The 116653-nt window shown below is 31.5% G+C and overlaps 11 protein-coding genes and 2 pseudogenes across 15 annotated transcripts in view; 7 read left to right on the top strand and 6 right to left on the bottom strand.

The window, feature by feature from the left end:
* The window catches only part of LOC129310837 (beta-glucosidase 40-like), a 6245-nt pseudogene extending 1300 nt beyond the window's left edge, over positions 1 to 4945 (top strand).
* Positions 4946 to 16707: 11762 nt separating this feature from the next.
* Positions 16708 to 23269, top strand: LOC129311280 (beta-glucosidase 40-like). The gene is made up of 14 exons (XM_054953476.1): positions 16708 to 17018; positions 18403 to 18469; positions 19320 to 19378; positions 19602 to 19677; positions 19853 to 19924; positions 20034 to 20121; positions 20234 to 20489; positions 20691 to 20806; positions 20916 to 21139; positions 21257 to 21288; positions 21496 to 21598; positions 21718 to 21826; positions 21940 to 22136; positions 23042 to 23269. The coding sequence occupies exons 1-13, from the start codon at positions 16851 to 16853 to the stop codon at positions 22115 to 22117; spliced, it is 1548 nt and encodes a 515-aa protein (XP_054809451.1). The 5' UTR covers positions 16708 to 16850; the 3' UTR covers positions 22118 to 22136; positions 23042 to 23269.
* Positions 23270 to 27254: 3985 nt separating this feature from the next.
* Positions 27255 to 28223, top strand: LOC129310838 (uncharacterized). The gene is made up of 2 exons (XM_054952748.1): positions 27255 to 27367; positions 27464 to 28223. The coding sequence occupies exons 1-2, from the start codon at positions 27255 to 27257 to the stop codon at positions 28221 to 28223; spliced, it is 873 nt and encodes a 290-aa protein (XP_054808723.1).
* Positions 28224 to 30967: 2744 nt separating this feature from the next.
* LOC129310839 (uncharacterized) lies at positions 30968 to 33754 on the bottom strand. The gene is made up of 8 exons (XM_054952749.1): positions 33701 to 33754; positions 33524 to 33606; positions 33023 to 33407; positions 32718 to 32915; positions 32277 to 32639; positions 31559 to 31876; positions 31373 to 31469; positions 30968 to 31101 (listed from the first exon to the last, which is right to left on the bottom strand). Exons 1-8 carry the CDS (start codon positions 33752 to 33754, stop codon positions 30968 to 30970), a joined length of 1632 nt encoding a protein of 543 aa, XP_054808724.1.
* Positions 33755 to 38523: 4769 nt separating this feature from the next.
* LOC129311376 (UDP-glucose 6-dehydrogenase 1-like) lies at positions 38524 to 40985 on the top strand. Its single transcript, XM_054953662.1, has 2 exons — positions 38524 to 38663; positions 39277 to 40985. Exon 2 carries the CDS (start codon positions 39297 to 39299, stop codon positions 40737 to 40739), a length of 1443 nt encoding a protein of 480 aa, XP_054809637.1. The 5' UTR covers positions 38524 to 38663; positions 39277 to 39296; the 3' UTR covers positions 40740 to 40985.
* Positions 40986 to 43635: 2650 nt separating this feature from the next.
* Positions 43636 to 46965, top strand: LOC129311877 (uncharacterized). The gene is made up of 3 exons (XM_054954349.1): positions 43636 to 44326; positions 44721 to 44872; positions 45016 to 46965. The coding sequence occupies exons 2-3, from the start codon at positions 44728 to 44730 to the stop codon at positions 46422 to 46424; spliced, it is 1554 nt and encodes a 517-aa protein (XP_054810324.1). The 5' UTR covers positions 43636 to 44326; positions 44721 to 44727; the 3' UTR covers positions 46425 to 46965.
* A 19107-nt stretch (positions 46966 to 66072) lies between these two features.
* LOC129310630 (uncharacterized) lies at positions 66073 to 68522 on the top strand. Its single transcript, XM_054952529.1, has one exon. It carries the CDS (start codon positions 66642 to 66644, stop codon positions 68205 to 68207), a length of 1566 nt encoding a protein of 521 aa, XP_054808504.1. The 5' UTR covers positions 66073 to 66641; the 3' UTR covers positions 68208 to 68522.
* A 7806-nt stretch (positions 68523 to 76328) lies between these two features.
* Positions 76329 to 78721, bottom strand: LOC129311689 (2-alkenal reductase (NADP(+)-dependent)-like). Its single transcript, XM_054954104.1, has 5 exons — positions 78385 to 78721; positions 78054 to 78231; positions 77741 to 77907; positions 77561 to 77643; positions 76329 to 76983 (listed from the first exon to the last, which is right to left on the bottom strand). The coding sequence occupies exons 1-5, from the start codon at positions 78637 to 78639 to the stop codon at positions 76605 to 76607; spliced, it is 1062 nt and encodes a 353-aa protein (XP_054810079.1). The 5' UTR covers positions 78640 to 78721; the 3' UTR covers positions 76329 to 76604.
* A 1913-nt stretch (positions 78722 to 80634) lies between these two features.
* Positions 80635 to 83662, bottom strand: LOC129310919 (2-alkenal reductase (NADP(+)-dependent)-like; annotated as a pseudogene).
* Positions 83663 to 83800: 138 nt separating this feature from the next.
* Positions 83801 to 90904, bottom strand: LOC129310916 (alpha-1,4 glucan phosphorylase L-2 isozyme, chloroplastic/amyloplastic-like). 3 transcript variants are annotated; one of them, XM_054952807.1, is made up of 15 exons: positions 90554 to 90904; positions 89558 to 89787; positions 89356 to 89457; positions 88823 to 88999; positions 88386 to 88661; positions 87887 to 88158; positions 87524 to 87641; positions 86925 to 87392; positions 86351 to 86503; positions 85741 to 85869; positions 85363 to 85599; positions 84989 to 85065; positions 84639 to 84825; positions 84316 to 84516; positions 83801 to 84027 (listed from the first exon to the last, which is right to left on the bottom strand). In XM_054952807.1, exons 1-15 carry the CDS (start codon positions 90744 to 90746, stop codon positions 83911 to 83913), a joined length of 2937 nt encoding a protein of 978 aa, XP_054808782.1. In that variant the 5' UTR covers positions 90747 to 90904; the 3' UTR covers positions 83801 to 83910. The 3 variants fall into 3 exon arrangements, with proteins under 3 accessions (XP_054808782.1, XP_054808783.1, XP_054808784.1); XM_054952808.1 differs by having other exon boundaries at positions 86925 to 87203; positions 90554 to 90903; XM_054952809.1 differs by lacking the exon at positions 90554 to 90904 and having other exon boundaries at positions 89551 to 89750.
* A 1692-nt stretch (positions 90905 to 92596) lies between these two features.
* LOC129310920 (putative SNAP25 homologous protein SNAP30) lies at positions 92597 to 95238 on the top strand. 3 transcript variants are annotated; one of them, XM_054952812.1, is made up of 8 exons: positions 92598 to 92754; positions 92989 to 93331; positions 93412 to 93628; positions 94128 to 94224; positions 94350 to 94480; positions 94603 to 94700; positions 94911 to 95054; positions 95105 to 95238. In XM_054952812.1, the coding sequence occupies exons 2-7, from the start codon at positions 93072 to 93074 to the stop codon at positions 95005 to 95007; spliced, it is 900 nt and encodes a 299-aa protein (XP_054808787.1). In that variant the 5' UTR covers positions 92598 to 92754; positions 92989 to 93071; the 3' UTR covers positions 95008 to 95054; positions 95105 to 95238. The 3 variants fall into 3 exon arrangements, 2 of the variants coding, with proteins under 2 accessions (XP_054808787.1, XP_054808786.1); XR_008593179.1 differs by lacking the exon at positions 95105 to 95238 and having other exon boundaries at positions 92597 to 92754; positions 94590 to 94700; positions 94911 to 94929; XM_054952811.1 differs by having other exon boundaries at positions 94911 to 95107.
* A 26-nt stretch (positions 95239 to 95264) lies between these two features.
* On the bottom strand, positions 95265 to 98035 carry LOC129310917 (probable inactive purple acid phosphatase 2). The gene is made up of 2 exons (XM_054952810.1): positions 97229 to 98035; positions 95265 to 96834 (listed from the first exon to the last, which is right to left on the bottom strand). Exons 1-2 carry the CDS (start codon positions 97919 to 97921, stop codon positions 95569 to 95571), a joined length of 1959 nt encoding a protein of 652 aa, XP_054808785.1. The 5' UTR covers positions 97922 to 98035; the 3' UTR covers positions 95265 to 95568.
* An 18546-nt stretch (positions 98036 to 116581) lies between these two features.
* LOC129310840 (probable inactive purple acid phosphatase 2) overlaps positions 116582 to 116653 on the bottom strand; it is a 2020-nt gene continuing 1948 nt past the window's right edge. Inside the window, 1 exon segment of the mRNA XM_054952750.1 lies at positions 116582 to 116602. Coding sequence (XP_054808725.1) covers positions 116582 to 116602 — 21 coding nt within the window.

Raw genomic sequence — 116653 nt, forward strand, 5'->3', positions numbered from 1 at the left:
TTTAATTTATCATAATTTAATACTTATAATTTTAACTCAATATAATTTAATCCCAAAACCTTCCCTCTTACAACTCAATCCTTGTAATCTTAACCATTTAAATACTAGTTTTTAATTTTAAAAAATAAAATTATAAAGATTAAAAATATTTTAAACTTTAATATTTGCTATTATAAAGATTAAAAGGGTTTAGTAATTTAAAATATAGTAATAAATTTTAACATAATTTTAATCTTCATAATTTTATTTTTAAGATATGGGGGCCAATTTTTAAATGATTAAAAATATAAGGGATTGATTTGCAAGAGTCAAAGTTTAAAAATTGAGTTATAATTGAATCAAAACTTTAGTAATTGAATTGCAATAAGTAAAAGTTTAAGGATTGAGTTACAATTAAATAAAATTATAAGAAATTAAATAATAAATTTTTTTAAAAAATTTATCTATATATTTAAATTTAGAAAAAGATAATCTCTGCTGTTAGTTGGATCAGCAAAAAAAGGAGGGGAATACAAATGTATTGATTAGGGCTGTGCAAAATCTTCCAGTCCTGTCTGGTCCAGTCCAACCCGAGATGGTCTCAGTCTTGTTCGGTCTGTATAGTCACTGGTCCTTCAGGGCCAAAAAGACTCTAAAATACCAGACTATTTTTCGGGTTGGACTGGACAAGAGACCAGGCATCCGGACCACTTGGTCCAGTCCAGTCCTATTAATTTTTTATTATAATTATAATTAATTTATTTTTGACAAATGTTTAAGGTAATTGATGCTAAGGAGATGATTGTATAAAGATTATTAAGTTTGTTTCTAAATGTTATTGTATTGTAATATAGTGTTGTTGAATTTTGTTGAGTATTGTTTTGTTAAAGTTATAAATTTAAATAATTTAGACTATAACAGAAATATTTTTTTCTATTGTTAGAAATTATTATGGATTTATTATTATTATAAGTGTTTTTACTATCTTAATTGAGATTATTATGTTGGAATGGATTATTTACTCTCATAGAATAAAAAAAAGAAAAAAAAGCTAAGTGAGTACTGACTGACAGGACCAGTCTCCCAGTCCTATGGACTAAGTCCGATCCTGTTAATTTTCGGGTTATCACTGGACAAGACTGGACTACGGGTTGCCTAATCCAGTCTTTTTCATGAAAGAGACTGGACTTCGTTAGGTTAGGATGAAGTCCAGTGCCCATCCTGTCTTTTATGCAGCCCTTAGTATTGATAATGAATATTGAATGATTGTAGTACGAAGGAGGAGCGGTGTGAAAAAGGACGGAAGGGGACCATCAGTGTGGGATACTTTCTCACGTGTGCCTGGTAACACTCCTTGGTACTCTCAATATGTCTCTCCCACCATTATGTCTCTCTGTTTTTTTTTTTTTACACAATTAATATGTCTCTCTCTGTGGCATCATGTGAATATATATATATATATATATTAGCATCAATTCCATTGATTTCAGACATCTAAAGTGGTCACTGGTCAGTGATTTAAGAAATTTCAACTTCACTTTTGGTCGCAATTAATTCCATCGTGCAGGGAAGATAGTGGATGGCAGCAATGCTGACGTGGCAGTGGATCAATATCACCGCTATGATGTATTCTCATTTCTCCACTCTCAGTCCATTTCACTTAAATTTATTAACATTATGTGTTCAAATTTAAATCAACAACAAAAACCTTCTTGTCATAAAATGTGTTATGAGTATTAGTGCCCGTGCCTCGAATAAAATTGCTCTTACTTACGAATGATAAAAAAAATGTGCCATGAGCATCAAAATGAGTTTATTCTCAAACATATTATCAATTATTATTTATTTGAATAAAGGCTAAAGATACAGGCATTTTATCGATGACCCTACGCAGGGAGGGTCACAAAATGAGCGCTTGGAAAGAAAATAGATTTTTAAGAAAAAGCGCCTTCCTCTTGAGAGAGCATAGATCGGTGTGTGTATGTTCAACTAATAACTGAAAACATCCTGTGGTTTGATTTTTGTCCATGTCATGTTAAAGCAACGAATTGTTATTGCTATAGCCTTCTACTGTAGTGGCTTGTCCTACATAAGATCAAATATTATTATTATTAATTTTTCTTTTTTAATCTTGCTTTTAATTAAGCCTTTGTGTAAGGTAGTTCACACATGAAACAATGATCTGTTTTACAAGCAGGCAGACATACAACTCATGAAAGACATGGGCATGGATGGACAGGTTTTCCATTTCTTGGTCCAGGATTTATCCCAGTAAGCTCTTTTTTCTTCCTTACTTTCCCAGAAAATTGAGGTTGAAGTGATCATCATGATTTAAGCTTACATGGGCAGGTTGTTAAGTACTAGGAGTCACAGATTGAATGCCAACCATGATTATCCCAAATTGGACTTAAGAGTTAAGATCAAGCATAGACTTATAGAAGTAATTGATTAAACCTTCTGATAATGCTGCAGTTTCATGGTTAGATGGATCTGGGGAAATCAATCAGGCTGGAATTGACCATTACAATAAACTCATCAACGTTTACTGGCCAAAGGTAACAACTCCTCTTATTATCACTCTGTGATTTATCAGAACCCTATTCCTTTAACGCACATTCTCCACCATTTTATTGCTTCTGATTTTGCACCCCCCCTCACTTGCAGGACTTGAAATACGTCACCCTCTACCACTGGGACTTACCTCAAGCCTTAGAAGACAAGTACAAAGGATGGCTTAGCCCTGCAATCATGTAGTGAATTGTTTTCATCCTTTAACATCTTGTCTAGCATGATCTCAAAGTAGTGTTATATGTGATTCTGGTGATGATAATATAACTAACACGTGTCTCATGGTTTTCTTTTTTTCTTTTGGTGTGGCACAGAAGGGACTTTGCAACTTATGCTGAGACATGCTTTCAGAAATTTGGAGATAGGGTGAAGCACTGGATCACTTTCAATGAGCCCCATAATGTTGCTCTAATGGGATATGATTTAGGTTTTGATGCGCCTGGCCGGTGTTCCATTGACTTGGACTTGCTTTGCAAGGATGGGAACTCTTCTACTGAGCCTTATATTGTTGCTCACAATATCCTTCTTTCCCATGCAGTAGTATCAGATATCTACAGGAAAAAGTTCAAGGTATGTAACTTAATGAAACTTGTACAGAACCAAATGTGGGAAGCGATGAGTTTAAATTGTGAACTATGAACAATGCAGAACTTTGGGGAATGCTGAGATTTACAGAAACTAAGAAAGTAACTTGTGTACCTTTGGTGTATGTTAGTGACTCTAAGATATGAAACGGTATCATTTTATGTAATATAGAATTGTTAAAGCGACAATACACTGAGTAATTTGGTTCTTCCACAGCATATAGTAGGAGGATCAATAGGGATATCTTTGGATGTGATTTGGCTTGAGCCAGCAACAAACTCTGAAGAGGACACTGCAGCAACCCAGAGAGGCCTAGATTTCCAGTTTGGCTGGTAATGAACTACCTAGTGAACTGAAAAATGTGCCCCATCATAGTCATGTTATCAAAACAAAATGATGATATGCCAAGTTGTTCGATTTCTGTTACAGGTTTATGGATCCTTTGTTCTTTGGAGATTATCCCAGGTCAATGAGAACCATAATAGGAAGCAGGTTGCCAAAATTTTCAGAATATCAGGCCACTCTTCTTAAGGGTTCAGTAGATTTTTTGGGCATCAATCATTATACTACTTATTATGCAATGTACAATCCCAATATCACCAATTTACTTCATGATTGCATTTCAGACTCTGCTTCTCTCACCCTTCGTAAGTTTAATGCTAAACCTTTTTGTTTAAGCTTTTACAATTCAGTGCTTCAATTGAAAAGAAGGGTTTTTGTTTGTGACCTTCTTTCAGCATTCAATCTCAGTGGTAACACAATTATTGGAGACAGGGTAAGTCCTTGAAAAGCGAACCATCTTTTTCTCCTTTATATCTCTGATGCCATAGTTCTGAAGAATTGACAAACTTCTACTGCTATCAAAGATTTCTTTTGTTGTTGTTTTTGGGCAATACTGCTAGTAAAGATAGAGAAATTAAGAATAGAAGAATAGAAAAGTGAAGAAGAGTGTGCTTTACTTGACTCTCAGTGTGGCTTTGATATTCAAATTATGACTTGCAGGCAAATTCTTTTTGGTTGTACATAGTGCCACAAGGGATGAAAAGTGTAATGAATTACATCAAAGTAAAGTATGGCAATCCTCTGGTCATTATCACTGAAAATGGTAATCTTGCAACTGACAAAAATTTGCTAAATCTCTAAATTATGTCCAGCTCAAGTAACATTCACTTCAGCAATTTGTATTTTAGCACATAATTCAACTATGCATACCATATCATGGCTTCAGAATTATATTGCAGGAGTCTGCAGAAAAAACTGTCTGCAAATTCCTTTTGTGTGCATTGTTATATCATATTCATGTTTGATAGATGGTAATAGAACATGTCATATCATTTTTCCACTGTTGTTCAATTAGCCCATCACTTTCAGATTCAGTCCACAAGGAATAAAAATTTATTCTAAACCTCTATCTCTTTTTGTTTCTCTGCCATGTTTTCATAGGGATGGATGATCCAAATAATACACAAATACCCATAAAGGAAGCTCTAAAAGATGAGAAAAGGATCAGATATCATGATGACTACTTATCTAACTTACTAGCTGCTATAAAGTAAGTAATCATCTGCAACTTAAATGCATAGTGATGAAGCTGAGATCAAAGCTAATGGAATTTTTTGGTTATGGCTGATACAGAGAAGATGGGTGCAATGCAAAAGGGTATTTTGTTTGGTCACTTTTGGATAACTGGGAGTGGTCAGCTGGATACACTTCTAGATTTGGTCTCTATTTTGTTGATTACAATGACAACTTGAAGAGATACCCCAAAAACTCTGCTCTATGGTTCAAGAACTTCTTGAAATCAACTCAGTAAAGTAAAATGACAGCATATTTTTAACAATAAATGAATCTTTCAGTGCTATTTGTCCTCCTTGGTTTCTGAGAGTGTACTTTTTGGATACAAAAAGTCTTATTACTGGGTTGACACATGTGAGTATGGCAAACAGCTTGATCCTTGGTCTCTGAACGTTGAAAAGCTCAAATTCAGGTATGGTGGTTTCTATTGGTGATTTGATCTCATGGGATTAGTTTATTGGGGAATCCATCTGCATTTATCATGATTCTCATCAAAAGTCTTTCACTGACAAAGGAGAAGACACCTGGCCGGAGGATCAGGGGAACAAACAAATTAGCGAAGTATAATATTAATTTTCAAGTCTTTGATGGTTTGATTTTAAGGCATTTGAGATAATTATATTCAGCACACCAACATTCAAAGGGTAAATAGAATCAACGACCGTGACAAACCAATGTGTGTGCGTGTGCGTGTGTGTGTATATATATATATATAACGTGGCAACAGAGCAGCCAAATGTCCTTCAAATTGGTGCCAAGATATACATAAGATGGGATCACTAGTCACTAACAACACCACTAAAAAGCTCCTTTCTAATTCTGAAACACCATCATTCATTCTTTAATCTTGTTTCACTTGGTTATACACGGCATTAGTTTATTTATATATGTTTTCCGTCCTATTTATAATACTAGAGAAAATAATTTTTTTTAGTCCTATTTATAAGGCATGTCATTGAGTTTTATTATAGAATTTTTCTTTTACTTTCCATTGAATATTGGTGAGAGAAACTACATTATTAATATATGTATATTTAATAGATGAAAAATTGAAAACTTATTAAATTTTTAGATAGATTTAATAAACTGAAATTTTTCTTGATTTCTTTGAAACTTGTTATAAATGACTTATAAATAAGAATGAGAAAGAATATTTATACCAAAAAAAAAGGGATAAAAGAGAATGATTGTATGTTGGGGGGGGCATGTGATTGGTTCATAACATGTAAATACATGAGTTTCATGATTTTCACGAGATAAATCTAGAAGAAAATCCCATGAATAACAAGATGAAGAAGAATTTCACTTCATTATTCTAATTTTAAACTTTCGTGTTAAGAATAGTAATTCTTAAAAGACTTCTAAAATCTATTGTCCCGCTTGGTAGATTGAAATTGGGACTAGAGATGTGAAAATAGGAGGGGAAATGAAACTATAAAACTAATGAAGTTGGTAATATGGGTTGAGATCAATCCACCAAATAATGGAGGGGTGGGTTGGCAAAAATGGATTCATTTATATGTAGGTTAGGTGTTGACCCTTATCACATAATTTGAACTTGGAGTGGGTTAACTTGTAAGTTAACGGGTTACCCTGCTTATTTTTTTTTAAAAAAAGGTTATGACTCCTCGTTATTCACATTCAACAATCAATTTCACTCTTCATCAACATTAACTTGTTTATTATTAACTAATGTTATTTGATGCATATTTGTTTTATGTTCCCTTAATTTTACTAATAAAAGTATGCAATCTGGTAACCATGCATTATGCATCAAAAGAAGAGAGGCTTTAAAGTATAGTTCATGTAAAAAAATATGTTTTACATCTCCACATATTTGGAGGATTTTATAGTGTTATATAAAACACACAGCATATACATGATAATATTAAGAGTTTTTCATGCTTATGAAAATAGTATTAAAATTATTAGATGACGCTCTACAGTTGAGCGAATAATGAAATGAAATAAAATATAGCTTATAGGTATTATGTTTGTTTGTAAGGGAGTAGATACTTATTTTGAATTGTATTAATGTATTTTAAAATTTTATTGATGTATTAATGTATTGTTATTAAAATTATTAGATGACATTCTACAGCTGAGTGAATAATGAAATGAATCAAAATAGAGCTGATAAGCATTATGTTTGTTTGTAATGGAGCAGATATTTATTTTGAATTGTATTAATGTATTTTAAATTTGTAATGTATTTTTTAACGATTTAAAAAGAGTTTTATTGTCATTTGGATAACTAAGTTTTAGAGAAAAATATGATTTATTTTATACTAAAAAAATAATGAAAAAAGATGGATTTATAATTTTTAAGATTGAAAAATGTAAAAAAATTTTATATATATATATATATATATATATGTTTAATTGGTGGGTTAGCGGGCGGGTTGGGGGCTGAGCAGAAATACAACTATGCCAACCCGCACCACATAGTCTGCAAACCATAGCGAGCCAACCCGCAATATTAGCTCTGGAAATTTACTTGTTTGGAGCGTAGAAACTCTATCCTTAAAAAAAAAAAAAACATAATTTGACTGAAAATCATGAAACTTACTTTTATTTTACTCTCATGGCGGTCAAGTAGCCCAACCCTTTTCCTCTCACAAATACATTTGTGCGCACAGTTGGAAATGGACTCTCTCATTTCCATATTTGTATAATTCTAATTTCTTATTTGTTTATTAAATAAATAGATATAAAATGCATACTATATTTTTATTATCGATACATGATGAATATTATTTTTTATTAATAAAAAGAGTAAAATTTAATATTCATAAGGAATATGTTATTTTTTACTAGATTGTTAAAAAAATTTCTTGAATAAATTATTATTATAAAAATTGAGTAATTACTTTAATAAGTTCATTTTTATTATTTAATCTGCATGTATTATTGATTAATATTGGTTTCAGTACATCACCATATCGTCTTTTTTTTTTTTTGTTTCTATCATATGCATCAATTTCTTAAAAGTTTTGATGCTAGATTTGAAACGCAAATAACTTAGGTAAAATGCTGCAATGCTAAATAAAGACATCAAATTTAAGAAGGTGTGCATTTAACTAAAAAAATAAAAAAAAGTTTCTAAAATTTTTTGGAATCGCTAAATCAGTAGAAATAAAGCAAGAGGTTGAAGCTCCTATCTTAAATTCAGAGGAGTTTATAGTAACCTTTGTGGAGCTTAATCATGAGAGTAGTATATTCATTTTAGAACCTTTATTGCTACAAGTTCCATTAGAAACTCTAGTAAAAGCTCCTCTATTTCTTGTACAAGTGGTGCCTTCCTAAGTTGTGATAAGCTAGAACCAGCCTCGCTTTACTACAGATTCACCTCATCTACAAGCTGCAGTTGCCAAGAATGTCCTGTCACTTAACAGGAAACATCAATGGTATCTTGTTCGTTGAAAAGGTTTTTTAGAGATTTCAAATAATCAATATTGTCCTTCATAAGATGTAGTTTGTCAGCATCTCACTTGTTGGAAAGAATTTTTAGATTTATGCACGTGGATGAAATTTTATCTCACCCATCTCTCCTCGACTAATTTTTGTCTCAATTTTAACTCAATGGGAGAGGGGAAGAAATGATGGAATATGAGATAATTGTTAATTAAGATAATTAAAATTTATTTAAGATATTAGAATTATTCACTAAGGAATTAAAAAAGGATATTTATCCATTAAGATTATGTTTTATTATTTTATTTTATCGTTATTTTAGATATAATAATTTTTAAGATTAGATCTAGATTTAAAATTTAAAATTTAAATTTAAATTCTTATTTTTAGAACTTTATAAATAGAATTAAGTTTTTTATTTATATTTAATTCTTGAGTATTATTAAATAAAAATTTTTAAAAATTTCAGCTCCCTCGCTCCTCCTATCTCTCTCTCTCGTCCTTTCTCATCTGTATCTCTCCTCCCTCACCCTTTTCAATTTCACATCACAATGTCTCCTAAATTCTCTCAGCATTAAAATATTTTTTTATATGTTGAGGAATTGTCCAGTTTCCAGTCGCCAAGTTTTGCAAGTTTGAATTTGATGAGATATACGTAATGAGTAGCTCAAAGGGAGTCCTCTGTCGGATCACTCCACAAAGGACCCAGCATGTGTCCGTTACTACATATAATAATAATAATAATAATAATAATAATAATTAGCATTTCCATCTTCTATGAGGATGGGCAATGTGGATAAGAACCAAACAAATAAGAACAAAATCCACGTAATTATGTAAATGTATATATATATAGAGAGAGTAGGGAGTGAAGGAAAATTCTCAAAAGATGCCAAAATTGACATAGAAGAAGTAAAGTTGGATAAATCGAAGCAAAGGCTACAAAGATTTACTTCCACTATTTAGTGTTATAAATTAGTTGATGACATTTAAAATTATGTATTCTTATTATGTTTAGTCTTATTTAACAATTAACATGTTGTCTTAATTAAAATTTTTTATTAATTATATATATTTAATTAAAGGTATTTTTGAAAAACTTGTATTAATTACACATTGAAAGAATTAAAATATCTTATATTTTTTTAATATGAAGCTTCAAAATTTTTTTATAATATTAAACGAATAAAGTATTTATTATATTGGTTTTTAAAATATTTAAAATTAAAATATTATAACTTTAACATTAATTATAGGTGAGGCTTGTCACTTCAGTATACTAAACGTATGGACTCACCTCAAGGTAATACATCCTCTAATCACTTTTTATGGAACGAAATTCATCATGCATTATAATATTTTCCTTCTTGCTTTTTTATTATTATTATTCAATATATTTTCTTTTCTCATTTTAATCTCAAATTTTTTGCCTAGACTTGCACTTCTTGTTGAATCTGATGAGACGCTTGGAGTCGCATCACAATTTTAATATTTTTTTTTCTTCCTTTTGATACCATATTAGGTCTTTATCATTAATTAGTATGTGTCTTTTGTGATGTACGGGTGTTAATAAATAAGAAAATTTGAGTTAAATTATATGCTTGCATTATATTATTATTAAATGAAAATCATTTATAAATTGAAGATAAGTAATATAGTAATGATTTAAAAAAATTTCTCAACAACTTTTCCGTCGCATGAATTTAAAAACTGAATCAATTTTTATAAAATATATCAAAATTTTAATTAAAAATAATTTATCTACATTGTAAAATTAAATTATAATTAAATATTCAAATTAATTTCATAAATCAAATGGGGAGTGAGGATGTTATGATAATGGATGATATTGTAGGAGAAAAAAATTTAGGGATAAGGAAAAGTGATTTCTAATAATTTATAGAAAATGTTGTTAATGTTTTTAAAATTTCTTTTAAAAATTAACCTTGATGTGTGTTGCATTCCTAAAATTGCATGTGTCAAAATAGAAATGCTGTGATTCTACTTAGACAAAAACTAACAATGTAATGTAAAATAAAAAATAAAAATATCCAAAATAAAATAAGAAAAAATCTCAAATAAAATTTTAAATTAGTAATATGTAAATAAAAGGAGGAACATGTTACCACACTCTAAAAAATTGAATTTTAAATTTTACTTATATAAATTCAAATCAATTCAAATAAAGATTTTAGATCCTAGGATTCAGAGGTTATTGTCTTTTTAATTTCTAAAATGTAAATAATATAACAATAATTTAAAAATCTCTTGATACAACTTCCTTATAGCAGGAGTTTAAAATCTAAATCAGTTGTTATAAAATATATCAAAATTAATTATAAATATGCATGTCACGCAATTAAATTATAATTAACAGATTAAATTAATTTCATAAACCAGATTGGGGGAGGAAGTTAAGATATTTAATTTTTTTAAGATTTTTAAAATTGAAAATTAAAATTGTGATGAAGTTGAGAAGGTATGTTAAGATGGGACAATGAGATAGAACATAGAAGATTAATCAAAGGGTAAGGCAGAGTGGTTTTTGATAGTTTTAAAGATATTATTATTATAATTTAGAAAATATTTTTAGAAATCAATGCTGATTCGAGAAGTTTAGTATTGCAACATTCCTAATTGCATACATGTCAAGTCATTATTTGGTGATCTATTTACTAAAATGTTGAACATATCTATTTACAAACTACTCATTCATGCTATGGACATAAAATTCTTCTTTCAATGACCTATCATTTAAGAAACAAATTGAAAGTCAAGAAGGGAAAAACAAATACAACTCAACAATTTTATGCATTCTGATATATTTACTTTGTATATAAGGATAAAAAATAATTTCATTTACATCAACTGCAAATCAATCACTATTATATGTATAATATATTATAATTCAGCACACCCATTACCATCTAGAGGCATGACACATTGTTCTATTTTGTCTTATTGTGCATGCCTATAAGGTAATGACTTGTAATACACAATCTATAGATCTTAACTTGAAAAATAGCATCTGACAAATGCATGCCTGCATACTCAAGTGAAAAGCCTCATTAGAAATTCATGAATCTGGAATTGGAACTAACTGAGAAATCAAATTTGCTTCTTCACTATTTAGAGTTCAATGAGAAAGTCTTATATTAACATACACATTTAACTAAAAAGAGGCCATCTCAAATTTTTGCAATACCTATGCACCAAACATTTGATCTATCCATATTATAGCATTATTGTAATTATAAAGCCTATTTAAATTTACACAAGTTATATTAGCCTAAAATAATGACCTGTGATGATCTAAAAGAAAATTAAGTTAATAAATTGAACAAATTTAAATCATCCTAACCTTAAAGAATAGGTTGTTAAATAGGCAAATCAAAAGAACACATATTAGAAGTTGTATTTTTTGCCACCAAAAAATTATAGACATATATTGTAATTGATATAACAAGTAAGAATAAGTGAGAGAATGGTCCATCATTTGACCTTAATTAGTATATTAAAGGAGACAATTTTTGCATTCGGTAGAGTGTGCACTCCTTATATTGAAAAATGTATTATATGTAGGTTCAATTCCATTAATGATGGCTATTGAATGCAAGTTTTTTATTCTAAAATCAAACTCATATACTAAAGCAAATTACTAATTATTTGAAGAAGAATTTGCACACCAATGAGTAAGAAACTAACAATAATCAAGTTAAAACGGATGCAAATTAAAATAATGCACAGCAAGATTGATGAATAACAAACCAAGAATCCAATATGAATATCAATACACGCCTTGGTTGATGTTTCAATTAATGATTGTGTAAAAGATTTGCTTGATATTGCCTTACTCTTTTTTGCAACACAAAACCATGTTCAAAATTGAATTCTCAAATGTTGAAAGTTTAAAACTTTCTTAAAATTAATGAATATTAAACCTACTCTTTATTAGCAAGGAGAGTATTAATATTAGTAAACTCATCAAATATGAAATCCACACATTTGAGCAAGGAAACCGTCGATATTCTTGATTTTTGTTGTAAGCAGCTTGTACCACAAACAGGACAAACCAACTACAATATGTCTTCCACACTACCACATCAATCATCCAGTCAATTTTTGTTTCTAGAACTTTAACCTTCCAACCAATGACAATTTGTACAAGGTGAAGAGGATGGATAATGGACAGTAGTGAACTTCAAAAATGCTCTTTGAACATGGATTCATGGAAGTTGTACACTATTCTATCATGATTTGTGATCCAATTTTTGTATGACATAAACACAGATGAAGTAAAGCTTACGTGGCTATCAAAAATTATAGCATTTTTCAAAATGATTGTAGAAAACCTAAACAATCTAATACAATAGAAAGAGCTAGAAATCATCTGCTGTCTGTCAAGTTGTGGAGGGAGATAATGAGAGGAAAGACTAAAGAAATATGTAAAACAAAACAATGTTACTCGATTGGGGTTTCAAACTGAGAAGAGATTCCCCTTCACGTTAAGCTAAATCTCCTCATTGTAAGTACACTACTTAATATCACTGAAATAAAAGGTGAAAATTGAAAATCCTAATACCAGAGGAAGAAAGGTTGCACCTTGACACACTAACAAACCAAGAAGACAAACCTCGTTCTGATGATTCTTATAGAAACCAAGCACATGAATGTGAGTGAGTACAGAAGTTACTATCAAGATGGAAGTTTGTCTGATTTTAATTTGAATTACAAGTGGAGGAGTGGAAAAAAGGGGGGGAATATCATGAAGATGAAGTCATTGAAGAGCCATGGGTAGGGTGGCCAAGTGTGGAAGTTAAAGGGGAAATTTGCAGCAAGACCTAAAAAAAAAAAGGAAAATAGATTATGGCTTGATTTATATCATGCTAATTTGTGGTTGTCCTGTCAAGCATGACTTGATTTTCAACCACGTCTGAGAATTATTTATAAAATAAATCTAAGCTAATTTTTAAAATGGAGAGATTTTAATTTCGGGTAGAGATAGGGAGATTTTTCAAGGATGGGGAAGTTATATATGTGAAATTTGTTTATTATCAAAATTTTCACAAGATTTTTAAATTAAGAAATTAAAATTAAAAATAAGAAGTTAGGAAGTTGATAATAGATAAGATCGTGGGAGAGAAAATTTAGGGATTGGAAAAAGTAGTTTGTGACAGTTTTAAAATAATATTGTCATTATTATTAAAAAATCATATTTTTATTATTATAAAAAATCATTTTTAGAAATTAATATTGATGTGGATAGTCTACAATTGCAGCATTTTTAAAAATGCACACGTGAGGAGCTTAGACTTAGAAGGCTACTTGTGGTTCTAACTTTTTTTACATATATAGATATATAAATTTCTTTAATCCTATTTTTAGAAGACAAGCAATGAAGGGACACATAATTTTCTTATTATTATTTTTAAATTAGAAGTTTGCTTATCATTTTTAACTATAAAATTGAATTTGGTTATTAATTTTTGGTTAGACTATTATCGTTTTAATTATTATAACCTTGAAATTATGTTGGGATACTCGAGAGATATATGAGAGAGTGATTTTTTTAATTATAAAATAGGATTTGAATATTAATTTTTGTTAGATTATTATTGTTTTAATTATTATAGTCTTGAAATTAAGTTGGGATAGTGAAAAGATACGTAAGAGAGGGGAGATTTTATTTATTTCTAAAATAAACAATAAATCATAAAATCATAATTGACACATCATATCATTTGGATAGATATATGGAAGAGAAATAGTTTAGTTATTTTTTAATAAAACAAAAAACATTAAAAAAACAAAACTTAAAGGACACGTGGCATTTCTAGACATAAGTTTGTGGTTCTACTTTTATATATATACATATATATATATTAATTATTAATTAATTACATATGAGACTAGTCACTTATAAAAATAATAGTTTTAAGTTACTTTGGATGAACTTACCTTAACTTAATACATCTTGGGTGAGGAATTCTTAGGTAGACCGGGTGTATCACTTCATTTGTGATTTATCTAATAAAAATATGACATTTAGATGATATTAAATATAAATTAATTTTGATATTAATGATAATAAAGAGAAAAAAGGTAAAAAAATCAAATATACATTCTCCTATAAGAATAAAATCAATTAAAAAAATATCATACAAGATTTTATTTAAATTATTTAAAATATTTTAATTGAATAGATTATAAATAATGTGATGCACATGATCTATCTAAGTATTTTTCTACCATGGGATCATCCTCTAATCCCTGAATGCGAGACTTTATCGCACATTCTAATAAAAAATGATATATTAGTTTAACCTGGCGTTGATTACAATTAAATTGTTAGGACTAAATGATTCTGTGTGTTCCAAAATCTAAATGATTTTTCTTTTTTTTTTCTCGGTAATACTTTTGACATAGTAAAGGCAATTTTATAACATACTGTGTGCTTTTTATTCATTTTTCATGGATTTTTCATAATAATATTTTTATTTTAATGAGGCATACGACATATACTTATAAATATAGAATAAAAAGTGTTATAAATATTATAATATGTGTATAAAGAAATGTCTTTCAGAATTTTCTCATAACCTTCAAAGTAAATTGTTTCTTGGAGATTGTATATGATTTTAATACATGTAAGTTTTAAATAGTCATCCATTGTACAATTATGCAATTTAAATCCTTCTTTATATATACTAACTCTCTCGGAATGTTATCTAAAGTTGGAGGCCTATGAATGAAAATTCACATGCCCTCATTATTCCACAAAATTATTTCTCTTTTGTTTTTATCACTACAATCAATATATATATATATATATATATATATATATATATATATATTAGCAGTTTTTAACTCTTATTATATAGTGGTTATATAGAAGGATCACTACCATATTTATCATGATGAGATATATATTAGCGGTAAGGGTGCACATGGGTAAGGCCCCTACCTAAAGGATCATCAAGACAATCAATGTAAAAGGGAACTGAAAAAACTTAGACAGAGACAATCAAGAGACAAATATGAGCAAGAGACATTCGAGACAAGCAACAATCGAGATGAGCAACACACACAGGTAGATGAGTGAAGGTTGTTGGCGTTGTTGGGAGAGGGGAGAGAGGAGACTGGCGATGAGGTATTGAGAGCAACAACGATGATGACGGAGCTTCTGTGCGAGGAGAATGACAAGAGCAACAATGATGGAGACTCAAGATAGGAATGGGAAAGTGGAGAAGGAAGACTGTGCTGTGGAGACTGGAGAGCGAGAGACATTGAGAGCAAGAGGGGAGAAGGAGAGGGTGGACTATGGAGTAGGGAGACTAGAGAGGCCAAGAGGAGAGTGAAAAATAAGGTTACTCAAAAAGTGGACATTGGAGTAATTTGAAAACTCGTGACTAGACACACAAATTCCTCTTTCAATCTTTCCTTAGTCTAAATTTCACTAACCCTTGAAAACAAATTTAAAAAAATAATACATGTATTTTGAGTAGAGCGACATACCTTACCCACAACCTGACCCTGCCCAAACATCAGCCATGCTCAAACACATCCAAATCATATTTGGTAGTCTTTTTAAACGTCAAGTTAAAAGATAATTTACCTAATTCGAGCAATCAGATTGCATGCACAACCCTAATTAGTAGTTTGTAGATCCAAGCTATAAAATTCAAATTGTTCCACTATAATAAAACTCCTAGCTATAAAGTTTACCCAAAAAATAAAAAAAAGTTCATATAAATGAAAATGTTGACCTAAAAATTTAGAAATTGAATTTAAAAGTAAAGGCAAATCCTCTTTGGTTGCGGCCCAATATGAACATACATGTTTCACATATGGAGCCACCACCCGCCGCCGCTGCCTCATCTTTTTTAATATTCCGTTTCAGATTGCTTCTCTCTCTCTCTCTCTCTCTCTCTCTCTCTAACAAAAATAATTTCATTTTATAATTATCACTCTGTCAAGGAATAATTTTTTTATATGAATAAGTATATGTTAAAAATTTTAAATCTAATTAACTCATTAAAATTAATTTTAAATGGTCCAAATGATCTCACCACAGTCATGAGTTTCACCGAAACTCAATCCAAAGCCAAACATGTGCAAGTTAAATCAAACATAGCCTCACTTACGCTACCAGAATAGTACACACATATGCATACATATTCCCTTTCACATTATCATCTTTTTTAATTAAGGGAAAAATTAGAGGAAAGGACCAAATGGAAATGATAAAAAAGGATCTTAAAAATTCTAATTATTAAGAAGGACCAACTATCAAAATGTAAATTTAAAAATATTAAATCGCCGATGTCAAATCTCCCACATTATTGAAATTGTTGAATGCCAAAGCGCACCAAATCTAAAATGGAAGAAAAGAAAGATAGAAACAAAATATAGATGGATGTAATGCAATTATTTAGCCAAATATTTTACATAAGGGTATAATGGTCCTTCAACATAATTTTAATTTTTATGATCCTTTGTTAAAAATATCGATGGCTGTAGAACCTTCTGCATAAATTTCCCTTTAGTTAATTAAATCGGCCCATTTCACATTGCTTCACACACTCACTCTCCGTATCGCCCCAACGAATCTTCTTTATATGTACAGCTTTTGAGAATCCCACCCTTCAAAACAAACACGTACCAGTCTCTCTCTCTTCCCCCCCAACCTCTCTCTTTCTGAGGAGGAGGAAGAAGAAGAACAAGAAGCCATGGTTGTGATGAGAAAAGACATTGTTACAGGGTTGACAATAGCGATAATGGTGGTGGCGGCATGTGAGATTGAGATATGCATGTCAGATTCAACCAACACCACAATGATTAACAGAGGAAGTTTCCCCAAGGGTTTTGTTTTCGGCACTGCCTCTTCTGCTTTCCAGGTTCGTCCCTTTTGACATAAATTCTTCAACCACAAATCTCTGGATCTTCCATTGACAAACCAATTTATTTCTTTAACTAAATACGTATCTGGGTGGGTTTGGTTTGAGGTTTTCTTTTCCTTTGGGTTGTGAATAATGGTGGCGAGACGACGGAGAAGCAAAGCAACGACGTGCCAGCGAGAGATAAGAAGAGACGAAAACGACACTAAAAGTAAAAGGTCGAATCGAAGCGTAATTAATGCTGCGCTTCTCTTTTTGAATTTTTGAGTTAATCTTAATCTGATGCGGTGGATGAGGATAGTTATGTCAGAAGAATCAAATTGTCGTTTATTACAATATGGCTGTCACGAGTCGCAGCGAGAACTGATGGGATGAGATCGGGTTAAGACCTTTTCGAATTTTTCAAAATTTTCTAACGGTATTTTCGTCAGAGGGCATATATTTCGTTACATCGTGGCGGATGCGGGTACACGACGTTCGCCCCGCACGATCCGACACAGGCGGGCCGCGTGCATGACCCTTTGAAATATTTACTTTAGATTTTTTTTATGTTCATTTTAGTTATATATAAGGATTTTTAAATTTTTAAAATTTCGTTAAAATGTTATGAATATTTTATATATTGAATAAACGGACCATAATTTTTGGGTTTTAAACAGGCCATTTCTTTACTCTTAAAATACATATTTTTGAAAATATTATACCTTTAATAAGATTGGAAAATATTTCTCTAATTGTCTAACTATTAAAGAATATAAGAGAAAAGAGAGTATTTTTTTATAGTAAATAGTAAGACTTAATCTTGTTCGACAGGGATTTTTTTCCCCATTTGGTGGTGGATGCCCACAAAAAAAAGAAAAGTACACATTCGGTGAAGCGCTGGGTCTGTTCTGTCCTAATGTTTTGGATCAAAGAAAAGAAGCTTCTCGAACGGATCCAAATATTCCTATACAAATTTAAAGTATAGTAATACTTTTTTATACTACACATAAAAAGGAAGTGTTTCTTTTTTAAAATCATAAAAAAGACTAAAAATTGAATGCAAGGAAAAGTCAAGGGATAATATTTATTAATTAATACTTGTAAGGACACTGAACATATCGATACTTACTAAAATAATAGATTTATTTATTTATTTATTAATTTTTACTTGTTAAAAATCTTTTTTTAAAAAAATTAAATTACTTCTAGGGTGTTTTTGTGATATTCTCCCAAAAATTAAAACTTTTATGGTTTTAGACATTTATTGATTGATGATGATAGAAAGCTTACTTATTTTACGTTAATAAATACTCTAACAATTGTCCTTGTCATTTTATTTATGTATATTACATTATACGACAACATTTGTATTAATTAAATAACATTGTTGACTTGGCTGTAGTATGAAGGAGCTGTGAAGGAAGATGGAAGGGGTCCATCAGTATGGGATACATTTTCACATACTTTTGGTAAGATTTTGTGATTGAAAAATTTATATTATTTAGATTTAGATTATATTTAGATTTGTTTGGTTCAATATATTAATGTTGATTAATCTAATAATTTAATGGTTAAATTATTCCCCTTACATACCTTTAATGTTTAATATTCATAAAATATAAAAAGAAACTCAGTTGTATCAGAGATACAAAAGAGACTATTTTGTAAAAATTATTAACATCAATTATTAATTTAACAAACCCAATCATATTAATGTGTTATGTGCTAAAAGAAGTCAATTGGAAATTTTTCATTGGCAAATAATTTGAAATAACTTTAACTTCATCTTAAATGAAAAGAGATAGCTTTCATCTTAATTATAGAGTAAAGTTTTAAAGTCTTGATTCTAAATATAAAGTAAAGATGCACTGGTCCATTTTTTTCCCAATATTGTCCTTCCTTGATTATATCAAGTTGTAATTTCTAGACTCATTTTATTGTATTCATTAATGTGAATGAAGTCAAAATTGGAAAGTTAAATATTTTTTTTAAATAATTTAAGGATTTTAACTACAATTCTTTAAGAACATCAACTTTGCTCTATAATAGGACTGGAAGTGAGGTCATCGCCCCAGTTATTTGTTTATCTTCTCTCCATTTTAACAGACTTTAGGATCTTCAACTTTAAGAAATCCGTACTCGGTTTTCTATTACTTCCATTGATGGGATTTGGACTTGATGATTGCTTATAAGTAACAACCTCAAGGCAGACAACACGACAGAGCAAAAATAAATACATTCTTGTTTCGCAAATGAAGCAGCAAAATAATTTCTTGATATTGAAATACTAAAAGATACTTGCTTTGTACTTTGTTGCAGGCAAGGTACTAGATTTCAGCAATGCCGATGTTGCTACAGATCAATACCACCGTTATGAAGTAAGTAATGCACGCGTGCGCTGTTCATGTAGTTCATATGGTATTTGTCAAAATGCACTTGTCAATGAATTTAAGATTTGAGGTCATGTAAAGCACTTTTAATGATGAACTTAAGGTGGTCCTGAAAAGCAACTGACACAGCTCAAATATTAGATTCATTATCATTCTCTTAACCCTTGGTGAGATTTAGTTCGTTACTGATCTGAACTTCCTTTGCAAGCAGGAAGATATACAGCTCATGAAGGATATGGGAATGGATGCCTATAGGTTTTCCATTTCTTGGACTCGGATTTATCCCAGTAAGCTTCCTTTTTCTACTTATTCTAATGAGGTGTAGTGGCAGGCAAACAAAGGTTGAGACGTATAAGATAACTCAAATGAAATCTTAATTAACAAGAATTTAGCTTAAAAGCTAACGATGCTATGCTATATGTTCATAAATTTGTGCTGAAATAATGGAGTTTCAATTGTTAGATGGAACTGGGCAAATCAATCAGGCAGGGGTTGATCATTACAATAAGCTCATCAATGCTTTACTGGCCAAAGGTAATTCTCCATAATATGACTCTGCAATGGATAGAATTTGCATAAAGATAACTAGCCCATGTTAAGATGTTTCTAATACTTCTTATTGCGTGGTTGATTACAATCGCAGGGATTGAACCATACGTGACCATCTATCACTGGGATCTTCCACAAGCCTTAGAAGACAAGTACAACGGATGGCTTAGCCCTCAAATCATGTAGAGCTTGTTATTTATCTTCTCAGCTTAACTTGGGATTTCACTTTGTTCTTACTCTGGAAAATTATAATATATTTGTATATATAAGCATACCAACATTTGTATGCTGCAGAAAGGACTTTGCAACTTATGCTGATACATGCTTTGAGAAATTTGGGGACAGGGTGAAGCACTGGATCACATTCAACGAGCCCCATACATTTACTACACAAGGTTATGATGTTGGTCTCCAAGCACCTGGACGCTGCTCTATTCTCCTTCACCTATTTTGCAGGGCTGGCAACTCTGCGACTGAACCTTACATTGCTGCTCACAACGTCCTTCGTTCTCACGCAACAGTAGCAGATATTTATAGGAAAAAATACAAGGTAAAGTCATGGAGGATATTAGAAGAACAAAATTGAAGGACTTTTCTTGAGTTTTATTCTTATCATTATCCTTTTAAAGAGTTCTGCTTAGGTCATGCATTTTCGTTATCATTTTAAAGGCAAAAACAAAGTGTAGATCTTAGTTTTAAGTTCTCCTTGAAAAGCTAGCTAGATATACTCAATGGTTTGGTTATTCCACAGAGTACACAAGGTGGATCACTTGGGATAGCGTTTGATGTCATTTGGTACGTGCCAGCAACATACTCCAAAGAAGACATTGAAGCAACTCAAAGAGCTCAGGATTTTCAGCTTGGCTGGTAAGTGATAGACATGGTATCTAATAATTTGTAAGTTTCATATTCTTGAAAAGAATGAAATAAGAGAGCGACTGAACCTTATCTAAATTTTTGAAATCCTTCACGACAGGTTTCTTGATCCTCTAATGTTTGGAGATTATCCAAGCTCAATGAGAAGTAGAGTAGGAAGCAGGCTGCCAAAGTTTACTCAATCTGAGGTTGCTCTTCTTAAGGGTTCATTAGATTTTGTGGGAATTAATCATTACACTACGTTTTATGCAAGAAACAATGCTACTAATTTAATTGGAGACCTACTCCATGATTCCATTGCTGACTCTGGAGCCATCACCTTGCGTAAGTTTTAAGGCTGAACCTTTATATTAAAGGACCATATTGCCTGATCAGAGAGTTTCTTTTTCTTTTTTCTTTCTACAACTGCCAGCTTGTTTTCTGTGTTCTCTTTGTTTTCAGCATTCAATGGTACCAAAACTATTGGAGAAAGGGTGAGTCCTATGAAGTGAATTATTTTTCTCTCTTATTTAGATCTCTAAAGAGAGCCCTGTCATTACTTCTTTTCAATTTTCCTACATTAGTTATTAGAGAGTTGAATTGACTGTTCCTTCAACACATAATCAGAACTTGGTCTTGGTTCATCCATGAACTGAATCCTCTTTTAGTCATGATGGAAATTTGTTAATTCTGACATGCAGGCAAATTCTATATGGTTGTATTTAGTGCCACAAGGCATGAGAAGCTTAATGAATTACATCAAACAAAAGTATGGGAACCCTCCTGTGTTCATCACTGAAAATGGTAATCTTCTAACACTAAAAGTAAAATAAAATTTCAGAAACTCCCATATCCCTTCAGATCATCACTTTTACATAATAAATGTGAGCTAAATCTCCCTCTCTTTCTCATGGTTGTCACAGGGATGGATGATCCAAATAGCCCATTTACCTCCATTAAGGATGCCCTGAAGGATGAGAAAAGGATTAGATACCACAGTGGCTATTTGTCCAGCTTACAAGCATCCGTCGCGTAAGTAAAACTCTGTCATCACTTTGTTGATTTGTGTAGCTGATTATTGCACAATCCATGCCATTTATTTAAAGCAACGAATCTGAAGGAGTTTTCTTGCTTGGTGATATCAGTGAAGATGGGTGCAATGTGAAAGGGTACTTTGTATGGTCCCTACTGGATAACTGGGAGTGGGCTGCTGGATACACTTCCAGATTTGGTCTCTACTTTGTTGATTACAAAGACAAGCGGAAGAGATATCCCAAACAGTCTGTACAATGGTTCAAGAACTTCCTGAAATCAGCCCATTAACAATACAGCTAATATATCAGTAAGTGATGGGACTATAACTTGCCATCCTCATACATAAATAATGGATGGGAAAACCTTATATGCATAGTCATATATACTCAAAATGTTTATTTCCAAATTCTAATTAAATCAAGACATGTAGATTTTTTATACATTATTTATTTCATAATAAACTCTTTTTATTAATATTATTAACACATTAAAATACATTGCTCTTAATTTGATTGGATAAAAGTGTATCAAGTACATAAGGCTAATAATTGCCTAATTAGTCCCGCCAATTTTAGAAAATATCAGATTTTATCACATCACATTTTAGTGTCTACACTTGTCAGCTTCAAGCCATAATATTTTGCAACCTGTACTTTTGAAAACTTTGATTTCACACTCAAGATGTCTAGAGTTCCCATCTACATTCAAGATATATATACAAATACTGTATGTATACCTTGGAATTTGGATTCTCCTTGTTGTGAGTGAGCACTTTGATTTCTCAAATACTTGGAGACCTATATATAAGATATTTGATTCTATGATAAATATGAAAATTTAAAATTTGTGTGTTAAATAACTAGGATGCTTAGTTGCTTACATATTGTATACCAAAGTATTTAGTTACGTCCGACTAAAGTTGATATGGGTGATATAATAGAGAGGCTCTTGTCACTTTAGCAAGCAATTAAGAGTTTGAATCACATTTTTTGTATGTGTGGTAATTTAATTTGAAGAGGTCTACCATTTATTTTTAGTACTTCAAAAGAGATAATCTTTGCTGTTGGTGGAGCCTACTCCCTATATTTACAAAATATATATATATATATATAGTCATCTTTTCATTGGTATAGGTTGGTATGCATTATTATTATTATTATTATTATTATTATATATGGATATTGAATGCCTTTTTTGTTTTTTTGAATACAGGAACAGGGGGATTTACACATATACAGTGAAGGTTTATTGTTGATTGCAGAGTAAAAAAATTAAATTTATTTTCAATTAGAAGGGATTATGATGATTATGATGTTTAGACAGAATGTAAAATCATGTCATTGTTTATAATTAGACGCTGCTTCTGCAGTTATGGGTGTCTTAAAAAATAGTGTGATGATGTTCCTTCAATTATCATTTTTTAGAAGATTTTATGAGTCATCTGATAGAAGAATGGTTTGAATTGTTATGTAATTCAAGTCGCCATTCAGAAATTTTTGTCTAACTCATCTAACTTAAGTTACCTAGCTAATAGGAAACGGAAGTAAGAATAATGCTAAAATAAGTTAGGATAATTACTTCGTAGCAATTTGAGGTCCATTGAAACTTCATATCAATATTTGGTGAAGAGAGAAAATGAAGAGAGGAGACAACTCATTTGGAGCACAATGGAAGTGAGCGTATGAACTCTTGCAAGAGTCAAAGCAACTTAAATGGTTGTTGGTCATGAAGTTAAAAAATACAACGACCATGATGCCCCTATCACTTTTAAATAGAATAATTGATTGCATATATGCTTTGTGAGTTGAAATTTTTTCCGAATATTCCATCATATTATAGTTTATTCAATAAAACTTAGTCTATTTCAAAATAGTGTTTAATATAACATAAAGATTACTTAATATTAACAATATTATATTGGTTATAATTTGTAATTAATTAATGCTTAATCCACAAATCTTCCAAAAGAAACACCTCATAAACCACGAGTTTAATCATTTGTAATTAAAACTATATTTTTTAGTGGAAGATCCAATTGACAAAAACATTAATTGATGTTTCGGCCGCGAAAAATGTTAAATGTTCTGTGTTATCAACTCATCAAATGTTTTATTCTATCTAATGAGTTCGGAATGCATGCAAACTAATAGCCAAACACACCCTAAATCATTCTCTTATGAAAATGCATGAATGTTAATTTACAATCATTATTCCATATATATCCGTGGCATTGTCATTTCCAAGCTCGTGTACCATATGCATGCAATTTCATAATTTCACACACACACACACACACACACACACACTCATATATTCAACATGAATATATATATATGTGTGTGTGTGTGTATGTGTGTATTTTCATGGCATGGTCATTATCAAGATATAAATTTGTAATTCCATTATTGCATAGTCATTAAAACTTGATGCATCCAGGATATAATTCAAGGTACATCGCTTTCCATCTACATCTAGTATTTGTTACCTTGAAATTTTGATTTTTTTTTTAACTGACTTATTGTGATAATGCTAGTGTATATATTTTACTTTTTATCTCGTGAAGTGTGATTATATTTACTATTTACTCATTCAATTTGATAATTCTTCATCTTCGTGTTACTCAAGTCGAATTCTTCATATTACAATGTTAATAATGAGTTAAAAAATTATTTAATATGTTTTTTTATAAGAAATTATTTAATGTGTTAATAATGTGTTTGCAGTATATATAAGGATAGGGCAAGACTTGTATATTTAGCCTTAAATACTTAATATATTTTTATCTAATTAAATCAAAATAACTAAATTTTAATGTGTTAATATATTAATAATAAGAATTTATTACATAATAAATAATCCATATATAATACATATATATTGATTTAATTAAAAATAAACACTTTAAATATATAAGACTAAATGTATAAGTTTTTTTTTTCCACAAACATACATATGCGAGTTAGAACTCTGATATCTTTTTATTTTTTTATTTTTCCTTTTTACCAACAACTTTGTTACCAGTATGAAGACCTCTAACTTGTTAATTGGTGATATGTAAGTGCCTTCACAAATATTCTTTAAATCACATGAGAGGTCATCATATATTTGCTGAGGATTCGAAAATTAATTTAACTATTTTTGCCTCACACGAGGGTACACGCACATATACATTTCCCTGTCCTAATTATAAGACAAGATTATAAAGTCATATTTGATTTTAAATACATGGAAAAGATGTAGCATAGTTATTTTTTTTTAATATTGCTTCTCTTTAATTGTACTGCAAACTTTTAATTCCTAGCCATATTTATCATGGTCGATAATTTTATTGAATGACAGACTTGTTAAATATTTTTACAAGTTTGAGGATGTTAACTATTAACTATTACTCCCTTCATTTTTTTTTATAAGAGAAACTATCACTTTTTATTTTTTTTATATAAGCAAAATTACTTATTTTAATAAGTATTTATTACACATTTTTCAAATCACCCCTCATAATTTACATTAACAAAAAAATAATTAATGCATATTTATATTGATTAATATAGGACATTCTAGTCTAATTTTTTTATTTCCAAACATAGTTATTATGGTTAACTAACTTTCTTAAATTATGTGATGCAATTTTTTCTCTTATATATAAACGGAGGGAGTATTTCATTCATTAAAAAATGTTAGATATTTTTAACCGAATCTCATTTTTTAATAAAGTAATTACTTATTTTTAAATTAATACTATCTTTTTATGTTCATCCTTATTTAATACTCCCTCTATCCCAAATTATAGGGCATTTTTAAAGGAGTTTTTTAATCCTAAAATATTAGACACTTTAGATAGATTAATATTTCATTAAATATATCAATTCCAATATTACCTGTTCTTTGTCTATGATTAATTTTTATCCTTTCTCTTTTTAATATATTAAATGATGGGTTTTTTTTAAAAGTTTATATTTTAGTTTTAAAAAGATGAGGTTATTAAGTATATTAAATGAGATTTATTGGTATGTGAAATTTTATTTAAAATTGTCTTAAGGACAAAGGAAGCAGAATATTTCACTCTAGAATAAATATGAAATGATTTATTCATTAGCAGCACTTTAAAAAAAAGTAATTATTACATCTTAAAACACTAAAAATATTTTATATTTTTTAATATCTAATCCCTTCTAATATTTTTGATAGGAGGGAGTATTTTTTAGGAGTTATGAAATTAATTAAGGGAAAATGACAATTAAGTCCCAAAAGACCAATTTTATACCAGTTAAGTCCCAACAAATTCTAAAAGGCCAATCAAGTCCCATGTTATTTTTCCCCAATCAGAATTACAAAGGAAATGATGAAAATGCCCCTATGAGTAAATATAACATGTACACTCATCATCTCCAACATTTCCCTCCCGATTTATCTCTTTGCCGCCATTAATGAGAGGTGCATGTAAGAGGTGGAGCTGTACGTTGAAGAGTACCCACTCCTGAAACAGAGTTATGCTTGGAAGAGGTGGAGTTGTCTTAATTATTGACTCAATAAAGCTTAAGGTTTTGTGCTGGTGCGTGTAGACAGGTATTTTTTTTTTGCAAATCCTTTCATCTGAACAAAAAGGTTTACTCCATGAAGGTCTAATTTCTTGCAAAATGGCTTTGGTAAGGAAAAAGATGGAATGGTTTTCTGCAACTGAACATGAAATTTTTTTTTTATTTGACGTTATAAAATATTTGGCATGAAGATTCGACATTTTGTAACTGAAAGTGTAAGAAATTATCATCGAGTGTCCATATTTTAAGATGAAAATCTGTCACTGTTTAACTGATGCGAAAATCACTTATGTTAAAAGTAACTTGTTTCTAAGTGATATATTATTACATTTTATTTTGTTTCTTGTAGGTTGATATTATTGGGTACGATGGAAAGTAGTTGTGTAAAGGAAATTTTTTGTTATTTTCATTTTGGTGGAGATATTGTAAAAGATATGCATGGGACAATGTGTTATGATGGGGGGAGCTGTAATGGAAGAATGATTAGAGAAGGAATGTCTCTTGAAGGACTTGTTAGATTGATTTCATCATGCTTAAATTGTGATTTAAATGGAATAGAGTTGAAGTACAAAGTAAAATTTGATTGCAATGCTCTTTTAGACCTTAAAGATGATGAAGGGATAAATCAATTAATGAAATTGAATGATAATTTTGCTCATGTGTACATAATTGGGAAGATACAGCAAAGTACAGAGGCAACAAGAGATTCAATTGATGGGTAAGTTTTTTTAATAGTTGCATAATTAATATTATGCTAATATAAATATGGATGGTAGTAATAAACATGATTTGAATGAAAATGCAGAGTAGGATGTTTAGCTGAGAATTCACATGCTACACAAGATTTTGAAGTTCTACCATGTGCAATACAAAGTATCCCAACACCAATGCCTGAGCTAAATGCAATAAAGTGGAAGGATTTGCTAGTAGGACCTGGGCAGATTTTTGCGAGTGCTGATAATTGTAGACAAGCAATCTACAAGTATAGTATTGCACACAGGTTTGAATATAAATTTGTGAAGAACAACACAAATAAAATAATTTTAGTTTGCAAGGCAAAATGATGTCAATGGAAGATAACAGCATATTCATTAAGGAAGTCTATGCCCTTACTTCGTGTAACAACTTTCAAGAATGAGCACTTACATTCTGCCCAAGAAGACCTTGAAGTTTCTTACAGTACAAGGTGCACACTGACTTCGTCTATAATTGATGACATAGTAAGGTCTAATGTGGAAAAAAGACCCAATGAAATCAAAGCTGACATATATAGAGACTATGGCATAAGTCTAACTTATCGTCAAGCTTTAAGAGCGAAAGAGAGGGCATTGGTGGAAATAAATAGGCTTCCTGACCAATCATATATGCTTGTTCCTTGGTTGTGTAATAGACTAATGGAGACTGATGCTGACACTGTAGCAAAGTGGGTGGCTTCTGAGAACAATAGATTTGAACGTTTATTTATTGCATATGGTTATTCCATTAAAGGATTCTTGCTTGGGGCTAGGCCTATTTTATATGTGGATGGATGTTTCTTCAGTGGTCCTTATCAAGGCACCTTACTGGCAGCTTCAACATACGATGCCGATAATGAGTTGTTTCCATTAGCTTTTGCAATAGTTGGGAGTGAAACTCATGATGATTGGACTTGGTTTCTTCAAAATATTAAAGATATCCTTGGTTCGCTACAGGTAACTATTGTTTCTGATAGAAATAATATTATTATTGGTGCTGTTAGAGCCATATTTGATGGTGATAGACATGCATTTTGCTATCGACATGTTAAGGAGAATTTTAGCTCTGAGTTTAATAAAGTTTGTAGGGAATGGGAAGGAACAGCAAAGAAGAGGCACTAAAGTTGCTTCATTACATTACCTATGCAAGGCATGAGCACGAATTTTATATAGCCATGGAAAATTTGAGGATGTTCTCTCCACAATTAGCAAGATGGGTTGAAAATCAAGGCGATGTTGATCGGTGGGCACTATCGTTGTTCCCATTTCGAAGATGGGATAAGATAACAACCAACTTGGCCGAATCATTTAATGCATGGATTCTTGAAGAGAGGAGGCATAATATATGTGTTCTTATAAATGAGCACAGAGACAAGTTGAGCAAGAAATTTTTTGCAAGTAAGGCAGCCATGAGTAAGTGAAAAAGCATAGTTGGTCCCAATGTTGAAGCAAAGTTGAAGGAAAATATTTTGAGGGCAGAAGTTATGATAGTTCAGCTGCATGGCTCACATATTGCATTGGTTCGGACACCGTGTGGAGATGTATGTGTGAATCTGATACTAAGGGAATGCACATGCAAAGTTTGGCAAATGTCTGGCATTCCTTGCCCACATGCTTGTGCAGCCATTAAAGAAATGCATGGTAATGTGTATAGCTATGTCGAGGAATGTTATCTTCGTAGCTTACAAGAGAAAATATACAGTGGCATTATGCATCCTGTTGAGACCCATGACATGCCAAAGCCAAATGCGTTGACAGTGTCTCAGCTCATGAACCAAACCTTTTTGCTGCCTCCTAGAACATCTCGACCAGCTGGCAGACCTCGTCATGTGAGGATCGAGTCTCAACATCAACAAAAGAAGGTTTATCATTGTTCTCGCTGCCATGAAGCAGGTCATACGAGGAAGAGGTGTAGAAATCCAAATCCAAGTTGATGTTATTGTAAATGGGTTAACACATGAACTTGGATTTGGGTGACATAAACATAATGGTTGTTTTAGGGGTTTTTTTTGGCATATAGCAGACCTTGTTTTGTAAATCTAAGTTGATGTTTCTATAACATGAGACTAGATCAACTTGAATTTGGTTGACATGTATAGGTTTATGTAGATATATATTAGTAGTATTAAGGGTTTTTTTGGTACATAGCAACCCTTCGTTTGTAAATCCAAGTTCATGTCTTGATGTATTTGGACAGCTGATATGTGCAGATGCATTAGATGAATTAATACATGTTTCTTACATGAACAGTTCATATCTTCTAGTTCGACGATCCAAGATTTCATGTACGAGTTGCCAATTTTTCGTAAGGAATTTGCAAAATTTGGCATCTAAATTGCAAAATACTTCCACGAATTCAATAGTTCTTCAATCCAAAATTTCGAGTAGTAGTTGCAAATTGTTTCTAAGTACATTGTAAAATTTGGATTCTCACTAGCAAATTACTAGAGCTTTGTCCTAAAGGATTTAACTCTCCAACGAATTTAATAGTTCTTCGTTCTAAAATGTAGAGTACCAGTTGCAAATTATTTCTAAGGGCATTGCAAAATTTGGTTTCTCACTTGCAAATTACTGGAGCTTTGTCCTAAAGGATTTAACTCTTCAATGAATTTAATAGTTCTTCGATCCAAAATTTGGAGTACGAGTTGCAAATTGTTTCTAAGGACATTGCAAACTTTGGTTTCTCACTTGCAAATTACTGGAGCTTTGTCCTAAAGGAGTTAACTCTTTAACGAATTTAATAGTTCTTTGATCTAAAATTTGGAGTACGAGTTGCAAATTGTTTCTAAGGACATTGCAAACTTTGGTTTCTCACTTGCAAATTACTGGAGCTTTGTCCTAAAGGAGTTAACTCTTCAACGAATTTAATAGTTCTTCGATCCAAAATTTGGAGTACCAGTTGCAAATTGTTTCTAAGGGCATTGCAAAATTTGGTTTCTCACTTGCAAATTACTGGAGCTTTGTCCTAAAGGAGTTGACTCTTCAACAATTTAATAGTTCTTCGATCCAAAATTTAGAGTACCAGTTGCAAATTGTTTCTAAGGAAATTGTAAAAGTTGGTTTCTCACTTGCAAATTACTGGAGTTTGTCCTAAAGGATTTAACTCTTCAACGAATTTAATAGTTCTTCGATTCAAAATTTGGAGTACCAGTTGCAAATTGTTTCTAAGGGAATTGTAAAATTTGGTTTCTCACTTGTAAATTACTGGAGCTTTGTCCTAAAATAATTACTTTGTTGAGAATTCATTACTTACCCCACCCAAAATTTTGACACACAGTTGCGACATTGGTTATATATAATTGATTTGGTTGCTTGTTCAGCTTGCTTGATAGTCACACCAAGTGTTTTATTTAGAAAATTGCATGATTCATTTGTTACATTGAATTGGATCACCATATGATTAAAGTAATATAAATAGCAGCCCGGCTGTATCAATTGGCAGGAAAAACATGTTATTTTAATTTGTTGAAAATAATAAGTATTAATTAGTACCTGTGATATAAAATCCAAATGGAGGTGTTGGCAATCTTGTTTACACAAAATCATAATTCAGTTAGGTAAAATGCATGTATGTGACCAAATTTTGATCAAATAACATGTTTTGGATACAAAATTAATCAAGCATATCCCACAAAGGCCAGCCTAAGTTTGCAGCCAAAAATTCTATTCTTATACGCCCTGCAATATATTGGTAAAAATATTCTTATAAGCCCTAAAATTTGGATACAGCTTCAAATTCAATTGAGCATATCCTCACTTGTACAAATTACATAGTCAACCTTCAGTTAAAACACGTGAGGGAAAAAATTGTAGAAGAGGCAATTTCTACAAATCAGAATGGTGAAAACATGTCACAGCCTAAAAATTCATCTATACTCCTTTCCTGCCCTCTTTGGTCGATTAGCTGCTGAGACAGAGGCAAATACTTCGTTTCTTACTTCATTTCTCATGTGATTTACCAGCCACCACACCACATCCACCCTAAATGTCTCAGTTGTTCCTAAAAAAAATATAAAGAAAGTTTAAGTTTCACATTGATAATTGGAAGAAAAAAATTAGAAAGATTATGGATCACATATACATACGTTTGAAAAGTCCTCCATGGTCAGTCCTCCTTTTCTTCTTCTACCATCCCATTCTGTACAGTACTTTATGACATATACCCCACAATCATCTCTACAAATATGAGCAATTAAGGTAAGGCAAATTGTCTACTAGAAATGAATACATTAAAAGGTACTTGTTTTCATAGATAGTTACTTACACATTACTCTGTTTGGGAAGTTCTTCAAATATCATCTCCATCTGAAAATCCTCTCCATATTTCTCCAGGTCACATGCTTGTAACAACTCAATTATGCTAGTTCTCTACAAATAGTTCCAGAGTTAGATAACCATTCCCATGTAAAAATTTAAGTCACCTAAAGTAGTTATGCAAAAGTACTAATAAAGCATACCATAAATCCGGCCATCATCTTCTTCTCTTTAAATAACTTCCCAGCCAATGAATCAAGGATGAAAAATTTGTCATTTTTCAAATCAGCACAATAACAAAACCAGTGATTGAACACAAGCATGGGCAAGAAGAGGTAATCACAATTTCTAAGGTTATATCCAAGTTGATCTGGCATGAGCATCTTTGCATCCTCAAAGACAGACCATCTTAACTTTTTATCCCTTAGGGTGGCCATAAATTCTGAATCAAATATGTACCTCCGTACCTTCCCTTCACGAAGTTGCTCACTAACCATCACTTTTGCGACCATGCTCATGACCTACAAGGATCACATCCAACACTCAATGTGCTATCCAATTAAGCAACTAATGAATTAAAACTATTAGACATACCGCTGTACTTATCCATTTTTTAGGACCAAGACTTTGGCATTCGGCCCTAGTTAAGTAGTAATCGTACATCTCAACGACACACCTACCAAAAAAATGTGTTATTATATCAATCATAATGCACCATGATTATCGAAAAGTAATATCACATTACTTACTCTTCACCCTCTGCTTGATTGGTCCACCTAGTGCAATATTCATATATTTATTGTTTTTTTGTAGTTCTCCCTTGTATTGGTTCTTTCAAAAAAGGTGACCAATTTACCTTAACCCTTTTCCTCTCAGACCTTCGAACCATTAGGCTTTCATCTATTCTCCTCCTCTTCTTACCATCTTGTCTTTCATCACTTTCTTCCTTACTATTGGAGCCTTCATCTTCATCTTCTTTAGATCCAACTCCAGCTGCAGTTTATGTCCATCGTCATCCTCATCCTCATCCCCATCTTCATCCCCAGCTTCATGTGCATCTTTAGCTTCGTCTTCGCCCTTGTCTCCATCTTCATCATCTTCTTCAGCTTCATTTTTATCTCCATAGTCCCCTTCCTCTACTTCTTCTTCACTTGGTTCGCCAACCCGCATGATAGCTTTACTATCAGATATTTGAAGCTGGTTAAGACTTTGTTGCAACTTCAGCACTTTACTTGCAAATGTATTAGCATATTGCAAAAAGTCTTCATATATCTCCCTCACACCCTAACCAAGTTTCAACACCAAGCTTATTAAGTAAGTGAAAACCAAAACATAGACAATAAAGTATAAACATTTATATACCGGGTGAGTTATCATTGCAAGTGGAGGTAAAACTTCAGACACTTCATTAGCTTGACCACCGTAAAGAATACCATGGATGCTTTCTTTTTCCAGCTTAACCCATTTCTGCACCATGTGTTGGTTCCACAAATGCATCACAGGCGTTCCACCATCTATTGACGGTGTTGGGCCTAATGGAAAGTGGTGCATGTAAAATATCTGCACCACAAGGATAATTATAATCTAATCAATAACAAATAAACTGGAACAAAATATAGAAGGATTTCAAATAGACTATACCAGTAAAAAAATAAGCATCCTCCTACATTCTTCTTCTTTCGTCCACTCCTTAATGCTGTCTTATAAGTCGAAATTTCTCTAATAAGCTCCGACAACACAAAAGATGACCAATCATATTCTTGAACATTTTTCTTCCCACTCAAACTTTTAATACTCCTCATACTAACAGTTGTACTTGTTGTGGGACAAAGAAATGTTCCTAAAGTGAATAACAAAAACACCGTTTCAAAATTTTTTTCAGCCTTGCCGGATATTACCAGACTCTTCAACTCAGTGAAGGGTTTGCCAAGATAATTCTTCTTTAATGCTTGACATGCTTCGCTGTTATCATCTAAAAAAATAGCTTTCCCACCATAAGGCACACCTAAGATAGTGTGCACATCCTTTCCATCAACACTTAATTTCTTCCCTCTAATTCCAAGTGTTGAGGTTGGTGTGTCAAAAGCAGCAATTACTTGTTCACATAACTCTCTGAGTAGTTTATTAAATTTAAAATCCAAGAGAGATTGGAACCCCATTTTCTTGACCTTAGTACATAACTTTTATGTTTGGATATGTATTCCACAACTTCCTTGAACTGGCCAGGAGAGCAACGCGTATTAAATGAAACCTACAAATCAAGAAGAATAATATAACACCATACAATGCATAACAACCATACTAAAAAACCTCATTAATTTAAAATAAATACAAGTTAGTGATACCGTTGCCGTGGAACAAGATGCTGATTCCTTGCCTCGTCCATCTAACGAAGCCATGTTTCTATATCTTTCTTGTTCAGCATTTGATAATTTTCGCCAACTTTCTCTCATTGAGTCATTAGCTTCTATAAGACCACTGAATCTTCCTTCATTTTTTTAAGAAACTCTTTCTTAAAGTTGTCGTATCCAGACTTCTTTTTTGTTGTAGCTTTCTTGTTGTCCATAGTTTCTTAGTTCTTTGTGCCCTAACAAACAAGCTTCCCACCTAATTATCACCGATGCAAGTCCTAAAAAAAAACTGGTTAAAATTAAACCAATAAATTGAAAGAAAGTAAGCAGAAACAAGCAGAATTTTATTAATAAAGCCTAACAACTTTGCTCATGGTCAAAGGGCACAACAAACATGCATGTCCACAAGAAGAGAGAAGCTGAACTTTTGCAAAGAGAAATTGAGAAAAACACAAACAAGTTTTGGGCAATAAAGATTGCACTAACAAAACCTAGAAAATTACCTTCTTTTCTTGACAGCTAAAAAAATGTCTCTTTTTGCAATAAATTCCCAAAACTATTTCTTTTTGCGTTAAATTCCTAATCCAAAAAAGGATCTTCAGTAGGATAACCACTCACAAGAAACAAGCATAAAAAACGCACCTTAAGTTACAGGGAGTGGGGTTTTTTTTATGTTGGTGGGGGGAGAGGCTGGGTCCAGGAAGAAAGATGAAGATAAATTCACTGAACTACTCATGAAAAAACAAAACAGATTAATACAGATACATCTGTACGGAATTGCCCAGAAGAAGTGAAGCAGATTGAAAATTTATTTCCACCCATTGAACATTAAAATATTTGCATGCATTGGTGAAGAGAACTTAAATATTGTCAGCATTTCCATTGATTGAAACATTATTTGCAAAGAAGAAGCACAACAGATTTGCACAGCCAAGCATCAGTAAATTGTGCATTGAAATGAAAATCATTGCTCCACACAAATGTAATATCTAAAGAGAACAACTATAATCACGTCATTCAGCCCATTATGCCCAATTCCTTCAAATATCATTGAGGATTCATACTACCCAAAGTCTACTCAGATCAGGTAAATTTCTTCATGGTCAAATCGGTAGAACGGAAGTTTCTTTTCTTGATCATCCCCATAGGCATTCGATTTCTAACATCATTAATCCTTTAATCTTCAATAACCCTTCTACAACTTCTACCAAATAATCAACAACACTAGTAAGCATTTAACCACCATCATTAACACAACTCTTCTTACAAACTTTAAAAAAAAAATCTTAATTATCATTTTGTCTAACAATTTCCCTTTAGATGTTGCACAATTTTAATAGGTAGATTAACTTTACAATTTATGTACAAACATAAACTTTCTTAGGTAGCATAGATAACTCCTCAAGGTTCTACTATGAAAATTAAACAATCTCATTTTCATCAACTTCTTTCAAGCCTTCCTACAAATACCTTGAGAGCATTTATCATTGACAAATTTGTGAGATGAACAACTAAGCAATTCCAACAACTCTCAAGCTTTTACTTTTATTAACCAAATTTAGTTCACTATCATGATAGAATAACATCAAAGATTAACACTAGTAAGCTTTTACCATTCACTCTGCAGTCTCTATTGTCGTCTGCAGATCAAATGAGAGGTCCAAATATTCTAAACTTAGTTGCACTGGAACAGACTCGTTTACTTGCAAGTGCATTGGCACAAAATTGTGACCCTAAATTTCAGGTTTACCTGCTTCTCATGACTTCAATATTTTAGTATTTCTTGGGCATGTAAAACATGTCAATGGAAATATTCAGAGTCAGACAGCCATTGATTCTAAATTTATGTCAAATTAGAAAAGTTTATCTTAAATAAATGCCGTAGGCAGCATTGTCTTCTTCTTGATAATAGTTAAAGGTACAGTCCGTGTTTTCATTGTCATTGACCGTTTGTTTGCCAAGCTCTTGCAATTTAATTCATCAAACAGTGTTCAATATCTTATACGAGATTAAGATAACACGATTGTGGATCAGCAAGTAGTTTACAATGAAGGGGAAGAGGAGAGCTTCAATCTTTTACATACACAAGAAGAAAGCAGACCAAACTTTTAGCCAATCAGCCAATACACATACACAAGCAGGACTTCAACAACTGAAAAGGAAGGAAAAAAGAAAAACTGAACATGCATATACACACACCTCTAATAGCGTGAAACAGAGCAGGAAAGAGGAAGGGATTCAGCTACTTCCACCAGAAAAAAATGAACGTCCAGCTCAGGGATCTAGGTCTTCAAATCCCAACAAACAATAAAGGCAAAAAAATACAATTTAGGCATATAAATCCGAACCTTAACAGAAAAGACCTCGCCCCTGGCTCTCCGTTGCCGTTATCGCCAAAATCTTGGCCCTCGCCACTGATTTTCCCTCACCTCTGTCACTGCCGCCAACGTTTCCCTCTTCTCCTTCAAGTGTTCAACTCTCAGTTGCCGGCTACGTGTGCTGCCCCCAAAAAAATCACTCTCCCTTGGCCCAACCAAGCCCTCGTTCACCGTATGGATCAAAGAATGCAGACCTAGAGAATAGAGCTTCGCGTCGCACAGAGACTCGTTCGGGCAGAGAAGAAAATGAGCTTTTACTTGAAGAAGGGTGTTTCGGTCTTTTCCTGTGACATCAAAATATCACTTAAGGATCTTGGGACTTGATTGGCCTTTTAGAATTTGTTGGGACTTAACTGATATAAATTAATATTTTGAGACTTTATTGTCATTTTCCCACTAATTAATTTTACCTTGTAATAACAAAAGAGTGTGTGCGTGTGTGTAGTATTGAAGCATTGGCTTAAAATTTAAGCATGTGAGAATATGAAGTCAGAAAAGAGGGCATGATTTTGCATGATGAGCAACTCATGAAATGACATGGAGCCAACCGTGTTGTGGTCCAATATTCCATTATTTGTTGACTGATTACTTAATTGAGCTTAGTTGAATTACAATTTGATGAACCTGATCAACAATCATTACCATTGCCTTTTTACCGCCACATCTGTGGCTATTGGGCCCAACGTCAAACCATCTTTGACACGTCCTTCCTTGTCTCCGTCCTTTTCTAGGACTCATGTCATGCACCATCACAAAACGTCACAAACACTTTAAGATGATTTTGTTTTAGTAATATTTTATTTGCTGAATAAATTTATATAAATTATTTATATTTAAAAAAAACGTGTCGGTCGACTTAATTAATACTAAATTCAATGAAAGGGTGTCGAAGAAGCATGTTGCCGTTACATCAATAATGAAACCACAGACAGAGACAAATAATAATAACGTGATATGATATATAATTTCTTTTGGTAGCCCCAATTGTTAATATCATTTATCTTCCATCCTACTCAAGTTTTCTTTGAAGGCACATCCTCTAAATAAGATTGAATATTCAGATTCTAATAGTATTTAAATATACTAATTTGATAATATTATTAAAAAGAAGGGGCAACTACGTCTACTTGCATGAAATTGATACATATCATATAAAAATAAATCGTACGTACTTGAAAACATACAGACCTATTCTTCTTTTCTTCTCTTCATGTGACATCATCATATTCATTACTTGCTCCTGAACGTTAAAGCCTCGTTGTCTCTTTATGATATTTAATATTGAATCAAATAACAACCCTTCAGCTTTATTCTTATTAATATTGTAATAGAAGCTTCTCCATATATTTGTTGATATGATTTAATTAATAGAGATCAACTTAGTAAATTACAAATTGTTGTATTTAGATATGTTATGTTGTTCAAATGTGAATGGATATAAAATGATATAAAATGTCTCACATTGAATAAAGTTAGATTTAATAATTAATATAAAATAAAGAGAAAAGACTCATAAACTTGAGCCATAAAATTTTGAGTTAAGACATGATGTTCTTTCATAGCTCTTGCCCCATCTCTCCTCTTCTCCCATTCCCAAACAGTCGATCCTTATTCCTAATAATACCGATACACAACCATACATGATTTAAGTTTACCTAACTTTTGATCAATTCTCATATTGAGCAATTTTTTATTGTAACTGGACCTGATTCAGGATCGATTCAACAGTCAAATCAGTTAATTCAATTCTCAAAACATTATTTAAAACTTTTAATTTAATTAGTAAAATATGGATGAAAAACAAAATAAATTACAGAGCATTGGATCACACTCGTTCAACTAATGCAGGTTGTAAAAAGTTCAATTTATTTTGGACGACATTTAAATACATGGAGCTTCTGCTAATTAATATTACATCCAGTCCTACTTCATACATATTAAAAAATATATATAGTTATTTTTCAAATTGAATTTTTTTTAACAAGTTCATCCTTGATGATCATGTTTCTCTCAATTTACTTGTTGATTTTCAAAATAAGAATTTAATTATAAGTATATGTAATTGTGAAAAATAAATATTTAATGATACAAAGATGACTTATATTTTAGACCATAGAGCTTATACTTGGAATAGAAACTAATATAATATTTTAACATGCAACTTGAATTTTATTCTTTAGTGTTATTAAATAAAATTTTAAACGCAACAAATTAATGCATGAGGCTAAGACACATTTCCAAAGCACGTGAAAATATTAACTCAGAACTTATAATTGATGTGATATAATTAATTAATTAATTAATTAATTAATTAATCATCAAATAAATAATAAATAAATAAATAAAATAGTGTGTGGCAGTTAGTAGTGTACGATCATGGAGGGTCGCAAATGACAAGAGAAAACGTGAAGTGTACATTGGTAGTAAAGCATTTTTCGCGGGTTCCATGTTACTGGCATATATAGGAGCTGGTCTTCCTTCTTTCTCGGCATCACAACCTCCTTTCTTCTTCACTACCTTCTTATTCCTCTTCTTCTTCCTCCTCTAGATCAGATCTACATATCAATACTGCATTCAAGGTACTTTGATTTGCTTATGTTTGATTAACAATATGATTTTACTTTCTTTTCTTGTACTGTTGTTTGGCTTCTCACTTGAACTAGGTTTCGCTTGTGCTGCTTCCCATCACCTGTCTTTCTTTCTTCGTCATTTGATTCGTGCATTGTTGTTTCAATTTGAACTGGCTTTTGTTTTTGTTTAATGTTGATGCATTGCACATGATCATAGTGAAATTGTTTGTTTGTAGAGATGTTTGCTAGCTGATTTCGCGTAAATTGATGTAGATCTGTGAATTATTGAATTTATTTTGGGAATTCAAACTCCGCAATCTGTCTCTCGTTTAGTGTCTCTACGTACATGAGAGCATGTAAACAGAAGATGGATGAGCTTAAACATAGCGCATGTAACTTCTGACGAAATTTATAGATCTCCTCTTCTGTGTAACGAACATGTAATTCTCAATAACCCTATGTTCAGCAATACTCCCAAAAACTTCAGTATCGCAAAGAATGTCCTCGTTAAGGAAGATTTATCCCCATTTGAAGTCTTTGGATTGTTGTACTTCGATACCTAATATAATCACCTTTTAACAGGAAATGTGAGTTTCTTGAAATTGACCTTGCTCTCTTGCAGGCTGCTGGGAAGAAACAAAAATGGTGAAGATTTGTTGCATTGGAGCTGGATACGTGGGTGGACCCACAATGGCCGTGATTGCCTTGAAGTGTCCTGAGATCCAGGTAGCTGTTGTGGATATCGCCACCGCACGAATCAATGCTTGGAACAGTGACCACCTCCCCATCTACGAGCCAGGCCTTGAAGAAGTGGTGAACCAGTGCAGGGGAAAGAATCTTTTCTTCAGTACTGATGTGGAGAAGCATGTTGCAGAGGCTGACATAGTCTTTGTCTCAGTGAACACACCTACAAAAACTCAGGGTCTTGGAGCTGGCAAAGCAGCTGATCTCACCTATTGGGAGAGTGCTGCAAGGATGATCGCTGATGTTTCCAAATCTAACAAAATTGTGGTTGAGAAATCAACTGTTCCTGTGAAAACAGCTGAGGCAATTGAGAAGATCCTTACCCACAATAGAAAAGGCATCAATTTCACAATTCTGTCAAACCCAGAATTTCTTGCTGAGGGTACAGCAATTAAAGACCTTTTCCATCCTGATCGAGTCCTTATTGGAGGCAGGGAGACCCCAGAAGGTGCCAAGGCTATACAAGCTTTGAAAGATGTTTATGCCCATTGGGTCCCAGTTGATAAAATCCTTTGCACCAACTTGTGGTCTGCTGAACTCTCAAAGCTTGCGGCCAATGCTTTTCTGGCACAAAGGATCTCTTCTGTCAATGCCATGTCAGCACTCTGTGAGGCTACTGGAGCTGATGTCAGCCAGGTGTCACACGCCATTGGCACAGACTCCAGAATTGGACCCAAATTCTTGAATTCAAGCGTTGGTTTTGGTGGATCTTGCTTTCAAAAGGACATCTTGAACTTGGTCTATATCTGTGAGTGCAATGGCCTTCCTGAGGTTGCAACTTACTGGAAACAGGTAATTAAGGTGAATGACTACCAGAAAACTCGGTTTGTGAATCGAGTGGTTTCCTCCATGTTCAACACTGTCTCAGGTAAAAAAATTGCCATTCTGGGATTTGCTTTCAAGAAGGACACAGGTGACACAAGGGAGACACCAGCCATTGATGTGTGCAAGGGGCTGTTGGGAGACAAGGCTCGTTTGAGCATATATGATCCACAGGTCACTGAAGAGCAAATCACAAGGGATCTGTCAATGAAAAAGTTCGATTGGGACCATCCTGCTCATCTTCAACCATCAAGTCCAACTTCAATCAAGACAGTGTCTGTGGTTTGGGATGCCTATGAGGCAACAAAGGAGGCTCATGCTGTTTGCATTCTGACTGAGTGGGATGAGTTCAAGAAGCTTGATTACCAGAAAATTTATGACAATATGCAGAAGCCTGCATTTATATTTGATGGTAGGAACATCGTGGACGTTGAGAAGCTCAGGAAAATTGGGTTCATAGTTTTCTCTATTGGCAAGCCCCTAGATTCTTGGCTCAAGGACATGCCTGCTGTGGCATAAAAGGGGGCTGCCACCACAATCTGCAACGGCTTTTTAGGTTGAAGTTATTGACTTTTCGGGGGAGTTGATTGTCCCTGTCTGATATATTAAGCGATTTTTTTGTAGTTAGATTTCTGCTGCTATTGTCTCTTGTCATTACTTTTATTTGATCAGTGCCCTATTATTTGTTGTTTTGGTTTCATTAAATAAATGAGCTACTCCATAAATTTTATGGAAATACAATTTTTGCTTTTATTCTTTCACTAACTTCCTCTCTCATGATCTTTGTGTGAATGATAGACAGCATATTGGCAAGAAATGTTCATTTTTTATACCCAAAAGATAATTTTTTTCCTTAGTGAATAGAAAAAAAATTGTAATAGAAAGAAAGAGATTAATACAGGTGATGGATGATGGGAAAAGATTTGCTTTTTGTACACATTAGTTTGCATTATCTTCTGTTAGTTCATTAATATAGTTACCATATTTATATTCCCTTAATTAAAAAAATATAAAGCATTTTTAACTAAATTTTAGCCCCTCAATAAAGTAATTACTTATTTTTAAACTAACTTTATTTTTTTATATTTATTCCCATTAAAAACTTTACAATATAAAATTATTTATTAATAGGGATGCTTAAAAAAAAAGTAATGATGACACTTAAAAAAATAAAAATATTTTATATTTTTTAACATTTAACTCTTTAAAAAATATTTTATATTTTTAACGGAGAAAATAGAGATTAAGACAAAATATGAGGACCAATATTTCATGAGTGATGGGGACAATGCCAAATGCTTAACTAATTACTATATTGTAAGCATTGTAATTTACATATTTTTAGGTAAAATTTACTATGTTCGTGTATTGCTCGCTTTATATTACGATGCATTCTCTCTGTTTTTTATTATAAAAGAAACTGTTACATGCATTCTTTGTTTATAAGCAAAATTCAAGAAACATTTATCATATTTTACTCATATTACCCCATATGAAATCAAAATTTATTTTCATGACATACGCTTATTTCATTAATCACATTGATAATTTAATAGAATTTTTTAAATTTTAAACATTATTATTATACTTAACTAACTTTTTTAAAATGGAATTGTTGTCCCTTTCCAACAAATCATTTTTGGAACTCTCACAAAAATCTCGACACTTTTTCTTCCCTTTGGGTTATGGTGATTATAGATTTTGAAAAGACACCTTAAAACGTTATATTGTTTAATATAAAGTTGTTTAAATTCATTAAAAAAATTCCATTTTGATTCATATGAATATGCATAAACTTGAATAATACAAACTTCAAATATAGTTATACACTTTCTAATAATCATACTCTCAAACTACTCCTAAACTTTCTAGCATGTGACCAAATGTTAAATGTTAAATCTTCTCAACTAGGCCTCTATGCATGTGTATGTAAATGATTTAGAAACTTGTCAATCAGTTTGGCAGCTACAAACAAGTCTCTCCCACGTCACTTGCATAATTATTACTCATTTCGTTTAAAAATATAAGACATTTTAATTAAATTTCATTCCTCAATAAAGTAATTATTTACTTACAAACTAATCATATTTTTTTATATTTATTCCTATTAAACACCCTACGATAAATATAAAGTCATTCATCAATAGGGGCACGTTTGAAAAAAAAAAGTAATCATTACACTTCAAAAGAATAAAAATATCTTATATTTTTTAACACTCAATTTTTAAAAAATGGCTTACATTTTTGAATGGAGGGAGTATGCAATATAATGGTAAGCAGAAAAGTATTTTGCAGAAAGAAAATAAAAAAATAATACATCTCGCTCTTTTTTTTATTTCTCATTTTATTTTTTAAAAATATTTTTTTAGTGTAATAAACATGCAATTAAACTTTGCCCATAGATTTGCATGCAAGAAGTTTGCTTATGCCAATGTCAAGCATGTCGGCAAGAAAAAATCCCAATGCTAAACATGAATCCTCCTCATAGAACGCCTTCCTTGTGATCTCTAATAACACCATAGCAGCCCACTTTCCTTTATTTCAATCCATCAGCCCGGTCCACATTTTGATTTCAATCCTACAAATGTAATTTGGATCAGATAAAAAAATACGGGAGAAAATTAACTTACTAGTGAAACTTATTAAATCAAAATAAAAAATAAAAATATGAAAACTAAATATTAATTTAGGCAATTACAAGTTACAAAAGGCCAATCTTGAAAACCTGTGTCATAATGAAAGAATAAATTAAAATAATAATAATATAATAATAATAATTTATTAGAGAAAATTAATGATTTGATCCCTGTAGTTTTGATTTAGTTGTATCTTAATTTTTGAACTTTAATTTTTTATAACTCGATCATTGTAATTTTGATTCGATTGCAATTTAATTTTTAAATTTTAACTCGATGCAACTCAATTCTTATAATTTTAATCATTTAAAATATTAGTCCTTATATCTTGAAAATAAAATTTTAAAAATTAAAATTATGTTAACATTTAGGGACCAATATTTTAAATTACTAAAATCTTTAATTTGATAAAAATTATTTTTAATTTTATTTTTAAAATATAGAAACTAATATTTTAAATAGCTAAAATTATAGTGATTGAGTTGTAATGAGTCAAAATTTAGGGATTGAATTATAGTAAAGTCATAACTTTAAAAATTAAATTACAATAAGTCAAAATTTAGATATTAAATTATAAATAAGTTAAAATTATATGAACTAAATGATTAAGTTTTTCTTATTATTATTATTATTATAGAAAATTGAGATGTAAATAATTTTGAAACTGGGCCGGTTTGCCCATCAGGCCCAATTCTAATTTAGGCAGGTCAAACCTCTCCCCACAAAACCGTTTTTGTTTTTTTTTTTTTTCGGACCATCTCGTGTACAAAAAGCATGCCGTATCTCGACCTTCATCGCCTACCTCGCGCGATCTTAGTCTCTTCGATTTTTGATTCGCTTCTAATTAGCGCTCTTCTAAATTCTAAACCTTGAATCGGGCCACGACTTCGTTCGATTTTCGTTCTTCTCTTTCGTTTGATCCCAAATACGACTCCCTTGGTCATCTTTACATATTCTAGGTTTAGGGTTTCGATTAGGTTCCCGAAGAGTCTGTAATCGTCTAATCTCTTGTACGTTTGATACATATTTTTTTGTTTCGATTTGCGTTCATCATATATCTCCTTCTGATTTCACATAATATTCCCTATCGCTCACGAATTTAAGGTTTCGAAGCGCGACGTTTTAGGGTTTCTCTTTCTGTAAATTTGTCTAGAATTCTTTAAATTGTTTGAGGGGTTTGACTCCTTTCGTTCGTCTCCGGCTCTTTCGCCCTCTTCTGGGTTCTAATTTCGCGCTTTGCACTGTTGGTTGATAATCTAGGGTTAGGGTTTCAAACATATTAGGGGTTTCTTAATTTGGTGAAATTGAGTTTGGGGATACAGGTCCTTGACGTGGAAAAACCGCCTTTGGTGTGCAATTCCTTATCGATTTGTCTTTAATTAGATTTTGAGTTTTCCCTTGGACCTTAATCTGCCCTCCCAAGTGCTGCGTTGACTGTTTGTCATCACTGAATTTTAAGGAGCTGAGAAGGTGAGAAATAATTTTTCATCACTATTGATAGTCCCATTCTTATTATTGATTTAGCTGAGAATGAGTTGTTGATTAGGATGTATGTGGCTTTTCTTAAATGTAAAGTTTATTATGATCATGATGGTTAATGAATATGTATGTATTCTTAAAAATTGTTACATGTGAGGTGAAATAGGCATGAAAAGTAAAAAGGTTAATTATAATGTTGGATTCTATGCTGCGTAATGTGATGCTATTAATTTAAAGACATTGAAGTAATTGGCAAGGTGATCAACTGTAAATTGAAAATATTTTCCGAGGGAGAGATGCAACCAGGCCTAATGTTTGAGAAGATAAGCAATTAGTGGCTTGAACTTTTTTGTATTGGTATAAACTCTTAATTTTTCCTTTGCAGGATCAGAATGGGATTTAAACGGTGTTTTGAGGCCAATGATTTTGAGGATCTTCCTTGCAACAAGGCAAAACGTTTGGAATGCATTGATAAGCTGGTTTCATTTGCTGATGCGGATACTCTCAATAATGGTCCAGTGAAGCCTATTGCTTCAGGTGAATGGTGTTCTTTGGTCATCTAAATTTAACTTTTTTCTTAATGTTAATTCAGTGAAGCTATTGTGATTGAAATGTTATGCCACCAAGTTGAATTATAATTATAAATTATAAATGATGAACATTCTTCATCTGTTACTTAGGGAAAGATGAGGATGGCTTTTACAATATTCAGTGGTATGATGCGGTTGAACCAGAGACTCTCACTGGAGCTGCACATGCTGGTGAGAAGGATATTGAGACCGGTGGCAATTTCAGCAGCAGTTATGGTGAGGATGGTTCTGGCTCTGGGGGAACATCATTGTGTGCTTCTTTAGATTCCTTCGAATTTGATTTTCCACAGAAAGCAAGTGTTCCTTTGGATGATGCCTATTCAGTTCCCAATAGTTTCCCAAGAAGACAAGTTCCTGTTGGACCAAATCATCAAGCCACCATTCCAGTCTGGAAGGGAAGAGGGAATGGGATATCAGGGTCAACAGGCACCTATAATGTTTATGGCTATGAAGAGAAGTTGATGGGGACTGCTGTGATCTCAATGCCCAACCCGAGCTTCTATTCTTGTGAGAGTGACGGGGATGAAGAAGGCAGAACAGAATGCAACTGCGTGGATAAGGATTCCATCAGATGTGTTCAACAGCACGTTCGGGAAGCACGTGAAAAGTTGATGAAGACTGTTGGAAATGAAACGTTTGTGAACCTGGGGTTTGGTCACATGGGAGAGGAGGTTGCACTGAAATGGAGTGAAGAAGAAGAAGATTTATTTCATGAAATTGTATACACGAATCCTGCAACATTGGGTAGAAACTTTTGGAAGCAGCTGTCAGCTGCATTCCCTTCTCGAACAAAGAAGGAAATTGTCAGCTATTATTACAATGTGTTTATTCTTCGGAGAAGGGCTGCTCAGAACAGATCCAGATTTCTTAATATTGACAGTGATGATGATGAATGTCCACCAAGCAATAATGTGGGCTTCTATGGTTTCGAAGTTTCAGAAGAAGACGACTCTGCTATTGAGTCTCCTGATGATCAAGATGTCCATGTTGGAAACCAAGTTAATTATTCTGATGATGATGGTGAAGATGATAACAGTGACAACGGAACTGATGGTGATATCACTGGTATCAGTGGGTATCACCAGGGAAACAGCACTGACTCCAGCTCACAGGTTGAGAGCTTGTCTGAACCTGTTCAACAAGTCAATGAGACTCTGGGGATATCAATTGGTTCAGGTGTTCAGGATGATTCCTGCACGTCCTTTGAGTGTCAGATCAATATGGACGAGTCCTTCCCCTCATGTGGTCATGAAGATGCTAGTTCTGCTTTGCAAGCTAGTGGATTTAAATGTGATCAGAGCCCACTCATGCCAGGTATACTTGATTTCTCCAGTGACACCATGGAGCGTGTTTATTTCTCAGAGCCTTGTGATGCTAACGATTGGTACCCAGGGTACTCCACCGGTCCGTCCTCTGATATTGACTTCTCGGCCACATCCAAATTAATTGAAGAGTTTTTGGGTCAAGTTACTCCAGATCGAAGGACCAAAAATGACTGACTTATTAGCTCCTGTGGTTCTTATTAGCTACAGGGTGGTGTTTCTTATTAGCTACAGGCTCAAGTTGGTTGAGGTTGCCATTGAAGATTTTGGAGCTAATGGTCTGTTATGGGCAGTGGTTTAGTTGTAAAATACAAGTGTACTTGGCTGGAAAGCTTTTTATTTCTCTCTTTCCCTGGAGAAAATTTCTCTCTTGTATCAGTTGAGGCGCCAAATCTCTCTGGTGCTTCAATTTCAGAACATCACCAAAGAATACCAAATCTCATGAGGCATGTTCTGAAATAGTTTTCCCAGTTATTTTCTTTCTTGTTAGCGGGGGTGACGAGGGAATGACAATACATTTGGCTATAACTGTATATATCCGACTGGACACACCATTCCCAGAAATCTTGGTTTTCACCCTCCAGTGTTTATTTTTATTTACATTATTTCCAAATTTGTATTTTATTTTTCGGGGGAAGCACCGAATTTGTATGATAATGGAAGGCTGTAAGATCAATTATTCTCCCATATACACTTTAGTGGCATGATTTACTTGTTCCTTTATTTCTTCAAAGAAATCATAATATGAAAAGCTGGAGCAACCTTGAGTTACTTTTGAATCAGGATGCGACTAATTAAATTGTGTGGATGCATGTTTCATGTACTGGAAACTTTTTCTTAGCGTACTTCTGAAAAATAGACCAAATGATACATGAAAATGAAATCTCATTTTTGCTTCTTTCAATCTTCCCGTAACAAATTATCATGTGCAAAAATGTGATAAAAAAAAATGTGCAAAAGCATAAAAAATGGATTTAGCTTTTTACCAAGGGGCAAAAGGGAAAAAAAAGAACAGAAAAGCCTCCCATCAAAAGGAAACTGGGACGCATAAAAAGTTAAAAGGTGTGTTTATCTTGCTCTGAATTTTTTGTTTGCGGTAAAAGAATGCATTTATATTTTTACAATTAAAAATTGAATATTATCTTCTTTTTTGGGTGTTATATGGCCATGGGAATGTTTTTGGTCTGTTGGATTTAATCAAAATGGTTTAGATAGAATTCTATAATATTAAATAAATTGTGCCAGATTTCTTCTCATAAAAATTAATTATTTTTCACTTTTAAATATTCATTCTCGATCTTATGTTCGCGTAAAAAATTCATTTATATTTTTTATAATTCAAATTGAAGGATATACTTTTTTGGTTTGATAAGATTGCATTTTTTTTTCTCAAATTACGGTTGCTTAACGTTTTAATTAACAATACCACTATAGTCAAGATTTTATATTAGTTTTTATTTAAAATATTTAGTTTAAAAATTCATAATTTTATAATATAGCTTTTAACATACTCGTTTAGAACCATATAAGATATAAGTGATTATGAAGCTTATTTGCACTGTTTAGATAATTTTTTGAAACCCTGTCGTAATTGGGATTCTTTGGCCCATGTTGATTAGAAGCTCCCAAGAAGTGATTATGCATTCAAAAATTCATGATTGGATTTTTATTAAATTATATTTGATAATAATTATAGAAAATTAAACAACTTTATAAAAATCATACTTTTTAGGTATATAATATATCCAAATGTGATTTTGATTAATACAATCCGAACAGAATTAGCTTTCTCACAATCATTTTTTTAAAAGAATATCCAAACAAAAATTATGATTTATCAAAGTCATTTTAAATTAATGTCACTTTTAAAAATCATGATTATCTATAATCTCATTTGTTCAACTCCAATCCAAACAGGGATTAAAAAAAATAAAGAAAAGTGTGATATAAAAAATATTTTCAAAAGCTATAAAAATGGATTTAGCTTTTTGCCAAAAGAAAAAGGGAAATTTCATATCAGAAGAAAATTAGAACCTAAAAAAAGGATTAAAGAGTAAATGCATAGTTCATCTTACACTGGTGCCATAAGGCTATATTTCTTCACAGTTGATTTTAATCAGAATTATTTTTGAATATGCAATTACTGAAAACGCATCAATTTTATAATATTACATAAAAATATGCTTAATTTTCCATTTATATCAATTAATCTTCATTTTTAAATTCTTTAAAGTTAGAATTTCAGTTTAAAAAGTCTAAACTTTCTATTGCAAATTTTAATTGATATTAGTACAAAGGAATTAGATTTGAATTCCACCAAAAGAAAAATACAAAAATATAAAAACATTAAAAATATATTTAACTTTTTACGCAAAAAGATAAAAAAGAAAAGTGCATATAAAAATGAATAAAAAGAAAATGCACTGTTCACCTTTCTCTAGATTGTGTGCGCTTTAAAAAAAAAAAATTCATATTTTAATAATTAAAAATTTAATATTACAATTTGTCCACATATTTTGTTTTAACTCGCTTGTTCAATCCGAAGATGTTTGACTTAGAAAACAGTCAAAATTCCATGATATGTTCATGTTTAGAGTCTTTGAGCTGCTTCTTTGTCCCTGTCAAACTCTCACCTCTTTCTTCCTGGTGTATGAGAATTGATACCAGAAACAGAGCAGTAATTCATAGACCTACTCATTCTGCCTTAGCCACTTCATATGCAATTTGCATCGGGAGGTTCACTGCAATATCATTCCAGGTGATGGGCATATGAAGACAATAGTTGTTTTCGATGTTGGGATTTAGTTACAACGATCTAACTCAACTAGTCGTATAAAAAACACTAACTTGATGATCAATTTGTCAACTAGCTTGCATTTGATCATATCCAGAGTCAGAACAGATCCTATGTCTCACAAGATCAGGTCTTCCTACAGATGATCACCACAATGTCTCACATGATCAAGCTAATGGCTCAACTGAATCAGTAAGCAACTCAACTCTGTCCAGTCCCTTCCTCCAGCAAGCTTAAAGCTTGATCTATACTCCCAGTCTTCTCTCAATACCATCAAACCAAGTGGGTATACACCTTCATCTAATCTTATCATATCTCCTCGTGTTGCTTCTCCACTCATTTTCATAGAACCACCGGTGTCTATTATGAACCAGCTCTTTTCAGGGGTTTTCCCAGGTGGTTTTTATTATTTTTTTTTTGGGAAGGGAAAATGAAGATAACTAGAACCAAAAAAAAAAAAAAATTACAAGAGAGTTCAGAAGTTAACACCTTACCTGAATAATAGGAGGCAGAGGTTGATCAAAGGCCTCAAAATCATGAGTGCTACTTTTTCCTAACATAATGACAGGGTTAAGATCCTTATTTCCCCTCACTAGCTGTTAGTGAATACAATTGATACATTCCAATTTCTAGCTAATAACAATCTAGCTTCAGTAACCCTGACTAAGGTGTTGTATGATTGAGCATTGCTAGTGAGAACTTTCACATCCTTCCAATTCTAATTCCAACAAAAATTTAGGCTCATAGAAACTGCCTTTATCTCTGTTATGTATTGTGGAACAGGATTCAGTTTCAAATAAAAGCATTGCTAGTGAAATTGCCTTGTTGGTGAAACTAGTGTAAAAGCTTCTGGTCTTGAATGGCTTTGAACATAATAGTTTGCACATTATTGCAAACCTCCAAATCTTCAGTACCAAATAAATTTTGGCATCTAGCAATCCATAAGTCCTAGCAAACATATGAAAAAACAATCCAGCAAGGGAGTCTCCTAGCAGCAGTGACAACAGGTTCATGATAAAAATTCCATAGCATCTAATCAATGAAACCTCCTCTACTAAGTTGTCCCAAAAACCCAACGTTTAATAGTCTCTATTTTATCTCTACGACAGGATAGTCTCTGAACAAATGTAGGACATCTTCATCCTCAATGCATCCTTACGGGTATCGGAAAGAATCATTTAGGCCTCTTTTGTGTCTCAGCTTTGCTGTGTGGGCAGCTTCGTGTGCCAACAACCAAAGCAATACTTTGACAAGGGTGTAGGAGCTTGCTACTTGTACACCCAATGGAGGTTGTGCCAATGACAAGGGTGTTTTTGAATCCTTTTTGGTCTATCAAATGCATCCTAATTGGTACTATAGCTTATCAACAGATTTGGCAAGGGGTAAGTTTGTCCAGAACTTACTTCGCTGGCCATTCCTGACTTTTTAACCTATCCCTTCCATGAACTTCTCCATAATTCAACGACACTTCTTCAAGTAAGAGAAGCTGATTGCCTTTTGTTTATAGTAGGCACCAAAACACCACCTGTCTTATGCATCTCTAAGAATCTTCACCCAGAAATCTCGCATATTTGTGTAAAATGCTCCAACATAGCCTCATAATAAAGGCTTCTTTAAGAGATTTTAGGGTCGTTCAAGCCCCAGACACCTTGTTCCTTGTCATTTGTTGCGGTATCTCAAGAGACAAGATGCAGTTTCTTGCTGGCTCTGGTGTAATTTCTTAAGAAAGCTCTGCTCTATTTCTCAATCTTGCCAAGAACTTCACTTGAGATAAGCATGGTCTGCATATAATAACAAGGGAAAGTAAAAAAATAACAGATTTTATTAAAACAGTCCTCCCAGTGAGAGTTATGAATTTACCTTGCCAAGAAGAAAGTCTCCTCCGCAACTTGTCCAAAATTAAAGTATAGACAGCATGGTTTGCTCTCTTATGAAGAAGAGGGTATTATTTATCTAGACCCCCCCTGAGTTTGATAATGAGGATCTGGCTCAGCTCTAAAGCTTCATAACAGTCAACATTTTTGGACACATGCAAACGAGTTTTTCTTCATTCATCCTCTGACCCACAGCCAGGTAAAATTCTCTTATACAGTCTTTGATCAACTCCATCTGTTTTAGTTTCTTTAAATACAACCCCACTTCACGTTTATCTTCGCTTGTGTTGCTTATGATGGGAAATCAACACATCATATGGCAAAACAACTGTCCGGACAACCAACCTATTCATTAAAAATTCATCTCTCTATCTTGTTCAGTGAGAAAATTAGCTTGAATTTATTTAAACGGAAGAGATGACTTAGTAAGGCTAAACGCAAATAAAAGAGTGACCAATAGAAGGTCCATTTCGATATCTATACCTACAGAAACTGGCTGATTAAAGAATACTATTTTATTTACTTAATACAGCAGTTTCAGCGAATCAAATGTTGCCATTTGCTAGATGTTGACTTCTCTTCAAAAAATGCCATTTTCTAGACGTTGACTTTTCTTCAAAAGACATTGTCTACACAAAGGTGGCAGTTAACTGGCATTCAAAAAGAATCTTTAGGCTATTAGCTTAATAAATTACCTCTTTTTGTGAATAACTTATAACTTACACTTGATTATATATTAGTGGCCATATATATTTTTGAACTAGTTTGGCCCATGAAATATTTTTCATAAAAATAAGAATAAAAAGGCTTAGTCATAAACCCAGTCAGTATGAGAATCAACCAACAAGTGAAACTGCACATTTAGAGCCTGAGATATCCAACGGGTATGTAGATACAAAATAATTCCTCTTTGTGACTACAGCGACATGTTTCTTCCCTTATCCTTCAAATGAAAATACTTCCGTAAGTGTCAAATTCCCCAGTTAGTGACTACCGTGTCAAATTTCTCCATTTATCCTTCAAATCAACATGAAAAAAAAATAAAAGAAAAAAAATATCATCGTCATATCAAAACTCAAGCTCACAAAAATAGCATGGCAAAGCAATTTAACACAAAAGTTGCCATTGTCGACAAAGAAACTTGTGCAAGATCAAAATTGCAAGCATGGAAAACTGGTAAACAAACAAGCAAACTCAAATAAAAATGGTTTAACTCATGAAATCACAGTGCACTTCTGATTTCATCTGCATGATCAGAAAAAAAAAATATATATATATATATATATATTCTTTTAGGAGAAGCAGGAGGGCTGTAGATCAAATAAACTTACAAAACAACTATGCAGGAAATCAAACTCCCACTATAACTCAAAACAACCTATCTATTAAGCCGCTCAGTGGGTTAGGCAAGAAATTGAGCCATATGTACTTGAGATAATGAGTTTGAAACATTGTTGCTTACTTCTATTCTTCCTATCTTCATAAATATCTCACTGTAAAATCTCAAGATTGGCTTCCAGATTCCTCTGCCAAACCTATATGAGAAAATAAGGAGAATGAGAGCATAAAACCATAATGTCTGAAACTTCAAAAAAATAATTCACATTCTCCATCCAAGCAGAAAAGATCTGAGAATCCCAGCACACTTTCAGTGGTTTAATAATGTTGTAAAATTATTAACTTCTAAGCTTTGAGAACACAATGTCTCATAACCTCTTGATCAAAGACAATAACTCATCTTTCTTGCAAGGAACACTACCAAAATGCAAAGGTTTCCAGGTACAATTAAATACACAAGAATTATTCAACCATGGGAAAGTTGTTGTTTCACAAGTTTTTCCCTCTCAAACTTCAAAAACACATAATTTCCCATACAGAAAACCAGTTTAGGTGGTTTAAGTGTCCACACAAACTTATTTAATAATCTAATTAAAAGTTTTGGTTTGGCACACAAATTCCACTATATGAAGATTTTATCCACTAAAGCCTCCAATGGCTCCAAAATATATTGTCAAACTTTCTAACACTTCCAAATTACTACCAAATAATACACTTGTCCACAGTGCGCACGCACACAAAAAAATAGAAACACGCAAGAATTTACTCAAGCACATGCAATTATCCATAGTCGGGCTATAGCTACCTAACACAATTATGAAAAAACAATTCTAATCCTTAATCATAATGCATCATGACTCATCATATATTTAACATCATGCTCTACAAAAACCTTAAACAATACCATGAGAGTCGAAAAACATTCTTGTGGCTAGCATAAACAAATTTGTACCAAAAGAAGAGTCACATTCTCACTTTACAATATGAATACCCCTAGGTTGGCAATGATATACATTAAACACAAAAATAAGGCCTTACGACTAATAGGTGTTTCACACACCAATACTATACCTCAAGTGCTTCTCTGATTGAGCTCTTCCCTGAAAAAAAAATAGTTAATCATAGAGAATGAGACACAAAGTCCCAGTAACCAAACCAAAATTCCATGCTGCATGAACATGATAATATGGATTGCTAAGTGAGCAAGTAAAACACCATTTTAATATGCATTTTTATTTTAAACTCAAACACAATTATATTTCAATTACACAATTATGCATGACGTCTCATACCCTCCTTACACCATACTTGGTACTCTAGCTCTTTTGACCAAAGGTAAACTAGTCCAAGCCACACATGCCACCTGTTAGGCCTAATAGGGGCTTACTACATTGTAAAAGATCCAACACATATAACTTTTGTAACACCTTAAGTTTCTCAATTAGTGATTATTAGTGTTTTTAAGGGTAATTTAGTCAATTTAGATAAATTATTAATTAGCAAGGTTTATGGGAGACTAATATAATTTTTGGATCCTTGGACAGTCTTATAAGAAGGCTAGGACTATGTTTAAGTGGCCATGGCACAGAAGAAAGTTTAAAATTTTGTAGGACTTTTTGTGCCACGCGCTGCGGCGAGCATGTCAATATGCCGCGGTGCACGTGTAAAATTAGCACTTATCCGTTCGTGAAAATAGATCGAAAATAAAAGAAAGAAGAAGGAAAAATGAGAGAGCGACGGAGAGAAACTCTTGGTCTACTAGGACACGATTCCTAAGCTATTTTGGAAGCATTTGGAGCTTAAATCACCATTAGGTAAGTTGCACATTCCCTCTTCTCTCTGTTTTATGTGAAAATCTAGATTGGTGGGGTAATAGAGGTTTTGATTTTGGTTCCCTTGGGTTTAAACCGAACCTGTTGGTTTATTAAAGGTCCTGGAGAGTTAAATCAAGCCTCTAACCCCAAGTTTATGAGTTTTATGGTGATTGAAAATTTTTGGTAAGGGTTTAGACGAACACTAGGCATAATTGGAAGATTTTAAGACAATACGAGATATTGGTTAGCGATTTTGATGTGTGAGGATATTTCATAAGATAGTTAGAGTGTTTCGGAATGGTTGATATTGTGAGAAAAGGAAATTGGGCGTTATAGGCACTTAGAACCTGGTGAGTTCAGGGTTAACCGGAGTGATAATTGATGATTGTCTATTGATTATGTAGATTGAGTATTGCTTGAGTCATATCGTGTATATAGAATGTGTGGAGGTAACATTGAACCACGGTAACCCTTTTGTGTGACAAAGGGTTGAGGTAACCATATAGTTTATTATGTTTATTAATTATTATAACTATGTAAAAGTAAATACAAATGATAAAGTTGTGGTTTTAAAGAGTTTTGTGCATAATTTGATATTGTAAATGACTTTAGCATGAAAATCAATTTGTAAAAGGCTATTAATTTTGATTGATATGCATATACTATGTATAAAAGTTTGTGATGTGGAAATGTGAAGAAAAAGTAATGGAAATTATGAAAGAGCATGATCATAGAGGGTGAAAGTTTACCCAAGATATGTGGGGATGTATGTGAGTAAAAAATTCATATAGTCGGGCTAGCACCATGAAACATCTGGTGCAGCATTACATGGATTGTTACTATGGGACATTCGGGCAATCTGAAAACTTCCTAGTACCCGTTAGGGTGTAGTTAGGAGTCAATAACATCTCTATCACAAGTGTGTGAAGAGGGAAAATCTATAGTCCGTAGGTGGGTTAGATTACCTTTGGCCAAGTGTTTCTACCACCGAAAGTGTGCTCGGGTCAACAAGTGGTTGATCCAAGAGAGCTTATGGTTTCATGTTGGGGAGTATTAGAGGTTCGGTGGTTAAACTATTATGCTAGTGTGAAATTATTGTGAAAAGATGCACTTATCTCATAAATATGGTATACTTGATATTACCTTAATTTTGATACTTTATCATGATTATTTGTGATAATAAGCATTTGATAAACTATATTGGTTACTGAGATGTTTATCTCACCCCATGGTTATATTTTACAGATGAAGGCTTCGGTAGGGGTAAGGGGAAGGAAGGAGCATTTGAAGAGTGAAAAGCATAGTTGTATAGCTCTTTCCTTTCCTTTTTTTTAGGTATTATAATGAATATTGTCAATATATAATGCCAACTTAAGAACATGACATTATTTTAGGATATTACTTGTATGGATTTGTGATAAGTATGCGTATCTTAGTCTAAGGTTAATGTAGTGGATTTTGTGTGTGTGTTGGTCCAAGTTACAATTATGAGGGATGAATTTAAAGTGAATTATGTACTTAAAATGATCAAGTTGATATGTGTGTTAGATTTTATCCACCCTTTTACGTTATTGTGAAATGGAATTTTAATGATTATTTTGGGTGTGAATGCTTATTTATATGATATGAATAAATTGTTATGTTGTGTGTGATCCATTTGAGGTAGTCAAAGTGTCTTTAGGGCTAATGGCATTTGGTATAGTGAGTTGGACACCTTTGTGTGTGTTTTGAGGTAAAAATAACCATTTTGAGTTTGAATATTTATCTTTTAAATGGATGATTGTTTGAGTATAAGACTAGTGCTATTAGCTAGAGAGCTCAAAGAGCTTTGTGTGGACACTTGAATCGTTTAAATCGGATGACGGATGGCAAAATGGCTCACTTTAAAAGTTTGAAGGATTGTCATGACAGCAATTTGCTATCATGACAATAGGTGTGTGCCGCAGCGCATGATTGTTGTGGCATGACACAAAGGGCCTTCGAGGAACTCGTTGCTCTGTGCCATCCACTGCGGTGGACGGACTAGAATTGTTGAAAAGTGACTTGTTTTAGCCTAATTTGACGTGGTTTGATTTTCATACTTCCGTATTTGTTCTAAATTGATTTTTAACCATTGTTTGAGCTCAAATAATATTTTAAAAAAGATTTTATTAGGATCCCAATTTTTAAACTAATTATCTTTAAACCTTTAAGTTGTGGTAACTCTTATATGAGATTTTATTTAATTCTAGTTATCACAACGGTTTGTGAGTATTGTCCTAGTAATATTAAGGCGGACATTACAACTTCCAACCTTGCACACCAGTTATGTGATCCAAGACACATTATCGTACATATTTTTTCATGCTTATAAATGCAATAACATAACTCAAAACTCAATTTATCATATTGTAGCTTCTCTTGGCCACATAATTTCTCTAAAACACATATATTTATTTCAAATTCACATTTCAATAACGTAAATATTCATATCAAAATTTCACACCATCAGTTACATGTCACACACCAAAAACAAGTTAGAAGGGTTACCTTTGCTCCTTGCAAGTAAAGTTTTTCAAACACATGATTGGTCACCCATTACGGTGTCAATATCATAATCTACACAATACAATAATGCTAATTTACATTAATAAATGCTAATAATAGTGATTATAGTGCTTAAACATTAATCCCACAATAATCCTAGGGTTAGATTAATTAATTCCATTAACCCTAATACATCTCATACACTTATATCATTAAACTTAGTCCAAAAAATCCTCGTTGTACTCCTCTTGTATAGATTTTTTTTAAATTCAAAGTTATCAACCCAAGTGTCATTTCCAAGCCAAAGATTTTGGATTCAATCATTATATAATCATAAACAACACTAAAAATATTTAAACAACCTTTATTTAACCTCAAATAGCATTTAAAATTCATATTTATAGGGTGGGTATATCTAAAAATGAAACTTTAACACCCAAAAGTCATTAAAACTTTGAAAAGAGGAAATTAGAGGGTAGAAGAAGGATTAAACATGTTTACCTCACAAAACACCGCCTCTCTGTTTCTGTTTTGAATTATGTACATGCATGCTGAAATTGGTGAAATTAAAAGGGTTAAACTAGCCAACACTTTTTCCCAAACTAACCCACCTACTTTTTGCTAATGATATATTGTTTTTCCTAAAATGTTCTGTTCCAAAATGTGAAACTTTTAAAATCATACTAAAGATATTCTGTTCAGCCTCTGGCCAACAAATCAATACTGAAAAATCAAGTGTGTTCTTTTTAACTAATATGCCTGAAGAGGTTAGCGAGGATATCTATTCTATTTTAGGGATTGCTAATTCAAATGACCCTAGAAAATATCTTGGTCTACCTACTATTTAGAGTAGGTCAAAATTTGTTGCCTTAGCTAATATCAATGAACGGATAGGAAAGAAAATACAAGGATAGAAACATAATATGTTATATGATGCTAGTTGAGAAGTCTTTATAAAGGCAGTGGCAAATTCCATTCCCATTTACCTTCATGTATGTGTTCAAATTTCCTACAAAAACTTGTGTTGAACTTGATAGTTTGGTTGCCAATTTTTGATGGGGGAGTAAAAATGGGGGGAATAGAATCTATTGGATAAAGTGGGAGGATGTAACTAAACCAAAGAAGATTGAAAGATGGGTTTCAAAGAGTTTGAAGATTTCAACCTAGCTTTACTTGCTAAAATGCTTGGCGAGTGCTTCATAATCAAAATAATTTTTAGGTTCAAGTCCTTGAAAGTGTTTATTTCAAGGACACTGATTTTTTACAAGCCAAAAAAGGTCCTGAAATATCTTAGGGATGATCTAGTCTCCTTGATGGCTAAGCCTGCCTTTGAATCACTTATACTGGGAGATTAGTTCAAGCACAAAAACTAAAATGTTCACTAATAACTAGATTTGGGGCCTTCTAGGTTTCAAAGTTGAGGTTGAAAACTTAACTGAGAGTGAGAAAGTAATGACTATCAATTATATTATAGATAATGGGATTTAGAATTTGGAATCCTTAAGATCTAGACTCTAATAGAGAAAGTGTAGAAATTCTAAAAATTCCTATTGATGGAAATAATCGGGAAGACAGAGCTATTTGGATTGAAGCAAAGGATGGCAACTATTCTATAAAATTAGGTTATAAAGCAATAAGGAAAGGTTGGGATTTATCTATTTTACCAAATGCTCACTACTCTTAAAGACCTCCTAATAGCTTATGGAAAAGCTTTTAGGTTCTAAAAGCTCCCAAAAAGCTTAAGTACTTCATGTGGCATCTTCCTTTGGCTCTCTAGCAACAAGAGAAGTTCTTCATAGGTGAAAATGCTCTCTATCCAAGTCATGTAACTATAGTCTAAGTCCCTAAACCATCTATTCCTTTATTGTGACTGGGTAAAGCTATTTGGTATGGATCCCAATACTCTATCCAATTTGATAATTTTCTACCAATAAATATTAAAAGATGGTTACTAGAGAATATTTTGAGTAACACCTCCCTTGAGGATGATGACAGAACTCGAATTATTGTTATCCTTTGGTATATTAGGAAATCTATATGTGATTTCATTTTTCAAAACATACCTTTAGATCCAGCTTTGACTCTTTAAATTGAAGACAAAGGTTTTTGTGAATTTTAGGATGTTGAATATTTAGGACATTCTTTTTGTAAAGCTAATCTAAAGGAAATTTTTGACACTGCACTTGTTCAACCTACCCATTTAGTCGCTCCTTCTTAAAGGCAAATCAAAATTAATGTAGAATGTAACATCCCAATTTAAATTTTAATAGTTAATTTAGGTTAATAGAAATTTTAAAAAATATTTAGAGGTAAGCAAATTAGTAAAAAATGATTATTAAATTTAATTTAGGATATAATTCTAAATTAAAATAAAAAAATTAATTAATAAAAAAATAAATAAAATATTATTAAATTATTATTATTATTATAAAAAGAAAGAAAGAGAAAAGGTATGAGAAAGAGGAAGGAAAGAAAGAAGAAAACGTGAGCGCTTTCGGTGCAATGATTATGTATATAATAATAAAAAAAGGAAGAGAGAGGAAAGAAGAAATAATAAAAAAAAGATGTGGGACCCACTAAATTTTTATAAAAACTCACCCGTTTCTTTCATTTCTTCATTCTTTCCTTCGTGCGTGAGCTGAGGCAGAGTGAGCGTGAATTGCCAGTGCGGGAGATCTAAGTTTTTAAGGTAAGAGTTTTTAATAGGATATTTAGGGTGTGATTTTAAATTTTTCAAAACTAAGTAAGTGTTTTAAAATTTTTTCTTAGTCATCCTTTCTCTTTGGTTTCTAATTTTGTGGTGGTAGAAAATTTAGGATCTGGAAGAGGGATGAATTTATGTTGAATAAATATGGTTTATGAGGTTGTTAGTAGTATAATAAATATTCTAGAGTATAAATTTATTGATGATCTTTAAATTTGTGACTTATGGATCAAATTCTAAACTAGATCTAAAAATATATGTTAATTTATTGAGGTTTAGATGATTATTTGGGATGAGAAATGAATTATTATGGCTATAGGATTATGATTCTAAGCTAGAGACTCAATTTTTAATTTTTGAGTATTTTAGGTGCGAATTTATAAAATAAAAAGAAAATTTTGATAATAGAAATTAGTTTAAAATTTGATTTTTAGATTATTAATGTTTATTGATAATTAAAAGAGGGGTTAAAAATTTTACTTAATAGTATTAACTATATATTTGTATTAAGATTGAGATTAGAAATTATGTTATATTTTTAATTCTATTATTAGAATTATTTTATTAGTTTCAAAAATTGAAACTAATATTTATAAATAATATGATATTTGTAGATTGTATTACTGGTGAAGATTGTGGTGAGAGAGAAATTTTAAGGAATAATTTATTGAAAAAGTCATAAAGTAACCATGCTTTTAATTTGTGATTAGTGTTACTTCATGTCAATTGGGTGATTATTGAGAAAATTATGAATTTTATAATATTGTATAATTGTGCAATATTGTTATGGATTTTGTTTGATTATTGTGGGAGGTGTTGGGAGATTTGCTATTCTTGTTGTATTTATGTGCCACGTGGTACACCCCTATTGGAGCTCAATAGGTGGCTTGTAAGGGCTCAGATTAATCTACCTTTGGCAGGGTAATTTAGCACCGAGTGAGGGCTACGGCTCGAGATTAATGGAGGGATATAAGGATGGTTGTTTGTGTGTATTGTAATATTTCTTATATTTGTTGGAATTATATTATTTTTAATTCTCACTTAATAAGTACACACTTAACTGTTTGTATACACTATCATAAATTGGCTTTGGTTACTGGGACTTTTGAGTCTCATTATGTGGTTAACAATTTTCAGGAGAAGAGCCACGAGTGACACGTGGAGGAGTCCCAGAGGCTTAGTGGCATAGATCCACTGTCTCTTTTGGGTATTTGATTTATGATTTATAATGTTTTATATTGCCAATATTAGGGCTTTTTGATTATTGTCAATTGTATGAATTTATAAATGTAATCATGCCTTTCAAACTATTTCTATTTTTGGTACAATTTGGATGACTGTAATTTTAATATTTGGTTTACTTTGGATTGGTTAAAATGGCATGATTATAAAGCCAAATAACTGGCTTGTATTGAAAATTGATTAAATTGTTTATTTTTCTTGTTGGGAGTATAAGGATGGACAAATGTGATTTAATTTACTTGTTAAGAGTATAAGGATGGACAAATGTGATTTAGCCTAATGGCATGTGGGAGGTAAAAATTTATCTGAAATGTTATATTGTATGAGTTGAAGCCAATTATAAAATATTTTATATTAAAATTATTGATATAAAAATGCGTTGGGTGGTTGTAACCCAACTATGGTTAAGTTAAATTATTTTTTAAAAAAAAAATTTTGGTGTCTTAAATAAAAGGTCTTTCCTACTAAATCTAGGATCTGTTAGAGTTTGAATCATCTCTCAAAACTCTAATAGAAGTTAGCATGAGAGATGTGTTATTACCATGAAACCTGGAACCCCCTAAAGACGGAAGCTATGGCCATTAAGAAGGCACTTGAAGTTGCAGCTATCACTGACCCAATGGATACAATAATTGAGACGATAATCTTGTTGTTTTTCAAGCCATTTCTTCAATGAATCTTCAGGGATGTGAGTGGTAAAGTGCTCAAATTCTTATGGATGTTTTAGATATGAAAAAGAGGATGAGTTGGGTGTCTTTCTCCTCCGCCTGCAGATTTAGTAATAGAGTTACAGATCTTTTAGTAGCCCTTGCTTCAAAGAGGATGGGTCCCTCAAAATTTAGCCATTTTATTTAAAGATGCTTGAGTTTTTTTTGATGTTGGTAAGCCACGTGAAGGCATTGACTAACTCCTTTTACTTTGTTGTTGTTTTTTTTTTTTATTTCACTCTTATGTGTACTTGCACACTGTGCTTGTTTTAATTTCAAATGAAAGCTTCATCTACTAGTAAAAATAAATAAATAAATAACCTAATACTTTATATTAAAGACTAAAAGTTTATCCTAGAAGATTAATGTCTTATAAGTAGATTGAAAGGAAAAATATCCAAATCATAACAACTAAAGCTCATGAGGTCACAGAGGACTAAACTTGTGACATGAAGAACGAAAATTGTGATGAGAGGGGTAGAGAGCAGAAGCAACCGAATAAACTCTTGAAAAAAAAAAAAGAAAAAGAAAACAAACTTAGTAGGCTAAGTCTGTTGCTGACATTGCTCAGGGACGTTGTGAATAACGACGGCGTTGTTAGTAGCTTTTCGGCGTCCAGCGCTACATTGTTCAGTTGAGTCGACTTGGATAGATTTCCTGGAGATGTTTAAATTCCCAATGTATATTTGTCCCCAAAAAAAAAAAAGTCCCAATGTATATTTAATTTTCTTTTTTGATCTCTGAACAACAATTTCCTAATCACAAGAGTTCAAGTGTGTTGCCATGATGTTTATTCTTCTGATAATACGTATTTATTTTTGTTTTATTTATAAAACACCTCAGTTGATTGTTACATTCATATTTACTTTTTTATTTTTATTAAACATTGAAAATGTTATTAAATATTAAAAGATTTTATTTTTAAAGTATGTATATTTAATAGAAGTAAAATTTTAAACTTGTTGAATATTTAAATAAAGTTAATAAAATTTAAAATTTTCTTTGACCATGATAAAAATACTTGAAAAACCAAGAAGAGTAGATGATAATTTGAAAGTACAAGGAGGGTAAACTTATAAGCTATAAAAAAAGCTTCTTTGAAATTGAGGTAAAACTTGGGAGAGAAGTGAAAAAAAAAAAAAAATTCCTCATATAAACGACACTTGAATAATCAAAATGGACAACAACTTGAACAGGTAATTTGGTTGTTATGGGGATTCAAGAGTACTTGGGCCCAGTAATTCATGCTATTCCATAATTTCAAGCTTTATGGTTATTTCCAATAGGGGAAATGGTATATAAATTCTTTTAAAATAGAAAAAAGTGATAATTTAATCCTGCAAAATGTAACAATAATAATGACTTCATTAATATTAAATTTCTAAGTAAAATTATTTTAATATTCCTCTACAATTAATTTTATATAGTTTAAAAATTTAGTATAAGTATTTACAATTTTTATTTCACTAATTACTAAAACGATATAGGAAATCGCAGCTTTTTATCAGTGATTTTTTTCAATAAGTAAACTGTAATTAATTTTATATGGTTTATAAGTTTGATATAAGTATTTAAAAGTGTGGTTCCATTAATTATTAAAATGATTTAAAAAATCACAACTTTCTATCAACAAAGTCTAATTAATTTTATATTATTTATAAATTTAATATAAATATTTACAAGTTTAGTTCTATCAATAACTAAAACAACTTAAAAAAATCACAATTTTCTAAATTACAAAGAAGTACTAAATTAATTGTACATAAAAATTTAATCTCAAATAAGTCATTTGTGTCTAAAGCTGTTTGCATTCTATTCACCGCATGCCCTTTCTTCCTTTCCCATAAAACATCCCAAAAAATGACAAAACTTACGAATCACACTCGTTGACGCCCATGTAATATAAGTTTCATGTCAAGAAATTCATGGATTGTTCTGGTTTGTAAACAAATTGCTTTACCTATTTTTTTCATTTGAATCAAACCATTGATAATTTTTTTAATTTAAAATGTAAATTACATAAGCAGTAACATAAATTATTGCTATGCTAACTTTACTTATTAATTTATTTATATCAGTTGTAAATTATAATATCTGTCAATAATTTATAACTAATGTTGGTAAACTAATAGGTAAAATTAACAATTTAACAATTGATATTGCTATTGATGATTGAATAACTAATATCAAGTCTTGCAAATTATTGACATGTAAATTTATAAAATTTACAATTCATATTAGTAAATTAATAAGTAAAGTAAGAAAATTAATAACTAATACTCCCTCAATTAAAAAATATAAGATATTTTTAATCGAATCTTACCCCTAATAAAGTGGTTACCTACTTTCAAACTAACTTTATCTTTCTATATTTACCCCTATTAAACACCGTACAATAAATATAAAGTCATTCATCAATAGGAATATTTTTAAAAAAAAGGTAATAATTACATCTCAAATGACTAAAAATACCTTACATTTTTAAACATCTAACTCCTCAAAAAATACTTTATATTTTTTAATAGAGAGAGTAATTCTGTATAACAAGTAAATGATAGTTTGGTCTTTTCACCATTGAAATTATTTTTATTTTAATTTTCATGAACTAAACTGAAGTTTTAAATTTTTTTTTGACCTACCAATAATTTAGTTCCATTTACGATCGTTAATTGAAATTCTCCCAAAAAAATATATTGAACCTAAATCCTATAGCTTTAACTAGTATGCCTATATTTACCTACTACCAAGTGTTTCCATCTAACCTTAAGTTGATTAATTACAAGAAAATAAAGATTATCACTTACATAAAAAAATAAAGATTATCACAACTGGGATTTTCACACTTAAAGATAATATAATTCCTAACTTGTCATGTATATATCACATTATAGATGGCCACTCTTAGTTTAAATTTGTAAACTTTTAAAATTTTAGGTGTGATTTTTTTAAGAAAAAACTTGTAGCCCTCAAAATGTTACCCAATTTGTAATTCGGTTTCCATGTTTTGATTACTATTAATTTGGCCCATATAATTTCAAAATATTAATTAAATGCCCTTTAAACTTGTCAAATGAACATTAAATAAAATGGTTTCAAAGAATCAAATAAACTTGGTCCGATGCTTAGCCTTAATCTAAAAAGTGATACTCAATTAAAAAAAAAACTACATTTTGGGTGTATATATAATATTCAAGGTATGGCAAGAATATATTTGACATTTTAAAATCACAAGGACCAAATTAATAGGAAGAATGACAATTAGGGTTCAAAATATCAATTCAATGATAGTTATGTTCCTAAAAAAAATTTCTAAAACTAATTTATAAAAATCAATTCAAATAGACATGAATGAGAACTGTAGCTATATACTGAGAGTTATATTTAAAATATTAATGTCTAATTTGTAATTAAGACTTCTAAATAAAATTATAATAGTTTGAATTTTTATTTTCAATTGATTTTAAAGTAACTTTTTTTTGGTGACCTAATTGTAATTGAATTAATATTTTGAGACTTAATTATCATTCTTCAAAATTAATACTATTAACACATAGGTACTAAATTGTAAATTAAATAAAACTTTGAAGGAATAAATGATTTCAAATTGAAAAATATTTTTAAATCTTATAATAAACCTATCTTATAATAAATTTAATATAAACCAATAAATACTTGGCTAGTTAGTAAATATTTGATCTATAACTTATAAAATTATGTGTTCAAATCTAGCTATTAATACAAAGGTATTGTTAGGGAGTAATATGCCAGTAACTTTATGGACATTCGATGAGTCCAAAGGCATGACTCTGACCTTGCTGATTTTTTTGAATCAAATTAATCTGTACTTTTTTTAAACAAAAAAAACATAAAAAAATAAATGTAATTAAATATGGTTATGAATGAGAAGGGGCAACTTAAAGTTGGAAAACGAATGGACTCGATCCTTGTAAACCTAGCCTTCAAGGATGTAGCCCATAAGAGCTTGAGTTCTTAAGCTTGATTTTTTTAACTCATTTTTTGAGGCTCGGCCCTATTTAAAGGACTTAAGGCTGAGCCCATAAGCTTTGTTCTAAAAAAATTAAAAAATATATAATAAAATTAAGAACTATAAATTAATTAAAAATTTTAAAATTAAAAAAATCAAAATCTTCATAATCTTTTAGAAATTAAACAACATGTATTTAGAAGTCTAGTAAGAAAATTTAAATCTTAATTAAAAAATAGTTTTTTTTTTATAAATACACAAACATAATAATTATATAAAAATAAAAAATATAAAAATTTTATATTATACATTGATATTTATTAAATTATATTAAATTAATTTTACAATAAATTAAAATTAATAACAATGTAATGCATGTAGGATTAGAATTTCAGGTGAGCAGGTTCTTCTTAGCTTTAAATGTATGTACCACCAAAGAAAAAAATTAATAATAATAATATAATAGGGCTTAAAGAGCCGTTCAGGCCTGAACTTTTTTTTACAAGGCTTATTAGGGTTAAGCCCTCAAGTTCGGTTACTTTAAAAAAAATTAATTTTTAAAATTTAAACTCTTATTTAAACAAAATTTTTAAACTCAACTTTTTAGGTCCATTTTTATTTCTAACTCTAGGGCAAGCAAGGGAGATCCAAACAACAACGGCGAGACCTTTCACTTTGGTGACCTAAAAGTAAAACAACAATTTAAGGCATTGTTTGGATGTTTCAGTTTTTAGGTGTGCCATATCTGCTGCTTCCCCACGCCTTCAGATCCTCACAACACATTGCCTCATCTTAACCCCTCATCTTTCTACTTTCAGCCTCTCCACACACTCCACGTGCCTCCTATTATCATTCTTTCTTCTCTTCTCTTCTCTCTCCCACTCTTTTATTTTATTAATTAATAATTTCTTTCATGCATGGAATTCTCCTCACTCCAACAGCAATGAAAAACACTCTTGCCTCGCTAGTTGCTTTCTTCGATTCTTCTTCCTCATCACCTCTGTCACCAACCCATTTCTTCAAATTTTGATTTTTGTTTGTTTGTTTGTCGCTGTATGGGGATTAAGATCAATTTTCCGGCATTTTTTGTTTGGGTTTTTTTGGGAGTACTACTTGGGGAAACGGAAATCAAGGGGTCTCTCCCTTTTTGTGGGTCGGATCTTGTACTCATAGACCTGTCACGTATCTGATCGTCCCTGGTGAAAAAGCAAGAAACTTCCTGATCTGTTTCTTTGTTTCTGAACTTGATCTACAATTTTGTCCCTTTAACTGCCCGGCTGCCGCGTCGTTTTCACAACACTTGGGAGGGATACATGATCATCGTGGAACACGCTGAAGATTCAAGGTAACTGGTAGACTATAGTTTTCTGGGTATATATATTTTGTTTGAGATATTTCAGATCAGCTTTCATGGAGGAAAAGAAGTTCGTGTGCAAGTATTGCAACAAGAAGTACCCATCTGGGAAGTCTCTGGGTGGACACATCAAGACTCACATGACTACTGAACATTCTTCATCTCAATCCAAGAAAGGTAGAACGAATGCCGATGATAGTGTCGTCAAGTTCGATGATGGAAGGAAGAGGAAGAGAGATTTTGGGTCTGAAGAAGCTGCTTCCGAAAATCCAATTTTTGGTCTTCGAGAGAATCCCAAGAAAACAACGAGGTTCGTACATTCCAACAACGCTGCTTCACAACAAGAGAGGTTCTGCAAAGAATGTGGGAAAGGCTTTCTGTCTCTGAAAGCTCTCTGCGGCCACATGGCTTGTCATTCGGAGAAAGATAAAGGGACGACGAACAAGTTTCAGAACAATTCTGGGCCTGGGTTTGGAATGAAGCAGAAATTGGTGGTGGATAGTCAATCGGATACTGAGACATCTGCTCCAAATCACCCCAGGAGATCCAGAAGAATGAGGTTCAAGACCGTGAATACTGATAAAAATGATCAACCTTCTTTTGTTTCTTTGGCGAATGGTTCTTCCTCTGTGTCTGAGGTGGAGCAGGAGCAAGAAGAGGTCGCAAGGTGTTTGATGTTATTGTCCAAAGACTCTAGCCATAGAGGTCGTTTTGTTTTTCCAGCTGAGTCGTCGGAGAACAATTCTGTTGTGGTAGAGGCAAAATCACCGTCTGTGGACACTATTCCTCTCAACAATGGTAAAAAAAGTTGTGTGTATAATGGTTTTGAGATCGTGGAGAAGGTGGTGCAGTATAATGACATGAAGTTGAAGTCTGCTGAGATTGTCGATTCTGATAATTCAGATTCTGGGTATTTCAGAAATGGTCACAAAAAGTTGGATTTGGATGTTTCAATTGATGGGTACCCTAGGAATGGGGGATTCAAGACGCCTAAATTGGAAGTCAGATCTGGGCGTGAGTTTTATCAGAACTATGACGCTGAATTGAGGAAGAAGATGCTAATCAAGAACAGAGGAGGAACCAGAAGCAATGAACCCAGAAAACTAATTTTGGAGGATGTGGACTACAATACAACAAAAAAAGGAGCGACAAGGAAAGAGTTCATCAATTGGAGAAAGAGACGATGTTATGATTCTCTTCGCCAAAACAATTCAGTTGGTGTTACTTGCAAAAGGACACCAAATGGTTTTTACAATGAGGGGTCATTGAACCCAGAGAGCTTAAACAGTGAAAAAATTATCAGTGGCTCTAAGGATTCAGCAGACGAGAGTGATGAAAGCAGCACAGACACTGATGCTTCTCCTGCTCCGAGACCTCATGGCAGCAAGGTCATCAATGGAAAGAAGACCAGCAAGTTCAAGAAGAAATTGAAGTCAAAGAAAAGTAGAGACCATGAATGTCCTATCTGCTACAAAATTTTCAAGTCAGGCCAAGCGTTAGGAGGTCACAAAAGGTCTCATTTTGTTGGAGGTTCTGAAGAGAACACAGTGGTGATCAAACATGGACCTCCTTTGGTTCCATGCCTGATTGATCTCAATCTACCTGCTCCTGTTGACGATTAAGGGAAAGTAGCATCTGGGTTCTACGCCTTTTTTTTATTTTTAAGCTTCTGCAGCTTTGGTAGCTGAAAATGTCCGGAAATCTGAGAATGTTTTTGTCATTGTCCCATATGATGGAAGCAATGGAAATGTACAGACAAATGTGCAAACCCTTTTTCTTTTTGGTTAGAAATCTCAAGGCCTCATCCATTATATCTGGTAGGTGGTAGCTGGCTGTTTCTTTCGTATTCATATGGAACATGACAAGTTGTTAGTTGAAACTTTTGTTTCTTAATTCCACCACTCTTTGATCCAATTAATTTAAGGATGTTTGTGTCCTTTCATGTTTTCCAGTTCTTATGATCCATGGCGAATGCCTTTTATCAGTGGCTAAATGTTAGGCCTGAGCTTTGATATCTCATTTTTGCTCTTAGCTATCTTGGTGATTCAGGTACTTTGGGAGGCATGATGATTATGACAACAAAAAGATTCCTAGTTTCACCACCCATGACCTTGCTTCGATTTTTGACTTTAAACCCAAGGAAGGAAAAAAAAAAAAAAAAAAAGTGTCCCTTGTACTGAGGTAACCTGACCCAACCTTGCCGTCTCCGTGTTTTTCACTAAAGAAATCATGGGGACCACCTTCTTTAAAGAATTCTGTGAAAGAGTTGGAGAGATATTTCGAAGCTTGGACTCAATAGTCTCTCCCTTATTATTGACCCTAATATTTGATATTTAAAAATTGAGTTGCATTTTACTCACAATCATAACTAGTGATAAGGCATATGATCTGACTTCCTTGCACCAGAAATTACTTTGTTTTGCTTGTATAATCTCTGGGATTGAAAAAGGGGGAAGTGGTTGGAATATTCTTGAGGATGAAGATACATTAGAGGAAAGATAATGAGTATTTGTGGAACAATGAGGAAGAAACCTTCTCTTTTCTATTTTTTTTTTACCTTAGAAAAAAATAACAAATAATCATCATTCTGAGATTTTGAGGGATGAGGTGGTTGTAAGGTCGCCTACCACTTAAGGTAGCGAAAGCACATAATTGCTTCATGTGTATCTGTCAAAAAGTTCAAAAACACATAGTTCTAGTCTACTTCAACAAGCATAAAAATGTTCATGCCTCTTTTCCTTTTTCATGTTTCACGCCATTTCCTTCGTATTCTTCTGCGGCCTACTCAGTTTTTTTTTTCTCCTCTTCCCATTTAGAGTACAAGAGAGAGGACCACTTCGGTATACATTATTAATATGCTCTTGGTTCTAAATCATGCAGGTTCAGATCATGAACTTGTATATACCAAGTAGAGTTGGAAACTGTATCCGGAGTACACATGAAAGGAGAATCAAACTCATATGAGATCTTTTTTTAATGGCTCTATGAATGAATCAAGTTTGAATATTGTTGAGTTTAACTTTTTCAATTCCTTTGCATTCACATGGGTTAAAACTCAAAACATGTTTAAGCAGTCATAACTCACAATCTTTTCCACTAAAATCAATGCTGGTTGGTAATCCCATATGAACTCTTAAAAGAAGGTAGAATTTGTGTTTGAGCTCAATTAATTTAAAGTTAATGATGAAACGATGGAAGAAAACTCTGATACATACATACATACATACAAATTTATGTTTGCTTGTGATGAATCTATGGATGATTTGATGATGCACAGTGTTAGCACTAGCAAGACGTGTTGAGTCGGTGATGAGTGGATGGTTGGGTGGGATGGTTGGGTTTGTGGAGGGACAAGTATGGATGATTTGAGATCATAAAAGTGAGAAATGGTTAAGAAGGCAACTTTCTGAGACTTTGTTGGTAAGACAAAAGAATAAAAAGAGCATTGTGATTTGTGTTGAGTGATTCTTGAGGTTTTTTTTTTTTTTTTTCCTTGTTGCGGCCGGCCATGTCCAGACGGATCACGGATATGACACAGTGACTTTGACTAATAATAAGGAGCCTCTTTTGTTTGTGGGATTTATATTTTTTTGGCATGTTGGCACATTTTGTGTTATGATATGATTATTAGGTGACTTTGTCGGGATATTCTACTTCCTCAATTTCTTGAAGGGGAAAAAAGTTTTAATTTTTAAACTTATCTTAATTATTGATTTGATTCTTTAAATTTAATTTATTTTTTCAATGTATACATTTTTTTTAAAGTTTTTACATTATTCCTTTAAATTTTGAAACATAAAATAACACTCCAATTAACTTGATATGTAAAATATGTTGAGGACTTGACACATATATTCAAGTCAACTATGTTTTTTATATTCTTCTTTTCTCCCCTTAGTTTCTTATTTTCTTGTTCTCCTTATTTTCTTACATATCGCGTTTTGTTTTTTTTCTTTTAAAATTTTTGAGTTTTTTTGTACAAATAATTACATTTTTTTAGTAACTTACATGGTTGTCAACTCAATATTCATAACTTATTTTATCAGTGTTTACCTTATCTTAACACAACAATGGTCAAATAGATTAATGAGGCAAATTTGAGGGATTAACTTGGTAAAAATAAATTTGAATGATTAAATTGATAATTGAGATAAACTTAAATGATGAAAATTAATTTTTTTTAGTTTTCCTAAATATGTTCCTCAAGCGAAAAAAAAAAATTTTCTTCAGGATATGAAAAGCAAAAGTAAATAATTTATTAGGCCTACATTTCCAGAATTTGAACCCAAGATTTTTGATTGAAGACAAACAATTCTTACCAATTGAACTCTCATGGTTGTATTTAATATCACTTTTTGGTTTGACCAAAAAAAAATATCACTTTGGGGAAAGACAAGTGCCTTTGATATTTTAAAATTAAAAAAATTTCAATAAAGGACCCTTGACCAAGCATAATGAAAAAGAGGATCCCTAAATTTTTAAAATTTTACTGAAAGACTCTTACGGATTTTTGTTTGAATTTGTGGCGAAAATAATAAAATTGTCCTCATTTAAATAAACAACATAAATGACTTATTCATTCCCATACTGTATATTTTTTATTTATTTATAAAATATTATTCATTTTTCTACTTCACTTGTTTATAATCCTGCTTTTACTTGATTTTATTTTAGAGTCATAAATAAGCAAAATAGGTGAATAAATAAGCAAAGTAGGTGAATGAACAACATTTTGTAAATAAATAAACAATATACAGTATAAAAATGAATGAATTATTTTATTATAAAACCAACACTTAAAATAAAATTAAGTAAAATTGGAGTTATAAATAAGTGAAGTAAGAAAATGAATAATATTTCATAAATAAATGAAAAACATATAATATGAAAACAAACAAGTTGTTTATATTATCTATTTAAATGAAGGTAATTTTATTATTTCTATCATAAATTCAAAAAAAACTTCTGTATGAGTCTTTTAATAAAATTTTAAAAATTTAAAGATCCTATATTTTATTATGTTTGATCAAGAGTCCTTCACTGAAATTTTTTCATTAAAATTTGACCATACAGCTTAGTCCTTTCCGTGTATGGCGCACCTTTGACCCCCTGAAAGAGAAAACGCTAATCATGGATAGATTAGGAAAGAGGGGTTTTTGTAGAATTTATCTTCGACTTTCCCGAATGATTGAGGATGAAAATAGGGAGAATTTTACTATAAAACCAAAAAAGAGAGTTATTTACTAATAAAGCTTATAAAATTCTAAAAATATTCTGCAGGCCGTTTTGATTTAAAATGAAATAAAATTATTATTTGAAAATACTGAAATGTCTTTATGCAAAAAAACAGAAAAGGAAAAAGACGACAGGAAAGAAAACGCACGAAAACAAGGGTTCTCATATTTCAAATGACATTTCTCACTTGTTAGATCCCGTTTCATCCTCTCTGCCATTCCTTTTTGTTTTTATAGTAGTAAATATTTGTCCTCCTCCTTTTTCATCTCTCCAGCGAAGTGAACTAAAGTAAGAAATAAGAGTCAGATTTGACGAATCATCCATTTAAAATTATAATATTAAAATATATTTTATACTTTAAAATTAAAATTTATAATATTTATTTTAAATTTTTTAATATTATAATTTATATTTTTTAAAATATAAAGTAGTATAATTATAATTTTTAATTTTTAAAAATTTTAAAAAAATAAAAATGAGTTTATGGGCCCAACTCTAAATCTTTTTAAATAAGGGTCAAACTTAAAAAATTAATGAATTTTTAAAAAAATTAAACTTAAGAGCTTGAGTGCATGACACTGGAGCTTATATAAATTAGGTATACTTGTTTCCCACCTCTAATGTGAACAACTTTCACCCACAACCCATTTGCTTGATCCATGATAAAGTGCAATGTAATGTGATGTGAAGTTTTGTATTGGGGTCAAGTATTCCAAGTGACTCCCTCCATAAGACTTGTTTTAATTATTTGTTAATTGTATAGTTTGTTAATTTCTTAATAGAATTTATTAATTATTTAATTTTACTTGTTCAATTTATGACTTTCTCGACTAAACTACGTTATTTGTTTATTACATAATTTTTATTTATTAAGTTTTTAACAAGACATATTAATTGCTTAATTTTACTTATTAAATCTATGATTGTCTCAGCTAAAATATATTATTTATTAATCACATAACTTTATTTATTAATTCTACAATAAGACTTGTTAACAACTTAGTTTTACTTGTAAACTTAACAACATTATTTATTAATTTTTCAACTTTACTTGTTAATATTGCAATAACACTTATTAATTTTGTAACTTGACTTTTTAATATCGTAACAAGACTTATTCAATCCGTTGATTTGAAAAGCAATTGAGTTACTTGTTAATTGTGTAATTTTACTTATTAATTTCTCAATAATATATGTTAATTGTCTATCTTTACTTGTTAAATAACACTTGATCTTGTTCAACATCAAACTTATAAGGCGATAACAAATCCATTACTTATAAAATTATTATTTTAAATTATAAACTACATAATATTATTTGTTAACCAATTAACATTATTTTATAATGCCTGACATTACTTTTTATTATTCGTCATGCAATTTACAAATCAACAAACATTTTTATTCAATATCACTTGTTAATTTTTGACATCAAACATATTAATTTTTCAAATTTATTTATTATTATGCTTTATATAATTTACGAACCAGCAAGCTGACATATATGTTGTTACTGATCCCTACTAATTTCTTGGAAGCCATTGCTTCTTTGAACAAATATTTAGTTGATAGTTAGGAAGCAAAATAGTGCGAATCATTCTATAAGCCATACAGATTCCAAGGAAGAACAATCGATTCACATTCCCTGGGGTGACAGTAAATCAAAGATGGGCAAAATTGAAAACAACTACAACCAAATAAGAGGATCTTGAAAATTAACAAGCTTAGAAATCGAAAATCAGAAATAATACGCATATACACAGCTATTTAAGATTTCTGCTCGCCTAACAAGTATCAAGAGGATATTATCATCCGCCGGCAAAAATAGAAGCATCAGCTAAAATAGACTACGATTTCATAACCTGCTAAACTTGGTAAATTGCCATCAAATTTCCCATTTTTATGCCGTCAAAGTACATGAACTAGAATACGAATTTCTTGCTTTCTTCCGACAACAAGACAGCGGGAGACTCAAGTTTAAGAGTGAACGAGAAAGAAAGAAAAAGAAAAGAATCGGTACAAACAAAAGGGGCGATCTGAAAGAAGAGTTTCAGACCTGCTGTTGGAAGATGAGGATGAAGGTAGGGTCTGGTCTTGAGGCCGAGGAAATCTCGTCATCTCTGTGAATTTCATTCATGAGAATTGAAAGTAAACAGCCAAGGATCAAATCGGAGAGAGTCACCGGACGGGGAGTAATGTTAGTCCCCGATATCTGAAAGGGAAATTCATGGTTTAACGTTGAAGCTTGAGTATTTGAGTCTTTTGATCATTAAAATTTATTTCATTTCAATTTTCCTACATTTGAGATTTCAATGGGCTTTATTTATAATCATCTCATTTCGTCCCTTACTGAACTTCTCCCATAAAAATAATTGAAGAAATGATAGAAAATCCCTTTAAAATATGTAAATAATTAGGGACTTTTATAATATTAATAATTTTTGGTGAAATAATTAAAATACTCTCAATTGAAACTAAAATAGTAAGTACTTGTTTTGCTTTTTTTTTTTGTTGCTATGAGAAAAGTAGTAATTGTTTAAATTAAAATAGTCACAAATATTTATAACATTTGAAGTTTAATGAGTCAAAAATTTGCACCAAAAAAGTTGTAATTATTTGTTTCATTTTAATCATTGACAAAAAAAAGTAGTGATTGTTAAAATTAAAGTAGTCATGAATATTTACAACATTTTAACTCCAATAAAAAAAATTTATACAAAGAAAGTTGTAACTACTTGTTTATTTTAGTCACTGTTAAAAGAAAAGTGTTTTTTACTTAAATTAAAATAATCACACATATTTACAATACTTAAATTTCAATAAATAAAAAATTTGTTCCACATAAAAAGTTATAATTATTTGTTTAGTTCTAATCATTGTCAAAAAAAAAAATTATCACTTAAACTAAAATAGTCACTGATATTTATTTTTTGAGGTAAAGCTGTTACTTTTTTATTTTAAATTAAGAATATTTTAATCATTTCACTAGAAACCATTGATGTAAGAAAAGGTTTTAAGAATTTGGAAAGAATTATAATATTTCACGAGAATTCATTATTATTTATATATTTTAATGAGATTTTTTCATTATTTTTCAAATTAAAAATGAGTTTCATTTCAATAGAATAAAATTTTATAATATATAAAATTATATAAAACCAAATACAAATATTTTTCATTTCAATAATGATTTAGTTTCTCCTCGCTTCTTTTTTTTTTTTGGTTTAAAAAAACAGAGAGTAAAAGCTAGGTATTGTCCGCAAATTTATTCTGCATATAAAACAAGTGAAGGAGAAAGGGCATTTGATATTGTGTAGCTATCCATATTTTATTATTTTTAAATGTTTAACTCTTTTTTTTTTGTTGGGGTTAATATGACTTAGAAAATTCATCGTGAATGAATTCATCCAATCCAAATTTGTTAATTTTAAATAGATATGAAGAATGAAGACGCACTTGAAATTTTACATGATATGCATAAAAATTATAAAGTTTGAGATACCATTTGCTCACAGACATTTATATAATCTCATATAAATTTGTGAGAGAGAAGGAGGGAACGGTCGCTTATTTTCATGGAAGTATAACAAATTCTCATCCAAACGGACAAATTACAAATGATAAATAAATATCATGAAGTACAGTAATTATTTTGAAGCTCTCACGGACTTAGCAGACATTATTTTTTGTGAAATTACATTTCTAACCTTAATACCTAAACTAAGGTTAATAATAACGAATATAAAGTTGTTAATAAAACTTTTTTTCTATATTAAAAATTTTGAAGATATTTATTTATCATTTTTTCTATTTTCATTTCACAGTAGTAGACTCTGCAAATTTGGACCGATAGATTAGACATGTGATAATTTAGATTTGATACTTTTAAAAGTATGGATTAATCCTTACTAGTTACCATTAAAATTTAACCTGAATGGTTCATATTATCATATGTGTACCGTAAGTTTTAGTGGAGTGAAACGTGGAGAAAAAGGCTCGTAATGTGAAGGATACAATTTTTTTTTTGTCAGGAATGATAAATTTGTTTACGGGCTGAGCTTTTGTTGCATTTTTTGTCAAGCCTTTTTTGGGCCAAATTTGTCAAGCTTATACTGAATTTCTTTTGCACTTTCCAAATGAAAAGGCCTAGCTTGAACTATGCCCTACCAAGAAAGTCGTAAATATAATTTAGCATATTTAACAAATACTCATAAAAACAAATTTTTTTCACTTTATTCATAACAAGTTAACAACACTACAATTGAAGTACACTTGAACTTCTCTTACAAATCATATTTATTTAGTTCTAAATCTAAAATACTAATTTGAATGTTGTATAGATATATTCTAAATCGTTATCTTTTATATTATGTAAATATTTTTTAAAACACTATCTTGTATAGTTTTTCAAATGTGAAATTTAGTGACATGATAGATTATAATTACACATAAATAAATATTTGAAAAAACTAACACAAATAAACAAACTGCACAACTCCCAAAAAAAATCATATTCATCAAATCATATCACTATTCATTAGCCATCAACTCACATAAAAATTATACAATAATCTATTGTTAAATCTTTGCATTCTTGCTTATTGTGTGTCATCAAGGGAAAGAAATGAACAACAAACCCTTTATCTTTAGGACCCCACAACCTTATTTCATTTTTCTAATAACTTTAAAGCTTGCAACCAAGTAAATAATCTAACATTTATTGAATATACTAGAAAATATATACTAGCTAGCGTCAAAAGATTTACTGTGATGTAGTTGAAAGATCATTCATGAGCAACTGCAAGTACTTGCTTTCCAAAGTTTCTTCCACTGAAGAGGCCAACAAGGGCTGCTGGGCCATCCTCAAGTCCTTCAACAATGTCTTCAACATACACAACCTTCTTCTCTCTGATGTAAGGAAGCACAGTGTCTAAGAGCTTTGGATAGAGATGGTGGTGATCTCTGTGTGTAAACCCTTTTATAGTTAGCCTTCTGAGAACAATCTGCATCACATTCTTTAGGGTTTCAGGCTCAGCAATATTGTACTGTGAAATCATCCCACACAAAGTGATACAACCATGCACTTTCATGTTCCTAAGCACTGCATCAAGCATTTTGCCACCCACTTGCTCATAACAGATGTCTATTCCTTCTGGGAAATACCTAATTATTAATGGAGAAGCACACATCCCTTGTTAATATTAGCTTTAACCGGCAATGAAACAGACTATACAAGTATGTTTGGAAATGACTCTGCAAATCGTGGTTTTGGCTCAAATGTAGAACGAAAAAGCAAACAAGTAACAGGTTCACATAACTGATTATGGGAACACGGGGGGTGTTTGGTTTTTTTTTTTTTTTTAAATCAAAACCATGGTTTGATTCACATGATTGATTCTGATTGCCTATTCAAACAGGCACTTAAGGCTATGGTTAATTTCATTTTAACGTGGGTTTGGGTCTTGAAAATTGGAAATTAAATATACTACACATAAGAGTTTAAGACAGGATAAACTATGAGTACAGCAATCAATATGGGCTGGACTTATTGGGTTGCCCATCTAGAATCGCTTTTCTTAGGGTTGGGTTTTTGAAAATGAAGGATTTTAGCATGAAAAAACTTTTGGATCTAACCCTAATAAGCCTATAAAAAATAGGCTCAGGCTAGCGCGTAAGCCTGTTTTATTCATTTTATTTTTCAGATCAAGGCAACACACATAACAAGAGGCCTATTTTTTACCTTTTCATGGCTGCATCCAAGTCAGGCTCTTGCTTGTAATTGAAAGCATCATCAAAACCAAGCTTGTTCTTCAGCAGATCAACCTGCAAAACATGATGAATACAGGGACTTGTGATTTGTGAACCTAGAATATAGAATTGACTCATATACATTGAAAAATGGAATGATTAGAACATGTACCTTTTCTTGACTACCAGCACTTCCAACTACATAACAACCCATCAACTTACAATATTGTCCAACCAACTGACCAACTGCTCCTGATGCTGCTGTGACAAAGATTCTGTCTCCTTTCTTTGGAGTACAAACTTCATAGACATCAGCATAAGCAGTAATGCCAGCCATACCTATTGAGAAAAGTATCATAAACTCAATCCTCTTTACCTTGCAATATAAATGAATCTTATGTTCAAATAGTCATTGAATACACTATGACTACGAACACATTGACATAAATAAAAAGAAATGTTGAAGTCAGAACTTAGTTAGTTACCAAGAATTCCAGTGTAGAAGGAAAGAGGCACATCAGTGTGCTGGATTTTAAAGAGTTTCTGTGGTTGTTGAATGAGACTATATTCTTCCCAACCAGTTGTTCCCCAAACCAAATCACCAACACTGAAGTTTGGATCCCCTGAATCCACAACTTTAGCCACTCCAAACCCATTTATAGGCTGCAATATATTGAATTGGAAACAATTAGCTATTACAGTGGGAAAAAAAGAAAGCAGTGAAAAAGTGATGAAACTAAGCAAGCCCAGTAATATATAGTCTCTATTTTCTTGAGAGACCAAACTATTAAAAGTGCTTGAAGTGATGAAACTTACAGAGCCAGGGGTATAATATTGATATTCAGCAAGGTTTTGGTGCTTCATTTCCCTCATTTGGAACTGCATGACAGGATCAACAGAAAGGAACAGATTCTTGACCAGAACCGCATTGGATCCAGAAGGAACTTGAAGCTTGATGGTACTTGTAGTTATGTAAAAGTCTGATTCTTTCGGACGACCAGTGACATATTCCCTCAATATCACCTGCTTGTTCTTCACTTCCTCCACAGAATCAATGTTCTTCTTTGCCATGCTTAACTAAATCTGATACGATGATATCTGGCTCCTGAATCTCAGAACTCTTGTAGGGTGTGTGTTTATCTGTTGATTGATGTTCTTTATGCTTTATGGTACTAAATCACATAGGTTTCCCTCTATTTATAGTTTAGCCTAATGAGTTTGACGTAACTGCTTACGAAAGATGAGTTTTAATAGATTTAATGATGCAGAATGACGTCTTTGTTGAAACCTAGTGATATGGAGTCACCAATTGGACTCGTATAGGAATTACGAAGTTAGTTTGTTTTGTAATTTGACTAGTACATAACACTAAAAGCCGTCTAAAATTAAAAAACATGCTCGAATCTTGCTGGGTCAAATTCAAATATTGCCGGATTCAACTAGGGATAGCTTTATCATAGACATTACATGCGTACAAATTCAAATCCAAAAAGCTCGCACTAGAACCCAGCCGGTTGGTAGTAGAAGAATGACACTTTTATTTTATGAAACATCAAGTTCCATAAGCGAAAGTGTGAAGCTTTAATGTTGGTGTTTATCATCATGAGGAAGAAATCCAATGATCAAACTATTCACAATTATGTAAAGGTCAAAGAGAAAAATGTTCATCAATATGTCAGTGATTACGTCTAAGTTCAAGGTAAAAAAAGAAAAAGCAGTCACGTCTAAAAGCTTCTTGTCAAAGTCAAACATCACCAAATTGTCTGACAAAAAATCGTTACTTTTTCAGAATGCATAATTGGTCCACTCTGGTTAAGTTCCGCAGTATTTTTTTTCCCCATTCCCTTTGTAACATACTGTGATTAGATGAGTTGGTTGTTTGCAAGAATGTAACTGAATTAATTATTCATATAATCACGCAAATAATAATATAAAATAGAATTTAATAGAAATAGTTTTTTTTTAACTCTTATTTACGTTCGAACATTATATTGAATACAAAGATTCCAACTAAAGAGTACACTTGGTATTGTGCTATTATTAAATTTTAGAGAAGGGAAACAACTCTCGTTTTTTTATATTTGTCTAAATTACCTTAATGGTCCTTAAAATTTTATTTTATTTTCAATTAAGCCTAAGTTTTCAGAATTTTAAAAGATTTTATTGCAGCAATCGTATATAATCTTAAGATTGATACGCCTGATCAGTGATCACCATTCACCAATTTTCTTTTTACCAACCTCAAAACAATAATTAAAGTAAATGATTGTGTGAAATACACAAATATGTGTGTCGTGTATTTGCCGCCTTTATTGATAGATAATAAAATGAGAAACATTGCTGCATTTTTTCCCGTTGAAATATGCGTAAATTATTTTAACTCTTATTTAAATCATTGACGTAAATATATGTATGTACTGATGTATGCACACATCATGTATGTGTTGAATCAAGCATTTACCACATAGTCAAAAACTATAAATAGTAGTTACAATGAGTTTTCTTTTTATTTAATTTTATTAGCCCAAGTGCCAAATTTCGATTTAACTTTGACCCTTCATAGTGCCTTTGACAAGTCATCCCCATAAATCAAACCCATGATAATGGCTTAGATGCCAATTATTGAGTCAAGCCCTTATCATTAGGTATGTGTTTATCTATTATTAGAAAAAAAAATCAAATAAATAGTTTTAGCTTTTATATTTATTTCTATTCATTCTTTATTCAGTATTTGTTTGAATTTAGCATGTGTATACTTGCACATTTTTCTGCTATGCAACTTGTCAATAGGATAGATTATTAATTATAACCATCTTGTATATTCTTCATACTCATCTTAAGCTTCTTTTTTTTTTTAATTGCCTACAAGTGTTTTTTTATTGGAGACAATTATATTTAAAACATAATCAATTACTAAACGTGAAAACTTTTTATAGTGAGGGTTTGAACTTGATTTGCTATATTGTTAAAAACTAATCCCTTTTGTTAGATATCCAACCTGGTTAGTTTCTTACGCTTTGCTCTTTTGTATGCATATGAACTTCGCATTTCAGGAGGCAAACAAGATCATAGAGATTATGGCAGATTGAAAATATTAAGGAAAAAATGATAACTAGGAGGAGGCCATGATTCCTGCCAGTACCCTCCCTGTCACTGTACCGACACATTTCTCATAGTTCACACCAATCATTAGTATTATAACATACATAATATACAATCACATCATTATTCTTGAAACATAGGCGCACGAGGATGCATTTGATATTTGAAAGATCATTCATGAGCAACAGCAACTACTTGTTTCCCAAAGTTTCTTCCACTGAAGAGGCCAACAATGGCTGCCGGGCTATTCTCAAGGCCTTCAACAATGTCTTCAACATACACAACTTTCTTCTCTCTGATATAAAGCAGCACAGTGTCCAAGAGCTTTCGGTAGAGATGGTGGTGATCTCTGTGTGTAAACCCTTTTATAGTCAGCCTTTTGAGAACAATTTGCATCACATTCTTTAGGGTTTCAGGCTCAGCAATGTTGTACTGTGAAATCATTCCACACACAGTGATACAGCCATGCACTTTCATGTTTAGCAGTACTGCATCAAGCATTTTACCCCCAACTTGATCAAAGTAGAGATCTATGCCTTGAGGGAAGTACCTATTGACATAGAAAACAACAAAAATCAGTTCCTCGATACTTGAAGATGCCTACTGTTTTGTTTTGAATTTATCTCATCCCCACAAAAATGTGCTTGAAGCATGAAGATTGGAATGCAGTAAGATATCATTGGGAATTTTCATTGATGGACCTCTTAATTGCTGCATCCAAGTCAGGTTCTTGCTTGTAATTGAATGCATCATCAAAGCCAAGCTTGTTCTTGAGCAGATCAACCTAAATGAACATGATGAAGACGAACATGTTGAAATTGATCTGTAAGATGAGTGTAATATTCCAAGATAGAAAAATGAGATCATTTTCTGTGAAAGATGTTCAAATTAGTACTCGTACCTTTTCTTGGCTACCAGCAGTTCCAATAACATAACAACCCATCAATTTTGCAAATTGTCCAACAAGTTGACCAACAGCACCAGATGCTGCTGAGATGAAAACATTGTCTCCTTTCTTAGGAGGATTTATTTCATGGAGTGCAGCATAAGCAGTAATACCAGGCATCCCTATTGAAAGAGCCAACAAAAACGATATAAATTGTGTGAAAGATTAGGAGTAACTCAAAAGTTTAAAATTTTTATTTTGAAGCAAATTAATGATCTAATTTCTGAAAGAATACCTTTATTTCAATTTAGTATTCCAAAGATAAGCCTCTCAATGTAGTCATTTAATACTCCTTCAGTTTGGCTCCTCAAAGAAAGTATTTTAGTCCTCAAAAACAGTGTATTTTTTCCAACAAAATTAAGGACTCCACACTTTAAATTTTTTGAGGGGCTAACCAGAGGTATTTCATTTTTTTGGAGAACTAAATTAAAAAGAAAAATAAAATCTCTCAATCACTAGATTAAGAGGTATACCTGGAGAGCAAAATTTGAGAGAAGAATGTGTTTTAGTGACCAAGTCAATAACTCACTCTTTATTTTGCGTGTTTTCTCCCAAAATATGTTAGGCTTGAAGTTTAGATAAATTACAAGCTCTTAAGACTTAGATTATAATACCATGTCAAGTATTTTTTATTTTTTTCATTCAACAGCATAATCAGGGAAGTTAGTTACCAAGAATTCCAGTGTAATAGAATGGGGCACATCAATGTGCTGGATCTTGAAGAGGCTTTCTGGATTTTGGATGAGACTATATTCTTCCCATGTAGTTGTTCCCCAAACTAAGTCACCCTCCTTGAAATTTGGATGCACTGAATCCAATACTTTGGCCACTCCAAACCCATTTATGGGCTTCAAGGTTTTAACCAGAAAAAAAAAAAGATAAAAACATTAGACGCGCTGTTAAAATCAAAACAAGCATGTCAAACTGAACATCACATACTTGCTTTTTCTTCGAAGCCAAATCAAGAAAACTTATGGGTTGAGAAAGGACAAGACAGACTTACAGAGCCAGGGACGTATGATTCAGTTTTGGAAGGGACCTGCACACTGTTCCTCCTTCTAAATTGCATGGTAGGATCACAGGAAAGGAAGAGGTTCTCCACCAATACTGTGTTTGATCCATGAGGAACCTTGAGCTTGACGGTACTCGTGATTATGTAGAAGTCAGATTCTTTGGGATGACCTGTCACATAGTTCTTGAATATTACCTGCTTGTTCTCCACTTCCTCTCCAAAACTAATGTTCTCCATCATTAATCTCTCCTTTCAATCTCTTGAAAAATGTAGCAGTAGTAGTAATTAAGATCAGTTGATATGTCTTTCGGATGTGTCTATGATCCTAGCTTGTATTGGCTATCTCCCACCCACCCCGAGAATTTATAGTTTGTGATTGTCATGAGGGTTGATGAGTTCGAATTTAATGCCAAAATCTGAGAACTTTTTATGCGTTGCAAGTGCATACGTTTCCACCTTTGACCTTAAAAGCTTGATTGAACGTTGACATAGTTGCTTACAGCAGCTAATCTTATGGAATTGACATAATTGCTTACAACAGCTAATCTTATGGGGCAATAGCCGCTGGTTATTGAGATATTTTTCCTTGATTGCCAAAAGCTAATCTTATGGGGTAATAAAAGAAGTATATTAAATTCTCACCCACTCTCCCCATCTCAAGAATTTTCTTTCACATCTGCTAGATCTTTCTCCCCACTAAGATAACTAATGGCGGTAACCTAGTGATTGCTAGAATAATCTAGCATCTGGAAAATGGCGTTGAAAATGGAAAGGTAATGCAATAAATATAACAGTCCTATACAGGATATAATAAAAATGCTTGGCTTGGGTGTGTTGCGGGGAGAGAAGGAAGAAAAGCATAGTGAGGAACGTGAAGTACCAAGATGGCGGCGTAAGGAGAGAAAGAAGAGTATTGAAAAGTCAAGGCAACATTTGTGTAAATTATTGTTGAGTAATAAAATTTTTCTTTGCTTGAGGTCCCTATTCTTCCTTCATGTCTGCTTCAAGTATTTGAAGCTCTTCTGACTTAAATTCTAACAGTAAAAATCATACTGTAATAAATTTCTTGGGAATTAGCCTTTTGTGTACAATGTGTATTATGTTGACTAAACAATCAAGGGAACAAAAATTTTATGCAGTGGAAATAAATATATACCACACGACCAGAAAGCTTGGATTGGAACAACTTCATTTTGATTAGCAAAATTTTTTACATTTGGGCCCGACTTAACTATCAATAGAACATCAACAAAGTTTTCCACCGCCATATCTGTATAACCTTTCATGCTAATTTAGCATGTTTAATTCCCCAAATGTCTCTTGCATACTCATGAATAGTCCGGTCACTGCTGAACTTGTATGAGCCAGCTGTGTTCAGGATTGACATTCTTGTCCATCTCTGCCCAAACATCAATCATAAAACATCTCAGGTGGGAAAAAAATTGGTCAAGGTATCACATATAAGTAGCATGGCATGTTTAATTAATCAATTTAGTAATTACTTGTGTATTGAGCAATATTTAAACTGTTTTAGAATATTTCAGGCGAACGTATTTCATGTACTTGCATAAACCTTAAGGTCGTATTCCTTGTGCTATCTATGCTATATGCTTCGTTCAAGACTGCCCAGAAATTTAGATGAAAATTCATTTTCTGTGAGCCTATGTGCGGACGAGCCATTACTTACTTTCTGGTCTCTATAAGCCTCATCAACCTTCTCTTGGCACTCTATGTAGTTAGGAAAGTCCTTCCCAACAAGAAAGTAATCAGCACGCCCATAGCCTTCATTTCCTTCCAAGGATCCCATCAGTTCTTCATAGTTGTATGGTCCAAAAGCACCACTTCTGACATATGCCTTTACCTCTTCGAACCTTGGGTCTGCTACAAACTGCACGTGACATTCAACAGAACATATGACATTGTTAGAGGCACATTCTACTGAAATGTATGCTTAACAAGCTTATATATTTATTCATGATTGACTTGGTCTAGTTTTTCCAAAGAACTCACCCTTCCCTCAGCTCTTTCTTTACGTAGGCCAGCGATTTCATCTGCTCGTGCACCAAAAAGGAAGAAATTATCTTCTCCAACCTCTTCTCTTATTTCAACATTAGCCCCATCTAGAGTTCCTATAAGTACGCACCCATTCATTGCAAACTTCATGTTGCTAGTTCCACTGGCCTCCATCCCAGCCGTGCTAAACAAGAAAGAACATGAAGAGATAATTCTTAACTTAAAAAGCAAAGTTATATCAACCTTCGAAATGATTGCAAATTGGGAAGCATAATAACAATACTATGCCAATGATAATATTGTATACTTTAAAGTCATTGAATTCTAATATTCTAGAGGGAAAATACCTGATATGCTGGGATAACTCACTGCCTGGAATTAGCACTTCCGCAGCACTGACATTGTAATCAGGAACAAATACAATCTACGAGTAGGACAGACCAAGGTTCAGCTTATGATATGATAGGTAAATTAGTTTAAAACACTCCAATTAAATGCTATTTCTTCACTCCTTTGTACTAAACTTCGTGAAGTTATTTTATATACTATCTAATTGTCTTTGCCGATTTTTAAGGATGGTCATTTTTTCTGTACTTGAGGATCCTTGTGAGGCATTCTCTCATGGGGTGAGAAAAGGAAATTTCACTATAATTAAATTGATGTCATTAAATTTCCCTTCGTTAATTCATGTCTGTTTATCTCACACAAAACGAAATGTTACCTTCAAAAGATCCCCAATATCTGGATCATGATTTACTGTGGCTCCTAAATCTGTGATGAATTTCACAATCCTCTTGGCTTGAACATATGTGGCAAATGCCTTTCCACCAAAAATACAGACCCGTGGAACAAACCTTCTTTTTCTTTCATCAGGACTCATTTCTTTCATCTTTTTGTAGCGATAAACAATCCCCATTGCATTCAACAACTGCCGTTTGTATTCATGAATGCGCTTCACCTGAATTTGGATACATAAATTTCTTTATCAAAGCTTGGGGTGAGTGCAAGGAATAAGATACTACAATGTTCTTGATGTTTACATAAATAAGAACAAAACCGCAAGGGGGGGGGGAAGAAGAGCTTGTGAAAGAAAATCAACCTGTACATCAAACATTGCATCTGGACTGACAACATAACCAGTTTTCTCTTTGATAAATGCTGCAACCTTAACCTTGTTTCTTCTTTTTGCTTCTCTCCACTCTAATTGAAGATCCTCATTATCAGCAAACTGTAAAGCGTTGATTTTTAATTTTTTGTTTCCCTTCAGTAAGGATAATTTCAAACTGACAATAACTAGAATAATATCATATAAATTAATCAAATTGTGCATGAAAAGCTCAAGTGCAGGGGCATTTGACTAGTGAATCAACCATACAGTTAGCTACTGTTAATCCATGTATCGTGTAACAACTGACCACAAAGGCACAGTGAAACAATAACTAAAAAATATGGCAACATTTCCCGCAGTTTGAAGATGAAGTTGTCTTCAATTGTTTTCGATGATTGGTCCGTGAATCCATAATAGCATTTTCCACATAAAAGTGAAGCTAAGGGTGGACATTACAGCTTATTAAAACTTTAAATCCATCAAGAACAGCAAGTTGCAATGCACAATGAAAGAGGCGACTGTGAAAATTTAATATTGCCTCGGTACCAAGCATCACCCTGAGTTAAAAAGAAATACATTATGTTAGATTAAACCAATTTACCTTTCGAAGTATTGCCAGTTTCTCAAGATCTGTTACCCAGTCCTCTGTTCCAATCCACTTAGTTATGATGTTGCTGAGATTAGGATTGCAGAAACGGATCCATCTTCTGGGTGTCACCCCATTTGTTTTATTTTGGAATTTCTGAGGCCAAAACTGCCAATAATTCAATAAATAGATAAGTACAACTCTCATAAGCTTTCTTTTTTGGTTGTAGATGCAGAGAGCTCTCAACTATAAACACTTGAATGATTTCTAGGAAAACAGACAATTATTTTGTCAGAGAAAAAGCTTTCTAACGAACGATTTTTAACCAATTTAAATTAACTTAAACTTTTAAAGGAAAACTTATAATAAAAATAAGCAAGGCAATTATTTCTATTCATGCTCTACCCCTTGCTATAAGTTTATCCCTGCCACTATTACTGACCATGGGCCAAAATCATCATTGAAGGCCACCAAGAACTACCTTCAGGCCCAAATAAAAATTTGAATACAAAAATTTCTTTGTAATCGCACAGAAAAACTGAGAAATAAAAGAACAACAAAAGAGAAAATAGTTTATTGCCATATTTACCTGGTAAAATTCATTGAAAACTGTCTCTTTTACAATCTCACTATGAATCTCAGCTACTCCATTTACAGAAAACCCGCCGACAACACATAGATTAGCCATGCAAACCTCCATGGTCTGTTTTGGATCAACTTTAAATATGACCTTTGTTTTCTTTTTACCATCCTTCTCACTTGATTGGTCATCACCATCCTCTTCTTTTTCCTCTTCATCATCATCATTGTCTTCTTCTTCTTTTTCCTCTTCATCAGCTTCTTCTTCTCTCTCTTCTGTTTCTGCAGCCTTTATCTTTTCATCATTAATGTCAGCATTCTTGATAGGATCAGTGGAAGAAACCTCTTCTGAGTGATTAAGAAGCTCTATCACCGAGTTGGGTAACTCAATGTTTTCTAGTATTCTCATTTTCTGAAGTTTTTCTTGCAATAAGTCAAGATCATGTGTACCATACTCATTGATAATTTCATGAATAAACTAGACAACAAAACAAATACACGACATTAGATAACAAAAAGATTTCAGTATATACATGAACAAAGAATGAAAGAAAAATACATACCATGAGAATTTGAACTCTAAATCACATGAATTTTTTACAGTTTTACCTCTTCATCTATCTTTTTTATTATCTCTACATGTCGAGGAAGCAAATCCTGCAGAAGCTGTAAACTCCATTTCTCTAGAGCCTCAGGCAGAACTGTGTGGTTTGTGTATGCAACAGTTCTAACAGAAGCACCATTCAAAAGTAAAAAATCAGTCCTTACTATCTTTTAAATAAAGATGAAAGTAGTAGTTATCTGAAAAATTATTGTGTTTTAAATGAAGTTATAATTAGTTATCTGAAAAAATGACGCTACCTAGAAACATTGGAAATAATATTTTTAGTTGAAAATTGCATATTACTACAGAAAATATTTTCAAGGAAATCATATAAACTGAAAGATATGTTTATCATTAAGAAAAGGAACCTTTTAGAAATATCCCAGGCTTTCTCCCAGCTCAAACCTTTTACATCAATCAGTATCCTGATCAGCTCTGGAATGCAGAGTGTTGGGTGAGTATCATTCATTTGGACCACTACTTTGTCTGGTAAAGTCTCCCAATTCAATGACTTCCCTGATCTTTTCTCAAAACGTGCAATAATATCCTGGAGAGAGGCAGAGCACAATGTATATTGTTGCTTCAACCGTAGAGTCTTCCCTTCAACTGATTCATCCCCAGGGTACAATATATAGCAGATCTGAAGCATAAAACCCAAGGAATATCATTAGTGAATAACACTCTTATTCCACTGAATTTACTACTTACGAGTACAAAGGAGAATTTCTGATGATACGTAGATGAACCTTTTGAAACCCATCATAATGATACGTAGATGCTTCTTTACTAGTTCATGGGAGAATATAGAGCTTCAGTTAAGAAATATCACAATACTGGATTCTGAAGTGATTAGAGCTTTTACCAAACCTTTTCAGCGTTCTTCAGATAGGCATGTGCTTTGGCATGATCTCCAGCATTGAAAGCTCTCAAATCAAATTCTTCTGGTGACACTTTAGTAGACCATAACCGCAGATTTATAGTGGTCCTGGTTTTGTATCCAGGTATTGGAACATCATAGGCAACAGCCATTATATTCTCTCCCCCAACCCATTGTTTACTTCCATTTTCGCCAGAAATAACTTCTCCATAGAATTTCACAGGGTAAGAAACATCATTTCTCACAATTTCCCAGGGATTTCCCATCTGCAAATAGATGATTTAGTCGGTGAATCAACATTCTACCTGTAAACTACTCAAAGACTACAAATACCTTACTTTTAACCTCTATAGAAGCTTGTGCTAATACAAAAATTAGCTTGAACCCGTCAGATACAAATTGATGCCTGAAGGTTACAAATTTATACCTCAAGCCAACTTTCAGCAACTTCCTCCTGACCATCCTTTGTTATGTGCTGTTTGAATAAACCATACTTGTATCTAAGTCCATATCCCCATGCAGGGTAGTTCAGTGTTGCCAAGGAGTCCAGGAAGCAAGATGCAAGGCGACCTAATCCCCCATTCCCTAGCGCAGCATCTGGCTCCTGTAAATTGTAAATGAACTTAAGCATAGCAGTATTTAGACTATTTCAAACATATATTGGATGATGAATTGATCACATATGAAATCTCTTAAAATGATAGACATTGAGATAGTGAGACGGACACAGAGTAGTCGCAGTCCTGCTCAAATTACGCTTATATGCTACCAGCGGATTCACAAAAGTTAAATCACTTTCCAGATATTTGTTAAAAGAAAAAAGCTTGCAAAAACTTTTTTGTTTTTCAAGACAGAGAACGGAAAACAAATTTCCAAACAAGTTTTTTTTTATTTTTTTTTCTTTTTCAGGAAAAAAACTATTCTGAAAACAGTCAAACAAGCCCTATAACTTTATTAGACCTGGTCAGCCACATCCTCTAAATTGTGCCCCAACATAGTGAGAGCCTCAGCATAAGGACCTGTAAGCTGTAAGTTACCAATTGCATTCAGCAATGCCCTACCCTGTAAAATTTGAATAATTTAAAAAATGTTACTGTGAAAATTAATAACTCGTTGCAAAGGAAGATGACTTAAGGCTGAAAAAGGAAAACCCACTGTGAACCTGTAGATACTCCATAGACATATAATATGCTTGCTTGACATTCATCTTCTCATAATAGGCATAGGTTGTATTCCAATTTATGATTAGAGTATCACGAACACTCTCTGCAGTTGCAAAGAATGCTTTGCTGAGTTCAAACTTCTCTGGAGAAAACGAAGGCGTGAACTCAGCATGATATTTGATACTCGAAGCGACAGATGTAGAATCTGGCACGAAGGAATTCAAAGTGCCTGCAAGTGTCAAGCAAGATAGTTCATTATCTAGGACCAAATTTATTGCCAGAAAACAGAAAACCAAGATAACATTATTCAATTAATATCAAATATTTTTAGTTTGATAGAAACATATAGATGTGGGGAGAAAATCTCGAGTATTCGTTGAATAAGTTTCACCAGAATACAACATTTATGACTTGTGAAATTTAAACTGGAACTTGCCAAAGTTACCATATTTGCAAGCAATGAACCTAAACACAGTGAAACTGCTTTTTCAAGTTCCTTTATTTGGGCACTACTTTAATTCCCTCTGAAGAGGAACAAATAGAAGGCCATGGAAGGCATTGGTGAAGAGAGTAAAACAAATAGTCTTAAACCCGGTAAAGAGGAATAGCTGTTGAACAAGACTTTTTAGTTAACAATATATTTGTTATTGATAAATCACAATGGCGTGTCGTGCAATCAGCTAGCCAAACACCCGGTAGGATAAGGCGTTGTTACTCTAATTCCCTTATCAAACTCATGATCAATCTAAATTTTGAAGAGAAAGGTGATCTTTCTCTAAGGGATTTGAGTTATAAATTCCATGTTTGATCAATACGACATTTAGCCACGACTTACAATCCTCTAGCACACCAAGAAGAAAATTGCCCCTTATAATCAGCCAACCACTATAACGCATTGACGTTATAACTCAATCATAACCGAGAATCATACTTCTTGCTAACAAAAATCAGCCAAGACAATTAATGTAACAGAGAAGTAAGTGGAAGAAAGAAACCTTCGGTGACTTGTTCTTCTAGCTCCTGCTTTTTATCGCTAGCGACATTCTTGACGCAGAGCTTTCTTCTTCTTAGCCTTCTGGAGGCAGACAGCTTGCAAAAATTGTTTCTTGGAGTGAAGATTGAGCTGTATTTAGGATCCAGCGCAGAATTTGACTGCCCGCAGGTCGCAGAGAACAGCAGAGCAGCCATTGCTGCAAGTTTGAGAAAATGGCCAGAAATTGTATAGCAGAGTCTCAGAGCATTAGGAGTGTGGAAAAAATGAGTGAAAGAGGAAGTGGCTATTTGTCTTCTTATCTTCAATTTTCTTCCATAATTATTTCTTCATAAATTCAATGAATTGTCCATATTGAACACGAGCTCATACACATCACTTGCCTTGATCGCCTTTTTATTTTTAATCATCGTCCCTCCAGCTTTGATATTTATAGGCTTGTGTCCCACCCATTTGCCCATATGGGTGTTGGGTGGCTTTGTCTATAGCCTATACACTAGCACGTTGTCCGATAATGACACTCCCATACATCTCGGGCATGTTTTTTTTTTTTTTTTTTTTTTTTGGTTTTTGGGGGAATTCTTAGCGATTTGAGCCCGGGGTCAAACGGATAAGGGTAACAACCAAATTCTGCTCTTTTCTTTTTTTATCTTTAACATCCATTTCTATACTTTGACCAAAAAAAAAAATCCATTTCTATAATTTTTAGAGCACTAGGCCAATTAACAGTTAAATTTTATGACAAAAAAATTAACTGTTAAATTTAACATTAATTTTTTATCATGATTGATAGAGACAATATTTGTTTTTAGTTATCAAAAGAAAATATTGTGTCACGCTGATTTCTGATCATGATCAATAGAGACAATATTTGTTTTCAATTATGAAAAGAAAATGTTGTGTCACAAAAACAGTTTAAGATATCAAGTATTCATGAATAATTGAGGGGAAAGTACCATTTAACCTAATTTTTAATAATTAATTTAAGGTCTTTTCAATTTTCTCTAAAGAGTACATAATTTTTAAATTGAAATTTTATTTTTTTCAAAGATTAATGCATGTTTGAGTAATTGATGATGTGATTTTGGGACTTTGCCCGACTTAAACTTAATTAGAAATAATGAAATTTAAAAATTTCTCAAGTCTAATTTTTATCAATTTAATTTCTTAATTTTTTTGAATTATCATATTATTTATTTAATTTTTAAAACATAAATTAATTTTAAGGCAAAAAAATCATTTGTCCTTATAATTTTATTAAATTTTACTTTTAATCCTTATAGTTTTTCAATACTTTCAATTTATCTGAAAACATTAAAAATTTAAAACTATAAAAATCTGAGCAATAAATGTCACACAATTTTATTAAAATTGTAAGGATTGAAAATATTAAAAAAATTACAAGGACTAAAAGCAAACCCCAATAAAATTATAGGGACTAATAATTATACTTTTCTTTGATTTAATATGTAAAGTATGTTGATGACTTAACATATATATAATTAACTGAGAGCAAATAAACCCTCAAATTAGTTTATTTTTTATTAATATAATGCTACTATCATATATTGTGTTTTATTTTGTTTGTTTAAATTTTTAAAATTTTCGGTCAAATTTAAGGGGTTAAAAATCTCATCATCCCTGTGAATCAATATCAGACTTATTAAATCATTAAAACTACTATTTTCATTGTATTCATAGTAGGTCTATTTTTCACAGAGGAGATTAAGAAATTAAGAAGTCCAATATGACCTGGACCTGGATGCCCAGCAGAAGACAAAAACAAAAAGAAAAGGGGGGAAAAAATAGACAAAAATCGTCCCAGGCATCTCGCTAGAATCCATATGAATTGGGCCTGACTAGGTCCATATATAACAGCTGCAATTTAACAGGCTTCTTTATCTTATTTTTTTAATGTAAAAAAAGGTCCTTATTTGTTTCCAAAAGAAGACAGGCCGAGCCAAATCCAAACGGTATAGTTCTATGAAATTAACGGTCGAATTTTTAGATTCCTTGAACAGTACATGTCTCTCTGATTTTCCAATGCGCCTCCATCTGTTGGAAACTTTATATTAACGAGACTCGCGCAATTCTCAGTCTCTCCCATTTCTAACAATATTATTCACTCTCTTCTTGCTTGCTTACATAGTTGTCGTGCGCAACGAATCCATCCTTGTGCCGATGGGTTTGTGCGCCTTGTACAATGTGAGCTTTTTCATTCCGTTTCCAAAAGGACCAATCAAGATTTGAATTTTTGTGGTGTTGTGTACTTGTTAGTTGGTTTATGCTTCTCGAATTCCAATGTTCTGTTCCCTCTCTACATGTTTCTGGTTTTTTTTTTCAGGCAAATTTGTTCTATTGTTCGCCATCCCTCTTTAAGTTCTGTAATCTTCTCGCCAATTAATTCGCCATGTGCTGACTTATTTCAATTATTTGCAGGTATGACATAATCTGAAACCAGTTTGCGTCCTTCAAAAAGGTAGATTGATCTTCTGCTGATAAGATCAATTTTGGAAGTGAAAATGTTTGGCCTTAGAAGAACACCTCCCAAGGTTGCTACAGGATTTCAAGCTTCTTCCAGTTCTAACCCTTTTGATTCAGATTCAGAACCACTTGATAAATCAAACCAAAAGCCAGCAAGACGAACTGCATCAGAATCTGCCCACAAAGTACCTATTTCTAAAAGAAACCCTTTTGATGATGAAGATGAAGAAGATTTTTGGGGAAGAGGAAATTCATCCACTTCATCATCATTATCACACTCATCTTCTGCAAAAACAAGGTTATGATCTGAGCATATTACACCGCCAAACTTCAAAAGCAATATCTTTTTATGATTTTGAGTTGAATTGGTCCTTGCAGATACAAAAGCAAGTTAGAGGCGCAGAGTGTTGAGGAGTTGGAAAATTATGCTGTGAACAAGGCAGAAGAGACAACAAAGAACGTGAAGAATTGCCTGAAGATAGCTGAGGACATAAGAGAAGAAGCCACAAGGACCCTTGAGATGTTGCACCTACAGGGTGACCAAATAACAAGGACTCACAATATGATAGTTGATACAGACAAGGATTTGACTAAGGTAACTATATTTGATTCCTTTTTTTTAACTTTTTGTGCAAGTTGTCTGGTTTTGAGTGATATCTTCAAGAAGATCTTGATGTGGAAAGGCCAAAAAAAAATTATTATGTGATAGCCACATGGTGGAAACTGCAAAGAAAATTAAAAATATTGTTAAGCTATCTAAATGTGTGAGGACTTAAGTTGATGTAGGAGGGTCTTGTCAAATAAATTTGAGCATAATAATTAAAATACAATAAAGTGGAAGAACCCGTGAAATTGAATCTTAAAATTTTGAATTAAGATGGTATTCTTTTGTTTCTCTTCACCCATTTATTCTCTCCTTTCAGATGAACAGATTACATACATCAACTAGTTAAACTTCCCAAAGTTTATATACTTGTCACTGGACAACAGCAAGAAATATTTTTTGATTTTGATTAATACATGAATTTGTTTTACCTTTCTTCTTCTGTTTCCTGGTTTTCTTCTCAATAAACAATGTACATTCTGGTCATCAGGGTGAGAAACTATTAAACAGTCTTGGGGGTATCTTCTCTAAGTCATGGAAACCGAAGAAGACTAGAAACATTCAAGGCCCTGTGACAATCGCACCAGGTTTTCTTTCTAAGCTCTCATGCCTAGCTTCTTTAGTTTATCTCAATATTAAAATAGCTCAATTAGTGTGCTTTTTTCTTCTTGCTGAGAATATAACAGCATCATGGAATATAATGTCTAAACAGATATTTTATCCAAGAAAGGTGAGGAGAATATGGATAAGAGGGAATGGTTAGGCTTAGCTGCTCTGCCTAAAAGAAAGTCAGCTTCAAAAACAGTTCATGATGATGCAGCAAATGCACATCAGAAAGCTGATGTACGTGCTTTTTCTTTTTTTTTTTCTTTCTTTTTTTTTTTTTTGCTTTTGGTTAATTTTATGAAATGTTCGTGATAAATTATTTGTTTGGATTATTATTTCATGGAAGTTATTAAATTCAGGTTGAGAAGGCGAAACAAGATGAGGCACTTTCTGATCTGAGCAATGTCTTGGTCAATTTGAAGAGTATGGCAGTTGACATGGGAACTGAAATAGACAGGTGAAATTTGCTATTTTTCTTATGAGGAAGCGTTACATGAAAATAAAAAAATAATTATTATATCTTAAAATAAAATGATTATTTGAGTATGGTATCTGAATTCGTTATCATTGCATTCTTACCGAAAGAAATGGATTAGTGTTCTTATTTCCTATTAATTTTTTAAAATTATTCTTAAAAGGTTCATTTTCGTTGTTTGGTAATTTGCAGGCAAAATAAAGCTATGGATCATCTCAATTTGGATGTGGATGAGATGAACTCACGAGTTAAAGGTGCTAACCTGCGTGCACGCAAATTAATAGGCTAAAAGGGTTACTATTATTTTGTTCCTCAAAAAGTAGCATTGTTACAGTGTAATCAAATGCAATAAGAAATTTAATGAATAATAAAAAGTAGTCCAAAAATAACTTGAGAATGCGTAAGATGTGTAACGATTTTCATCAAAGCACAATGTTACTCTATAGATGATCACGGATCCTCTCTAGAGATCTAATACTAAGAATAATTAAATTTTTAAAGGCAAAACTCTATAACATAACTTTCACCTATATTTGAGGGAGAAGATTGATCTATTTAACACATTTTGTTTGTTCCATCATGAATCATCTCATATGTACATCGAAACCTCAGTTTGACACCAATAAAAAAAAATGACCAGAATTACATATTAATACAAATCCCCCCAGGATTATGAAAATCCCAAATAGCATGAAAATTTGCCTATGTACTACGAAAAGTCCTCAACTATATTATGTTGCAGCTCAGGGCCAATATCAATCAAATAGCAGTAGAGCACAATCTCAGAGTCTCAACTTTGAACATGTGTGCCTACTTGTGATAAACACTGCACAAAACAGTACTGCAATCTTCACCTTTCCTCAGTCTTCACAAGAGTCCAATCAGTTTTGGTCTCAGACTTCTTTCTCCCGTGAGAAATGAAACCAATGATGTAGCCTGTGATTGCCCCAATCATCAACACACTTGCTCCCTCCACGTACCGAGACAAACTGGATCTCACAACCTGGCCACCATCTGTTGAACCCTTGACACCACTATCGTCCCCAGTGTCATCATAGACAACTTCTCTAGGTGCCAAGATTTCCACCATATCATGCACCTTGCCATCATGGTTTCCTACATAGGAAAGCACAAGCTTCTCCCTTGTCGCAACCAATCTGGTGTACCCGAACTCACCTCCTCGGTACAGAGAATGTTTTGGCTGAGGAAAGATTGGCATATCTGGGTGGCTTTGTCTAGGTTGCCAGATTGGTTGCCAGTCCTGTCCTGCCATGCCAATTACAACATGAACAGTACCATTTTCCCCTTTCTGACCATTGTTGATACAAGTGAAATTATTCAGTGTACAAAATCTCTCATATCTATGAACATGTCCCCAGAGGGCAAGGGTGACATTGTTATTCACCAACAAATGTTCCAAGTGCTCAAGCATCTGTCTCCTTAATGAGGTGTCTCTATTTTCATTGCTCGTTGTGTACATGGGACGGTGCCCTTGGACAACAACAAAAGGAGTCTTGCTCCTGTTGACTGATTCCAAATCATGCTTCAGAAAGTTATACTGGCTGCTCCCAGGAAGGAAATTGGTCTCTGTTGAGATGTACACAAAATGTACCACTCCCATATCAAATGAGTAGTAAAGATTTCGAGTTGCCGGTGCTTTGGCTCCTGTGGGTTCTGAAGAGTTTCCAGGCATGTTGAACCTTAAACTGTAGGGTACTCCACACTCACCACCCCCATCTTTTCCATAACCAGCCCAGTCAGGTTTCCATGGCTGCAAGGGCCAGTCATACTCATGATTACCAATGCAAACATGGTATGCCACTTTCGATGCAACAGGCTCAATTTGAGCAAAAAAATTGTCCCACAGCCACACATAACCTCTTGCATAGCTAATGTCTCCAATGTGTGAGACAAAGGCAGGCTTGTCACCAAGAGCTTCAATATCTCGTAGGATCCACTTCATGGTTGATATGCTTTCATCTTGCGTTCGCACAAATGTTGAGTATGGTGTAGCAGTTCCCATGTCACCAAAGAGGAAAGCTACCGTCTCATCAGAGTCATTATTCCTCGAGACAAAGCTGTGTGTTATGCTCCAACCTCCACTATCACTTCCAACCTAATAGTATTAGCAATATTGGATCGTGATCATATGATTTAATTACGTGAAGTAGTGAAAATGAAACAGAGTCAAATAACACATCAAGCCAACTGAATTTTCCTCAAACAATATGTCAGCATAAGGTTCAACGAAGCAATTTTCAGGATCAGGAAGGCCATAAAAAAATGTGAAATTTACAGAGGGGAATCACAAAGGATACAAGTAAACTCCCCGATCAACAAAAACAAAGACAAAAAGAAAACACCAAATCTTATCATGCTCACATTGCATTTGAACAATATATATATATATATATATAACAAATTATGAGTAGCGTTGCTTCCGGGTTTAAGACTTGTATAAAACAATTCTATTAAGATTACAGACCCAGCTTAATATATACGCGCAATACCTGGTAATAATATCTCACTCCTTTCTTCAAATTCGTCATAACCCCATCGTGAATATACCCTGGGTCCCTCCAACCGATCGTTTGGTTGGCCGGAGAGTCGCACATGTGTTCCCTCTCGTACCTCCTCACGCGAGCTAACGCCACACCGTCTAGTTTATCCTTACTCTCCCCGTACTTGACGTACGTCTCTTTCGCATCCCCCGTAACGAACATGACCCGCATCTCATCGTCATTATCGGTGAATGCCAGATGGATCTGTTCAGGGCCCCGATCCGGTTCAAATGCGAGCTCCTGTGAGGAAGCCAGCAAGTGTTTTGTGCCGGGCAAGGGGTTGTGGTCGTGGTCCTGACGCCTTGGATTGATCTCGGATCGTGACCAACGGAAGATCCGGAAAGAGTAGTTGGATCGAAGGTTGACGACGGGGAGGGAAATGGAACCCGACCCGGATCGCCACGTGGGTGATCTGGTGAGGAAGACGTAGCCAATGAAGTGGTCATTGCGAGAGTCGGGAGGACAATATATGCCGAGCCAGTCAAGATCGGAGGGAGAATCAATGCCGGACCATTGGATACCGACGGAATCGCCGGATTTAGAAAGGACAGTGGGAGTGATGGAGATGGAAGCGTTGGACTCAATGGAGGGGTTGATGAAGAAGAGAACGATCAAGAAGATGGAAAGAGGAATCATGATCATAAATCGATGAGGAATTTTACATGCGCATCGATCTCCAAAAACAATTCTTCAGGCGTAAGTATGATCCGAGTTCTGAGATTTTTTTACGAAACTTCGATTGAATGCGTGACGAATATCGAGAATATCTAATGAAAAATACACGTGAAGTATACTCCACCTCTCCAAAATATAAATATTTTTTCTTTAACCTTAGTTTAAAATATAAAAAATGTAGTATATATTAAAAATATTAATTTTTATTTTATTTTTTATATTTATTAATTTAAATATTTATGTATTTGCATTGGTAATTAAAGTTTAAAAAAATACTAATACTCACTCCGTCAAAAAATATATGACATTTTTTAAAAAGTTGAATGTTTTACATTTTTAAATTTTTTAAAGTGTAATCATTACCTTTTTTTTAGTGTTCTTATTAATAATGACTTTATATTTAGTATAGGATATTTAATAGGGGTAAATATAAAAAAATATAGTTAATTTAAAAATAAGCAATTACTTTATTAGAGTGAAACTCGATTAAAAATACCTTATATTTTTGAACGGAGGAAGTATATGTTTTTATAAAAATAAATTTTTTATTAATATATAATTTTTTTAAAAAAAATTATTTATATTTTAAATTACAAAGAATATAGACGAACATATTTTTTATTTTTTAGTTGCAAGACTACAAAAATGAAACTTTTAAGAGAGAATGATAGATACTCTTTCCATTCAAAATGTAAAGCATTTTTTGAGGAGTTAGATGTTCAAACAAATAATACATTTTTAGTCTTTTGAGGTATAATTATTATCTTTTTTTAAAAGTGTCCCTATTAATAATGACTTTATATTTATTGTAGAGTGTTTAGTAGAAATAAATATGAAAAAATACGGTTAGTTAAAAGTAAGTAACTACTTTATTAGAGAGTAAAATTTAATTAACAATATTTTATATTTTTTAATGGAGGGATTAGATTTTTAAAAGGAGTCAATTAATTCAAAGTAAATTTCAAAATGTTAAATTTTAAAAATTTCTAAGTGTGATTCTCAATTTTATAATTTTATTGTGATAAATTTATAACTTGTGTTTTAAATTTTAATAAAAAAAATTATTTTTTAATCATATTAAAATTTTAAAAATAAATTAAAAAATTATTAAATTGTGAATTAAATTTATAAATTTTTAAAATTTAACACTTTAAATTTATATTAAATTAATTGGTTCACTTGATACCTGTCTTTCATCTCCCAACTTTTTAACCGTTGCTGTCACTCTGCCAGCAACAAATTGTAGCTGTGCAGCAAGCAGAGGGAGTAGGCGTTCCCACGCGTCGCGTTAGAATCAAAACGCATCAGTTTGCCTCCAGAAATTGTGCGTTTTGACGCGCTTGTGATCAAGTCGATGCTACTCAGTGTCCATGAAGAATTTGGTCGGAGTTGACCTGGCCCTCTCGATTATTTACCTATTTTTATATCTTCTTTCATTTAAAAATATAAATATTTTTAATTAAATCTTACTTTTAATAAAATTAATTATTTATTTTTAAATTAATTTTATTTTTTATATTTATTTTTTATTAAATAACTTACAATAAATATAAAATCATTATTAATAAAAGTATTTTTAAAAATAATAATAATTATATCTCAAAAAAATTAAAAATACCTTACATTTTTTAATATCTAACTCTTTAAAAAATATCTTATATTTTAAAACGGAGGAAGTATACAATATTTTTAAAAAAATTATTTTATCTTTAAATATAAAGAACATCACGATATTTTTAAGTAATTAAATAATTTTACTTTTATTTCAAAAAAAAAGTGAAGAGACATTAATTATGTGCTTTATCTATAATCATTGTGATATTAATTGATATGATCAAGAAAAATTATTGTAATTTTAATTAAATAACAAATTTTTATTAATATATAAGATTTAATTAAAAATATCTTTTATATATTGATATGATCAAGAAAATTATTGTAATTTTAATTAAATAACAAATTTTTATTAATATAAAGATTTAATGAAAAATATCTTTTATATTGAAGTGGAAAAAGTATGTTGACAATGAGGATCAAATATGTAATGTCTCAACTCATGAATGTCCCGTCTCATTCCATTATATATATATATATATATATACTTTTTCTATTACTTTTTCTATTTTTATATGTAAATAAATTATGTCACACAATTTAAAAAAATCAGTTAACTATAATAATTATGTTTGAAAATAAAAAAGTGAACTAGAATGCTTTGTATTAATCAACATAACCATATATCAATTGTATTTTGTTTATGTAAATTATAAGAAATAATTTTTTTGACCAAAATTATAAGAAATAATTTAAAAAATATGTAATAAATGCTTATTAAAATTGATGATTTTGCTTATAAAAAATATAAGTCAAAAGTAGTAGTTTTTCTCAAGATTGTCAAACTCACGAGTTTAGATCAACTTGTAATAGGAATGTAAACTCGTAAGAATTTACCTTTATTGATAAATAGTCGTTTAAAGTATATGATTAAATAATAAAAATATAAAACATGATCATAATTTAATTTAAATATATTTTAAATATAAATTATTGAAATTAAATTTATCTACATGGATAGATTATCATACTCAAAGTAAAATTTTAAAATAAGGCAGCTTATTTTTAATATTATTTCTTGTTTTCTATTAATATTAGTTTTTTATTTGAGTTTTATTTCTCTTTGAAATGGATCCTACTACTTTTATGAATGAGTTTTGCATAGTATATATTTGACTCACTTAATTTGATAAAAAATTGATAAGTTTAACAAATTTAATTGAGTTTGTATATAGTGTGAGTTTATAAATGAGATAACACAATTTTATAAATTATAAATATAAAAACAGTATACTCGGGAAGTAAACCTGTAAGTTAATCAAGTTTATATTTAATTTGAGTTTGTAAGTGAGTTAACATGATTTTATAAGTTAAAAATATAAAAATAATAAATTTAGAGAGTTAACTTGAGAGTTTAATAATGATAATTTCTCTAATAATAAAAAATAAACAGAGTATATTCTTTAACATTTTATTATTTTATTTTTAGATTCACAATATTTCTCATTATTTTACGTGAGATTATTGAAAGATGGTACTTGAAACAAACCAATTCTTTATTATTAAAAACAAAAAGTGAAAGATGTGCTTCGCTAATTGGAATTTAAGAATAAGAATGTCAGTTGCCTAATTGTTTGTTTTTCATCTCTATATTTCACAATATGTCTTTTTATCACGATTTTTCAATTAGGTCCTATAAACAGGATCAGACAAGATGTGATGTGGGATTAAGAGTTATTTAAAATTGTTTTTATTTTATTATTTTAAAAATTTGTATTTTGTAAAACATATTCTAAGAATAAAAAATAATAAAAATATATATTTTTTCATTTTATTTATCCTCTAGAACAATAATCTTATAACATTTAAAAGTTATTTTATTTTTTTATTCTCCAAAATAATATTTTATTTTTTATTTTCTAAAATACATTTTGAAAAAATATTACCAAATAAATTTTTTCATTCTTTTGTTCTGAAGAATAGAAAATTGTTCCTAAAACAGGTTGCCAAGTATGTCCTAAAATTCTATTATGTTCCCTTTTAAAGAAGGACACAGAATAAGGTCATCCTGATTCTAATTCTATCTCATTTCATGTCAAGTCCTAATAGATATTTATCTAAAATGAAAAAGTCTTTTCATGTCATGAAAATATGGTTAGAGATGCATTTTTATATTTGAGTTACAAGTGCCACACTAAATTTTAAAAAAGTTCACCAACAAGCGCGTAACTCAGTTAATTAGTGACTCGCTAGCTTAACAAGTCTCAAGTTTAAATATCATTGGATATGTAGATGTGTTAAAAAATAATTATTAGAAAAGCTTGTCGCTCATGTCCAATCAAGCTTGATCCAAAATAGTCAAAGTGCTTCAAAATTTGAATACCTAATGCACATCTAAAATTTTAGAAAAAAGATGGAGAGGATATTATATAAATTTAAAAAAAATGATAATAAAACCTCTTTAAAATATATAAATAACAATTCAATCTTTTAAAATGTCATAATACTCATAAAGTTTTTAAAAAATTTTCTATTATTAATAAATTATATAAATTATTAAATTACCCTTGTTGAAAATAAATGATTTATAATTTTGTTTAAATATTTATAATTTTTTTTTCATATTTACAATAATACAACAACAAATACCATCAGTGTTGGGGAAGGTGGCAAGCCACATGAATACAAAACATGTTAATTGAATCGTTTCGTGTGTTAAGATATTCGATTGTTGCTGTAGCATTGAAACGTGTTAATTTAACAAGGGTAATTTACTAATTTATATAAATTCAACAATGATAGAAAAAATTTTAAAGACTTAAAAAAATTATGACATTTTAAGAGATTAATTTATTATTTATATATTAAAAAAAATTGTATCATTTTTTTTATTTTTAATTTGTGGAATTTTGTCAAACGGGTAGTTGGCGGTCGATGTTGCGTTGGGACCTCTTGTGGTAGGTGTGGGTACTTTAGGAGTCCAATGGAGATTGTCTGTGTTGGGTTGCTTCATCATAATATGAATCCAATAAAGTTATTTCCCATCTGCTATGCTGTCTGGTGTCCTCAATTTACACTCTTGTTTCTTTAAAATTAAAATATAAGTTTGGCAAGTTCAAATTTAAATCTAAAAAAATGTTCATATTTAATATTTAATTATATCTCGTAACCTTTCAATGAGATAGAAGGATACTTGTGAATAATGAAAAAATATAGTGAAACGTATAATTTTTTTAATAAAGGATAAGCTGCAATTATAACTATATTGATTAAATCATGACATATTTATTATTTACATAAAAAAAGTATAATAAAATAAATTTTTAATATAAATTTTTCAAAAATTAAATCAATAAATTTCAACACAAAATAACTCATGTGTATAATTTTAATAAACTACTAGTATCTTGTAAAAAAAATAAAATTATTTTAAAAAACACTCATTGATTAAAAATATAAGGTATTTTTTGAGATAAAATGTTAAGAAATATGAGACATTTTAAATCTTTTAAACTACAATCAATGAGATTTTTTTAGAATACCCTTTATAGGGGGTTGTAATTAATAAAAAAAATTAATTGAGACATTCTACTAATCAGGAGTAAACATAAAAATATTGTGTAGCTTTAAAAATAATTAAATAATTCATTGAGCGTGAAATTTGACTGAAAATGTCTTAAAAATTATAATATTGAAAGGAGGAGTGAAGTAACTATGAGCGTGAAAGTATTGCTTTTGGAATTCTAAGTAAAGTCAAGTGGTGATTAATTTCATGAACGCGGATGCTTAGCTTCTAACCAACTCTAGAACGGGAATTAATGATGATGGGGCAAAGTAATGTCATGTAACCATATTAGTCTGTAGAGTTTGACTAAGAAACATCAACATGCATGGACCTTATAATTATTTCTATCTTCTTTGGACCATCACCTGCATTAATTGACAGAAATGGGCGAAGTAATTTAAATGTATTAAATTGTTTGTCTCCATCTTAAGTGAAAAACCCCTCATCAGGCCTCAACTTTCCAATTATTTATGTCCTCTTATCCAAGTACAACACAAGATATTTTCTAAAAAACTTGATTTGTTCAAAATATAAATGGGTTAATGAGTATATTAAACTCTAAACTATTATTCGAGTAGCATTCTGAATTTTAAACTCTTAAAATGAACAAAAACTTCCCTCAACTTGTAAATTTCAAGCAAATTAATTACCCCACCATTTATCAGTACAATGGCGACTGTTGTGTAGCCTAGCTATCATGCCATGTATCAAGAGGAGATTAGTGCCACATCAACCTTTAACCAAACCCCACAAAGTCAAAAGCAATGGCAGTCATATGTAACTTAAGAACAAGTGTTACTTTACTTAGATTCACAAATTAAAATTTTTTTTTATTTATTTAAGAGTTCAAGGTTCAAGATGCTATTTGAGTAATAGTTTAAGGTTCGATACTCACTAATCCAATATGAAACATTAGATAATTTTATAATTATTCTGTCAATTATACCCTTACTTTATTTATTACTCTCTTAAAAAAATGGTTGTATTGAAATTTAATTATCATTATTAAGGCATATATATATAGATATTTAATTTAATAAGGGTATATTTATCCACACACGTGCTCCCTCCATTTTTAAATATAAAAAAAAAATCATACTCTTTCTATGTCCCTTTTTTATTATAAGAGAAATTGTTATATGCTTCTTCTTTTTTATAAGGAAGATTATAAATTTAAGAAGTATTTATCATATTTTTCTTAAATTATCCCTTATAAAGTAAAATTTTATTTTTACAAGATAAATTTATTTTATAATTACAATGATAATTTAATTTAAAATTTTTTAATTTCAAACATAATTATTATATTTAAATAATTTTTTTAAAATTGTATGAGTTAGTTACTTTTTTATATTTAACAATGGAGAGAGTATATAGTTTCTTGGATTTTATAAGCAAAATAAAAATTTTCAAAAAGCGCTCATGACATCTTACTTTAATTGCCCTTATCAAACGACAGTATCATTAAATTAAAGAAAAATGAAGAATTAATCACAAAGGCTTTTTTTGTTTTTAAAACTTTAGGTGAGTTATGTACAGATATCACAAAAACATTTTAATCTAAGCTTTTTAATTTCAAATGTAATTATTAAAATTAATCAGTTTTCTCAATATGTATGAGTTAATTAAAATTTACTCATATTTTAAAAGGAAGGGAGTATTTCACGATAGCAATCATGAAGCTGGCAGAAAAGAAAGACTGAAATATTTTGATCTCCTTTACATTTTACTTTAATTACATATACTTTTTTTTATTTTAAAACTTCCACGAATCTTTTTTAGTATGAATAATTATAAAATATAAATATTTTTTTTATTTTTAAAATTTTATTTATATATATTCAATCGTTAGTTAATTGTTAAGTCATATGTATTAAATCAAAATATCCTCCTTAAATATATATATATATATATATTTTTAAAAATAATTCAAATTATCCAAAAAAAATAATATAATGCATATTTTTTAATTTTTTAATACCTATTTAAATATTGAACTACTTTTAACATAAGGGCAATTACGTCATGAAGGAAAAATTAATATTTTTAAATTTTTTAGCATAATTAACAATAATAAATTAAACATTTTAAAATTTTAATGGAAAATTTGAAACAATATTAAACATTAAACTAAAGTGCAGATTTTAAAAATAGAAGTGATGCCTATGTAATTTTAGCAAAACGAAAGAAAAGTTATTATATATATTTACTCAAAAGAAAAGAAAGCAATTCATGAAAATCATATTACTTTGAATTTTCATTAAATGAAGGTTATTATTTAATAAAACTTTTGTTATCATAATATCTTTTCCTTACTTAGCACTTTTTCCCAGGAAAGACAAATGATAAGTTATCATTCTAAAGATTAACGAAGAGTATGAGATTGTCAATACTCGAGGCTATTACTTCCTTCTGTTATATTTATGAAAAACTTTTAATTAAATTAAACTTATTAGCAGTTGACCAAAAGAATTAAACTTATCAACAAAGGTAGTGTTAAAAGTCTTGATTTCTATAAATATATATGTATATATATATATATATAATAGTTTTAAATTATCCTTAATTTAAAATATGGATAAATGGGCAAATAACCTTCAGAATTTTAGATTATTCAGTAATATCATAGATCTTGAAGTTATTTATTATGCAAATTATTTAATTACTTAACTTTTAAAAATGGTGTAATTTGGTCTTGCCATTAAGAAAAATAAACTTTGACTGTTAATTAATTATAAGATAACAGAAAAGGACCAAAAATTTTAAAAACCAAAAATTAGAATGAAGTAACAAAAAAAATTTAGAAAATGACCAAAAATATATATTAAAAATTGATGTTATATAGTTTAATGTTTAGATTTTTCTTGAAGTTTTTGTATTGAGAAATTCTTATATAAACTCAATAGACCACATCATCCATATTTTATTTAATAAAAACATATCATATTAAATGGTTATATATAAATATAAAATGAATTTTACAATTGACAATGATAGAGAGAAAAGAAACAAATTTTAAAAAAACTTTATTCCAAGAAAATGATACATAAAATTTTATTTGATTAAATTGATATAATTTTATTAAATAGAACATATATAAATAACTTGTTACACGGGTACATGCAAAAATTTCTCGTATAGTTAGAAATTCAAATATGAAATATCAAACAAGGAAGAGCAAAAATATGGAATTACGTGAGAGAAACATAGAAGTCAAAAAGTGACTAGAAAAGAGGGAAAAGCATGAAAGAAAAAAAAACAAAAACAAAAACAAAAAAACAGAGAATGCATATAAAGTTCGTGACGCATTTGATGAGAGAAGGTGAATATTGCTGAGTCCTGAGTGTATACCCCAAAAGCCTTAATCTTATTAATTTCTCCGCATTTCTATCCACTCAATGTCATGTGTCTCTCGCTTCGCATTAATGCTCTCTCCCCATCTTCCCTCCTTCTTCCTTATTCTTCATCATCATCATCATTATCATCATCGATCCCTCATTCGCTTTCTCTGAACTGTTCTCCGATCTGTTTCTGACATGATGAAGAGCTCTCTTTCTTCATCAACCCCACCCAATTCTTTTCTCCATGCCAGCCTTCTCCTTTTTCTTCTGTACCTTCTCTTCTTTGTCTGTTGTGTGAATTCCAGAAGAATCCCGTCTTCAACAACCGCCGCCGTCAACCACCACCACTACCGTCGTCGCTGTGAATCTTTCTCCAATAAAACCCCACGTTCGCTGTGCTTCGAGCTTCAAAGAATCCACCACAAGGCTCCTCTTCCTCCTCGTATGAATAACTCTAACGACAATGAGATTGATCCAAGATATGGCGTCGAGAAGAGATTAGTTCCCACCGGACCAAACCCACTTCACAACTAATCCTACTTACTGTTATAAAGATCATCAATCAGGCAAATTAAACCCCACTTGCTCTTTTATGCTTTCTTTCTTTTCTTTCCTTATGCAGTTCATATAAGTGTTCTCTTTCTGGGTTTTTGATTTTACAGATACCTATAGCTAACTCTTGTTCAAGTTCTTGGATCACCCACCGAGATAGGTCAGAGGAGACAGTTTCATCGATGGCTATGGCTGAGAAAGAGACCGTCTTTGGCAGGGATATTGTCTCCTTATATATATATATAGATATAGACAGACAGAAAGGATATTTCTTTGATATTATTACCAAGGTTGCTAGGTTCTGTACTGGTGATGAGTTTAATTGTATTAAGGTTCTTGTCTGATCTTTTTTCCCCCCTTGTACTTTAAGGACTAGAAGCAAAATTAACCGCCATTTCCATGCTTGTTTTTGGGCAGTAATATTTCAGATGAAGAGAGTGTGTGTTAAGGTAGGAACTAGGAAGTTTTGTAGAAGTTGTTATTGAAGAGATGATGAATCTGAAAACAAGCATGGAAATGGAAGAATTATGGTTAATTAAGGAGGAGGTGAAGAATCAAGAGGATCCCATGAGTTTCATTAATATGCTATAGGGAGCCACCTTGTGACAAGGACGTTGCTATTTATGATGGCCACTAGTTGCTTGATCTGTATCATCAGTCAAGTTTGGCTTTTTATTCATCTTCTTGGTGTCATGCGTGTGGATCAGTGCCTTTCATTTCATTTTTTTAAATAAATTTTATATTCTTCATGTATAGTACTAGCTCCTTATTATTTCAACTAACGAATCATGAATGTCACTATAGCTCTATATTGCTTCTTATATTTCCATATTTTACTCTTCTCTTCCTAATTACAAAGTAGAAAAAATATTTTTAATCCTTTTTATAAAATATCAATTGATTTTTTATCACAATTTTTTCATTTTATCCCATTAAATATTATTGAGAAAAATTATGTTATTGAAACATGTTATATTTAACAGAAATAGAATTGAATACTCCCTTCAGCTTATTACAGGACACATCTAACTACATCATTGGAATTAATGAAAGGTGATTATGTTATTAATTAGATATAAAAATAGGATAAGCTTAAAATTTTATCCATTTTTAAATGAAATTTTGAATTTCCATTGTATGCACTCTCATAATTAATAAGTTAAAATGAAAGCAATATTAGAAAAATAGCATTAATACGCCATCAAGTGTCTTTTATTACAGACAAAGAATCCTTCTAGAATACGCTCTATAATGGATATTAGAAGGAGTACTTAGTTAGTTAATTTTTAATTAAAATTAATGAATTTTTAAATTATATTTTTTTATTTAATAAATATGTTAAAAGTGACTTATAAATAATAATAAATAAAGTATTTGTTTATTTTATTGAGGTAGTTGGTCATGAATTTCTGTCTCATAATAATTAATACTGTTTAAACTAATGCATATTATTTATTCCTCTAAAAATTCAAAAAAATGTGTACAACATCATTCCAACAAATATGCAAATGGGGCGCCCTTAATTTCAATAGGTAATGTGTTGTGTACGATTTTAACGTAGCAGTTTGCAATCTCCACCATAAATATGTTCTTATTTCATGTTGAAATGAAATATATGCATTATGCCCTACTAACTGTGATGTGATATATACCTTTGCAGCTGTATCATACTATAATTGTTCACACAGTGGATTTACATACCATCACTCCCAAACAACGACGAATTAATGAAGAAGAAGAACAATTCGTGAACCCACGAATTGAAGACAGCTACATGCGGAGTCCCTGACAAAGGCCTTTCGGGTTGGACGAGGAAGAGTTTGTGGGATGAAGGGAACGAATCAGGTTTTGGTTTATCGGTTTAAGAATTGAAGATATGCAAATTTAGGTTTGCCCGAAGTTGGGTTTCTCTGATACGCTCACTGCAGACGTCTCGCAAAATGGCGGAAGACGAAGGCAATTCAAAATTTTAATCTTCTGAAAGGTTTTCTAAATCGGTTACAACAAAACACCGGTTTAGAAAGTAATTAATATATATTTTTTAAAAACTTCTTAACACTTTGAAGACCGGTTATACACTAAACCGGTTTAGATGCACTCCAAAAAAAAAAAAGGCGGCACAAAAACTTTTTCTAATTGGTTATAATTACACCCGTTTTAGAAAAAAAAAAATAAAATAAAATATTTTTATTTTCTTAAAAAATTTCCAAACCGGTTTTCCTGTCAAAATGTGATTAAGATCGGTTCCTTATGTAACCAGTTTAAAAAGTCTTAAACCCCGCTTCATAATTACGATAATATCATCACCTTTATTTTATAAAATGCCCCTTCAATAACCGGTTTAGAAAGTGGGCCTTATATTACTATCTTTTGACTAGTGCTTCAGTCATAAAATCACAACATTTGCCGTAAAAACACTTAGATCGGGGAAAAAAAAAAGTAGAGATGTTAATCAGTCAAGAAACCCTCTGTAAACAGGGAAAAGGGGAGGAGCAAAGATTAGGCCTAAATAGAAATCAAATTAAGTGCACTGTTCTAACTTTAAATCTCATCACGAATTACGATAACCATAACTACGTGCCAAGAGTATCAATAATTTGATTAATCTTACAATGATAAACCCCTGTGAATTGTATGGGATACCATGTTACGTTTGATGAAGAAGTCCTTATACCTATTACCAAGCCTTTTTCAAGATATTATAGATTTGAATTATTATAACATGATTAAATTGATATACTTTTGAATTTACTAGCATGCAGCCCGTGCAATCCTTGAGTATAAATGAAAATAGATAATTATTTAATTTAATATTGGGGCTTAGGCCACATTGAGAACTTGTATTTTTAAAATAAATAAATTCTACATTAAAGTTACTTATTTTGTTGGTAAACCAAAGTTCTTATATTTAATTTACACGGCAATATAATAGGAAGTTAATTATACAATTGATTAGTACTGTTTAAAATAATTATAAAAAAGCATGAGGACCCTAAATAATTAGATTTATCTATATACGTACAAGTCAATTGACGAACCTTTAGTTGTGCATACATAAATTTTTAGTTATTCAGAACCTTCACTGTCTTTTTTCCTCTTCTGACGAGGATCTCATTGCCATTTTCTCTTGAATATTCATCCTATAATTCTATTAAAGAATTATTTGTTTTATTGAAAAATGAATTTACATTTTCATCTAAATTACATGAAATTTACATGTGACATTTAAATTAAAGTTAAATGCAATAATAATAATCATATTATTAGGAGACACACACACCCATGATGCATGAACGTTGAACTTCTATCCATCAAGAGTTAAGCATAAATTCAATTTTTGAATTCACATTAGTAATTATATTTCTTTTTTTTCCTTGCCAATTATGTGATTTTTTATATTTATAGCAAAATTAATAAAACATTAAACTCTCGACTTCATTTTTTTTCAACTAACACAGAAATTATGCTGCAGCTAGAGATAATTAAGGATGACCTGATTCCATAAACTGCATATACATTAAATTTAACAAAGTTGTAAGGCTAAAATTTATGGCATGATGCACCAAGGCAAGGAGTTCACATATTAAACTTGAGCAAAAATTATTTTCTCTGGGATCCCTCCCGAGCATCATCATGTTTACCAAATTTTTAGCACATATTGAGACGCTTGGCAATAGGTTGGACTTAAATATACCTAAAAGTTCCCCACTCAATTGCGCAAGTAATAAGAAAAGTAAAATGCAGATGATAAATGACGATACTAAAAACAAATGATGAAATACTATATGGAGAAGAAAGGTTCCACATCTACATCTGAAATAGTGAGCACCTAAGGTCTTCAGGGCTCAAAAGCATTGTTCCCAGAGCAAGGCCTTCCCTCAGGTCAAGGATTTTATTGAAATAATAAGTTAAATTATAGTTTTAATGAGTCTATTTTATGTTGTTACAAAATAAAATATACAAAATGTACTATAAAAAATTCCTTTATTGAGAGTAATATTAATTACTAAAATAACAAGTTAAATTACGGTTTTAACAAGTGCACTAAATCAGTAAGATTAAATATACAACATATGTTATTAACAAGTTTTGTTATTGAATTTACAAGTAACATTACTAAAATAATAAATCAAGTTGTAGTTATAACAAGTCCGCTTCATGTTATTACAAAATATAATTGAATAGGTAAAATGTAACATAATGAGCTCTTTTATTGAATTAACAGTAGCATTACTAAAAAATATGTTTATTTAGGCTTTGAATTGAAAAATGGTTTATTTTATATATAAGTTTTTGCATTATATAATTGAAAAGCATCAATGACTTGGTGTGGTTATATTGTTTTGGTGATCTAAGACGTCATGGATTCAAACCTTTTAGTCACCTTTAAGGAATTATTCTACTGGTGACCATCGGAGCTTCGAATGCTGGAGCTCTGACAAAGATGAATGGATGTTTTTTAAAAGAAATAATTGAAGGCAACTTTAGTCATTTCCCTACAAAAATATTTCAATTTGATCTTTTGGTCTTGTAGTGTGAGATAGACTTGTATAACCAATTGTTCCTATATATATATATATATAATATATATATAAGAACTCACTATTAGAAAAATTTAATTTAGCAAAAGATGAATCCATTAGTAAATGGCATATATTTCTCACTAAATAGAAATTAGTGATGATTTATTCCTCACTAATTTTATAGTAAAAAAATAGGCTCACTAATTTTAACGTTGAACATTCAATCGCTAATTTAGCAGGGGATCAATTTTCTCACTAACCATATTTATATTTAAAAATGACTATCTAATGCCAAATCACCCTACCACCTCGTGTCTTGTCACTCATCACGCATGTCGGCTCATGCATTGTCACTCTTCCATTGCCATATCATATGTTCTTAATGTTCAATGCCAATGCCAAGATTTGAATATTTGACCTTCTACACTCCAATCCTTATGCTTTCATTTTTTACCAGTTAAACTTAAATGTACTTGCAGTTATTGTATGAGAAATTAAATATATGTGATTTCACTACACACATGTATAAAATAATATATTATTAGAAATACACACATATATTTTTATTTTCTATTATTAATATGATAAAATAATTTACATTTATACAAATATTTAGATTATATTTTTCAATAAAATATTGTTTTTGTTAAGAAAATGAACTTAAAATGAAAAACATATTAAATATCAAATAATTTTATTAAAAAATTTTATTTATTTTTAAATGAAAGTAATTAAATATATAATTAAAATTTAATGCCTAAAGTCAATTTTTTAATAGTCGTGATTAGCTTAAAAATAGAGTCCCTTGCTAATACTTTTAATATTTCAATAATTATTTTATTTTTAGATAGGCATCAAAATGCCTAGCCAATTATTTATTTTTAATAATCATCTTATTTATTTTCATATATTTTCATCTTCTTACATTAACATGAAATATTAGACTTTTGGCAACAAATATAGGAGCATTTATCAGTGCTTTTCAAGATTTTGTTAACTAAATTATTTCAATTGGTAATGGGATTGTTATTAGAGTCAATTAAGGATATGTGAACATTAAAATTCAAATTGATTTGTTATTGGATGCTTCAAATGACTTAGTAAAGTCCATTGTTAATTTGACATTTTCATATTTATATAATAATATCTATAATTCTTTATATTGTACATTGACTGTAATTGAAGAAGTAAATAAGTACTTGTTGTTTCTGCTCTGTGGTAATAAAGTTATATAGTTGAACTCTAATAATATTTTAAAAGATGATGAAAATATGAATTCATTTGATAACCTTCACTCTATATTTTCTAAATTCAATTTCAATGTTAGGCTCATAAATCATTAAATAAGTCTCAAAAGGGGTGCCCTAGTTATTTTAATGTATAACACTATTAAGTTCATATGGAGTTGTGCAAAAATAATGCATGTCTAATAATTATAAGAATTGAAAGACATGAATTTGAGGCCCAAGAAATATTTGAATCAAATAAAGGGACAAAAATATGTATACAACATAAGCATATTGTTGGGTGTAACATCCTAATATTTTGGTTTTAACATTTAAGTGATATTAGAATTTGATTTATTGAATAAATTGAAAGTAAAAAACATATATTAATATTAATTTAATTTGACGGTAATTTATTTTACCAAGTAAATAGTCGAGGGAGGAGGAATTTACTCAAGATGGGTCTAATTTTTAAAATTATTTTCTCCGAGCTAGCTAAGAGATTATAATTAGGAAAATGTTATGAAAAAAAAATAGTTGAGCAAAATACACGAGCTTACAATATATTTTTAAGAGAGTCTTAGCTATTTTTAAAATTATAGAAGAGAATTTATAAGGCCACAATATTTTTTTTTTTTTTGCTTTCGCACCTGGTATCTCTAAAAAGTTTGGATATGTTGGGTTCATTGCCTGCCCAATCCACTCTAGACTAATTAGATTTTCGCTTAGATGAGGCCTCTTTGAGGGTGTTTTATGGGTAGCACTAGTGAGACATACTTTGCATGCTTAGCTGTGCTGCTGCATATTTTGGGACTCGAATTCAAGACCCCAAGTTAAGTTGTTCAAGTTCCTAACCACTAAGACAAGCTCCTATTGGTAAGGCCCAATATTATTTAAGTAAGAGAAATATATATATTTTTAATCTCTATACTTTGTTCGTGTTTGTTACAAGTCCTTACACTTTTTTTCAGTATTTGAGTCCCAACACTTTTATTTTTTAGTATTCTAGATCCCTAAATAAATAAAGTATAGGAATCTTGGATGATGTAAAATACCAAAAAATAAAAGTGTAAAAATTTAAAATATCAAGAAAAATATAGAAACCCATAATAAAATAAGAATAAAATGTATGAATTAAAAGGTTTCGTTTTTTCTTTAAATAAATATCCACATAAAACCAGTTTAAGTTTATGGCTTTAAAAAAATGGAGGGCCCACGGCCCATTACACAACACACGGGGGCACCTATTTAATGGATACTCCCTCAAAGTCATCAATTCATCATCTTCCTCCGTCAAAATTCAAAAAAGAAACCGAGAGAGAGAGAGAGAGAGAGAGAGCGTCCATGGAAGAGTTTTGGATTTCTGAGCTTGATTTAGTACTCATAACCCCTCCCAATTACAAAAACTCTCTTTACAAAAAATTATCATACGTGATGAGATCTTTCTAGCGATATAAATATTGAGGGAAGCAAAGCAAGTTTAAAAATTATAGCTAAGAGCAAGTATTAAGTTTCATCAATCAGAAACTATAGGATTATTGAAATAAGTGAGTATTTAAATGTAGTTGGTGCAGTTTGATGAATAAGATTGGATTTTTACATTTGGATATGTTAACATTGAGCCTTAAGTGTAAAAAGGAGGGAATTCAATTTTTAGAGTTGATTAGTACTTGGAACTTTGATAATTGATCATGTGTAACTTAGAAATACTTGTTAGAAATTGATTATGAGGTGAATCACAAGTTGAGTGATTTTGCTAATTTTGGATGAATTAATGCAAAATTTTAGGTATTTTCAATATAAGTAATCTAAACATTTTTAGCTAAGAAATCATTTTGGTTATAAAATTTGAGTAATAATGATCTTATGTTTAAATTTGTATGGTAATTGGTCTTGATTGAGTTCCTGGAGAACTTGATTTTTTACTCTGAAAATGAACTTTTTACACAATTGTGAAAATTAGAATTTATAGGTTTTTTTTTTGTGGTATTTGGAAGTGATTTGAGAATGAATAAAATATTAGTAGGTGTGTGAAATTTGTAAAATTCATTTGGAATGCTTAAATTGAAATTTTAAAAGAATGATTGAGGAATTTGATGATTGTGGAGGCTTTTATTGGTTAAATTTTGATCTTATGGTTTATAAATAATTATTAGAAGTGGAATGTGAATTTGAATGTTTTGACACATTGTTAAGAAAAGAAAGTTATGATTTAAGAGAATTGATAATGAGCTAGAAATTAAGAATTTGGAGTGTCTGGATAATTTGAACATGGATGGAGGTTTTGTTTGGGAATGGCTTGAGTGACTTTTTGGTTGGGAATTGGTAGAAGATTAAAGTAATGTTTGAGCCTAGTAGATAAAATGAGAGACTTTAAAATATTATAGTGGATTATTGATGCATTAATTAGAGTTGTATTCATGTGTAATATAATTATATATATGTAGGTTAATTGTGGATTACCAATATTGGTTTCCTGGCTGCTTGTGGTTATTTTTCAGCATAGAAAAGAGATAACATTAAATATTCTTTCTTATACTGGGATGTATGTTCTTTTATATGCATGTATATAATTGCATGTGAATGTTGTTATGCCATGAGGCTTGTTGACTATTCTGTTTTGAGAATATGATTGAAACTATCTGGCACGCTTGTTGATATACGAAATTAATATATATTACTTTAACCCTTTTCAAGCATGTTAATTATTGTAAATGATTGATGTTTGAGAAAATTATTTTTTGAAAATAATTGTTACCCTTTCAAGCATGCTTGGTTATTTGAAATGATTTCTTGAATGTGATGCAATGAGGAAATAAGGTAATTGATTGATGATGTGTAATTATATGTGAAAAATTGAGACTTGATATTTTAATATGTTGGTGTAAGTTAGAATATTCAATTGTTACTACAACGTTAGATCTCACATGCTACCTTTTACCATTATTTATAGAGTTATAGTGAGCTTAGACTTCTTGTTTTGTTTAGCTTGGCACATGTGGTTTGTGATTTTACTTATTTGTTGCCATGACCTAGGACTATGATTTTATAAATGAAATGATTGAGTAATTGATTATTTGCAAAACATCTTTTGAGGTGTGTCATTTGAGAAAATATTATAAAATCTAGTAGTCGAAATGTGTCGTTGGACTGTAGGCAATTGTGGGTTGAACCTAATTTATTTCATGGTATTTATTTAGTTTAAAATGAAATTTGACTTAAGCTCCCTATTGTTGAACTGTGGGCTTGTTGTAGACTGTTTATAGGCTTCAAGGGCCCTAGGCCTAATAATGTTATTTTTGGAGATCTTGTTGATTTTTAGAAGTTTTTGGAAGGACACTTGTATAATAAAGTGGGAATGTTTTGTTCTTGTAAATTATTGTAAATATTTCATCTAAGACTTTGGAGCATTGCATTCTGTGTCCACATGATTCCAAGTTACTATTTACTATAAGAAGGAGATAGTTTTCCATTATATTGACCTTTTATACGACCATTAATAAAAACTAGAGTCAAAGCTTGTGTCGTGTTAGATTGTACTTGCCTTGTCTTGTTTTCACCCACAAATCAATTGTGTGTTGTTATTTCTCGTGTTCAAAGTAAAAAAGTTGAAAATATTGATTCTTGATGAGGATATATGATCGCCACACTATTAGAATTTCAATGTTGTTTATAAGAAAGTCTTTAATTATTTCCATCTAAAGAACTATCAATTTTTCTTAATTCTACTTCACATTGTATCTATTTACATGTAAAGTTGAACCATTTGTTATGCTCTATTTATGCATAATTGACATTATTAAATATAGCTAAACATCTCCACTACGTATATAAAAACATTATTTGAACCCAAACCATGTTATGGCTTAAGCTGGAAAGAGCAGCTTCTAAAATTCAATTATATAATTATTATTTGTCAGATATTCGATTAAATGTAC

The sequence above is a fragment of the Prosopis cineraria genome, unplaced genomic scaffold (genome assembly GCF_029017545.1).
Source record: "Prosopis cineraria cultivar Desert tree isolate PC_DT_omini unplaced genomic scaffold, ASM2901754v1 PC5, whole genome shotgun sequence".
Lineage (NCBI taxonomy): Eukaryota > Viridiplantae > Streptophyta > Magnoliopsida > Fabales > Fabaceae > Prosopis > Prosopis cineraria.

Excerpts from the sequence above, each read along its gene's own strand:
- LOC129310916 (XM_054952807.1), bottom strand. The coding sequence starts at position 90,746 with ATGGCTGCTCTGCTGTTCTCTGCGACCTGCGGGCAGTCAAATTCTGCG. Across the intron at positions 87,642-87,886 it reads GCCTGGGATATTTCTAAAAG|AACTGTTGCATACACAAACC; the intron begins GTTCCTTTTCTT and ends TGCTTCTGTTAG. Across the intron at positions 84,826-84,988 it reads GAGTTATCCCAGCATATCAG|CACGGCTGGGATGGAGGCCA; the intron begins GTATTTTCCCTC and ends TTTCTTGTTTAG.
- LOC129310838 (XM_054952748.1), top strand. The coding sequence starts at position 27,255 with ATGCCTGAGCTAAATGCAATAAAGTGGAAGGATTTGCTAGTAGGACCT. Across the intron at positions 27,368-27,463 it reads AAGTATAGTATTGCACACAG|GAAGTCTATGCCCTTACTTC; the intron begins GTTTGAATATAA and ends ATATTCATTAAG.
- LOC129311376 (XM_054953662.1), top strand. The coding sequence starts at position 39,297 with ATGGTGAAGATTTGTTGCATTGGAGCTGGATACGTGGGTGGACCCACA.
- LOC129311280 (XM_054953476.1), top strand. The coding sequence starts at position 16,851 with ATGGTTGTGATGAGAAAAGACATTGTTACAGGGTTGACAATAGCGATA. Across the intron at positions 19,379-19,601 it reads ATCAATACCACCGTTATGAA|GAAGATATACAGCTCATGAA; the intron begins GTAAGTAATGCA and ends CTTTGCAAGCAG. Across the intron at positions 19,925-20,033 it reads CAATGCTTTACTGGCCAAAG|GGATTGAACCATACGTGACC; the intron begins GTAATTCTCCAT and ends TTACAATCGCAG.
- LOC129310630 (XM_054952529.1), top strand. The coding sequence starts at position 66,642 with ATGGAGGAAAAGAAGTTCGTGTGCAAGTATTGCAACAAGAAGTACCCA.
- LOC129310839 (XM_054952749.1), bottom strand. The coding sequence starts at position 33,754 with ATGGCTTCGTTAGATGGACGAGGCAAGGAATCAGCATCTTGTTCCACG. Across the intron at positions 31,877-32,276 it reads AAGTGATGAAAGACAAGATG|GTCATGAGCATGGTCGCAAA; the intron begins GTAAGAAGAGGA and ends TGATCCTTGTAG. Across the intron at positions 31,470-31,558 it reads AGATGATGGCCGGATTTATG|AGAACTAGCATAATTGAGTT; the intron begins GTATGCTTTATT and ends AACTATTTGTAG.
- LOC129311877 (XM_054954349.1), top strand. The coding sequence starts at position 44,728 with ATGGGATTTAAACGGTGTTTTGAGGCCAATGATTTTGAGGATCTTCCT. Across the intron at positions 44,873-45,015 it reads AGTGAAGCCTATTGCTTCAG|GGAAAGATGAGGATGGCTTT; the intron begins GTGAATGGTGTT and ends TCTGTTACTTAG.
- LOC129311689 (XM_054954104.1), bottom strand. The coding sequence starts at position 78,639 with ATGGCAAAGAAGAACATTGATTCTGTGGAGGAAGTGAAGAACAAGCAG. Across the intron at positions 77,644-77,740 it reads GTGCTGGTAGTCAAGAAAAG|GTTGATCTGCTGAAGAACAA; the intron begins GTACATGTTCTA and ends CATGTTTTGCAG. Across the intron at positions 76,984-77,560 it reads TTGGATGCAGCCATGAAAAG|GTATTTCCCAGAAGGAATAG; the intron begins GTAAAAAATAGG and ends ATTAATAATTAG.
- LOC129310920 (XM_054952812.1), top strand. The coding sequence starts at position 93,072 with ATGTTTGGCCTTAGAAGAACACCTCCCAAGGTTGCTACAGGATTTCAA. Across the intron at positions 93,332-93,411 it reads TCATCTTCTGCAAAAACAAG|ATACAAAAGCAAGTTAGAGG; the intron begins GTTATGATCTGA and ends TGGTCCTTGCAG. Across the intron at positions 94,225-94,349 it reads CCCTGTGACAATCGCACCAG|ATATTTTATCCAAGAAAGGT; the intron begins GTTTTCTTTCTA and ends ATGTCTAAACAG.
- LOC129310917 (XM_054952810.1), bottom strand. The coding sequence starts at position 97,921 with ATGATCATGATTCCTCTTTCCATCTTCTTGATCGTTCTCTTCTTCATC. Across the intron at positions 96,835-97,228 it reads GAGTGAGATATTATTACCAG|GTTGGAAGTGATAGTGGAGG; the intron begins GTATTGCGCGTA and ends TAATACTATTAG.